This window comes from Oncorhynchus kisutch, linkage group LG18, assembly GCF_002021735.2.
Source record: "Oncorhynchus kisutch isolate 150728-3 linkage group LG18, Okis_V2, whole genome shotgun sequence".
NCBI classification, from domain to species: Eukaryota; Metazoa; Chordata; class Actinopteri; order Salmoniformes; family Salmonidae; genus Oncorhynchus; species Oncorhynchus kisutch.
In genome coordinates, this window is record NC_034191.2 from 31,741,055 (window position 1) to 31,879,445 (window position 138,391).

The 138,391-nt window shown below is 44.2% G+C and overlaps 1 pseudogene; it reads right to left on the reverse strand.

Annotated features, from left to right (window-relative positions):
- Positions 1-200: 200 nt before the first annotated feature.
- Positions 201-107,890, reverse strand: LOC109909103 (FRAS1-related extracellular matrix protein 2-like; annotated as a pseudogene).
- Between the last annotated feature and the right edge of the window lie 30,501 nt (positions 107,891-138,391).

The following is a 138,391-nucleotide window of genomic DNA, read 5'->3' on the forward strand; positions in this document are numbered from 1 at the left end:
AATGGATTCCTATTCCCTAAATAGTGCACTACTTTTGATCAGAGCCCTATGGGCCCTGGTCTGAAGTAGTGCGATATATAGGGGCTCTGGTCAAAAGTATCGCACTATGTAGGATATAAGGTGCCATTTGGGAAGTAGCCTTTTCCAAACAGACCAAATACATACACAACATCTGCTTTTCAAACAAGACAGCAGTCTGATTTCCTTGAAAAAACTTTATTTGCAGACCACTTTGTGCTTTAGGTCTATGTTACAAATACTTACAGCACATATGCATTTAACATTGATAATTCCCAAAACATCCAAACGGCATATTTATTTGCAGTACATATATTACATACATGTGTATACACTCACACAGGCATTAGATGCATTCAACAAAATCCTGAAATCATAATGGTGGTGTTAATAACATGATATAAGAGCTATTGGTGGTACAGTGACAAAATGTAAAAATCAGCAAAAATAATCATATTCAAAAATAAAGAAATATTGGGATTCTACTTTAGTGGTATGATATTGTAAGTTGCATAGCATTTATGTTTTCAAAAATTAAACAGCAAACAATATAGAAATCGGAAGTTTATAAAGTAGTGGGTATATGAAGTCACTATCTATAGATACAGTATGGAGGTCATTGTATGTTATCTTAGTATTATGACTGGGGCATCTATTGACAAGGTGATGGTCTATACCAGGTCTTATACCTTTTCTTTATGCATCATTACATTGCAAAAGTGGCAACCATGTCTGAAACATATTTTATGTGGTTTGTGGCTGATTAGAAACTTATCTCCAGAGGGAAACAAATATTAGATCTTTATTATTGGCAATCCCTATGGATATTTATGTGATCAAATAAATACTTCTGTAATGTATAAACATTTAATCTCTCTAACAGCCATGATTTAGATTGTAGTAGATCATAGTTGGTTTCCCCTTCTGGTCGGAGACCCAAATGCCACCCATTTCTCGATATCGCGCACTACTATAAAAGTAGTGAACTATAAAAGGGAATAGGGTGCCATTTGGGATGCAGACATATTCATGGACCATTATGAATGTTTTTAAAGTAAGATACTAAATATAAATGTAAAACCTTTGGAGAACATTTGGTACAGATCAGTCACTTCATAGCCCTGTAGAGAAACAGAGTTAGTCCAGAATGGCACCCTACTCCCTATTTAGGGAATAAGCTACTCACTATATGATGAGTCTGTGCCTAGTGGATCCATCTAGAGCTGCTATAAACTGTACATTGCAGACCAGCTGTCTTTAAAATCAACTCACTAGTGGAGAGTGGGGTAAGTTGAGTCAAAGGGGTAAGTTGAGCCACTCTTGTCTCTAGGAAACCATACACAAAATTAATAATTTGACCAAATATTTAGGAAGAGGTCATCATTTCATGGAGTCTGTGAAGGAAGCAAGTATGTTCCAAAAAACAGATTTTCACCAAGTCAAATGAATTTATTGTGTAAGAGGTTTCATGATGCTTGTATCTAAACCAAAATAGGTAGTCGTATCATTGTTCTATACATCAGTTGGGGTCTATAAGCTACAATATGAGGTCCTAAACCTAGCATGAATGTGCATCCTTGTAGCTATGTGGGCTAATATAGTCAAACTGCTGGCCTTGTGGTAAGTTTAGTAAATGTTTTCTTCCCAGGTATAATGAAAGGCTGGGATATGAGGGATTAAAATACACAAAAGTGATTGTGATGAATTGTGTTTGGAAAGTAAAGATAGACATGGTTTTAGAAAGGTACTGGTAATATTTCATTCAGTACAGAAATGTGTAGGGGTAAGTCGTGCCAAGATATCACTTTCTTTGGACAAGCTATGTTTTCAAAACTGTAATGTTTACATGAATTCTGATTATTTTCATGGATACACAACATCCTGAAATATATGTAGATATCTTTGTTAGAAAGAATACTAGATTTCCATTGATGGAGTGATGCTGAACGTAAAAAATGGCTCAACTTACCCACTCTCCCCTACAGGATATACCTTTTCTCATTAGATTCAATTCAGTACTGTATGTATTCAAATACAGGACCACACTGATATAGGATATGGCCAAAATGGCACCCTATTCCCTATATGGTACCTCTGATCAAAAGTAGTGCACTAAATAGGGAATAGGATGCCATTTGGTATAGAGCTATAGAAAGTCACTACAACCATGATTTTGGGACTATCGAGAGAACAATTATCCCCCCCAAAATTGTGATCAACTTGGAACTCTGTTAGGATAGAAAAACATGTAACTGAGTCTGAATTAGCTACAGTAGATTAGACACATTTTCCCCCAAATCTGCATTACACATTATTATACAAGTTTAAGCAATTATTTTAAAGAAAATACAAAATCAGAAGCAGGCACAAATGATAGATAACCATTAATACAAACAAAAACAAATAGAATAACCATGTAATAGAGAAAATCTAAGTATTCATCCCAAATTACACCCTATTCCCTATATAGTGCACTACCGATAGTGCAAAATAGGGAATAGGGTACCATTTGGGACACTCACTACAGTATAACATCCAGTGGATTCTTAGGCACCTGTTGAACTTCAACATGAATCAGCCTCCATACTACAGTATAGAGAGCAGACCTGTGTTCAAATACTATTTTAAATCATGTAAAATACTTAAGCTGTGATCAATTGAGCTTGCCTGTTGCAGTGGAACCAATATAAAAAGCAGGCTAAAGCTAATATACTTGAAAGATTTAAAATAATGTTTGAACCCAGGTTTGACAGAGAGCTACAGTAGAACATTACAGTAGTACATATTCCCAGTGTTAGCAGATTATTGACAGTGGCTTGACACGGGAAAACAAATATACACTTTAACAACTATGACAGTTCTATGACAACTTTGCAATCATATTGAATACTGAATACCAGGAATACTGGTATTCAACTATGGGCCTGGAAGGCTGAAACACTTACCGGTATTCAACTCTGGGCCTGGAAGGCTGAAACACTTCTGGTTATCATTCTTTCATTCTAACCAGAAACTGATTACATCATGGAACTCTACTGCCAATCAGTGACAATCAATCAATCAACTACCAGGTAGAAAAGACCATCAGCAGTTATTCTGCCCTACAGGCCTGGAGTTGAATAGCCCTGCTACATGTCCTTCTACCAACTCACAGGACCACCATCCATCCTACAGGACAGAGGCATCTGCTGCTTTAGCACCTTTGGACAAATCATAAACATTTTTGGGATCAAGTGTAACATCATAAAACAAAGCAATAATGAATGCTGGCAAGTGCCTTGAACAGAACAGGTTACAGGTACTGCCCTAGATGGGGCAGTCTCCCCATAGAGAGAGATTGTTTAACCTCTATGGTCTCCCCTACAGCAGAGCAGAAGGACTGCAGGATTTCAAGTAGGTTTTTGTACGGAACCAAAGCTCTCATTGCCGACTGTGTTGTTTCAGTTGTCCCCTCCCTCTCTTTATATCCAAATGTAAAAATGATGAGGCACTTGCAAAAAAAATAAAAAAAAAATAAAAAATCATCTGTCAGTGTTTTTTTTTCTGTGGAGAATATCCGTCCATCGGTCTTTCTGTCTCAGTGGTCATGTCGAAGGAAGTCCGTTTGTTTGTCTGTCCGTCAGACTTCTGAGCTGTCCAAGCCACCGCAAGTGAACCCTGATGTCACCATGGGCTCAGTGGAGCTTGACGTTGTTGTGGGAACCTCCATCTTCTTCTTCTCCTGTCTGGACCGTACGGTTAGCACTATGACGATGATGATGAGGATGGTGAGGAGGAGGCCCACCAGGATCCCTATGATCAGGACCAGGCTGTCCTCGCTCTCCTCAGGATGGTTCAGCTCCCTGGGCACCACTCCCCGAGTGAGGACCTCCCGGTCGGGGCTGGTGCGGTGCTGGCGGCTGAGGTCCAGGGCGATATGGAGAATGTTGGTGCCTCGGTTGTTGTCCAGGCCGATGTCCTCTGTCAGGTCTGGCACCCTGTTTGCTGACCTCCTGGAGCGAAACTGGGACTGGGACGGTCCTCCTGCAGCCATAGTTTGATGCTGGGTTTCTCTGTCCATGCTGCTGTGTTGGGTCAGGGAGTGGCCTCCTGCAGCCAAACTGCTGTGTTGGGTGAGTGTGTGGTACTCCAGACTTCTCTTCCCGATGCCCCTGTTAGCATTCTCTCTGGAGCGGACGGTGTAGATGGTGTGGATGAACCACTCTCTCCCTGCTGACACCTGGACACCAGAGGAACAGGGTTAGTCATGAGGGCTGGGTAGTTTACCTGATCATGACAGGAAAAATCCCTGGTCATTAAAGATAGAGTCATTCATATAAACAATAACAAGTGACACCCCACCTCTGTTTTGGTAAAAAGCTGAGGAATGGGCCTGGAGAAATGTAACCACTCTCAAATTCATTGACAGGGCTGACCACCCAGGGCTGACCATCCATGATATCAAAATGATAGTTTTTACCATGTTTTGAGTTATATTCGTCAAGAATCAATGGGTATATATAATAAATGTATACGTCCAAAACTGGATGTAGCAACTAAGGATTCTAGCTTTAAAGCAGTGAAAGTGAATGTTAGGAATATGAATAAGACCAGGATGTTCCTTCTCCACTATTCTGTGTTATGTAGCATAGGGGTCAGGGAGACGTACCTGGAACAGGGCTGTAGAGTCCATGCTGAAGCCGTCAGATCCAGGCTGTCTGACCAGGGCCAGGGCCTGAGGGTCGTCTACAGCCAGCAGAGCCCTGAACCCCACGTTACCAAACGACCTGGCCTGGGTCTCTGGCTGGGCCTTATCCTGGAGGAGGAGAGGGAAACACTAGTAAACACTGTACCAGTATTGGTAAAGGTGTTTAGGATATGTACGTGCATTTACCCTGTACTAGATCCTTGTCTACATCCCACATTACACGCTATTCCCCAGATATTGCACTACTTTTGACCAGAGCACGATGGGCCCTGCACAGTACTGTACTTACAATGATTTTGAATCTGTAAAGCAGCGATGGAGCATCAGCCAGACAGCCGTACTCATTGTTGTTGGGGTTGTATTTGGGCACGTATCCATCCGCGCCGGTGCACAGGAACACCTTCTCTATGTTACAGATAAAGGAATCCCCCAGGTTCTGGACAGGGTCCACCATCACTCTGCCATATATCATGTCACCTGGGAGGAGATCAGGTTTGGGTTAATACAGTAATAACTCAATCAATCAATCAGATAGTCAATGGGGCTACCTCCATCCCAAATAGCAACCTATTCCCTATGTAGTGTACTACTTCTGATCAGGACCCATGAAAAGGTGGCGTGTGTGAGAAGTGAGAAGGCTGTGAGAAGCTGGTTGTAAGGCTTCAGTGGAGGCTCCTCAGAGGAGGAAGGGGAGGACCATCTTCTTCAGTGAATTGAATCAAAATAGTGAAACATTAAAAAACGTTATTCTTTCTAGATAAAACTATACTAAATATATTCACATGCCACCAAATGATTGATTAAAACACTGTTTTGCAATGAAGGTCTACAATAGTCTCAAAAGCACCCTATTGTGTAGTACCATTCTGTAGCCAGGGAACAGCAAGTTTCCATCCTCCTCTGGGTACATTGAATTCAATACAAAACCTCGGAGGCTCACACAGTACACAGTAATTATGACAACTTCCAGAAGATGTCATCCAAACTATGAGAACTATTGTATCATGAACTGACATGTTGTCCACCCAATCAAAGTAACAGATAATTAATCTAGTACTGAAAGAATAAGCTACAGCTAGCTGGCACTGCAATGCATAAAATGTGGTGAGTAGTTGACTCAAAGAGAGAGAAAGACAATAGTTGAACAGTTTTGAACAAATACATTTCTGAAAAAATGAAGGAGGAACGAGAGAGATAGCTATATTTTGTTGTGTTTTTTCCCTCCGTTTTCATGTCTACTTACTTAGCTAGTAAATGCAGCTAGCTAGTTTAGCCGACTCAAACAGAGAGGGATGCTATGTTAGCTAGATGGCTATGGCTATCCAACACCGGAACGCCTCTAAGTCAAGGTACGCTTTTGGTTGTATTCATTTATTGCCAGCTGGTGTAACTGCTAAACTGCTTGCTGCCTGTACACTGTACAGGATGATTGTAAATCAAATCAAATCAAATTTTATTTGTCACATACACATGGTTAGCAGATGTTAATGCGAGTGTAGCGAAATGCTTGTGCTTCTAGTTCCGACAATGCAGTAATAACGAACAAGTAATCTAACTAACAATTCCAAAAAACTACTGTCTTATACACAGTGTAAGGGGATAAAGAATATGTACATAAGGATATATGAATGAGTGATGGTACAGAGCAGCATAGGCAAGATACAGTAGGTGATATCGAGTACAGTATATACATATGAGATGAGTATGTAAACCAAGTGGCATAGTTAAAGTGGCTAGTGATACATGTATTACATAAGGATGCAGTCGATGATATAGAGTACAGTATCTACGTATGCATATGAGATGAATAATGTAGGGTAAGTAACATTATATAAGGTAGCGGTTTAGTATCACGTTAGTTCTAGTAGGTATGTTGACTATGATGTTAGTTAACATGGTGACGATGTAGGCTGTGTGTAACGGTTAGCAGTCATGATATGAAGGTTTGGCTTGGAAAGGTTTTTTCACCTGGTCACAGGAAGCTGATATGTTGTGCCCTGAAGTCCACAAGCCAAGGAGAAAATGTGAGAGGAGGAGAGCAAGTACAGTGCCTTTGGAAAGTATTCAGACCCCTTGAGTTTTTACACATTTTGTTGGAATACAGCCTTATTCGAAAATGTATTAAATTGTTTGTTTTTTCTCGTCAATCTACACACAATACCCCATAATGAAAAAGCAAAAACAGGATTTTAGAAATGTAAAATATGACATTTACATAAGTATTCAGACCCTTTACTCACTACTTTGTTTGGCAGCGATTTCAGTCTCGAGTCTTCTTGGGTATGACACTACAAACTTGGCACACCTGTATTTGGCGAGTTTCTCCCATTCTTCTTTGCAGATCCTCTCAAGCTCTGTCAGGTTAGATGGGGAGCGTTGCTGCACAGCTATTTTCAGGTCTCTTCAGAGATGTTCGATCGGGTTCAAGTCCAGGCTCTTCCTGGGCCACGCAAGGACATTGAGAGACTTGTCCCAAAGTCACTCCTGTGTTGTCTTGGCTCTGACCTTAGGGTCGTTGTCCTGTTGGAAGGTGAACCTTAGCCCCAGGTCTTGAGCGCTCTGGGGCAGGTTTTCATCAAGGTCCTCTCTGTACTTTGCTTCGGTCATCTTTGCCTCGATTCTGACTAGTCTCCCAGTCTCTGCTGCTGAAAACCATCCCCACAGCATGATGCTGCCACCACCATGCCCTCACCGTAGGGATGGTGCCAGGTTTCCTCTAGAAGTTCATTCTTGGTTTCATCAGACCAGAGAATCTTGTTTCTCATGGTCTGAGAGTCTTTAGTTGCCTTTTGGCAAACTCCAAGTGGGCTGTCATGTGCCTTTTACTGAGGAGTGGCTTCCGTCTGGCCACTCTACCATAAAGGCTTGATTGGTGGACTGCTGCAGAGATGGTTGTCCTTCTGGAAGGTTCTCCCATTTCCACAGAGGAACTCTTGAGCTCTGTCAGACTGACCATCAGGTTCTTGGTCACCTCCCTGACCAAGGCCCTTCTCCCCCAATTGCTCAGTTTGGCTGGGCGGCCAGCTCTAGGAAGAGTATTGGTGGTTCCAAACTTCTTCCATTTAAGAATGATGGAGGCCACTGTGTTCTTGGGGACCATCAATGCTGCAGTTTTTGCTACCCTTCCCCAAATCTGTGCATCAACACAATCCTGTCTTGGAGCTATACGGACAATTGCTTCAACCTCATGGCTTGGTTTTTGCTCTGACATGCACTGTCAACTGTGGGACCTTATATAGACAGGTGTGAGCCTTTCCAAATCATGTCCAATCAATTGAATTTACCACAGGTGGACTCCAATCAAGTTGTAGAAACATCTCAAGGATGATCAATGGAAACAGGATGCACCTGAGCTCAATTTCGAGTCTCATAGCAAAGGGTCTGAATACTTATGTAAATAAGGTATTTCTGTTTTTAATATATTTGTAAAAAAAATGTGATCAATTTTAGAACAAGGCTGTAACGTAACAAAATGTGGAAACAGTCAAGGGGTCTGAAAACTTTCCGAAGGCACTGCGAGAAGGAATTATATATACAACGAGCAAAGTGATTATGTTGTTTGTATGTGGGTGCTATGAAAGTGAACTGTGTTTGTGTGTGATCAGGTGTGTATTCATTCGGTAGATTTGGTTGAAAATATTTCTTAAATGGAAGCAAACGGAACGAAACGTGGATAAACATATCGGAATTTGTCCAAAAGAAACTCTCGTTTGCAACTGTTGGACTAATGATTACACACTAGATCAGCTAGATGCAGGCAAGAGTCTGCAAGGCGGTATTGAATGTGTCACTGTCTCTCACCTTGTTTACATAAAATGTTATCTTGACCTGTGCACCTACGTTGTAAACTTTATTTCATAGGCTAGGTTGTAGCAACCTCATGATGACCGACCCTCCCTCATCTTAAACAGCACTGACCAATCCTCCCTCATCTTATGAAGATCATCAAAAATGAGTGATTAATTTAATCTCTATTTCTGCCTTTTGTGACTCCTCTCTTTGGCTGGAAAAATGGCTGTGTTTTTCTGTGACTAGGTGCTGACCTAACATAATCATATGGTGTCCTTTCGCTGTAAGGCCTTTTTGAAATCGGACACTGTGGTGGGATTAACTACAAGATTATCTTTAAAATTGTGTATAATACCTGTATGTTTGGAAGGAATTTTAATTATGAGATTTCTGTTGTTTGAATTTGGCGCACTGCACTTTCACTGGCTGTTGTCAAATTGATCCCGTTAATGGGATTTCAGCCGTAAGAAGTTTTAAACAGCACTGACCGATCCTTCCTTATCTTAAACAGCACTGACCGCCACAATAAGGTGAGGGATTGATTGATAAATGCCCATGTGAGAGGCTGTGTTTGTTTGTAGCGTTACAGTACCCTTGTGAGAAGGCTGTGTTTGTTTGTAACGTTACAGTACCATGTGAGAAGGCTGTGTTTGTTTGTAACGTTACAGTACCTTGTGAGAAGGCTGTGTTTGTTTGTGAGAAGGCTGTGTTTGTTTGTAACGTTACAGTACCCTGTGAGAAGGCTGTGTTTGTTTGTAACGTTACAGTACCCTGTGAGAAGGCTGTGTTTGTTTGTAACGTTACAGTACCTTGTGAGAAGGCTGTGTTTGTTTGTAGCGTTACAGTACCATGTGAGAAGGCTGTGTTTGTTTGTAGCGTTACAGTACCCTGTGAGAAGGCTGTGTTTGTTTGTAGCGTTACAGTACCATGTGAGAATGCTGTGTTTGTTTGCAACGTTACAGTACCTTGTGAGAAGGCTGTTTTTGTTTGTGAGAAGGCTGTGTTTGTTTGTAACGTTACAGTACCCTGTGAGAAGGCTGTGTTTGTTTGTAACGTTACAGTACCCTGTGAGAAGGCTGTGTTTGTTTGTAACGTTACAGTACCATGTGAGAAGGCTGTGTTTGTTTGTAACGTTACAGTACCTTGTGAGAAGGCTGTGTTTGTTTGTGAGAAGGCTGTGTTTGTTTGTAACGTTACAGTACCCTGTGAGAAGGCTGTGTTTGTTTGTAGCGTTACAATACCCTGTGAGAAGGCTGTGTTTGTTTGTAACGTTACAGTACCTTGTGAGAAGGCTGTGTTTGTTTGTAGCGTTACAGTACCCTGTGAGAAGGCTGTGTTTGTTTGTAGCGTTACAGTACCCTGTGAGAAGGCTGTGTTTGTTTGTAACGTTACAGTACCTTGTGAGAAGGCTGTGTTTGTTTGTAGCGTTACAGTACCCTGTGAGAAGGCTGTGTTTGTTTGTAGTGTTACAGTACCTTGTGAGAAGGCTGTGTTTGTTTGTAGCGTTACAGTACCATGTGAGAAGGCTGTGTTTGTTTGTAACGTTACAGTACCCTGTGAGAAGGCTGTGTTTATTTGTAGCGTTACAGTACCCTGTGAGAAGGCTGTGTTTGTTTGTAACGTTACAGTACCATGAGAGAAGGCTGTGTTTGTTTGTAGCGTTACAGTACCCTGTGAGAAGGCTGTGTTTGTTTGTAACGTTACAGTACCCTGTGAGAAGGCTGTGTTTGTTTGTAACGTTACAGTACCATGTGAGAAGGCTGTGTTTGTTTGTAACGTTACAGTACCCTGTGAGAAGGCTGTGTTTGTTTGTAGCGTTACAGTACCCTGTGAGAAGGCTGTGTTTGTTTGTAACGTTACAGTACCCTGTGAGAAGGCTGTGTTTGTTTGTAGCGTTACAGTACCCTGTGAGAAGGTTGTGTTTGTTTGTAGCGTTACAGTACCATGTGAGAAGGCTGTGTTTGTTTGTAACGTTACAGTACCCTGTGAGAAGGCTGTGTTTGTTTGTAACGTTACAGTACCCTGTGAGAAGGCTGTGTTTGTTTGTAACGTTACAGTACCATGTGAGAAGGCTGTGTTTGTTTGTAACGTTACAGTACCCTGTGAGAAGGCTGTGTTTGTTTGTAACGTTACAGTACCCTGTGAGAGGCTGTGTTTGTTTGTAACGTTACAGTACCATGTGAGAAGGCTGTGTTTGTTAGTAACGTTACAGTACCCTGTGAGAGGCTGTGTTTGTTTGTAGTGTTACAGTACCCTGTGAGAAGGCTGTGTTTGTTTGTAGTGTTACAGTACCTTGTGAGAAGGCTGTGTTTGTTTGTAGCGTTACAGTACCATGTGAGAAGGCTGTGTTTGTTTGTAACGTTACAGTACCCTGTGAGAAGGCTGTGTTTATTTGTAGCGTTACAGTACCATGTGAGAAGGCTGTGTTTGTTTGTAACGTTACAGTACCCTGTGAGAAGGCTGTGTTTATTTGTAGTGTTACAGTACCTTGTGAGAAGGCTGTGTTTGTTTGTAACGTTACAGTACCATGTGAGAAGGCTGTGTTTGTTTGTAACGTTACAGTACCATGTGAGAAGGCTGTGTTTGTTTGTAGCGTTACAGTACCCTGTGAGAAGGCTGTGTTTGTTTGTAACGTTACAGTACCATGTGAGAAGGCTGTGTTTGTTTGTAACGTTACAGTACCTTGTGAGAAGGCTGTGTTTGTTTGTGAGAAGGCTGTGTTTGTTTGTAGCGTTACAGTACCCTGTGAGAAGGCTGTGTTTGTTTGTAACGTTACAGTACCTTGTGAGAAGGCTGTGTTTGTTTGTAGCGTTACAGTACCCTGTGAGAAGGCTGTGTTTGTTTGTAGCGTTACAGTACCCTGTGAGAAGGCTGTGTTTGTTTGTAACGTTACAGTACCTTGTGAGAAGGCTGTGTTTGTTTGTAGCGTTACAGTACCCTGTGAGAAGGCTGTGTTTGTTTGTAGTGTTACAGTACCTTGTGAGAAGGCTGTGTTTGTTTGTAGCGTTACAGTACCATGTGAGAAGGCTGTGTTTGTTTGTAACGTTACAGTACCCTGTGAGAAGGCTGTGTTTATTTGTAGCGTTACAGTACCCTGTGAGAAGGCTGTGTTTGTTTGTAACGTTACAGTACCATGAGAGAAGGCTGTGTTTGTTTGTAGCGTTACAGTACCCTGTGAGAAGGCTGTGTTTGTTTGTAGCGTTACAGTACCCTGTGAGAAGGCTGTGTTTGTTTGTAACGTTACAGTACCCTGTGAGAAGGCTGTGTTTGTTTGTAGCGTTACAGTACCCTGTGAGAAGGTTGTGTTTGTTTGTAGCGTTACAGTACCCTGTGAGAAGGCTGTGTTTGTTTGTAACGTTACAGTACCCTGTGAGAAGGCTGTGTTTGTTTGTAACGTTACAGTACCCTGTGAGAAGGCTGTGTTTGTTTGTGAGAAGGCTGTGTTTGTTTGTAACGTTACAGTACCCTGTGAGAAGGCTGTGTTTGTTTGTAGCGTTACAAAACCCTGTGAGAAGGCTGTGTTTGTTTGTAACGTTACAGTACCTTGTGAGAAGGCTGTGTTTGTTTGTAGCGTTACAGTACCCTGTGAGAAGGCTGTGTTTGTTTGTAGCGTTACAGTACCCTGTGAGAAGGCTGTGTTTGTTTGTAACGTTACAGTACCTTGTGAGAAGGCTGTGTTTGTTTGTAGCGTTACAGTACCCTGTGAGAAGGCTGTGTTTGTTTGTAGTGTTACAGTACCTTGTGAGAAGGCTGTGTTTGTTTGTAGCGTTACAGTACCATGTGAGAAGGCTGTGTTTGTTTGTAACGTTACAGTACCCTGTGAGAAGGCTGTGTTTATTTGTAGCGTTACAGTACCCTGTGAGAAGGCTGTGTTTGTTTGTAACGTTACAGTACCATGAGAGAAGGCTGTGTTTGTTTGTAGCGTTACAGTACCCTGTGAGAAGGCTGTGTTTGTTTGTAACGTTACAGTACCCTGTGAGAAGGCTGTGTTTGTTTGTAACGTTACAGTACCATGTGAGAAGGCTGTGTTTGTTTGTAACGTTACAGTACCCTGTGAGAAGGCTGTGTTTGTTTGTAGCGTTACAGTACCCTGTGAGAAGGCTGTGTTTGTTTGTAACGTTACAGTACCCTGTGAGAAGGCTGTGTTTGTTTGTAGCGTTACAGTACCCTGTGAGAAGGTTGTGTTTGTTTGTAGCGTTACAGTACCATGTGAGAAGGCTGTGTTTGTTTGTAACGTTACAGTACCCTGTGAGAAGGCTGTGTTTGTTTGTAACGTTACAGTACCCTGTGAGAAGGCTGTGTTTGTTTGTAACGTTACAGTACCATGTGAGAAGGCTGTGTTTGTTTGTAACGTTACAGTACCCTGTGAGAAGGCTGTGTTTGTTTGTAACGTTACAGTACCCTGTGAGAGGCTGTGTTTGTTTGTAACGTTACAGTACCATGTGAGAAGGCTGTGTTTGTTAGTAACGTTACAGTACCCTGTGAGAGGCTGTGTTTGTTTGTAGTGTTACAGTACCCTGTGAGAAGGCTGTGTTTGTTTGTAGTGTTACAGTACCTTGTGAGAAGGCTGTGTTTGTTTGTAGCGTTACAGTACCATGTGAGAAGGCTGTGTTTGTTTGTAACGTTACAGTACCCTGTGAGAAGGCTGTGTTTATTTGTAGCGTTACAGTACCATGTGAGAAGGCTGTGTTTGTTTGTAACGTTACAGTACCCTGTGAGAAGGCTGTGTTTATTTGTAGTGTTACAGTACCTTGTGAGAAGGCTGTGTTTGTTTGTAACGTTACAGTACCATGTGAGAAGGCTGTGTTTGTTTGTAACGTTACAGTACCATGTGAGAAGGCTGTGTTTGTTTGTAGCGTTACAGTACCCTGTGAGAAGGCTGTGTTTGTTTGTAACGTTACAGTACCATGTGAGAAGGCTGTGTTTGTTTGTAACGTTACAGTACCTTGTGAGAAGGCTGTGTTTGTTTGTGAGAAGGCTGTGTTTGTTTGTAGCGTTACAGTACCCTGTGAGAAGGCTGTGTTTGTTTGTAACGTTACAGTACCTTGTGAGAAGGCTGTGTTTGTTTGTAGCGTTACAGTACCCTGTGAGAAGGCTGTGTTTGTTTGTAGCGTTACAGTACCCTGTGAGAAGGCTGTGTTTGTTTGTAACGTTACAGTACCTTGTGAGAAGGCTGTGTTTGTTTGTAGCGTTACAGTACCCTGTGAGAAGGCTGTGTTTGTTTGTAGTGTTACAGTACCTTGTGAGAAGGCTGTGTTTGTTTGTAGCGTTACAGTACCATGTGAGAAGGCTGTGTTTGTTTGTAACGTTACAGTACCCTGTGAGAAGGCTGTGTTTATTTGTAGCGTTACAGTACCCTGTGAGAAGGCTGTGTTTGTTTGTAACGTTACAGTACCATGAGAGAAGGCTGTGTTTGTTTGTAGCGTTACAGTACCCTGTGAGAAGGCTGTGTTTGTTTGTAACGTTACAGTACCCTGTGAGAAGGCTGTGTTTGTTTGTAACGTTACAGTACCATGTGAGAAGGCTGTGTTTGTTTGTAACGTTACAGTACCCTGTGAGAAGGCTGTGTTTGTTTGTAGCGTTACAGTACCCTGTGAGAAGGCTGTGTTTGTTTGTAACGTTACAGTACCCTGTGAGAAGGCTGTGTTTGTTTGTAGCGTTACAGTACCCTGTGAGAAGGTTGTGTTTGTTTGTAGCGTTACAGTACCCTGTGAGAAGGCTGTGTTTGTTTGTAACGTTACAGTACCCTGTGAGAAGGCTGTGTTTGTTTGTAACGTTACAGTACCCTGTGAGAAGGCTGTGTTTGTTTGTAACGTTACAGTACCTTGTGAGAAGGCTGTGTTTGTTTGTGAGAAGGCTGTGTTTGTTTGTAACGTTACAGTACCCTGTGAGAAGGCTGTGTTTGTTTGTAACGTTACAGTACCTTGTGAGAAGGCTGTGTTTGTTTGTAGCGTTACAGTACCATGTGAGAAGGCTGTGTTTGTTTGTAGCGTTACAGTACCATGTGAGAAGGCTGTGTTTGTTTGCAACGTTACAGTACCTTGTGAGAAGGCTGTGTTTGTTTGTGAGAAGGCTGTGTTTGTTTGTAACGTTACAGTACCCTGTGAGAAGGCTGTGTTTGTTTGTAACGTTACAGTACCCTGTGAGAAGGCTGTGTTTGTTTGTAACGTTACAGTACCATGTGAGAAGGCTGTGTTTGTTTGTAACGTTACAGTACCTTGTGAGAAGGCTGTGTTTGTTTGTGAGAAGGCTGTGTTTGTTTGTAACGTTACAGTACCCTGTGAGAAGGCTGTGTTTGTTTGTAGCGTTACAGTACCCTGTGAGAAGGCTGTGTTTGTTTGTAACGTTACAGTACCTTGTGAGAAGGCTGTGTTTGTTTGTAGCGTTACAGTACCCTGTGAGAAGGCTGTGTTTGTTTGTAGCGTTACAGTACCCTGTGAGAAGGCTGTGTTTGTTTGTAACGTTACAGTACCTTGTGAGAAGGCTGTGTTTGTTTGTAGCGTTACAGTACCCTGTGAGAAGGCTGTGTTTGTTTGTAGTGTTACAGTACCTTGTGAGAAGGCTGTGTTTGTTTGTAGCGTTACAGTACCATGTGAGAAGGCTGTGTTTGTTTGTAACGTTACAGTACCCTGTGAGAAGGCTGTGTTTATTTGTAGCGTTACAGTACCCTGTGAGAAGGCTGTGTTTGTTTGTAACGTTACAGTACCATGAGAGAAGGCTGTGTTTGTTTGTAGCGTTACAGTACCCTGTGAGAAGGCTGTGTTTGTTTGTAACGTTACAGTACCCTGTGAGAAGGCTGTGTTTGTTTGTAACGTTACAGTACCATGTGAGAAGGCTGTGTTTGTTTGTAACGTTACAGTACCCTGTGAGAAGGCTGTGTTTGTTTGTAGCGTTACAGTACCCTGTGAGAAGGCTGTGTTTGTTTGTAACGTTACAGTACCCTGTGAGAAGGCTGTGTTTGTTTGTAGCGTTACAGTACCCTGTGAGAAGGTTGTGTTTGTTTGTAGCGTTACAGTACCATGTGAGAAGGCTGTGTTTGTTTGTAACGTTACAGTACCCTGTGAGAAGGCCGTGTTTGTTTGTAACGTTACAGTACCCTGTGAGAAGGCTGTGTTTGTTTGTAACGTTACAGTACCATGTGAGAAGGCTGTGTTTGTTTGTAACGTTACAGTACCCTGTGAGAAGGCTGTGTTTGTTTGTAACGTTACAGTACCCTGTGAGAGGCTGTGTTTGTTTGTAACGTTACAGTACCATGTGAGAAGGCTGTGTTTGTTAGTAACGTTACAGTACCCTGTGAGAGGCTGTGTTTGTTTGTAGTGTTACAGTACCCTGTGAGAAGGCTGTGTTTGTTTGTAGTGTTACAGTACCTTGTGAGAAGGCTGTGTTTGTTTGTAGCGTTACAGTACCATGTGAGAAGGCTGTGTTTGTTTGTAACGTTACAGTACCCTGTGAGAAGGCTGTGTTTATTTGTAGCGTTACAGTACCATGTGAGAAGGCTGTGTTTGTTTGTAACGTTACAGTACCCTGTGAGAAGGCTGTGTTCATTTGTAGCGTTACAGTACCATGTGAGAAGGCTGTGTTTGTTTGTAACGTTACAGTACCCTGTGAGAAGGCTGTGTTTGTTTGTAACGTTACAGTACCTTGTGAGAAGGCTGTGTTTGTTTGTAGCGTTACAGTACCCTGTGAGAAGGCTGTGTTTGTTTGTAGCGTTACAGTACCCTGTGAGAAGGCTGTGTTTGTTTGTAACGTTACAGTACCTTGTGAGAAGGCTGTGTTTGTTTGTAGCGTTACAGTACCCTGTGAGAAGGCTGTGTTTGTTTGTAGTGTTACAGTACCTTGTGAGAAGGCTGTGTTTGTTTGTAGCGTTACAGTACCATGTGAGAAGGCTGTGTTTGTTTGTAACGTTACAGTACCCTGTGAGAAGGCTGTGTTTATTTGTAGCGTTACAGTACCCTGTGAGAAGGCTGTGTTTGTTTGTAACGTTACAGTACCATGAGAGAAGGCTGTGTTTGTTTGTAGCGTTACAGTACCCTGTGAGAAGGCTGTGTTTGTTTGTAACGTTACAGTACCCTGTGAGAAGGCTGTGTTTGTTTGTAACGTTACAGTACCATGTGAGAAGGCTGTGTTTGTTTGTAACGTTACAGTACCCTGTGAGAAGGCTGTGTTTGTTTGTAGCGTTACAGTACCCTGTGAGAAGGCTGTGTTTGTTTGTAACGTTACAGTACCCTGTGAGAAGGCTGTGTTTGTTTGTAGCGTTACAGTACCCTGTGAGAAGGTTGTGTTTGTTTGTAGCGTTACAGTACCATGTGAGAAGGCTGTGTTTGTTTGTAACGTTACAGTACCCTGTGAGAAGGCTGTGTTTGTTTGTAACGTTACAGTACCCTGTGAGAAGGCTGTGTTTGTTTGTAACGTTACAGTACCATGTGAGAAGGCTGTGTTTGTTTGTAACGTTACAGTACCCTGTGAGAAGGCTGTGTTTGTTTGTAACGTTACAGTACCCTGTGAGAGGCTGTGTTTGTTTGTAACGTTACAGTACCATGTGAGAAGGCTGTGTTTGTTAGTAACGTTACAGTACCCTGTGAGAGGCTGTGTTTGTTTGTAGTGTTACAGTACCCTGTGAGAAGGCTGTGTTTGTTTGTAGTGTTACAGTACCTTGTGAGAAGGCTGTGTTTGTTTGTAGCGTTACAGTACCATGTGAGAAGGCTGTGTTTGTTTGTAACGTTACAGTACCCTGTGAGAAGGCTGTGTTTATTTGTAGCGTTACAGTACCATGTGAGAAGGCTGTGTTTGTTTGTAACGTTACAGTACCCTGTGAGAAGGCTGTGTTCATTTGTAGTGTTACAGTACCTTGTGAGAAGGCTGTGTTTGTTTGTAACGTTACAGTACCATGTGAGAAGGCTGTGTTTGTTTGTAACGTTACAGTACCATGTGAGAAGGCTGTGTTTGTTTGTAGCGTTACAGTACCCTGTGAGAAGGCTGTGTTTGTTTGTAACGTTACAGTACCATGTGAGAAGGCTGTGTTTGTTTGTAACGTTACAGTACCTTGTGAGAAGGCTGTGTTTGTTTGTGAGAAGGCTGTGTTTGTTTGTAGCGTTACAGTACCCTGTGAGAAGGCTGTGTTTGTTTGTAACGTTACAGTACCTTGTGAGAAGGCTGTGTTTGTTTGTAGCGTTACAGTACCCTGTGAGAAGGCTGTGTTTGTTTGTAGCGTTACAGTACCCTGTGAGAAGGCTGTGTTTGTTTGTAACGTTACAGTACCTTGTGAGAAGGCTGTGTTTGTTTGTAGCGTTACAGTACCCTGTGAGAAGGCTGTGTTTGTTTGTAGTGTTACAGTACCTTGTGAGAAGGCTGTGTTTGTTTGTAGCGTTACAGTACCATGTGAGAAGGCTGTGTTTGTTTGTAACGTTACAGTACCCTGTGAGAAGGCTGTGTTTGTTTGTAACGTTACAGTACCCTGTGAGAAGGCTGTGTTTGTTTGTAACGTTACAGTACCATGTGAGAAGGCTGTGTTTGTTTGTAACGTTACAGTACCCTGTGAGAAGGCTGTGTTTGTTTGTAACGTTACAGTACCCTGTGAGAGGCTGTGTTTGTTTGTAACGTTACAGTACCATGTGAGAAGGCTGTGTTTGTTAGTAACGTTACAGTACCCTGTGAGAGGCTGTGTTTGTTTGTAGTGTTACAGTACCCTGTGAGAAGGCTGTGTTTGTTTGTAGTGTTACAGTACCTTGTGAGAAGGCTGTGTTTGTTTGTAGCGTTACAGTACCATGTGAGAAGGCTGTGTTTGTTTGTAACGTTACAGTACCCTGTGAGAAGGCTGTGTTTATTTGTAGCGTTACAGTACCATGTGAGAAGGCTGTGTTTGTTTGTAACGTTACAGTACCCTGTGAGAAGGCTGTGTTCATTTGTAGTGTTACAGTACCTTGTGAGAAGGCTGTGTTTGTTTGTAACGTTACAGTACCATGTGAGAAGGCTGTGTTTGTTTGTAACGTTACAGTACCATGTGAGAAGGCTGTGTTTGTTTGTAGCGTTACAGTACCCTGTGAGAAGGCTGTGTTTGTTTGTAACGTTACAGTACCATGTGAGAAGGCTGTGTTTGTTTGTAACGTTACAGTACCTTGTGAGAAGGCTGTGTTTGTTTGTGAGAAGGCTGTGTTTGTTTGTAGCGTTACAGTACCCTGTGAGATGGCTGTGTTTGTTTGTAACGTTACAGTACCTTGTGAGAAGGCTGTGTTTGTTTGTAGCGTTACAGTACCCTGTGAGAAGGCTGTGTTTGTTTGTAGCGTTACAGTACCCTGTGAGAAGGCTGTGTTTGTTTGTAACGTTACAGTACCTTGTGAGAAGGCTGTGTTTGTTTGTAGCGTTACAGTACCCTGTGAGAAGGCTGTGTTTGTTTGTAGTGTTACAGTACCTTGTGAGAAGGCTGTGTTTGTTTGTAGCGTTACAGTACCATGTGAGAAGGCTGTGTTTGTTTGTAACGTTACAGTACCCTGTGAGAAGGCTGTGTTTATTTGTAGCGTTACAGTACCCTGTGAGAAGGCTGTGTTTGTTTGTAACGTTACAGTACCATGAGAGAAGGCTGTGTTTGTTTGTAGCGTTACAGTACCCTGTGAGAAGGCTGTGTTTGTTTGTAACGTTACAGTACCCTGTGAGAAGGCTGTGTTTGTTTGTAACGTTACAGTACCATGTGAGAAGGCTGTGTTTGTTTGTAACGTTACAGTACCCTGTGAGAAGGCTGTGTTTGTTTGTAGCGTTACAGTACCCTGTGAGAAGGCTGTGTTTGTTTGTAACGTTACAGTACCCTGTGAGAAGGCTGTGTTTGTTTGTAGCGTTACAGTACCCTGTGAGAAGGTTGTGTTTGTTTGTAGCGTTACAGTACCCTGTGAGAAGGCTGTGTTTGTTTGTAACGTTACAGTACCCTGTGAGAAGGCTGTGTTTGTTTGTAACGTTACAGTACCCTGTGAGAAGGCTGTGTTTGTTTGTAACGTTACAGTACCATGTGAGAAGGCTGTGTTTGTTTGTAACGTTACAGTACCCTGTGAGAAGGCTGTGTTTGTTTGTAACGTTACAGTACCCTGTGAGAGGCTGTGTTTGTTTGTAACGTTACAGTACCCTGTGAGAAGGCTGTGTTTATTTGTAGTGTTACAGTACCTTGTGAGAAGGCTGTGTTTGTTTGTAGCGTTACAGTACCCTGTGAGAAGGCTGTGTTTGTTTGTAGCGTTACAGTACCATGTGAGAAGGCTGTGTTTGTTTGTAGCGTTACAGTACCCTGTGAGAAGGCTGTGTTTGTTTGTAGCGTTACAGTACCATGTGAGAAGGCTGTGTTTGTTTGTAACGTTACAGTACCATGTGAGAAGGCTGTGTTTGTTTGTAACGTTACAGTACCCTGTGAGAAGGCTGTGTTTGTTTGTAACGTTACAGTACCATGTGAGAAGGCTGTGTTTGTTTGTAACGTTACAGTACCCTGTGAGAGGCTGTGTTTGTTTGTAGCGTTACAGTACCATGTGAGAAGGCTGTGTTTGTTTGTAGCGTTACAGTACCATGTGAGAAGGCTGTGTTTGTTTGTAGCGTTACAGTACCCTGTGAGAGGCTGTGTTTGTTTGTAGCGTTACAGTACCCTGTGAGAAGGCTGTGTTTGTTTGTAGCGTTACAGTACCATGTGAGAAGGCTGTGTTTGTTTGTAGCGTTACAGTACCCTGTGAGAAGGCTGTGTCGCTCTCCTGTCCAAAGCCCATGGATCCATCAGACAGCCACAAAGTTCTCTTAGACAGCAGCAACATCTGAGTGTTCAGACTGAACTCAGCCGCAACCGGGTCACTCACCTGGGATAGGACACACACAGTACAAGGTTTTACCATCTTAGTATAGGACAACACATACCATTCAGTTACCATCAGAACACAGACCAATCACAGTGCTACCATCATACAAACACCCCTCAACCTGTTTCCCACTAGAGTACATCTCTGTGTGCACTCAAAGATTGTCATCTCACAGACACTTTAATGATATGATATTGATGCTCACTCTTAGAAAAAGGGTTCCAAAAGGGTACTTTGGCTCCTCGTAGGAAAACCCTTTTTGGTTCCAGGTGGAAGCCTTTTTGGTTCCAGGTAGAGCCCTTCTGGGTTCCATGTAGAACCCTTTCTACAGAAGGTTCTACATGCAACCAAAAATGGTTATTCAAAGGGTTCTCCTATGGGGACAGCCGAAGGACCCTTTAGGGTACTAAAATAGCACCTTTTTTTCCTAAGTGTGTAGTTATCCTAGGGTGATCTGACCTGCTGGAAGCGTATGTCCAGGTCGAAGGTGACAGGTTCTCTGGGGTTACAGACAGGAGGCAGGGAGTACTCCAGACTGGGAGGAGAGGTACAGGGCAGCAGCTTCACTGTGTAGGTACCTGAGTAGTCACGCACCTGGGAGACAGGGGAATAAGACACTTATTTACACCAGATACACCAGTGCCGATAACACACTACGACTCAAGAAGGAAATCCTGTAAATGGGCTTGTAAGTAAGCATTTCACGGTAAGGTTGTTGTTGTTGTATTCGGCCCAATGTGACAAATAAAAAATGTATTTGATTTGATTTTCGATTTGATTTGCTACTCCCAAGTCTTTACCCTTATGACACAGAGTTAGCAGATAAAGAAATAAAGATGATATGAAATATATTGATAACCCAGTATTAAAGATGGAAGAAAAGATGCTGTCCTCACAGCGAAGTCTGATGTAAAGGTCCACTGCTGCATGGGCTGGTTGTAGGTGGGCTCGCTCCTCACCAGGCTGAGGTTAAAGGTCACCCCAGGGTGGTCCGCACACATCACCATGGACGACAGAGAGGAAGCTGGATACAGACACAGGTAAGGCTAATACAGAACTAAAGAGGAATATGTACAGTATCAAGCGTGTCAGAGTAGGAGTGCTGACTTAGGATCAGTTTTGTCTTTTACATCAAAATGAATAAGATTACATGGACGGGGGGACGTGATCCTAGATCAGCACTCATACTCTGAGACACTTGATACATACGGGCCCTGGGCTACTTGTTTAAGGCCGTGGATATACTGTATGAAAAGAGTAGATAATGTGAACATACCAGAGTGTGATATGACAAATAGTCCTCTGAATCGAGCCTCTGTTCTGAAGTTGACCACCAGACGACCCTGTTCGTTGATACGCATACTGGTGGGGTACAGGGCTCCTACAGAATATAGCCAGTCAGTCTCCCTGTCACACTGAACTAACACATCCCACTGAGGAAGGTGCGGTGAAGGGCACCTGCAGAATGTAACCCATCGTTCTCACTGTCACACCAAGCTAACACATCCTCATTAATTGCTGTAGAAGCAATAACATAACCATATCATCTGTGGTCAAAGTACACCAGACAGTGTTGTATTTGTTTGTTTTTGCCTCATTCTGTAAATACTGAAATGACTTTTGCATATATTTAATTTGATGTGAGACTTGCCTTGTAGCTCAGCCTCAGGAGGGCTGCCGATGCCGTCCCGCCACAAGATGGCAGTGTCGTATACGAAGGTGAGTCGTAGCTCAGATTGCAGGTCAAAATGCTGCCAGCCCCCTGCCCCAACCGGGGAGTGGAACACATAGGAGACGTGGAGGGGCACCCGGAGGGTCACATAGGACTGGACCAGGTTCAACACCTAGAGAGAGACATACATCAAATCAAGCCATATTTAACATGCATTTTAACATCAATACACTTTACAACAACTGTACAGTAATACAGAATACTAGCAATTGTAGGTTCAACTCCAACAGAGAGACAGGAGAAAGAGGGAGAACTAAAGAGAGAGAAATAGAGAGGGGGAGAGAGAAAGATAGTGAAATAAAAAGAGAAATATAGAGAGAAATAGAGAGGGGGGAAAAGAGAAAGATAGTGAAATAAAAAGAGAACTAAAGAGAGAGAAATTGTCACGCCCTGACCTTAGTTATCTTTGTTTTCTTTATTATTTTGGTTAGGTCAGGGTGTGATATGGGGGATTTATGTGTTTTGCCTGGTCTAGGGTTTTTTGTATGTTTATGGGGCTGTTTCCTTTCTAGGTAGTTTGTATTTCTATGGTTGCCTAGATTGGTTCTCAATTAGAGGCAGCTGTCTATCGTTGTCTCTGATTGGGAACCATATTTAGGCAGCCAGATTCTATGGGTACTTTGTGGGTGGTTGTCTTCTGTCTTTGTGTCATTGCACCAGACAGGACTGTTTCGGTTTTGTATTTTGTAGTGTTCTTGTTTAACACCAACGACGCAGCATTTTGGTCCTCCTCTCCTTCAGCGGAAGAAAACCGTTACAGAAAGAGAGAGGGGGGAGAGAGAGCTAGTGAAATAAAAAGAGAACTAAAGATAGAGGGGGGAGAGAGAGCTAGTGAAATAAAAAGAGAACTAAAGAGAGAGGGGGGGAGAGAGAGCTAGTGAAATAAAAAGAGAACTAAAGAGAGAGGGGGGAGAGAGAGCTAGTGAAATAAAAAGAGAACTAAAGAGAGAGGGGGGAGAGAGAGCTAGTGAAATAAAAAGAGAACTAAAGAGAGAGGGGGGAGAGAGAGCTAGTGAAATAAAAAAGAGAACTAAAGAGAGAGGGGGGGAGAGAGAGCTAGTGAAATAAAAAGAGAACTAAAGAGAGAGGGGGGGAGAGAGAGCTAGTGAAATAAAAAGAGAACTAAAGAGAGAGGGGGGAGAGAGAGCTAGTGAAATAAAAAGAGAACTAAAGAGAGAGGGGGGAGAGAGAGCTAGTGAAATAAAAAGAGAACTAAAGAGAGAGGGGGGGAGAGAGAGCTAGTGAAATAAAAAGAGAACTAAAGAGAGAGGGGGGAGAGAGAGCTAGTGAAATAAAAAGAGAACTAAAGAGAGAGGGGGGAGAGAGAGCTAGTGAAATAAAAAGAGAACTAAAGAGAGAGGGGGGAGAGAGAGCTAGTGAAATAAAAAGAGAACTAAAGAGAGAGGGGGGGGAGAGAGAGCTAGTGAAATAAAAAGAGAACTAAAGAGAGAGGGGGGAGAGAGAGCTAGTGAAATAAAAAGAGAACTAAAGAGAGAGGGGGAGAGAGAGCTAGTGAAATAAAAGAGAACTAAAGAGAGAGGGGGAGGGAGAGAGAGTGAGTGAAATAAAAAGAGAACTAAAGAAAGAGGGGGCGGAGAGAGCTATGTGAAATAAAAAGAGAACTAAAGAGAGATGGGGGAGAGAGAGCTAGTGCAAATAAACAAGAACTGAAGAGAGAGGGGGGAGAGAGACTAGTGAAATAAAAAGAGAACTAAAGAGGAGGGGTGAGAGAGAGATAGTCTGAATATGAAAATAAAAAGAGAAAACTAAAGAGAGAGGGGGGAGAGAGAGCTAGTGAATAAAAAGAGAACTAAAGAGAGAGGGGGAGGGGAGAGAGAGAGGCTAGTGAAATAAAAGAGAACTAAAGAGAGAGGGGGAGAGAGAGCTTAGTGAAATAAAAAGAGAACTAGATGAATAAAAGAGAACTAAAGAGAGAGGGGTGAGAGAGAGCTAGTGGAAATAAAAAGAGAACTAAAGAGGAGATGGGGGGAGGAGAGAGCTAGTGAAATAAAAAGAGAACTAAAGAGAGAGGGGGGAGAGAGAGCTAGTGAAATAAAAGAGAACTAAAGAGAGAGGGGGGGAGAGAGAGCTAGGGAAATAAAAAGAGAACTAAAGAGAGAGGGGGGAGAGAGAAGCTAGTGAAATAAAAAGAGAACTAAAGAGAGAGGGGGGAGAGAGAGCTAGTGAAATAAAAGAGGAACTAAAGAGAGAGGGGGGAGAGAGAGCTAGTGAAATAAAAAGAGAACTAAAGAGAGAGGGGGAGAGAGAGGCTAGTGAAATAAAAAGAGAACTAAAGAGAGAGGGGGGAGAGAGAGCTAGTGAAATAAAAGAGAACTAAAGAGAGAGGGGGGGGAGAGAGAGAGCTAGTGAAATAAAAAGAGAACTAAAGAGAGAGGGGGAGAGAGGAGCTAGTGAAATGAAAAGAGAACTAAAGAGAGAGGGGGGAGAGAGAGCTAGTGAAATAAAAAGAGAACTAAAGAGAGAGGGGGAGAGAGACGAGCTAGTGAAATAAAAAGAGAACTAAAGAGAGGAGGGGGGAGAGAGAGAGGGTGAAATAAAAAGAGAACTAAAGAGAGAGGGGGGAGAGAGAGCTAGTGAAATAAAAAGAGAACTAAAGAGAGAGGGGGGAGAGAGAGCTAGTGAAATAAAAGAGAACTAAAGAGAGAGGGGGGAAGAGAGAGCTAGTGAAATAAAAGAGAACTAAAGAGAGAGGGGGAGAGAGAGCTAGTGAAATAGTACATACATTACATCAAACTCTGCAAGGTGCGTTTAAACATCCACACACTTAAACATCCAACAAGCAGGGAGCTTACAGAATATAGGCCTATACTAAACATTTACAAGCTGCTTGTCTGTATGGAGCTTGCATATACCTCATGGGAACAGTATTCAGACCCACTCATAACTTAACAAATACCTCATTGGATCAGTATCCACTCATAACTTAACAAATACCTCACGGGAACAGTATCCACTCATAACTTAACAAATACCTCATGGAATCAGTATCTACTCATAACTTAACAAATACCTCATTGGATCAGTATCCACTCATAACTTAACAAATACCTCATGGAATCAGTATCTACTCATAACTTAACAAATACCTCATTGGATCAGTATCCACTCATAACTTAACAAATACCTCATGGGATCAGTATCCACTCATAACTTAACAAATACCTCATTGGATCAGTATCCACTCATAACTTAACAAATACCTCATGGGATCAGTATCTACTCATAACTTAACAAATATCTAATGGAATCAGTATCTACTCATTACTAACAAATACCTCACGGGAACAGTATCCACTCATTACTAACAAATACCTCATTGGATCAGTATCCACTCATAACTTAACAAATACCTCATGGGATCAGTATCCACTCATAACTTAACAAATACCTAATTGGAACAGTATCCACTCATAACTTGATATATGGTTATGGCTTGGTCTTCATCTATATTCTATAGATTCATGTCATTAAGAGCGCAACAAAGATAGCAGGGGACATACAGAGGGTATTACGGTGGCTTATGTAGGGCTTCAGTGCGTATTACTACCAGTAGACAGCATCATACCACTTAATATACACTGAGTGTACAAAACATTAAGAACACCTGCTCTTTCCATGACATAGGCTGACCAGGTGAAAGCTATGATCCATTGTTTATGTCACTTGTTAAATCCACTTCAATCAGTGTAAATGAAGGGGACGAGACAGGCTAAATAAGGATTTTTAAGCCTCGAGACATTTCTTAAATTTTATTTAACTAGGCAAATCAGTTAAGAACACATTCTTATTCCCAATGAGGGCCTCGGAACAGTGGGTTAACTGCCTTGTTCAGGGGCAGAACAACAGATTTTTACCTTGTCAACTCAGGGATTCAATTTAGCAACCTGTTGGTTACTGGCCCAAAGCTCTAACCACTAGGCTACCTGCTGGATTGTGTATGGGTGTCATTCAGAGGGTGAATGGGCAAGACAAAAGATTTAAGTGTCTGAACGGAGTATGGTAGTACGTGCTAGGTTCAACTGTTTGTGTCAAGAACTGCAACACTGCTGGGTTTTCACACTCATCAGTTTCCCGTGTGTATTAAGAATGGTCCACCACCCAAAGGATATCCAGCCAACTATGGGAAGCATTGGAGTAAACGTGGGCCAGCATCCCTTTCGACACCTTGTAGTCCATGTCCTGACAAATTGAGGCTGTTCTGAGGGCAAAAGGGGGTGCAACTCAATATTAGGAAGCTGTCTCTAATGTTTTGTACATTCAGTGTAGATACACAGTGCTGTACTATATTGGCTGTACTAGTACTACTGGAGCTCTTATAGATTCAAGAGGGTTTACATTGACTCTGACATTTACGCTGGCCAAATTTCAGAGAGATGGTATCTTTTCAACAGAGTTGAATCCAGATATATGGCAACAATAGCAAACCATTCCATTTGTAACTGATGAATGTTTGGTTGTGTTATTCAATTACTGCTTTGTCAACAATTAAAATAAAACCATCCCATTCTGAAGTGAATCATGCAATCAAGACATAACAATCCAGGCTGTTGATTTGTTCTATTGTACTTGAAACCCTTAAACAACAGCGAGACAAAGAACCAGAGAGAGAGACTGTAGAGAGATTCGAATGGTATCTGCACCCTCCGGTGAAATGAGAGTTACCTGTCTGCACTAGCTCTCCCTTCATGATGGGACCTGCCTATGCCCTGAAAGAGAGAGAGAGAGAGAATGAAGAGGAGAAAAATGAGAGAGAGAGCGAGAGAGAATGAAGAGGAGAAAAGTGAGAGAGAGAGAGAGAATGAAGAGGAGAAAAGTGAGAGAGAGAGCGAGAGAGAAGAGGAGAAAGGTGAGAGAGAGCGAGAGAGAGAGCGAGAGAGAGCGAGAATGAAGAGGAGAAGAGAGAGAGAGAGAGAGAGAGAGAAAATGAAGAGGAGAAAAGAGAGTGAGAGAGAGAGAGAGAGAAAATGAAGAGGAGAAAAATGATGAGAAGGAGAGAGAGAGAGAGAGAATGAAGAGGAGAAAAGTGAGAGAGAGAGAGAGAGAATAAAGAGGAGAAAGTGAGAGAGAGAGAGAGCGAGAGAGAGAGCGAGAGCGAGAGAGAAGAGGAGAAAAGTGAGAGAGAGAGAGAGAGAAAATGAAGAGGAGAAAAATGAGAGAGAGAGAGAGAGAGAGAATGAAGAGGAGAAAAGTGAGAGAGAGAGAGAGAGAGAGAATGAAGAAGGAGAAAAGTGAGAGAGAGAGAGAGAGAGAGAGAGAATGAAGAGGAGAAAAGTGAGAGAGAGAGAGAGAGGAGAAAGAGAGAGAGAATGAAGAGGAGAAAAGTGAGAGAGAGTGAGAGAGAGAAAGAGAGAGAGAATGAAGAGGAGAAAATAGAGAGAGAGAGCAGAGAGAGAAGAATAAGGAGGAGAAAAGTGAGAGCGAGAGAGCGAGAGAGAGAGAGAATGGCGAGGAGAAAAGTAGAGAGAGAGCGAGAGGAGAGAGAAGGAAAGCGGAGAGAGAGTTAAGAGAACTGGTAGAACCCAGAGAGAGTTAGAGTTAAGAGAACTGGTAGAACCCAGTGAGAGTTAGAGTTAAGAGAACTGGTAGAACCCAGAGAGAGTTAGAGTTAAGAGAACTGGTAGAACCCAGAGAGCTGAGGCAGATGATTTGCTGTATGACCCTGGCACTGTCTGCTGAGACCTAATGGATTCCTGTGGTCTGATAAGCTGGGGACAAAGCCTCTCACCATGACACACAGACACAGAGAGACAGTCAGTCCCAGCACGGTGAGAGGCCAGCCTGGGGCCCCAAACTCGGTGTGACTCAGTCTCTCTGTAGCCCGCAACCTCTCTACTCAGCCCCCCCAGCTTCCCAGTCAGTCAGTCGGCCCCTTAAGGGCCAATCATGTCAGAGAGAACACAGGGGCACAAATAATGATCCTCTAGACTAGAGCTGTTGTTGAGTCTTTATGTTTGTTCCGCCTGGCCACACTGATTGAAGCTTACAGTACAACTCACCTGTAAGACAGCTCATATGGATGTGACATTTTTAGTCGCTGCAGTAGGGGTATAGGGTTTCTGGGTGAATAGAGGCATGTCTATAGTACCTGGCGGGGTCTCATTCTCTTTGTTAGTTATGGATCTTACTTAAAACAACACAGTGATACTTAAAACAGTCTGTTATCACATGGCTGCCAGCGACTAGAAACAGCACATCAAACCTGCAGATAGGAGGGACATTGACAAAGGTAAACCAATGTTGGTAAATGGTACTAAGGCAGACCCTGACATTCAGGATTACTAAGTGGTAATCAACTCCAACCTCTCCCACAAAGCTCTGTCTTGTCCGAATATGAACTTCTTTCAGTTAGGGTAAACAAAGGGGCTGACACTGGATTGGAACCTGCCAGAAGGAAAGTCATAAAGTGTGGAGGAGGTTTACTTTAGAAGAGAATGATGATGACTGCCTCCATAAAATATCATTATCTTATACTTCCTATGTATCATAACTCAGTCACATCTTCTTCCATTTACAGTCTCATTTATCTTGCAAAATGAATTTCACTTGACATAGAATTTAGTGATATTCCATGGAGTTGGTGTCTTTTCAACCAAACATTATGAATAACCTTAAATTGGATAAGCAGTTAGCCTCTCGTAAATTCTACATGCACTGTTGATTTACGATGCCCTTTACTCTCTCTCTTTCTGCAGACATCTCTTCTCTCTGCTGTCATCTCTTCTTTCTGCAGGCATCTCTCTCTCTCTCTCTGTAGGCATCTCTCTCTCTCTTTCTCTGCAGGCATCTCTCTCTCTCTCTCTTTTTCTCTCTGCAGGCATCTCTCTCTCTCTGCAGGCATCTCTCTCTCTCTCTCTGCAGGCATCTCTTCTCTCTGCAGGCATCTCTTCTCTCTGCAGACATCTCTTCTCTCTGCTGTCATCTCTTCTTTCTGCAGGCATCTCTCTCTCTCTCTCTCTCTCTCTCTCTCTCTGCAGGCATCTCTCTCTCTCTTTCTCTGCAAAGCATCTCTCTCTCTTTCTCTCTCTCGTCTCTCTCTCTCTCTCTCTCTTCTCTCTGGGCAACTATCTCTCTCCTCTCTCTCTCTCTGCAGGCATCTATTCTCTCTGCAGGCATCTCTTCTCTCTGCAGGCATCTCTTCTCTCTGCAGGCATCTCTTCTCTCTGCAGGCATCTCTTCTTTCTGCAGGCATCTCTCTCTCTCTTTCTCTGCAGGCATCTCTCTCTACTTTCTCTCTCTCTCTCTCTCTTTCTCTCTGCAGGCAGTCTCTCTCTCTCTGCAGGCATCTCTCTCTCTCTCTCTGCAGGCATCTCTTCTCTCTGCAGGCATCTCTTTCTCTCTGCAGACATCTCTTCTCTCTGCTGTCATCTCTTCTTTCTGCAGGCATCTCTCTCTCTCTCTCTCTCTCTCTCTGCAGGCATCTCTCTCTCTCTTCTTTCTCTGCAGGCATCTCTCTATCTTTCTCTCTCTCTCTCTCTCTCTCTCTCTCTTTCTCTCTGCAGACATCTCTCTCTCTCTCTCTGCAGGCATCTATTCTCTCTGCAGGCATCTCTTCTCTCTGCAGGCATCTCTCTCTCTTTCTCTCTCTCTCTCTCTTTCTCTCTGCAGGCATCTCTCTCTCTCTGCAGGCATCTCTCTCTCTCTCTCTGCAGGCATCTCTCTCTCTCTCTCTCCCTCTCTGCAGGCATCTCTTCTCTCTGCAGGCATCTCTTCTCTCTGCAGGCATCTCTTCTCTCTGCAGGCATCTCTTCTCTCTGCAGGCATCTCTCTCTCTTTCTCTCTCTCTCTCTCTCTCTTTCTCTCTGCAGGCATCTCTCTCTCTCTGCAGGCATCTCTTCTCTCTGCAGGCATCTCTTCTCTCTGCAGGCATCTCTTCTCTCTGGCAGGCATCTCTTCTCTCTGCAGGCATCTCTTCTCTCTGCAGGCATCTCTTCTCTCTGCAGGCATCTCTTTATGACCGCAGCCCACTTAATTAAGTGTTAGTGAACTAATAGACTGACTGGGATTTAACTACACTGAAGTGACTGGAGGTTTCCAAGGGAAATCTACATGACAGGAGCACTGAAGCATGTGACCAGGGTTTAAGATCTCCACTCAGGGAGGGTTAGGGAGGGAGGGAAGTAGGGAGGGAGTTTAAGGGAGAGTTTAAGACCTGTAAGAGCAGTCCCTCCCTCAACACAGCAGCAGCTGTTTTAAAGAGCACAGTACAGAAAAGAGCAGAAGGTTTTAATGCCGTGAATGCTGGAGAAGGCATTTTGACAAGATAAGTAGTAGGCCACATGAGGAGTTGTGGGAATCCATAAAGCACTGTGTTTGGTTAGTTATTAGTGGTGAGGTTAACATGGGGTTTAGAAGAACATTGTCTGAGAGGGGCATCTCAAGAGGTAGCTAACAGATAAGTGGCTGTAAAGGATTGTGTCTGTGAAAGGAAAATTACAAGAACTGTTATAGGAAAGGACAAATACTGAGCAAGTATATTTCTCTTCCCAAGAAATCACCATAACACCTCTTCCCAAGAAATCACCATAACACCTCTTCCCAAGAAATCACCATAACACCTCTTCCCAAGAAATCACCATAACACCTCTTCCCAAGAAATCACCATAACACCTCTTCCCAAGAAATCACCATAACACCTCTTCCCACACACTGCTCTCACCTGTCCGTCTGTACCGATGGTCCCTCCACAGTCTGACAGTAGCTCAGACATGTCATAGTAACTAGTGAACTCCCATAGACAGGCCTCTAGGTTGAGATTCTTGTAGAAGCGCAGTACGCTAGATCCCCTCAGGGGGGGTGCTGTACTGGTAGGGAGAGGTCTCCCCGATCGCCTCAGGGTTCTTGGTGGCGTTGGTTATGAAGCCGTGGCGGGTCTTGACCTCAGTGTAGTCCAGCAGGTTAGAACAGCGGTGGTTCCCCACACGAGTACCATCAGGACTCAACGTCAGCTCAAAGTTAGACATAGGACGGGTGGAGACCACAGGGAGCATGCCTGGGAGAGGAGAGGAGAGAAGAGAGGGGAGACAAGGGGTTAGGAGAGAGAAAGGCGGGGGCGGGAAAGAGAGAGAGAAATAGAAAGAGAAAGAAGATAGAAGTCTCTCTGTGTTCTTCACCGTCTATGTGTGGCATGGTGACAGTGATCTTGATGAGGTTGGGGTGGTCTGGGTCCTCTGCTCCGGTGTAGCGTAGCTTGGCAGAGAAGGGCTCAGCGCCCACTGTACCCACCACACGAGGCTGGCACATACCATCCTCTATACTGATGGAGACTATGAAGCTGCTGAGTTCCAGGCCCTCATCTCCGTTAGAGTTCACAGCACGAGCTGCACACTGCACCCTAGAGCCAGCCTGGAGGGAGAGACACACATCTCACATCAATACAGTCAACTCAGTCGCATCAATACAGTCAACTCAGTCAACTCAGTCACATCAATACAGTCAACTCAGTCGCATCAATACAGTCAACTCAGTCGCATCAATACAGTCAACTCAGTCGCATCAATACAGTCAACTCAATCCCATCAATACAGTCAACTCAGTCACATCAATACAGTCAACTCAGTCACATCAATACAGTCAACTCAGTCGCATCAATACAGTCAACTCAGTCACATCAATACAGTCAACTCAGTCACATCAATACAGTCAACTCAGTCACATCAATACAGTCAACTCAGTCACATCAATACAGTCAACTCAGTCACATCAATACAGTCAACTCAGTCGCATCAATACAGTCAACTCAATCCCATAAATACAGTCAACTCAGTCACATCAATACAGTCAACTCAATCCCATCAATACAGTCAACTCAGTCACATCAATACAGTCAACTCAATCCCATCATGAACTAAATAATTCACTTTAGTTTCAACTCGTTGTCTGAGTCTGTCCAAATTCACAGATAATGTGTTCTCTACCTGGAAATAGACAGAGTCCAAGGTGATGATCTTGGAGGAGGAGAAGAAGGTATCAAAGTCCACCTCTCTCATGGAGCTGGTGACCCCGTCCAGGCTGGTTGGAGCGCTGACCAACCATCGATAGCGTGTCAGCGTGTCATTGATGTGCTCACTGATGCAGATGGAGCCAGTCTTGTCGTAGTCAGGGTACTTAGGGTTACAAGCCTGAGAGAGGGAGGAGAGAGGAGACCGTGTTTGGGAATGAGGCAAAATATACTGTAATGTATAGGGAAAATTTGCATTGTTCATCAACATCACTCATCTTCAATATCAAATTAAATCCTAATTGAATCCTAATTGACATATTCCTAAGCCAAAGAAACGACTTGGTTTTTTATGCAAATTAAGAGCAGACAGTGAATACAATGATGCCCTGGCCTATGTCCTAAATGGCATCATATTCCCTATATAGTGCACTTCCCTATGGGACTCTGCTCAAAAGTAGGTGCATAAAACAGAGAATAGGGTGCCATTTGGGACGAAACCCTGGACTGGGAGGTTAAAAGCCGTGATAAACCATTCTCCGTACCGTGACACAGACGACGGGGTAGCCTGCCACTGGGGGGGTGTGTCTGGCTCTGGAGGTGTCGTCATACTGCAGTAGGGAGAACACCTGGGGGACGGAGGGGAAGGTGACGTCCGCCATGCTGTTGGTCTCCTCTATGTAGATAATGGCCTTATTCATCTGAGGACAGACAGAACATAAACAGATCAAAAAGAAAAGTGTTGTTAAAAGGTAGTGATGTATCAGGGGCGACTAACGCAACAACTAAACTTCTCTCTTGTTCCTGTCCCTCAGCTTTCACGTCGAAGGTAAGTGAAGTGTACCCATGCACATGCGCAAATACTCTGCGTGACTGCATCGCGCTTATCTGCGATATTCTCCGTTCATCCTGCTACTTGGGTCAACGTCATATTGCTGAGTCTATGTGATGTTATTGTTCCAGTCCTCACCTGCGTCTCAGCCACCATGTTCTCATCAGGTTTCAGGTGGACCGTGAAGGCTTCTCTCATCTCTCTGACTCCATCAAACAAGATCTCCACCTCGATGTAGTGCTCTGTGTCACCCTCCTTGAACTCAATGTCTGGGGTAAACAACAACAACACGGCTCTAGGTTAAACAGGAAACATCTATACACTGCAGATACTGACGGAGTTACCTTATCAAGTTGATTATTTACATAGTATTAGGGTCAGGATATTTTCCTAATCAGATCACATTATCAGGAAAAACTCATGTCCTTATTGACGTGAGAGGTTGATGTGTGAGGTGTTGTAATATTTCTCACCTTCAGATACAGGATGGTAGTCCTCTCCGGAGGTGGCTGATCCGTCCTTGGTGTGGACGCGGACCACAGAGACCTTGGAGGTGTCTCCTACCCTCAGCACTGGGATCTTCACCATGGACACCTGGCCTGCCCCGCTAGGCTCACTCACGCTGAACTTAGTCTCCCCAAACTTGATGATGGCCTCTGGGGATAGCATGGATGAGGGTCACAGAGTCAGACATTGGAGCAGTGTGATAGGTGATATGAACTAAACAAGGTGACAGACTAACAGAGTAGAATGAGTTGTAAATGACACACACCAAAACAAGTCAACAGGATGCAGACTAGCAGATCATGAATTTGAGAAAATTTAAAAAAGTAATGTAATAAGTATCTGGGACTATTATAGAGTGTGCAACTTATTTTATTGTCTCCAGATGAAAAGATTCCATCTGTGAGTCAGTCAGTCTTACTGTCTGCGTCGTCCATGATCTTGACCAGAGTCTCGTTCTGTTTCCCGATGGACGCTCCGAACGGAGACTCACTGCGGGGCGACCCCAACAGCAGCCTCAGCTCCTCCTCCTCCTCATGCTCCGTGTCATCAACCAGCGACAGAACACACGGCTTCTCCACCTCCCCTGGAGAGAGAGGGGAGTGATAGAGAGATGGAGATGGGAGGAGAAAGAGGGAGAGAGATTGAGATACATTACCAAAAAGGGGTAACCAGTTGTTGAAAAATCTAATATTTTGAAGGGTTCCAAATGCGCAGAGAAACTATACCCTTTTGGCCTATGAGGTGTTTCTTGTGTCAGTGTGTTTCCTGGTCTTCTACAGTCTTTTACAGAAGAGATTTCAGTGTTACCTGGTAGGAAGGTGATGATGGAAGCGTCTGTGTTGGGTCGTTCGTTGAAGTCCATCATAACCTGAGCGGTGCCCTGTCTGGTATAACAGCGGACCGTTGACCTGTAACTGATGTCTCCACTACGATACACCATGACTGAGATCTGACCGGAGTTCTCATGCCCCGTGTGCATGGCATCACGGAACTGCACCTTGGGCACTGTTAGAGGACAATCACATCAATAAATCATCTACGTTAGATCAAGTGCTTCGTGAAACAGTGTTGATCATAACCATGACATAATGCTCATAACTGTCTACAGCTGATCTTATAATGCACTATAAGCCTTTAAAAAGGCTTTATAAATGCTTTGATAAGGAGACTTACAGTAACGTGACACCAAAGCTTTAGGTGGCAGCATTGATCAATCACCTTTATTGGTGTTGATGTGTTTCAGAGATGCCCTGTTTTGTCAGAGCAAGGTATGATAGGTTTTCTAAACTCCTGAATAAAATGCCATTGCTCATATTAATCTATATTAGATCTCATTGATAATTAAACACGTCCTAACAAATCAGATAGGTTCACTCACAGTCAGAAACATTGTGACTAGGACTGTGTCCCAAATGGCACTCTATTCCCTACATAGTGCAGAGCCTTTTGGCCAGAGCCCGATTCACTCACGGTCGGAGACGGAGTCGTTGATGAGGATGGTGGCCTTCCCCGGTTCTCCCAGGATGCCGTTCATGGGCATGCGGAGGACCAGCTCGAATGTCTTGGTCCCCTCCAGCACCGGCTGACCCAGGTCATCCAGGATGGTCACCCTGAACGTCTGCTGGCTGACCCCCGGGGCAAAATCCAGGTTACGACTGATCCCTACGTAGTCCACACCGGCTAGAGGAGCGAGAAAAGAGAGAGGGATGAGAGGATTAAAGTATTTGATGATATTTTAACACCTGGGCTGTATGTATCAAGTGTCTCAGAGTAGGAGTGCTGATTTCAGATCAGGTCCTCCCTGTCATTAAATAATCGTATTCATTATGATCTAAAAGGCAAAACTGATCCTAGAGCAGCAATCCTACACTGAGACACTTGATTCACAGTAGTATAATCAGTAGCGGTGAATGTAAATATCACAACATGTTTATCAAATGTTGCTTCCTCTCAACAGTACATAGCAGTGAAGGAGCACTAGGAATCTGTGTGAGGATTAAGACTGCAGTAGTGTGAGACATCTGATATCTCCCTAGGCCCCCGGGAGGGTGTAAACATGTTCTTCATCCACTCAGAGATATGAAGAGGCAGGGTGTTGATGGCATGGCCTTTACCCCCATGACTGCTTCCTGTACTGCTGACCTAGGCTGCGTCCCAAATGGCACCCTATTCCCTATATATATACTTTTGGACCCGGATCAAAAGTAGTGACCTATATAGAGAACAGGGTGCCATTCAGGACCAACCCTGCTATGGACATCTGACCCACAGACCCAGCTATGCGTTTCTGAACCAGCGTTGTGTGTACCTCCGCTTGGGACTGTATTATAAAGCTACAGTATGTGTGTCTGCTTGGGACGGCATTACCACTTAATCTCAACAGATTAGATAGGATAGAAACAATATTTTGCTGCGGGCAGGAGAAGAAAGAATTAAGGAGTGAGAGGGAGTAAGAGAGATAGTGGGGAGGGAGGGAGAGAGAAAGGGGGAGGGAGGGAGGAGATAAAAGAGGAGTGAGGGGAAGGAGGAGTGCTCGGGGGCAGGTGATATGAGGAAGGCTGCAGGCAGGGAGAAGGTTTTACTTTCAGGAGCTATATATACAGTATAGTCTCTCTATCCAGACTTAAACACCAGAGTATGAGGGATTCAGCCTACATTTCTCTGTCTTCACTCAATCTAGCTTTATCACCAACATTGTTCCCAACCCTGTCCCTCCCAACCCTGTCCCTCCCAACCCTGTAGGCCTACCCTCCTCTGTACCTTCCAGCCCTGTCCCTCCCAGCCCTGTCCCTCCCAACCCTGTCCCTCCCAACCCTGTAGGCCTACCCTCCTCTGTACCTTCCAGCCCTGTCCCTCCCAGCCCTGTCCCTCCCAACCCTGTCCCTACCAACCCTGTAGGCCTACCCTCCTCTGTACCTTCCAACAGCTACCAGACTGGGGTTGCGTACCAAATGGCGCCCTATCCGCTATGGGTCCTGGTCAATAGCGGTGCACTACAAAAGGAATAGGGTAACATGTAGGATGCAGCTGGGGCTGAGCAGAGCCCTTCCCCTCTCCACTAATGTTTACATTCAGAGGTCATATAACATCCCAACACATCCAGCCTGTGATGCTCTGGGCGTTCTCTCTACTTCCACAACACCAGAGTGACAGTCAGACAGACTAACCCTGAGGTGGACTCTGGGCGTTCTCTCTACTTCCACAACACCAGAGTGACAGTCAGACAGACTAACCCTGAGGTGGACTCTGGGCGTTCTCTCTACTTCCACAACACCAGAGTGACAGTCAGACTGACTAACCCTGAGGTGGACTCTGGGCGTTCTCTCTACTTCCACAACACCAGAGTGACAGTCAGACTGACTAACCCTGAGGTGGACTCTGGGCGTTCTCTCTACTTCCACAACACCAGAGTGACAGTCAGACAGACTAACCCTGAGGTGGAATCTGGGCGTTCTCTCTACTTCCACAACACCAGAGTGACAGTCAGACTGACTAACCCTGAGGTGGACTCTGGGCGTTCTCTCTACTTCCACAACACCAGAGTGACAGTCAGACAGACTAACCCTGAGGTGGACTCTGGGTGTTCTCTCTACTTCTACAACACCAGAGTGACAGTCAGACAGACTAACCCTGAGGTGGACTCTGGGCATTCTCTCTACTTCCACAACAACAGAGTGACAGACATACAGACTAACCCTGAGGAGGACTAAAGCATATTGTTCCACCTGGTTAACCTTCCCTCTTTAAACACAGCAGTAAAGCCAGTGTGCTGTAACACAAATGCATTGTATTGTAGTACAGTACCCTGTGTGAGAGCAGTGTGTTGTATTGTAGGGACTGGAGCACCTACCTTCAGCAGACAGTGTACTGTCATAGACATTCAGTGTGCTGTGCTGTTGCGTTTTTTAAGGGGTGGATCAGCTTTAATATTGCAGAAAGATTGTTGCTTCCATCAATGTAATTGTCTGCATCATTTCCAATACCCCATATATTTTATGGGTAAAAATATATATACATATACAGTTGAAGTCGGACGTTAACATACACTTAGGTTGGAATCATTAAAACTCGTTTTTCAACCACTCTACAAATTTCTTGTTAACAAACTATAGTTTTGGCAAGTCGGTTAGGGCATCTACTTTGTGCATGACAAGTAATTTTTCCAACAATTGTTTACAGACAGATTATTTCACTTATAATTCACTGTATCACAATTCCAGTGGGTCAGAAGTTTACATACACTAAGTTGACTGTGCCTTTAAACAGCTTGGAAAATTCCAGAAAATTATGTCATGGCTTTAGAAGCTTCTGATAGGCGAATTTACATAATTTGAGTCAATTGTAGGTGTACCTTGGTTGGAGGAGCCCTTGGTTCTCTATGGTGTAGTAGGTCAGGGCGTGACTAGGGGGTAATCTAGTATATTTATTTCTATGTTGGTGTGCTTGGTATGGTTCCCAATTAGAGGCAGCTAGAAATCGTTGCCTCTAATTGGGGATCATATTTAGGTAGCCTTTTTCCCCACCTGTGTTTTGTGGGATATTGTTTTGAGTTAGTGCATGTGGCACCACTGATGTCACGGTTCGTTGTTTGTTTCTTTTTGTTCGGAAGTTTCGCGTAAATAAATATGTGGAACTTTAATCACGCTGCGCCTTGGTCTGTCTCTCCACACAACCGTCACAGACTATCCCACCAAACCAGGACCAAGCAGCATGTTCACCAGGTGAAGGAGTTTTGGACATGGGAAGAAATGATGGGTGGATGCGATACCCTTCCTTGGTGGCAGACGGAAGGTAATAATGGAGGACAGCGACGACGCCAGGGTTCGCGGCCACAGAAACCCCAAGGACAACCAAGATTTGGGGGGGGGGGCACAAGGGGTGGCCGGTTGAGCCGAGGAGAGTGCCAGAGCCCGAATGGCAAACTCTGGAGGAGCGTGTCGTCAGACCACGGCCACAGAAACCCCAATATTTTTGGGGGGGGGCGGCACATGGAGCTGGCGGCTGAGCAGAGGGAAGAGCCAGAGACCACCTGAGAGGAGATAGCGAGATGGTCGGTCGACCCAACGAGAGTACCAGAGCCCACCTGGGATTCGATGGAACAGTGTGAGGAGGGATACCGGAGAATGGAGTTGGCTAGGAGTATGCGGCAATGCAGGCGTTTGGAAGAACGTGTCATCAGTCCGGTGAAACCTGGGCTGGCTCCACGTATCTAGCCTCCAGTGCGCCTCTCCAGTCCGGTACGTCCTGTGTCTCCTCCACGCACTCGCCCTGAAGTGCATGTCCCCAGTCCGGTACGTCCTGTGCTTCCTCCTCGCACTCACCCTGAAGTGCGTGTCACCAGTCCGGTGCAACCTGTGCAGGCCCCACGCATCAGGCCTTCAGTGCGCCTCCCCAGTCTGGTATGTCCTCCTCGCACTAGCCCTGAAGAGCATGTCACCAGTCCGGTGCCACCTGTACCGGCTCCACGCACTAGGCCTCCAGTGCGCATTCACAGTCCAGAGCTGCCGGCGGCGGTCCACAGTCCGGAACCTCCTGCGGCGGTCCACAGTCCGGAACCTCCTGCGGCGTTCCACAGTCCGGAACCTCCTGCGGCGGTCCACAGTCCGGAATCCTCTATGCCGATGCCCAGTCGATACATGGTGTCCAATCTAGCTCCAAGACCGGAGCCTTCCTCTACGCCGATGCCCAGTCCAGGCACGGTGTCCAGTCCAGCTCCAGGACAGGAGCCTTCCTCTGCGCCGGTGCCCAGTCTAGGCACGGCGGCCAACCCAGCTCAATGGCTGGAGACTTCATCTACACCGGTGCCCAGTCCAGGCACGGCGTCCAACCCAGCTCCATGGCTGGAGTACTCCTTTGCGCCGGTGCCCAATCCAGGCACGGCGTCCAACCAAGCTCCATGGCCGGAGCCCTCCTTTGCGCCAATTCCCAGTCCAGGGACGGCATTCAGCCCGGTGCCATGGCCGGATCTGGGTCCTGGGTGGGGGCTACGACCTGCACCAGAGCCGCCACTAATCACCCCCCCACCCTCCCCATTTTGTTTCAGGTTTTGCGGCCGGAGTCCGCACCTTTGGGGGAGTACTGTCACGCCCTGACCATAGAGAGCCCTTGGTTCTCTATGGTGTAGTAGGTCAGGGCGTGACGACTAGGGGGTGATCTAGTATATTTATTTCTATGTTGGTGTGCTTGGTATGGTTCCCAACTAGAGGCAGCTAGAAATCGCTTCCTCTAATTGGGGGATCATATTTAGGTAGCCTTTTTCCCACCTGTGTTTTGTGGGATATTGTTTTGAGTTAGTGCATGTGGCACCTCTGATGTCACGGTTAGTCTTTTTGTTTGGAAGTTTCGCGTAAATAAATATGTGGAACTTTAATCACGCTGCGCCTTGGTCTGTCTCTCCACACAACCGTGACAGTACCTGTGGATGTATTTCAAGGCCTACCTTCAAAATCAGTGTCTCTTTGCTTGATATCGTGGGAAAATCTAAAGAAATCAGCCAAGAACGTCAGAAAAATATTTGTAGACCTCCACAAGTCTGGTTCATCCTTGGGTGCAATTTCCAAATGTCTGATGGTACCATGTTCATCTGTATAAACAATAGTACACAAGTATAAACACCATGGGAACACGCAGCCGTCATACCGCTCAGGAAGGAGACACGTTCAATCTCCTAGAGATGAACGTACTTTGGTGCGAAAAGTGCAAATCAATCCCAGAATAACAGCAAAGGACCTTGTGAAGATGCTGGAGGAAACAGGTATAAAAGTATCTATATCCACAGTAAAAACAAGTCCTATATCGACATAACCTGAAAGGCTGCTCAGCAAGGAAGAAGCCACTGCTACAAAACCGCCATAACAAAGCCAGATTATGGTTTGCAACTGCACATGGGGTCAAATATCGTACTTTTTGGAGAAATGTCCTCTGGTCTGATGAAACCAAAATAGAACTGTTTGGCCATAATGACCATCATTATGTTCGGAGGAAAAAGGGGGATTGCTTGCAAGCCGAAGAACACCATCCCAAACGTGAAGCACGGGGGTGGCACAATCATGTTGTGGAGGTGTTTTGCTGCAGGAGGGAATGGTGCACTTCACAAAATAGATGGCTTCATGAGGGAGGAAAAACATGTGGATATCTTGAAGCAACATCTCAAGACCTCAGTCAGGAAGATAAAGCTTGGTCGCCAATGGGTCCTTCCAAATGTACAATGACCCCAAGCATACTTCCAAAGTTGGCTTAAGGATATCAAAGTCAAGGTATTGGAGTGGCCATCACAAAGCCATGATCTCAATCCTATAGAAGATTTGTGGGCAGAACTGAAAAAGCGTGTGCGAGCAAGGAGGCCTACAAACCTGACTCAGTTACACCAGCTCTGTCAGAAGGAATCGGCCAAAATGCACCCAACTTATTGTGGGGAGCTTGTGGAAGGCTGGCTACCTGAAACGTTTGACCCAAGTTAAACAATTTAAAGGCAATGCTACCCAATACTAATTGAGTGTATGTAAACTTCTGACCCACTGGGAATGTGATGAAAGAAAAAAAAGCTGAAATAAATCATTCTCCCTACTATTACGACATTTCACATTCTTAAAATAAAGTGGTGATCCTAACTGACCTAAGACAGGGATCACCACTTCATTTTAAGAATGACATTTCACAATCAGAAGCTTCTAAAGCCACGACTTAATTTTCTGGAATTTTCCAAGCTGTTTAAAGGCAGTGAACTTAGTGTTCACTTAGTGATACAGTGAATTTTAAGTGAAATAATCTGTCTGTAAACAATTGTTGGAAAAATTACTTGTGTCATGCACAAAGTAGATGTCCTAATTGACTTGCCAAAACTATAGTTTGTTAACAAGAAATTTGTGGAGTGGTTGAAAAACGAGTTTTAATGATTCCAACCTGAGTGTATGTAAACTTCCGACTTCAACTGTCATACATGCATACACACACACACACACACACACACACACACACACACACACACACACACACACACACACACACACACACATATATATATGGGTATGTATGTATACATAAACATTCATACATATACACACATACATTGGGTCAGCCACCAATTGTGCAAGTTCTCCCAATTAAAAAGATGAGAGAGGCCTGTAATTTTCATCATAGGTACACTTCAACTATGACAGACAAAATGATTTAAAAAATCCAGAAAATCACATTGTATGATTTTTTATGAATTTATTTGCAAATTATGGTGGAAAATAAGTATTTGGTCACTAACAAAAGTTTATCTCAATACTTTGTTATATACCCTTTGTTGGCAATGACAGAGGTCAAACGTTTTCTGTAAGTCTTCACAAGGTTTTCACACACTGTTGCTGGTATTTTGGCCCATTCCTCCATGCAGATCTCCTCTAGAGCAGTGATGTTTTGGGGCTGTTGCTGGGCAACACAGACTTTCGACTCCCTCCAAAGATTTTCTATGCGGTTGAGATCTGGAGACTGGCTAGGCCACTCCAGGACCTTGAAATGCTTCTTACTAAGCAACTCCTTCGTTGCCCGGGCGATGTGTTTGGGATCATTGTCATGCTAAAAGACCCAGCCACGTTTCATATTCAATGCCCTTGCTGATGGAAGGAGGTTATCACTCAAAATCTCACGATACATGGCCCCATTCATTCTTTCCTTTACACGGATCAGTCGTCCTGGTCCCTTTTCAGAAAAACAGCCCCAAAGCATGATGTTTCCACCCCCATGCTTCACAGTAGGTATGGTGTTCTTTGGATGCAACTCAGCATTCTTTGTCTTCCAAACACGACGAGTTGAGTTTTTACCAAAAAGTTATATTTGGTTTCATCTGACCATATGACATTCTCCCAATCTTCTTCTGGATCATCCAAATGCTCTCTAGCAAACTTCAGACGGGCTTGGACATGTACTGGCTTAAGCAGGGGGACACTGCAGGATTTGAGTCCCTGGCGGCGTAGTGTGTTAATGATGGTAGTCTTTGTTACTTTGGTCCCAGCTCTCTGCAGGTCATTCACTAGGTCCCCCCGTGTAGTTCTGGGATTTTTGCTCACCGTTCTTGTGATCATTTTGACCCCATGGGGTGAGATCTTGCATGGAGACCCAGATCGAGGGAGATTATCAGTGGTCTTGTATGTCTTCCATTTCCTAATAATTGCTCCCACGGTTGATTTCTTCAAACCAAGCTGCTTACCTATTGCAGATTCAGTCTTCCCAGCCTGGTGCGGGTCTACAATTTTGTTTCTGGTGTCCTTTGACAGCTCTTTTGTCTTGGCCATAGTGGAGTTTGGAGTGTGACTGTTTGAGGTTGTGGACAGGTGTCTTTTATACTGATAACAAGTTCAAACAGATGCCATTAATACAGGTAACGAGTGGAGGACAGAGGAGGCTCTTAAAGAAGAAGTTACAGGTCTGTGAGAGCCAGAAATCTTGCTTGTTTGTAGGTGACCAAATACTTATTTTCCACCATAATTTGCCAAATGAATTCATAAAAAATCCTACAATGTGATTTTCTGGATTTTTTTTCTCATTTTGTCTGTCATAGTTGAAGTACCTATGATGAAAATTGCAGGCCTCTCATCTTTTTAAGTGGGAGAACTTGCACAATTGGTGGCTGACTAAATATTTTTTTGCCCCACTGTATATACATACTTTTTGAATATACCTTTATTTTCCCCCGCAAACCCTACCACCCCTCCTCCAATTGGAGTAAACTAATAAACAATAACACTTAGGCTTCTACCTTCAGTTTATACATATTATACACATTTTACAGACAATCTATTTTACAACAGTTATATGTGGTTTGTTTTTAGTCCTTCCTCTATTTCTGATATCCATCCAGTTTAATTTCTATTTGTAATGGTGCTCTTTCACAACATTTCTGAACCTATATACATTTTACAGACCCCGTACATTTTACATTGGTTATCTTGTTGTTATTAGTCCCACCCTTCAGATCCATTCAACCCCTCCCATTCATCTCTTAACACCATCCATATTACATTTATATTTGCTATATATAATTCAACTGTGCTGTGATGCTTCACAAAAGTACTGAACCTTTCTTTTCTCATAGCTCATAGCTAAAATAATTATTATATTATTGATTGATTGACTATGACTTTTCAAATCACCCAGTATTGCTAGGTAAATTAGTTCTAGGTAAATGTTGCAATTCTTCAGCCATTCCTGGACCTGTGACCAAAAACGAGCTACGTATGGACAGTACCAAAATAAATTATCTAATGACTGTATTGTCTCTACCTTCAGCAGAGACAGGGTCTGTTTTCCTGGAGCGTACAGTGACCGTGGCTGTTTTAGAGAGGTCAGTGCCTGTCCTATACACCTTGACCTCCACATAACCATCACTCTCATCCACACGGTAGTCTGTGTCCCCGAAGTAGAATCCTGGAGCTGTGGAGGAGAGGAAACACAGGAAGATGCCGTACATCAGGATCTTGTTTGAGTCAGTTTCACAGCTGGAAACCGTCTGATGTAACTTTTGAGTTGAATTTGTAATAACCCACATTTCAAATACAGTTACTTCTGACGACATAGCTAAATGACTGCACATTGAGCCACTAGCCGGCACTAAACTCAACACTAGTCATTTCCAGCACTTATAGTCCCTGCATTACAGTATGGTACATTTGAGGGGATGTTATTACAGAATATAAATGTAAAGACTAGAAGCCTGAAGGCATCCCTCTATTTCTGTGTCTGGTTGAAAGGAGCCGGTGCAGTGTAGACGACTGTGGTAGAGGAGTGTTTGTGTGTGTGTGTGTGTGTGTGTGTGTGTGCGTACGCAGAGGAGTTGGAGGATTCCAGGCCCGCCTGTCTGCAATTAGTACTTTCCTGAGCCCAGATTCCGCTGCAGTCAATATCCCCCACACTGTTCTGTTCCTCTGACTCTCTCTCACCCTCTTCTTCTCACTCTCTTTGTTCCTCTTTCCCTCTCTGTACTTTGCGTGCTGTGAACTGGGCTGTCTCCTGGGAAGTTTCTGTCAACTAACATCACAGCTGACTCAAACAACCAGAAACACAGGGAGGGTGTTGATTGAGTGTAACGGCCCTCACAGTAAGAGCGGGACCCTGGGCTCATTTACTGTATGTTCTGGGAAAATAAACAACTTTGAGGTAAAATTGGAGTGGCAGTTGTTGGCTCTGGCTTTACTCATTTTTGTGTGTGAAAATGGATCAAACCAACCCTTCTCTCCAGACTACTGAACAGCAGAAGCCTGGTCCATCACAGAGGAACTGGAGTTATACACTACCATTCAAAAGTTTGGGGTCAAAATGTCTTTGTTATTGAAAGAAAAACATTTTTTGTCCATTAAAATAACATCAAATTGCTAAGAAATACAGTGTAGACATTGTTAATGTAAATGACTATTGTAGCTGGAAACGGCAGATAATTAATGGAATATCTACATAGGCCTACAGATGCCCATTATCAGCAACCATCACTCCAGTGTTCCAATGGCACGTTGTGTTAGCTAATCCAAGTTTATTATTTTAAAAGGCTAATTGATCATTAGAAAACCCTTTTGAAATGAAGCCAGCACATCTGAAAACTGTTGTTCTGATTAAAGAAGCAATAAAACTGGCCTTCTTTCCTTCTTTAGACTAGTAGAGTATCTGGAGCATCAGCATTTGTTGATTACAGGCTCAAAATGGCCAGAAACAAAGAACTTTCTTCTGAAATTCGTCAGTCTATTCTTGTTCTGAGAAATGAAGGCTATTCCATGCGAGAAATTGCCAAGAAACAGAAGATCTGGTACAACGCTGTGTACTACTCCCTTCACAGAACAGCGCAAGCTGGCTCTAACCAAAATAGAAAGATGAGTGGAAGGCCCCGGTGCACAACTGAGCAAGAGGACAAGTACATTAGAGTGTCTAGTTTGAGAAACAGACGCCTCACAAGTACTCAACTGGCAGCTTCATTAAATAGTACCCGCAAAACACCCGTCTCAACTTTAACAGTGAAGAGGTGACTCAGGGATGCTGGCCTTCTAGGCCAGTGTCTGTGTTCTTTTGCACATCTTAATATTTTCTTTCTATTGGCCAGGTCTGAGATATGGCTTTTTCTTTGCAACTCTGCCTAGAAGGCCAGCATCCCGGAGTTGCCTCTTCACTGTTGACGTTGAGACTGGTGTTTTGCGGGTACTATTTAATGAAGCTGCTAGGTTCTGTCCCAAATGGAACCATATGTCCTATATAGCACACTATTTTTGACCAGAGAGAGGCCAAAGAAGTGCCCTACACAGGACGCCATTTCAGCCACAGTGAATACATGAATGAATTCAATGGTGGTGATATCGCCACAGGCATATACCCTGTTTCCATGACGATGATGATCACACATTTAGGCTGTTAGTTAGCTGGGTTTCTCATCTCAAAGTGACACAGATAAATAGGAAGATAGGAGAGCAGAGAGAGGAGGCTAATACTGGCTGAAAAATAGCTCTGCATAGAACTAATCTGTCCATCTGATAAAACAATACTGTAGCAGTACTGTAATAGTACTGTAGTAACTAAAGCACTCCTTTTATCTGATGCATTGACTTAATATAAATAAACACTGCAAGAGGAAATTATACATGAAGAGCTTTTCAAAGCATGTGAAATAATACGGTGTGAAGCAAAATGCCTGATATCTATGTTTATCAGACAGGCTGATATCTATGTTTATCAGACAGGCTGATATCTATGTTTATCAGACAGGCTGATATCTATGTTTATCAGACAGGCTGATATCTATGTTTATCAGACAGGCTGATATCTATGTTTATCAGACAGGCTGATATCTATGTTTATCAGACAGGCTGATAGCTATGTTTATCAGACAGGCTGATATCTATGTTTATCAGACAGGCTGATATCTATGTTTATCAGACAGGCTGATAGCTATGTTTATCAGACAGGCTGATATCTATGTTTATCAGACAGGCTGATATCTATGCTTATCAGACAGGCTGATATCTATGTTTATCAGACAGGCTGATATCTATGTTTATCAGACAGGCTGATATCTATGTTTATCAGACAGGCTGATATCCGTTTGTCCGACAGGCTGATATCTATGTTTATCCGACAGGCTGATAGCTATGTTTATCAGACAGGCTGATATCTATGTTTATCAGACAGGCTGATATCTATGTTTATCCGACAGGCTGATAGCTATGTTTATCAGACAGGCTGATATCCGTTTGTCCGACAGGCTGATATCTGTTTATCAGACAGGCTGATATCTGTTTATCAGACAGGTGTAAAGAGATGTAAATGATTTATCTTCTAACACCTTATGTACTTATCTTGGACTCAAAGAATACCATAACACTTTTCAAGGATTGGATATCATCAACTCATTGTATTAGTCAGTTAGACAAGCAGAAGGAAAACTGTTAATGTAGACAAAGCCTGAAGATTGGTAGTTGAAGGCATTGTTGTCAGGTATGAAAGTGCTTTGAATTGGTAATAGGCTTACAGGGTGCACACACAGGACAAATACACCTGTCCTCCTTTATCTAGGTCGAGAACAAACCTAGACAAAGGATATGTAACAAACGGCACCCTCTCCCTTATATAGTGCACTACTTTTGACGTGCTCTGGTCAGAAGAAGTGCACCATATAGAGAATAGGGCTCCATTTGGGATGCTACAAAGTGCGTGTGTGAGTCGAGATCAAACCTAGACAAAGAGTGTGCGGTGTCAGGGTTTATGCAGCTGCCAGTGTCTTTCCCAAAAGACAAATCAAACAAGGCAGGCTTTAGACTGTCTCAGCTCATTCTCTACGCTACTGCGGTAATCAGATCTGTGTGTGCGCGAGTGTGTGCGCCGAGTCCCAGACTTGCAGCTGTAGTAATCAGATAAGGTTGGTTTGTACAGCAGACAAACACCATCTCCACAGGGGAGGGGTGTGGTATGGAGCCACCGGGGAGAGGTGTGGTATGGAGCCACCGGGGAGAGGTGTGGTATGGAGCCACCGGGGAGAGGTGTGGTATGGAGCCACCGGGGAGAGGTGTGGTATGAAGCCACCGGGGAGAGGTGTAGTATGAAGCCACCGGGGAGGGGTGTGGTATGGAGCCACTGGGGAGAGGTGTGGTATGGAGCCACCGGGGAGAGGTGTGGTATGGAGCCACCGGGAAGAGGTGTGGTATGGAGCCACCGGGGAGAGGTGTGATATGGAGCCACCGGGAAGAGGTGTGGTATGGAGCCACCGGGGAGAGGTGTGATATGGAGCCACCGGGGAGAGGTGTGGTATGGAGCCACCGGGGAGAGGTGTGGTATGGAGCCACCGGGGAGGGGTGTGTGTGGTATGGAGCCACCGGGGAGTGGTGTGGTATGGAGCCACCGGGGAGGGGTGTGGTATGGAGCCACCGGGGAGAGGTATGGTATGGAGCCACCGGGGAGAGGTGTGGTATGGAGCCACCGGGGAGGGGTGTGGTATGGAGCCACCGGGGAGAGGTGTGGTATGGAGCCACTGGGGAGGGATGTGGTATGGAGCCACTGGGGAGGGGTGTGGTATGGCGTGGGACAGTAAAACATGAGAATGCTCGTAGAGCAGAATTAGTCTTGTATTTATGCAGTGCTGTTACTGGTCTGTAAATCTCCAAAAACACTCTAAGTTCTGTAAGGTATGATTATGGTTCTGGTGAGAGTGGGACGGGTCTGGGTCCTAGACGAGGATGAGAGGAGAAAAGAGTAGTGGGTTGACCCTAAACCCTGTTATTACCTCCCTGGACCCATCTGGACTCATCTGGATTCACCTGGATTCCAGGTCACACTGAGAGCAACAGATGTGCTGCAGCATTTTAGGGAGAGGTAGCGTAGTGTTAACTATAGTGTTACAATTACACCTACAGGGCTAGACTGCATGTTCAGCAAGCTCTACAGTAGGTGAGTATCATTTCTGTATTCTAATAAAACCTACCACCCGTCTGTTAAACACATGATCCTAGTAAATAATGATTATAATCAGGCAGGGAAAGGCAGCTCCGGTCCTTGGGGGTCTGAGTGAAATTTTGTTCTGTTCAGTGTTTTAAACCTGGGAAACAAACCAGGTGTGTGTACACCATGAGCGATCATATTCCTGGCAATAAAAAGTGAAAAGCAGCAGACATCAAGTACCTGAGTTGCCCTTTACTGACTGAGATCATATGCAGTCTACACACGGTACCGATAATACATTTTTAGTTGGGTTGTATCTCTGGTTGTGTTTGGTTAGAAGAGACACTGGCTGCATCTCCTGAATATCCAGCTCTAATGTACATCCTTTTCTCTTTGGAAGTGAAAGGGCTGGGAGTGGAATTCAGGCAGGGGGGGGAACAGTTACCTCCTAAGGCCCCTGACTCTTTAATGGGACCGGGTCAGCCCACCCTGGAGAGGCACAGCAGGACAAAGGACCCTCACTGGCAGGGACAGGTGCTACACATGCATGCACGTACCATGCCAAAAGACCGCCACTTCTACAGCACAAAACACAGGGGAGAAAGGCTGATTCCACGCTCTGCCTGTACTGCCTGAGTATCTGTGTCATGTGTGGAGGAAAGGAAGCAGGATTACATGCTTATAATCCCTGGTAATGTATAGTACACTACTTTTGATTAGGCTCCATAGGGAACAGTGTATCATTTGGAATGTACCCAGGGTCTGGGAGAACAACAGTCAGTAATATCAATGATTGATTTATTTCTTAACTCTGATTTGACAGCTATTCTTTTCATTGTGAGTTAACTGTGTATTAATGTTTAGATAGCGGGTCAAGGATGTTTGAGAGGCCGGTAGGAAGGTAAACAGGGGAGACAGATTTCCTATAAGCCCTGAGATGAGATTAGCTAACTGGGTTTTCAGCTGACGTGAAGTGTTCTCAGAGGAACTGGGTTGAAGGGTCGAAAGTTTAAGGTGGTTACAGGCCAAAGGCCTTTCTTACCTGTCACTGTGTACCCACTGAATAGTCTACATCCTAGGTGGCATGGCACTGATAAACACCTGATAACTCACACTACTAGCCTGGTACCACACCTGTATGAGGTTTAGCTAACTGTACTGACAATCGTTGCCAGGCTATACATACTACCTCACCCTTTGGTCACAGTTTGAGAGAGCGCGGGCTGTAATCTGTATTTCCATGCTTTGTGACTGACAGGCAAGGCAGTGTGCTCGCAATGCTGGTACGAAAACCACAGTGTCAGTTTAATACAGTCACACTACAGCCCGGATCAGAAATTTGTTCTAGAATCATTCTAGATCATTCCAAATGTATAAAACTAAAGTTCCTCTTGGCATGAACTTAAGTTTTGGCATGTTCTGTTTCTTGCTATAGAACACTGTCATTGTTCTAGTTAATTTACAACCAAAACAACAGTTGACATGCCTTAATACATCCCCAGTCATGACATTCGACATCATCGTGTTCTCAGAGCCGTGGCCTGAGGCCTCAACAAGGCGTCTGACTGACAACCAGGATCCTCTCCCTCCTGCATATCAGTTGTTCGGGTGGAGTGGTTCATACGGGTTCATGTATAGAATGACACACACACAGAAGGGGCAGGTAGGAAAGGGGGAAATACCTACTTATTATTGTTATCTTGAATGGAATCGTGATTCTGTCTGCATGGCGTCAAGAATCAGATTAAGACAAAGAGTCAGAGAGGAAACCATAGCCTGAAGATACTGTCTGACAAGCTGCCTAACCCCCTCACTAGTGACGTCAGGAGCTGTAACCTGATCAACACAAAGAGGGAATGAGGTAAAACAGTGAGGCACCTCCCCAGGGCATCCTGAATCAGGTGCTGGGGGGGTTTAAGGTGCCAGGATACGATGAGATAGAAGGATGGAGAGATAGTTAGATAGTTCTGGAGAGACAGGGCTGATGTCAGCCTATAGATAAAGGAGGTGGTGGTAATGGAATGGACTGAGCTCTGTTAGATAAACTAAGGAGGAGAGCAAGGTAGATAGGCCTGGAGAAGAGCAGTACTGTAGATTGAGTACCTGTCAGGTCGTACCTACAGGAGGGAATAAGGTGTGATTCGGAACGCACCACAGATCATTGTGTGTTAGAGTGTGTGTGAGAATCTTAGGTTCATACGGACTGTGTATTGTCTAGAAACTCTCCCCCCACTACATCAAGACTTCCTGCTGAATAGAACTGTTTCACTGTGAAACTATGACATTCTGAAAAGGATTAGAGGTGAGCTACATTCCATGGCTGTTATACAGGGTTACAGACTATTATAGGTGTGTTAAACAGGGCTGTTATACAGGGTTACAGACTATTATAGGGCTGTTATACAGGGTTACAGACGATTATAGGGCTGTTACACAGGGTTACAGACTATTATAGGGCTGTTATATGGGGTTACAGACTATTATAGGGCTGTTATACAGGGCTGTTATACAGGGTTACAGACTATTATAGGGCTGTTATACAGGGTTACAGACTATTATAGGGCTGTTATACAGGGCTGTTATACAGGGTTACAGACTATTATAGGGCTGTTATACAGGGTTACAGACTATTATAGGGCTGTTATACAGGGTTACAGACTATTATAGGTGTGTTAAATAGGGCTGTTATACAGGGTTACAGACGATTATAGGGCTGTTATACAGGGTTACAGACTATTATAGGGCTGTTATACAGGGTTACAGACGATTATAGGGCTGTTACACAGGGTTACAGACTATTATAGGGCTGTTATATGGGGTTACAGACTATTATAGGGCTGTTATACAGGGCTGTTATACAGGGTTACAGACTATTATAGGGCTGTTATACAGGGTTACAGACTATTATAGGGCTGTTATACAGGGCTGTTATACAGGATTACAGACGATTATAGGGCTGTTATACAGGGTTACAGACTATTATAGGGCTGTTATACAGGGCTGTTATACAGGGTTACAGACTATTATAGGGCTGTTATACAGGGTTACATACTATTATAGGGCTGTTATACAGGGCTGTTATACAGGGTTACAGACTATTATAGGGCTGTTATACAGGGTTACAGACTATTATAGGGCTGTTATACAGGGTTACAGACTATTATAGGGCTGTTATACAGGGTTACAGACTATTATAGGGCTGTTATACAGGGTTACAGACTATTATAGGGCTGTTATACAGGGTTACAGACTATTATAGGGCTGTTATACAGGGTTACAGACTATTATAGGTGTGTTAAACAGGGCTGTTATACAGGGTTATAGACGATTATAGGGCTGTTATACAGGGTTACAGACTATTATAGGGCTGTTATACAGGGTTACAGACTATTATAGGGCTGTTATACAGGGCTGTTATACAGGATTACAGACTATTATATGGCTGTTATACAGGGTTACAGACTATTATAGGGCTGTTATACAGGGCTGTTATACAGGGTTACAGACTATTATAGGGCTGTTATACAGGGTTACATACTATTATAGGGCTGTTATACAGGGCTGTTATACAGGGTTACAGACTATTATAGGGCTGTTATACAGGGTTACAGACTATTATAGGGCTGTTATACAGGGTTACAGACTATTATAGGGCTGTTATACAGGGTTACAGACTATTATAGGGCTGTTATACAGGGTTACAGACTATTATAGGGCTGTTATACAGGGTTACAGACTATTATAGCGCTGTTATACAGGGTTACAGACTATTATAGGGCTGTTATACAGGGTTACAGACTATTACAGGGCTGTTATACAGGGTTACAGACTATTATAGGGCTGTTATACAGGGTTACAGACTATTATAGGGCTGTTATAGAGGGCTGTTATACAGGGTTACAGACTATTATAGGGCTGTTATACAGGGCTGTTATACAGGGTTACAGACTATTATAGGGCTGTTATATGGGGTTACAGACTATTATAGGGCTGTTATACAGGGGTATAGACTATTATAGGGCTGTTATACAGGGTTACAGACTATTATAGGGCTGTTATACAGGGTTACAGACTATTATAGGGCTGTTATACAGGGTTACAGACTATTATAGGGCTGTTATACAGGGCTGTTATACAGGGTTACAGACTATTATAGGGCTGTTATATGGGGTTACAGACTATTATAGGGCTGTTATACAGGGGTATAGACTATTATAGGGCTGTTATACAGGGTTACAGACTATTATAGGGCTGTTATACAGGGTTACAGACGATTATAGGGCTGTTATACAGGGTTACAGACTATTATAGGGCTGTTATACGGTGTTACAGACTATTATAGGGCTGTTATACAGGGTTCCAGACTATTATAGGGCTGTTATACAGGGTTACAGACTATTATAGGGCTGTTATACAGGGCTGTTATACAGGGTTACAGACTATTATAGGGCTGTTATACAGGGGTACAGACTATTATAGGGCTGTTATACAGGGTTACAGACTATTATAGGGCTGTTATACAGGGTTACAGACTATTATAAGGCTGTTATACAGGGCTGTTATACAGTGTTACAGACTATTATAGGGCTGTTATACAGGACTGTTATACAGGGTTACAGACTATTATAGGGCTGTTATACAGGGCTGTTATACAGGGTTACAGACTATTATAGGGCTGTTATACAGGGCTGTTATACAGGGTTACAGACTATTATAGGGCTGTTATACAGGACTGTTATACAGGGTTACAGACGATTATAGGGCTGTTATACAGGACTGTTATACAGGGTTACAGACGATTATAGGGCTGTTATACAGGGTCACAGACTATTAAACTGTTAAAGCTTTAGTTTAGCATCCCAACAGCTACTCTGACACCAAGGAACAGTAGGGGGAAGGAGGTACTGTACAGCAGAGAGCCATCTCAAGCATGTAACCCCTTCCTCATGTGGCAGCCAGGTCTCGCACGCACGCACACACACACACACACACAAAGTAGTGTGCCTGCCTCTGTTCCCAAGGAGGCTACAAGAGAACCTGCAACCCAATCTGAGTAATGCAGTCGGAACACTAATCATTCACTAAGCTCTCTATCCCACAGGTTGAAATATGTGACATAATTTCCTGCCAGTTTCAGTCAACACACAGGAAATATGTGACCAAGAACATCACTACGGTCTGAGACTCCGTGGCTGAGAAACTATTTGGACATTGAACAGGGAATACATAAATACATGCCCCAAAGTATTCGGGATACTTGAATTGGAGATCTATGTGTTGTGTTTCTATTCTAAAAAAACAGGTTGTTTAAAATAAGAGATAACACAAAACCATGCTCGCAAACAGACGAATATGTCATACAGTCTATGTACTGCATTTGATTGATATCCTCCAGAACGTCATGGTTCTTGTCTTGACTAGGGAGTGGAGCTCAACTATCATTTACTTTCCTGTCCAAGGCAGATTTATGAGAGGGACTGTTAGAGAGATATGTTTGGTAAGAGGGGAGTCATCCTGTCTAGATGGTCCACCCTGTGAGAGAACATCTGGTGAATCCTCACTCAGTTTGAGATAGTAGGTCAACCCAGGGCTGTGTCTAAAATGGCACCCTATTCCCTACATAGTGCACTACTTTTAACCAGGGCCCATAGGGTTCTGAGCAAATTAAGTGTACTATATGGGGAATAGGGTGCCATTTGGGACATGTACAAAAGTAGTGCACAATTTCAGGAAAGGGGTGTCATTTGAGATGCCCAACTGGTGTAGATCTAACCATGTTTAATGTATCTTAATGATGTGCATAGACAAGGTTTTCTTTCCGTCTACAGGCCTCCTCCAATACTGTTCTGACTCAAACTCCAGCAGCGAGGTTCTGGAATGCTGTGGAGAGTTGCTTCGACCCAATTAGCTCTGTTTCAAACTGACGTTTTGATGGTGTGTGTGTGCAGACAGAAAGTTTTGATGAAAGTTTGAAACGGAAGATTCAGCGATTATACCAAGGGATTTTCACATCGACTGTTCCCTGCCTGTCACCCTTCACAGCGTTGCTTCCTTTAGATGTCAAGGATACACACACACACACACACACACACACACACACACACACACACACACACACACACACACACACACACACACACACACACACACACACACACACACACACACACACACACACAAACACACACACACAAACACACACACACACACACACAAACACACACACACACACACACACACACACACACACACACACACACACACACACACACACACACACAAACACACACAAACACACACACACAAACACACACAAACACACACACACAACACACACAAACACACACACACAACACACACAAACACACACACACGGTCTATAGGGAGAAGGTAGATAGGGAACTAGTCAGGCAGATATGCAAGAAAGCAATGGTCAAGAGGTGCTGTTGAACAAAGGCTGTTTGTTAGATAGGAGGTACAGGAGACTATCAGATGTGGATATGAGCCTTGCAATAAGAGCTTCCCTTCAGCAAGAGGAGACACACAGGGTAAATGTCACCCTACTCCTTACATAGTGATCTACTTTGGACCAAAGCACATTGCACACATGTACATACACAAACAAGCCACTATTCCTCTATTGGTTACATTCAGTTGGTACTACATCATCTGTGTACCTCATGCTTCCTTGTATCAGTCAGCATAGCAACAATATGTCATTTATCATACCAATTATTTTTTCTTTCATAAGTTCATTGAAAGTTTACGGTTTGCTCCTCATCTAACCAATACATAAACAAAACCACATCCAATAGATGGGAGCCTGTTTCTATTGGTAAAGTCATGAATTCACTTTGCCTGAGGAGGGTTCTTCTCTTCCACTCTTCGTGTATAGGTGTGTGTGTGTTTGTGTACCTTTTGAAGGTCTCCTGATCTATCTGTTCTAGACGTTTCATGAATAATATTCATGTGTAAATGTACCTTTTTACACACCATCTCAACTGTCTCCTTTGCTTATAAGCAACGTTTACAAGTCTGCTAACATTGTTGTCTTAACATTATCTTCCAGAGGTGACAGGACAAGAGCAATCTTTTTTTCTCACCCTCATGTTGTGAAAAAACACATTTCCATTGTAAAAAAAAAATCCAAAATGGCACCCTATTCCCTAGAATAGAGTGAACTAACCTGGTCGAAAGTAGTGCCCTACGTAGGGAATAGGGTTCCATTTGGGAGGCATACCTAGTCAAGAGTGATATTAACACTTTCCTCAGCTGATAACTGTTATCCTGTGCTCCAGGCGAGCATTTGAAAGGTCAAAATTGAAAAGTGAAGGGTCATCTTACCATCATCCAGGTCAGGTATGATGGTGACCCTGGCAGTGTGGTACTCCTGTCCCAGACAGCCTCCCATGGGCATACTGAGGGTAACGTTGAAGCTCTCCTCCTCTTCATACAGAGAGTCATCTATGATCACCACACGACAGGACTTCTCCATCTCGCCCTTATCAAAGCGCAGGACACTGTTGTGTTCCTCAGGTCTGGATATGTAATCAGAGTAGGACAGGACTGTAGTGGGGATGGTCCCTGTAGCTGTGGCTGTAGGAGAGAGGAAAGGAGAGATGGATGAGAAGAGAAGGAGAGAATTCTAGCAGGGACATTACCTGAAGCTCTGTGTATGTGTGTGTGTGTGTGTGTGTGTGTGTGTGTGTGTGTGTGTGTGTGTGTGTGTGTGTGTGTGTGTGTGTGTGTGTGTGTGTGTGTGTGTGCGTGCGTGCGGACCGTACCTTGCTGTGTGTAGCAGATGACCATGAGTTCCTGTGTGATGTCACCACTCCTGCGTACTGGGATCAGCAGCTCCCCAATGTCCTCCTCTACAGGGTAGACTGCAGACGGGATGAACACTGTCGACTCTGGGGGGACAGGGAATGAAAGGGGGGGGGGGGGGGGGGGAGACAAAGCGAGAGAGGCAGGGGGGGTGAGACAGAGCGAGAGAGTCGGGGGGGGTGAGACAGAGCGAGAGAGGCGGGGGGGTGAGACAGAGCGAGAGAGTCAGAGGGGGGAGACAAAGAGAGATAAACCCTCACATCCTGCTCACTGCGTACGTACTTAATACACAAGCTACGCTGATGAGAAGAGGGTACAACAATGTGTTAAATATTTCTGTCTGAGTTACAGTATGTTGCTGCTGGTGCTCTGGTCCAGGCTCCTCTCTGAGGGCTTAACAGAGTTCTATAAAGGATGTGTTGACCCAGTGAACAGAGGCAGACTATCAGAACACATAGTCTGCGTCGCAAATGGCACCCTATTCCTTTTATAGTACACTCCCTTTGACCTGAGCCCTATGCAGGTCCTGGTCAAAAGTAGGGCACTATATTGGGAATAGGGCGTCATTTAGGATCCATCCAGAGGATATGATGTCTAACATCAGTGGTTGGCACAGACAACTACCCAGAAGCCTCTCTGACAGTTGACGCACAGGGACCAATCAGGGAAATACATATACATTTAGTGAATTGTTAATAGGAAAAGTCCAGCTTCCGTGCTGTAGACTTTGCATGCTAAGAAGAACAGTAAAAGTGGGCCTGGATAATAAACCTGACGTGTCTTGATTCTGTTAGCAAGCAGAGACCTGTTCAAACCATTGGTCTTTTTTACAGTTTGTTATAAAGTCACTCCCCCTGTTCTGTCCTCTCTTCTCCTTATCTCTCCTCTCCTCCTTTATTCTGCATAGCATGACTGTGTCTAAGTTACTAGACCTGAGATATATTCCAGAGGCCTACACTAAGAAGTACCTACCTCACATAGACATTTTTATAATATTATCTCTATCACTGTTACGTTTATTCTTCTTAAAACCTATTATTTACTCTAATTGTGAATCTGGACGTCTGTGCTAATAAGGTGCCAGCAGCGCCAGAACTCTCAAAATCCCAACAGTCATACCTGACCAGGACACTGGACCAATGGCTCCCTGCCCTGCCCAGCCCTGTTGTAGACAAGTAGATGTTCTATCTCCTACTCAGGCTGGCAGAACCTTCAAGCTTATAGCCCTTAATACTAGCTCCTGCCAAGGCAGAACATTCTTTAAGCTCCAAGCTGACAGGCGTTAATGTGGATAGTTTCTCCCCTCTCTCTCTCTCTGACTAAACTTGAACTCTTCTGAGTTGAAGAGATTCACATTTAAAGGAGCTGCTAGAAACTGGGTCAGTTGTAAGACAAGTCCCAAATGACACCCTATTCCCATAGGGCTCTGGTCAAAAGTAGTGCACTAAAAACAGAATAGGGTGCCATTTGAGAAACAGGCATACTCTGAGTATCTGGGAAATCATGGAAATCTAAAATAGTATGGTCAGGAAGCAGAATGATATTTTAGTGTGTAATGTTAAAATCTTAATATTGATAGCTGCAAGTTATCATTTCCCTCAAGGGACTAGAGTGTTTTGTGAGACAAACAGTACCATCCTCCATATATTTTAACCAATGTAAGTTGTTGACAGAATATTCCTCCTCTCACACAGAGGGACCCCAGAGGGGGAAGGAGAGGAGAGGCATAATTTATATGTAAATTTTGCAAGAGCTTCCCTCCCTCAGCCTTCCAACTACAGTATCACAGGGGAATGAATGGCTGAGCTGCTGTTTTTAAAAACCTTGTTTGTCTGAACTGTATTTAGATACTTTAACTACGTCACTAATAGCATCCTATTCCCTATGTAGTGGCCTACTTTCGATCAGTACCAATAGGGAATATGGTGTCATTTGGGACACAGCCCTTGTGTAAACAACATGAGAGCCCTGGGAAGGCTCCAGTCTAGTGTTCTCCATCCATACCCTGGACCTGACCCTAACCCTGGGATTTTCCATACCCAAAGTAACCGTATTTGTTTATTTACCTTTCTGGAGAAAACAACTTCCCATATATATTATTGTTGCAGTGTTGCTGATCACTATATCTAACCAGGGGTTGGAAAACTCCAGAAACCATCCCGGTTGGAAGATTCCTGGAATCAGGAGTGATTGAGGGAATAAGCAGGAAATGTGGGAATTTTGCAACCTTAATCCAAGCATAACACCCATGTTGGTTTCCATGATGTGACCAATATGATAGTATCCTGTCTCCCTTTACTCAGGCAGGTAGGCTAAACCCAGCTCTAAAACTTGACTCTCAGTCTCATCATGATTTCATGCTGTGGTTATGCTCTGGGGCCAAGCCAGGGATTGATAAGAGGCAGAGAGCAGCTTCACTAACAGAGAGCAGCTTCACTAACATGAGACACACTAATGAGGCTGAGAAAGGTCCATGTCTTGTTATCCACTGACCTGGATGTTCTCACTTACCTAATATAAAACACTGCCTCTCCCATAGAGATAACCTCAGACCAATCATCTCTGCTAAGACTGATGAATAACCTACCTGTAGTAATGACTTATAAACCATTAGTCATTTGAACACTACACTGTTTAAACTGTTAAAACAAGCTACTCTGGAACATGGACCTGTAGTACATACCATCAGCTGGGTCGAGGATCTCCACAGTGCCTGTGTCAGGGAACTCCAGGGCAGCCATGACAGGTTCTGACAGAACAATCTGGAAGGCCTCAGACTGTTCGTACACTCCATCCTGCAAGATTCTCACCCTCCATGTAGCCGTGCTCTGACCTGGGTTAAACTGGACCTGCTTCTGGGCTTTACCACGGAAGTCCTTATCCTTCTCCGCCGTACCATCTCTGGTGCCGATGCCTGGGCGAGGGGGGAGGAGATGAGAGAGGGGAGGAGGAGGAAGAGGAAATTATTAGGACCTAGAAGCAATAAACATAAAAAAGTTATTATAATATGGGATTCAACAATATAAGGTCAAAAAGGTAGCATCCAGATATAATAACCAGTCAACAACTGAGAACAGAGCCCAGTCAGAGATGGGGTCAGAGAAGCAGTCAGTGTTAGATGAAGTTGTGATGTGTCAGCTAGCAGATGGCCCTGAAGTGGACCGGGAGGAGGGAGTATGGTAATCACAGAATGGTAATCAGGATGTCTTGACAGCAGAGCCTATTCCCTCTGCTGTCACTCAATCTGGCCCCTAGTGGTCTGACTGAACACAGAGGACACTGTAATATATGTCAATCTTACCAAGGTCAAATACCTACCATGCCACATTGGGAGATAGTTTTGCTTCCTTTCAAGATAGCTTAATTGTGTCAAGGTTATCTTTCTTGTGGGTAAAGCAGAATCAACTTAAAACAAGGTTCTCTATGCAGGTAGTGTAGAAGTATTGGTAGATTGACATTGTTGTTACTGACCAGCCTACTGAGTCTAGCCTGCCCAGCTGGCTGGTGATAGTTTGTGCCAGTGTTGTTTGATCAGACCTGCTGTCACAGGGCTGGTGACGATGGCAGGCCTCCTGCTGCTCAGCTAGCTACACAGCCACAATGAAGTGTTACACACACACACGCTCCCTGCGCTTAGCTCCCAGCAGGAGGTCCCCAGTAAATAGATGATAGCAGCCAAGCAGACCAACAAAAATATAAATAAATAAATAATAATAACAAAAAAACAAATACATGAAGAAGCAGATACTTTCCACGCTTCCTCTGAACAGACACAGAGAGAAAGAGAGAGAAGAGCAAGAGTGAGAAGAGAGAGAAGATAAAAGAGCAAGAGAGAGTCGAGAGAGAGAGAGAGAGAGAGAGAGAGAGAGAGAAAGAGATTCAAGTGAGGAAGAGAAAAGACAACAATAAAGAGTTTCAACGGTGCACAGATGGAGGCAAAAACGTACGAGTTGGGGTTTTGGACCAAAATTACCATTTCATTCTTTGAAGAAATGAAGGTGAAAGTGAGCTTTGATACGCCTGCATCGAGAAGGGAAATGGGCCCTGTAAGTGTTCATAGGGCTCCTACAGTTCTTGCTGACATGTGTTCATAGATAACATGGATGAGCTCAACAGAGCCAGGATAGTACTGGCAAGATGGCACCAACAGACATGGCAGCTCTGCTTCTAGCTCCTAAGCAACTTTGCAGTATTTTGTTTTTTTGTCTGTTATTTCTTACATTATCAGCCCAGAAAGTTTTTTTGTGTTATTATATACAGCCGGAAATAACTTTTGTATATCAGAGCGACGGTAACTCACCAGCATTACAAACAGGAATACGACTTTCCCGAATTGGATCCTTTGTTCGTACACCCCAGGGCAATTGAACTTATCCCAGAGGCTGCTCCAAGACGCCACCGGTGGAGAAGAGGTATTCAGAGAGGACTTCTAGTCAGCCTCTGGAAGCGTGCATACCATCCACCACTTCTGAATATATTACTCGCTAATGTTCAGTCTCTGAACATTAAAGTAGATGAGCTCAGGGCGAGGATCTCCTTCCAGAGAGACATCAGGGACTGTAACATACTCTGTTTCACGGAATCATGGCTCTCTCCGGATATACTGTCCGCGTCCACACAGCCAGCTGAGTTCTCAGTACGTCGCACAGACAGGAATAAAGAACTCTCCGGGAATAAGAAAGACGGGGTTGTATGTTTCATGATGAACTACTCATAGTGTGATTGTGATAACATACAGAAACTCAAGTCCTTTTGTTCACCCGGCCTAGAATACCTCACAATCAAATGCCGACCATATTACCTCCCAAGACAATTATCTTCGGTTATAGTCACAGCCGTGCATATTCCCCCTCAAGCCGATACCACGACAGCCCTGGACTGGAAACCACATATCCTGAGACCGCATTTATTATAGCTGGGGATTTTAACCAAGCAAATTTGAGGAAAATGATACCAGAAGTTCTATCAACAGATTGACTGTAGTACACTCGACTGCTACTCCAACTTCCGGGATGCCTACAAGGCCCTCACCCGCTCTCCCTTCGACAAATAAGATCATGACTCCATTTTGCTCATCCCTTCCAATAGGCAGAAACCCAAACAGGAAGTACCCGTGTTAAGGTCTATTCAACGCTGGTCTGACCAATCGGAATCCATGCTTCAAGATTGTTTTGAACATTGGGAATGGGATATGTATACACTGACACGGTGACTGAGTTCATCAGGAAGTGTATAGCGGATGTTGTTCCCACTGTGACTATTAAAACCTCCGGAGGCTGAAGAAATTCGGCTTGGCCCCTAAGACCCTCACAAACGTTACAGATGCACTATTGAGAGCATCCTGTCGGGCTGTATCACCGCCTGGTAGGACAACTGCACTGCCCGCAACCGCAGGGCTCTCCAGAGGGTGGTGCATTCTGCCCAATGCATCACCGAGGGCACACTGCCTGCCCTCCAGGACACCTACAGCACCCGATGTCACAGGAAGGCCAAAAAGATCATCAAGGACATCAACCACCGAGCCATGGCCTGTTCACCCCGCTATCATCCAGAAAGAGATCAGTACAGATGCATTAGAAGCTGTTTTTCAGTCTCTCGGATCCAGCTTTATCTCAAGGCCATCAGACTGTTTAATAGCCATTACAAGCCGGCTACCATCCGGTTACTCAACCCTGCACCTTCGAGGCTGCTGCCCTATATACATAGACATGGAATCACTGGTCACTTTAATAATGGATCCCTGGTCACTTTAATAATGTTTACATACTGCTTTTTTATTTTACCTTTATTTAACTAGGCAAGTTGAATCAGCAATACAAAATTGGGTTTAATTATGTATTTACTAAATACCTAACTAATCACACAGAATTACACGTACACATAATTAATCATAACTTGATTACAAATTACGTCAAAGGAAAATGTACCTAGCGGGCGGAACAGATATGACAGCTTGTTACACAAAAGAAAAGGGGCTGTTTTGAGTGAAAGAGCGGGAAGACTGAGGAACAAAGGGTGAAGCTGTGCTATCGTAAATACAGTATCTTATGCATTCTAAATTACTGCCCATTTGGAAAAGGAAAATGCTATAAATATTTACTCTGAGCTGCGCTTCGGTAGGTTGGTGGTAGATGGAAGGCCGTGTTGCCAAACAGAGTCCTTTGAAGAATGTTTCTGGTGGTCAATTGGATACGTTGTAGTAACGTCGTTGTGTGATAGACGGGATACTCTGTCTGTTCCTTCCTAACCCTCGTTTGCAGCTGCTGTTGATAACTTAACGGCTAGGAGGTATCACTTCTGTAGTGAATAAGAGTTCGAAGTTCATACCATTCGAAACCAAAGCTCACGCTGATGTTGGCTTCGTTCTGTAGTTATTATCTGAACCATTCTGACATCAGGCCGTCGTCCTCACATCCCCGGAACAGGAGGTTATATTGTCGTCAAGGCTTTATATAGGAAGGGAGAGGAGGGCATGTTTGAAAAGTTTTATAGCCCATGTCCCTTCACAGGGGCAGGCCACTGATTGAGCAGAGCCCTACCTTATGTAAACCCAAATCTCACATTTTAGAAGCTAAAATCACATTTCATCCCATCACGAAGAATTTCATATTCAAACATTTACATTGAACAACAATTCCATGTGAATCCGATAACTCTGATGTGTAGACTTTCCACTGTAGAGTTTGTCATCTTATCATTGATGAGAATGTCTCAGATGACAACCGAACTGACATCATATTCATTAAGTACCACCGCATATGTTCAATTGGTCGGATTACCAGATTATAGTTCATTTCCCCCACATTCTGATTTTCCCAGAATATCTATGTTAACCAAAGGGGTTTGCAAATGTAACATCAGTAGGGTAGAGAGAGGAAAAAGGGGGGAAGAGGTATTTATGAATGTCATAAACCAACCCCCAGGCCAACGTCATGACAAAAAAATGCAATACTGTATTATATTCTATTTTAGTCAATACAATGCCAACATTGCTCATAGTAATATTTATAGATTTCTTAACTGTATTCTTTTACTTCAGATTTGTGTGTATTGTTGTGAATTGTTAGATACTACTGCACCGTTGGAGCTAGGAACACAAGTATTTCGCTACACCCGCAATTACATCTGATAAATACAGTGAGAGAAAAAAGTATTTGATCCCCTGCTGATTTTGTACGTTTGCCCACTGACAAAGGAATGATCAGTCTATAATTTTAATGGTAGGTTTATTTGAACAGTGAGAGACAGAATAACAACAACAAAAATCCTGAAAAACACATGTTAAAAATGTTAGAAATTGATTTGCATTTTAATGAGGGAAATACGTATTTGACCGCCTCTCAATCAGAAAGATTTCTGGCTCCCAGGTGTCTTTATACAGGTAACGAGCTGAGATTAGGAGCACTCTTACTTACTCTTACTCTTAAAGGGAGTGCTCCTTATCTCAGTTTGTCACCTGTATAAAAGACACCTGTCCACAGAAGCAATCAATCAGATTCCAAACTCTCCACCATGGCCAAGACCAAAGAGCTCTCCAAGGATGTCAGGGACAAGATTGTAGACCTACACAAGCCTGGAATGGGCGACAAGACCGTCGCCAAGCAGCTTGGTGAAAAGGTGACAACAGTTGGTGCGATTATTCGCAAATGGAAGAAACACAAAAGAACTGTCAATCTCCCTCGGCCTGGGGCTCCATGCAAGATCTCACCTCATGGAGTTGCAATGATCATGAGAACGGTGAGGAATCAGCCCAGAACTACACTGGAGGATCTTGTCAATGATCTCAAGGCAGCTGGGACCATAGTCACCAAGAAAACAATTGGTAACACACTACGCCTTGAAGGACTGCAGCGCCCGCAAGATCCCCCTGCTCAAGTAAGCACATATACATGCCTGTCTGAAGTTTGCCAATGAACATCTGATTGATTCAGAGGACAACTGGGTGAAAGTGTTGTGGTCCGATGAGACCAAAATGGAGCTCTTTGGCATCAACTCAACTCGCCGTGTTTGGAGGAGGAAGAATGTTGCCTATGACCCCAAGAATACCATCCCCACCGTCAAACATGGCGGTGGAAACATTATGCTTTGGGGGTGTTATTCTGCTAAGGGGACAGGACAACTTCACTGCATCAAAGGGACGATGGACGGGGTCATGTACCATCGAATCTTGGGTGAGAACCTCCTTCCCTCAGCCAGGGCATTGAAAATGAGTCGTGGATGGGTATTCCAGCATGACAATGACCCAAAACACATGGCCAAGGCAACAAAGGAGTGGCTCAAGAAGAAGCACATTAAGGTCCTGGAGTGGCCTAGCCAGTCTCCAGTCCTTAATCCCATAGATAATCTGTGGAGGGAGCTGAAGGTTCGAGTTGCCAAACGTCAGCCTCGGAAACTTAATGACTTGGAGAAGATCTGCAAAGAGGAGTGGGACAAAATCCCTCCTGAGATGTGTGCAAACCTGGTGGCCAACTACAAGAAGTACTAAGTCATGTTTTGCAGAGGGGTCAAATACTTATTTCCCTCATTAAAATGCAAATCAATTTATAACATTTTTGACATGCATTTTTCTGGATTTTTTGTTGTTGTTATTCTGTCTCTCACTGTTCAAATAAACCTACCATTAAAATTATACACTGATCATTTCTTTGTCGGTGGGCAAACGTACAAAATCAGCAGGGGATCAAATACTTTTTCCCCCTCACTGTATGTGCAGAAGGAAGGAGCACAGTTGGCTCCCTAACTCTGTCTGAATCCCAAATGAAACCCTATCCCCTACATAGTTCACTACTTTTTACCAGAGCCCTATATGGGTTCTGGTCAAAACTAGTGTACTATATAGGGAATAGGATGCTATTTGGGAAGCAGGCTCTGTCTCTCACACAACAGAAGGAGGACTACAGCGCCCTGATCCCAGCAGCAGCTCTAGGCTGACATGTTTGCTTTAGCCTATAAAGCAGTAGGCTAGCTCTTCATAGATGCTAGACTAGCACTGCCCGTGATGCACACGACGCTACCGAACGCCTCACAACGTCCAATAAAAGAACCAGGCGTCCAGTTAAAAGTAGTGCACTATATAAGGAATAGGGTGCCATTTCAGACGCATCCTAGGTCTTGTCATCAGGGCTGGGATGGAGCAGACATCCTCTGTCTCCTCTCTGTGTGAAGCACTGGCCTGTCAGACTGATCTGAACCCTGTGAGCCTGCTTCATCTGAAGGTTTGGCTTTCTCTTTCTGTCTCCCTCCATCCTTTAAAGTTTGAGATCCATTAGGCACATTGAGGAACAGAAAAGAATGCCAGTGTCCTGTGTGTGCTTCTGGAGGTGTTCCTAAATGCACCCTATTCCCTATATAGTGGCCTACCATAGGTCTCTGGTTAAAAGTAGTGCACTATGTAGGGAATAGGGTGCCATTTGGGATGCATTCCAAATATATCCTGTTCTGTTCTGCCTAACCTCATATAAGCATGGAGAGACAAACCTTTCACTGATGCAATGATGTTCATCTGAGAAATATATCAATATACTCTCAAATACTATCACATTTAGGGGAGTACCGTAGAAATCTTTTTAAATATCTTTTAAAAACAGCTTCAGAAGGGAGAGGGAGAGCGAGATCATTAGCTAACAGAGACACAGGGCTGCTTCCAAATTGGTACTCTATTCCATATATAATGCTGTACATTAGACCAGAGCCCTGTGGCCAACACTGGGCCCTGGTCAAAAGTAGTGCACTATATAGAGAATATTTCGGGCCATTTGGGATGCACACAGGGACAACGTAACACACCACAGCCTCAAAGCTAGCAAAGACACAGTGAGACACAGCTGGGGACAACTCAATACACCCGACCCATCTGATCTGACCTCACACTTCAGCTATTCAAACTAGCATAGCTTTATTGACATCCCGAACATATAGCGATACCAGACAAAAACAATGAAAACCATACCAGTGGTGCCAGTAGTAGTCAGCCATAAAACCTTTGTTATAAACCCTGTGTATAAACTTGTGTTATAAAACTATGGTTTACGGTTGTTATAAACCCTGTGTATAAACTTTGTGATATAAACTATGGTTCACTGTTGTTATACACCATGTGTATAAACTTTGTGTTATAAACTAAGGTTTACTGTTGTTATAAACCCTGTGTATAAACTGTGTGTTAAAACTAAGGTTTACTGTTGTTATAAACCCTGTGTATAAACTGTGTGTTAAAACTAAGGTTTACTGTTGTTATAAACCCTGTGTATAAACTGTGTGTTAAAACTAAGGTTTACTGTTGTTATAAACCCTGTGTATAAACTGTGTGTTAAAACTAAGGTTTACTGTTGTTATAAACCCTGTGTATAAACTGTGTGTTAATACTAAGGTTTACTGTTGTTATAAACCCTGTGTATAAACTGTGTGTTAAAACTAAGGTTTACTGTTGTTATAAACCCTGTGTATAAACTGTGTGTTAAAACTAAGGTTTACTGTTGTTATAAACCCTGTGTATAAACTGTGTGTTAAAACTAAGGTTTACTGTTGTTATAAACCCTGTGTATAAACTGTGTGTTAAAACTAAGGTTTACTGTTGTTATAAACCCTGTGTATAAACTGTGTGTTAAAACTAAGGTTTACTGTTGTTATAAACCCTGTGTATAAACTGTGTGTTAAAACTAAGGTTTACTGTTGTTATAAACCCTGTGTATAAACTGTGTGTTAAAACTAAGGTTTACTGTCCCATCTTTTGTTGCACTGTGTTTACTCCCTATTCAGTCCTGGACAGTAAAATATAAGGAATGTTCACAGAGAGAGGCGTCTAACTCGGCGACAGCGGGCGTCTTTCTGACGACAACCAACTCTGCGTAACCTCTCCCGTGAGCCCTTGCTGTCCCCAGGAGGGTCGTCCTGTCTGATTGGCTAAAATAACAAATCCTGCCCTGAGGAGAGGAGTCAGGGGTGAAAGGTTGTTTACTGTATGACCCGGAAGTTTTCTGTCCCTCCCCTGCTCTGTCTGAGTAATAGAGATTGGCCCTCCATTATTCTTGGTGTGTGTCCCAAATGGCACCTTGGGACACACAAATGGCATATAGAGTGCACTACTTTTGTCAGGACATCCATTAACATCCCTTTCCTTTAGAATATGTGAAAATTGGACAAGGAGTGATTGGACTATGAGCGACAGTTGGCTCTTAGATCTAGGGGCAGGTGACGTAACTGAGCCATGCTAACTCAGCCATCCGCTACATGAACATGACAGGCTGAAAAGCTGTGGAGCTTCCCTGGAGGGATAGAGCCAAGGATGTCATGATGATATCTATGGATGTACTGACTCTGATGGGAATAGAGTGCCATTCAGGACACAGACAATGTGCATAATGAGGAGTATAATTAGAAGGTAGTTTGACTCACTGACGAAGGATGTCTCTCCCAGGTATCCTCGTCGTTTGAGGACCACCTCCAGGTACTTGGCCTCCTCATCCACCACATAGTACTCCTTCTCCAGGGAGACCCAGGCCCAGTTCAGCCTGAACACCTGGTTCTTCAGCCTGTTGCCTCCTAAACACACACACACACACACACAGAACCTAATTATCAGCACCCTCAGAAACGATCACTTCACAATGTGTCTTATGTGCCACCTAACAGACACTTTCATCCAAAGTGACAGTATAGTGAGTACAGGAAACACACACACACACACACACACACACACACACACACACACACACACACACACACACACACACGTACATGTGTGGATGTTTGTCTTTGTAAACAACAACAGTCAACAACAACAAAAACATGAGAGGGAAATCATTCAGCACCAGAAGCAGTTAAGCTTCTGAACACATTATTTGCACTTCAAAACATTTATAATGGAAAAGCTGTTTGTTTTCAGGACATGTTCCTATCTCAACATCTTTTCATCCGAGTAATTTCACGGTGGTATTATGGGTACCTGTAGGACAGCTAGACTCCCTGCCTATATTTGGTGGGAGGCATATGTATCAGCACAAACACACGCGCATGCACACAAGAACAGGCAAACACACACACACAGCCACAGTATATTCAGTGGGAGTTATCAGTGCAGAGGAGGAAGTATAAAGTAGAAGGTCTAATTGGCTTCATAGTAATTAAGAGATAAAGGTTAGTCTGTGTGTGTCTGTGTGTGTGTGTGTGTGTGTGTGTGGGTTGTTTTATCAGTCCTGTTTGAAGTGGAATTCAAAGCTCTGTATTCCTGGAGGGCAGCACTGCCTGTTACCATACTGACCACAGAGAGAGCAACACCACACACAGACATCAAACGCACACACAAAATGACAAGTCATAGCATGTAGACGCTTACACGAGCACGCATGCAAGCACACACACACATACTATTGGCATGAACAGCAGGTTTATAACAGTGGCTCCAAGCACCTCAGCCTAAACAGTGTGAAATGAGGGATGACGGGAATGAAGGGAGAAAATGGAGAGGAGGGAGATGGAGGAATTAAGGGAGAGGAGGGAGATGGAGAGATGAAGGGAGAGGAGGGAGACTGAGGAATGAAGGGAGAAAATGGAGAGGAGGGAGAGGCAGGAATGAACGGAGTGGAGGGAGAATGAGTGATGAAGGGAGAGGAGGAGACGGAGAGATGAAGGGAGAGGAGGAGATGGAGAGATTATGGGAGAGGAGGAGATGGAGAGATTATGGGAGAGGAGGAGATGGAGAGATGAAGGGAGAGGAGGAGATGGAGAGATGAAGGGAGAGGAGGAGATGGAGAGATTATGGGAGAGGAGGGAGAGGGAGGAATGAAGGGAGAGGAGGGAGAGGGAGGAATGAAGGAAGAGGAGGGAGAGGGAGGAATGAAGGAAGAGGAGGGAGAGGGAGGAATGAAGGAAGAGGGAGATTATGGGAGAGGGAGGAATGAAGGGAGAGGAGGGAGATGGAGAGATTATGGGAGAGGCGGGAGATGGAGAGATTATGGGAGAGGAGGGAGAGGGAGGGATGAAGGGAGAGGAGGGAGATTAAGAGATGATGGGAGGAGTGAGATGGAGGATTGAAGGGAGAGGAGGGAAATTAAGAGAGGATGGAGAGAGGAGGGAGATGGAGGAATGAAGGGAGAGGAGGGAAATTAAGAGAGGATGGGAGAGGAGGGATGAAGGTAGAGGAGGGAGACAGACCCATGTGTTTCTACAGTACAGCTGGACAGCTGGCAGATGTGAGGTGGGAGGAATGAAAGGGTGAAAGAGAAACTACATGGCGGGTCTGAATCAGAGTTCCAAATGGCTTCTCATTGCCTATATTCATCACATTCTAACGCGGACTTCGAAGCCAGTTCCACTGCTTTTTTAAATTTGGTTTCCCTCTAATCAGGGACTAAATTAGACCTGGGACACTAGGTGGGTAATGAATTACCAGGTAAAACAGAAAGCCCTATGTGCCCCCAGTCAAACGTAGTCCATTATATAGGGAATGGGGTGCCATTTGGGACACATTTTGTTCTGAGGCCCTAATCCCCCAGTCCCCTCTCTCCTCTCCTTCATTCTACCCTTCCCCCTGACAACCCTTCTCCCAGTTGTCATGGTCAGTAAATCTGTCATGTCCAGTCGCCCACTCTGCTATGTAGCTTTTTCCCTTTCAAGAGAGGGTGAGACCTACACATTCACAAAGCGTTACTGTTTTATTGTGTGTGTGTGTGTGTGTGTGTGTGTGTGTGTGTGTGTGTGTGTGTGTGTGTGTGTGTGTGTGTGTGTGTGTGTGTAGAAGGGCATGTAGCATGGTGAGTGAGTGGAAATGTGGCCTATATTGCACCTGTTCATTGCTGTTTCATGTGACTAACACACATTCCCTTACCTGGACTTCAATAGGACTTAAACATGTGACACCAGAAGAGGATCAACACTAGGTCATACCAGGGCCAGCAGAGCAAACACACAGTAGAGGTCAGGAGACAAAGAAGAACTTAGAAATGGTTGTTTTTCGTTCACAACTAAACTCAGACACGTATTAACTCATCCTGAATCTGTCAAGGAGACTCTGTGGAAGAAAACACCTCATGACTTTATCATGAACCAATGAACCAACTCAGACATCCCTGCCTAAACCATGGAGTAAACTATGCTGAACCACATCATGGCCAAAAGGAAAAGACAGAGCTAGAGGAGAGGAGACCAAACTCATTAGATCTGATTCTGTCAACAAGACTCTGTGGAAGAAGAAAACACCTCATGACTTTATTATGAACCAATGAACCAACTCAAGACCTCACTGCCGCCGAAATCTCTACCTGTCTTCTGAACAGAGAAAAGAACATGAATATGACAAAGATATGACTGAACTAACATAGAAGACGAAGGAGAATAAAGTGAAGATGCCGAAAGTAGAGCTAAATAAAGTGGAGATGATGAGGATAACGGCTGAACTAACTGAAGGGCTGCCAGTTTCCTGGCTCATCTTCAAAGTCTGATTGTTTCCACGGTAATGGGTGGGTATCCTAGAACGGTACTATATTCGGTACTATTAATGTAAACCAAGCTACTACAGTACATCCATGCCACTGGCCCAAGCCTGTAGATTCTCAGGGGTTAAGGCCATACTAGGAGTAGAGTTGGGTCTAATAACTCTCTACTTTAATAACTCCTGCAGGTAAGACGTCTGCTGGAGTGAAAAGAGCTTTTCCCCCTGTGTGTGTTCTGGATTACTCTGCTGGAACAGAGGGGTGTGTGTGTTTAGATCTCCCTACCTTGTACTAGGGCTTAGAGGGAGCAGCTAGACCCATGCCACAGGTAATCACAGTGTGTGTGATCTCTGAGTAGTGAAGTCTACTGGTTTTAATCACCTGGCCCTCTCCCACCACAGACATCATCTCTTTATGGAAAACTGCTACAAACTCCTCGTTTCCTTCCAGGACTCAGGAGAGTCGTGACGGCTACTGGACCTATTCTCTAGCACATTAATCACCTGGATCTACCCCACCACAGCAGTCACAGACAACTTCAGAAACTCTGCTACAAACTCCTTCAACAACCTGTAGAGTTATACAACGACGCTAATAAGCACTCACAGCTGTTGTAAGAGATTTCAGACTGAATAGAATATTGTGTGAAGAGAAGACGGATCCTCCTAACTTCCTGGGTATGCTGGATTAAAGTTAGGATCTTATTGTGGAACACTTGGCATCGTCTCTATGTTCACACAATGTTGCTAATGTTAGCCTGATACTATTCCTCTCCTCTCGTCTCAGATGTGTAACAGCAAAGGCTTTGGGATGCATCTCAAATAGCACCCTATTCCCTATATAGTGTTCTACTTTTCAAAAAGGGAATAGGGGTGCCATTTGGAATGCAGTTTGTCTTCAGTGCCAGTTACCCACAGGGAGGTCCTAAGACCATGTACAGGTACAATACCACACGAGTCTGCCTGTTCCCCGGTCATACATCTCATTGTGAACATTACACGGTGGCATGATGTCTAATCATTTACATTACGCTGGGGGCAACATTCCCCTCAAGCTAGGCTTCAAAAGGTACCCTCCTCCACCTTACCTCGACATTAACCACTTTCAAGATCACCTGCTTGTGGGCAGGAAAAGTAGCCAACATGGAGGGCGAAATCCAAAGCAGTGCAATGCTTTCAGAACGCAGCCCAAACAACTACCTCTTTCCCTACTGTATTTATTTTATTTATTTATTTTGCTCCTTTGCACCCCATTATTTTTATTTCTACTTTGCACATTCTTCCACTGCAAATCTACCATTCCAGCTATATTGTATTTACTTTGCCACCATGGCCTTTTTTTGCCTTTACCTCCCTTATATCTCACCTCATTGCTCACATCGTATATAGACTTGTTTCTACTGTATTATTGACTGTATGTTTGTTTTACTCCATGTGTAACTCTGTGTCGTTGTATGTGTCGAACTGCTTTGCTTTATCTTGGCCAGGTCGCAATTGTAAATGAGAACTTGTTCTCAACTTGTCTACCTGGTTAAATAAAGGTAGAAACAACAACAACAACAACAAAAACGTTAGAAACACTTTTTACATTCATAATTCAGGAATATCAGTGAATAATTCTTTATCATATGAGCCAGTCATCATCAGGTTTGGGAGGCCAGAATTACAACACCACTGGGTGCTTGTGTTAGGCAGCTGTAGTGTGTTGGTGCAAGTAGCCAGAGGTCCATTTCCTTCCATAAGGTTATTTCTCAGTAATTAAGATAAGCAGGAGTTGAAGTAAGAACACTTCAAAGAGGCCCTAGAAAAACATCTCAGTTAATCTTTAACCGCCGCCCAGGGTCATTCTGCTGAGCTACAGGTTAGCTGTCTAAATTGGTTTCCCATGTTCCTCCTCATTCCCAGCCAAAGGACAAGCAGTCACCAGTCACTTTTCTCTAAAGTATACACCAGACTAAAAACCCAGCTAATGTCCTCTGTTGCCAGTCCCAGAGTCACTTTAGATTAGACTCTTGATCTATGTAAATGTTGTCACACTGTGCTCATTATAGATTGGAAAATCTATAATGAAAAATCTATATATGAAATCTATAATGGAAAATACATTAGATTAAATATGTTAATTCACCTATTCTCCCATGTCAATCGAGCTTTACTGTTGATACCAATGTGTGTCAGCGTGAAGCCTTGATCATGGTATTGTACTGTTAAAAGTAACTCTACTGGGCTGTGTAATGATGGACAGGAGAACTCTGTGAGGGAAGGTAGGGAATGTAGGCGGCTGAGCTGAGTGGTGCCAGTGCCAACTCTGTGCCCTTGTCTCCCACACAGTGTCCTTGTCTCTTGTCTCCACTCACACAGCAGACGGTCCTTATTTGGTGACCCTGGGGACCTGGATGCTCAACGGGTCCTTTTCTCTCTCTCCGTGTCTGTCTCAGGTCCTCCTCCACTCAGTCACCTTCTCTCACCTAGCAAGGCAGGCAGGCAGGATCAGCAGTCCTCGACCCACTGAGCTGCTCTACACTGAGTAAGCAGCAAAATAACCCTGGCTGACTGGGACAATGTGTTTAAAAATACACTACACTGTACACATTAAGATGTTTACCTAGACTGAGTAATGGGTCCTGGTCAAAAGTAGTGCACTATATAAAGGGCATAGGGTGCCATTTGGGACACACATGTTTCTCGCAACAATGGGCAATAAGCCAAGCTCTGAGGACCGGACATGTATCTCTCTCTGTTATTTATTACCACGCCACACTGTATAAAACTCCCATTACAGAGGATCCTACTGCTGAAGGAGAGAGAGAGTTAGAGAAAGAGAGAGAGATGCAGCCTAATCAGACTAAACTCTATATAAGCAGTAATGAGAGAGGGGGTGGAGGAGGATAATAGGGGCTGAATTAGAGAGGAGGTGGGAGTCACATCTATCATTGAACCAGGTCAGATTAAAGAGCTATTATAACAGATGGCTGTTTATTAGACAATTGTGAAGCAAGGCTACATATCCTTAACCCTTGTCCACAGGCAGGACTAAAGGACGTTAACCTTTAGACACTAGCTTTAACTCATTAACCCTTGGGCTCATAGACTTTCAGGGAGTAGGACAGCAATAAATCAGACATAAATCTGGATATGCGTCTGGCCTATTTTAACAATTTGTTCACTCAAGAGGTCTTTGGGATAGTGGTAACTCTGAGGGGACATTTTTAAGATCCTGAAAGGAAGGCCAAAGGTGGCTTTGAACATAGGAGATATGAGAGGGAGAGATAGAGGTGAGCGAGAGAGAAGGAGGGACATGGAGAATAGAGGGAGGGAATGAGAACCATCTAAGACAGGGGTCTTCAACCAGGGACCCCCTCCCAGGAAAACCAGCGACCCAGACCTCATACGTTGGCAAAATTTTGTCTTAACAACAGGTGAATGAAGAAGTAATCAACATTTTAAAATAGATTTGGTAGATCGTTTTTTCATTAATATTGACCTCCCCAGAAAACTTACCAGCAGCCAGCGGCACTTGCCTCACCGGTAGCCTATTCACGTGTGTGTGAGTGTAATTGGCTCCAATTAGTGTAATTTCCTCAATATTAGGAGGCAAGAAATAAAGCTGACATCTAATTTCTATTATAAACTGGGTAGTTTGAGCCCTGAATTCTGATTGGCTGACAGAAAGGTATATCAGACCGTATACCACGGGTATGACAAAATAGTTATTTTTACTGCTCTAATTACATTGGTAAACAGTTTATAATAGCACAAACCCCATCCCTCTGGGGTTTGTGAAATATGGCCAATATACCATGGCTTAGCCGTGGTATATTGGTCATATACCACACCCCCTCGGGCCGTGCTTAACTGTAGGTATGTACTGCAATTTTTATTGCATTGGTTAATTCTGTTGTTGCTAGCGATACACATAAAAATATTGAATAATATATATTTTGTCAACTTAATCCGCTTCAATATTTGACCCCCTGCAGTGACCCCCTCCTCCTCAAAGCTCTGGGTGAAGACCCTGATCTAAGGCTCAGAGAAACCAGTTCCTCCTCAAAGTCCCGGGTGAAGACCCTGATCTAAGGCTCAGAGAAACCAGTTCCTCCTCAAAGCCCCAGGTGAAGATCCTGATCTAAGGCTCAGAGAAACCAGTTCCTCCTCAAAGCCCCGGGTGAATACCCTGATCTAAGGCTCAGAGAAACCAGTTCCTCCTCAAAGCCCCAGGTGAAGTTCCTGATCTAAGGCTCAGAGAAACCAGTTCCTCCCCAAAGCCCCGGGTGAAGACCCTGATCTAAGGCTCAGAGAAACCAGCTCCTCCTCAAAGCCCCGGGTGAAGACCATGATCTAAGGCTCAGAGAAACCAGTTCCTCCTCAAAGCCCCGGGTGAAGACTCTGATCTAAGGCTCAGAGAAACCAGTTCCTCCTCAAAGCCCCGGGTGAAGACCCTGATCTAAGGCTCAGAGAAACCAGTTCCTCCTCAAAGCCCCGGGTGAAGACCCTGATCTAAGGCTCAGAGAAACCAGTTCCTCCTCAAAGCCCCGGGTGAAGACCCTGATCTAAGGCTCAGAGAAACCAGTTCCTCCTCAAAGCCCCGGGTGAAGACCATGATCTAAGGCTTAGAGAAACAGGTCTTTGTTCTCAGAATTCTTTGAGCTTAACATCTGTCCCTCCATTATAAAGATTCTTTAGCTTCCACTGGCCTCCCATATTATTGACTCCACTTACCAACAGAAAAGTGTTTAACACCATTGGTATGCAGAGGAGCACAAGGCGCTCAATAAACGTGAGACAAGGTGCAACAACAAAAAAGCGGGGGGGGCAGGAGCCCTTCTCTTTAGAGGAGTAATTCCCAAAGATCTGATTTCAGATGGGGCTCCTTTATTTGAATCCCAGGGAAAAGAGAGGAGAGGAGGGGGAGACTAGAGGGAGACAGGCACGGGGGAATGCCAGGAAATACACTGCGTCCAAAGGTTGCTCCTGTCCTGGCCAGACATGGGTTCAAATTCTATTCAAAATATTTTGAGCGTTTGCTCTAGCCTGTCTGGAGTGTCAGATGGGTGAGATTTAACATTTTCAGACTTTTCTATTGGTCGATTGTGCCTTGCAAGCTCAATCAAGCACAGACACATTATTAGAATTTCTTTCAAATAATATTTGAACCCAGGTCTAGTCCTGGGAGTCTGCTGCTCCATGCTCCAGTTACTTCACTGATGATGCTATTCCCAACACACTGGATAAACTCTCCTACACAATGGGTAGATGAATGCACACTATGGAGAGTGTTGAGTAAATACTCCACTCTCTAGTTTGCCCGGACGCACAGGCATCGCTCAGTTCAGACAATGTGACAAGGTTTGGAAGGATGGCCAGGCGAGACCGCTCTCTAGTCATTTTTACAGCATTGAATTAGGTGAGAAATATTATGAAAAGAATACAAAAAATAAGTCAAATATGTTGATTTCATATAATTATGCATGAGAAACCAGTAGGAAATGTTTTTCCAAACAAGCAGAACAATCTGCTAAAGTATCCAGTATTTTTAACCTTAGGTAGTTTGGTAAAGGTCAATGTAACTGGAAATGTGTGGCATGTGCACATTTATACAACAGGTGGGTCTAATCCTGAATGCTGATTGGTTAAAACCACATTCCAGCCAGTGCCTATTAAACAAGTTACTAATCAAAATACTAAAGGCTAAATCTATGACGTTGAAATGTCTTTTTACTCTGTTCCATCTGACTGCACAATCCACTGTCTCATCAGCCCAGCCAAGCAATTTCTAAACTTGATCTCCACTATAAAAAGCATCTAGACATGATCTCACATTTCTTTTAGACTAACATTTGTTTAACAGTGGAGATTTGTATAAACCTTGCTGTCTGTCTCTCCGACAATTGCAACATTGTTTCAATATTCAAATTCGATCTCCAGCTGTCCCATAGTAATGAACGTGTCGGGAGTCGGGATGAGACGGACAGGCAGGCAGCGTTTTCAGCCAGTCGAAATCATGAATCAGCTGGCATAATTTTTTATGGATATATACAAAGATCTATCAACTGAAAAAAGGTTAAATGAGTTTGCAGTCTTTCTATTAGTCTTACCAGCTTCAGTTTGTATTGATTGTGTTACTGTGTTGTTGGCTCCTCTGAACAACAGTGTCCTGACAAGTGAGCACATTTTCTATAACGTTTTTAATGAAAACACCCGTGCCAATATATAACCCAAACACCGGCTTAGAGGGCACTATCACTTAAATAAAAACAGTGCATGGCTTTTACCAATAATCCTATTAGTTCTGTCTTGGAATATTAGCTCCTAAAGCTCCCGCTTTCTAAGAATAGGTTCATACAGTAGTCCACTATATACGGAATAGGGTGCCATTTGGGACACACCCTAGCTTCTACAGCAGGCTATACAGAACACCTTGTGGATAAGACAGCTGCTCCACACTGCAGACCGCAGATGGTTGGTGTAATGGTTTTCCTCCTCTTCGTCTGAAGAGGAGAGGCGAGAAGGATCAGAGGACCAATATGCGGCGTGGTAAGTGTCCATTGTTGTTTATTTAAACACATAAACAAAACACTCCACACAAAACAATAAACGTAACGTGAATAACCGAAACCGAAAACAGCACCGTGTGGTGTAAAACACAGACACGGAAACAATCACCCACAAACAAACAGTGAAACCCAGGCTACCTAAGTATGATTCTCAATCAGAGACAACTAACGACACCTGCCTCTGATTGAGAACCATACTCGGCCGAACACAGAAAAACAACCTAGATACACAAAACATAGAATGCCCACCCAACTCACGTCCTGACCAACTAAAACAAACAATTAACACAATAACTAGGGCAGAACGTGACAGTACCCCCCTCCCAAGGTGCGGACTCCGGCCGCAAAACCTGAACCTATAGGGGTGGGTCTGGGTGGGCATCTGTCCGCGGTGGCGGCTCTGGCGCTGGACGTGGACCCCACTCCACCATAGTCTTAGTCCGCCTCTGTGGTCTCCTAGGTACGGCGACCCTTGCCGACGACCCTGACCTGGGAACCCTAAACAACAGGCCCACCGGACTGAGGGACACCTCTGGACTTAAGGGGTAGCTCAGGACTGAGGGGTAGCTCAGGACTGAGAGATAACTCAGGACTGAGGGGTAGCTCAGCTCCTGGCTGGCTGACGGATCTGGAAGCTCCTGGCTGGCTGACGGCTCTGGCAGCTCCTGGCTGGCTGACGGCTCAGGCAGCTCCTGGCTGACGGCTCTGGCAGCTCCTGGCTGGCGGGCGGCTCTGGAGGCTCCTGACTGGCGGGTGGCTCTGGAGGCTCCTGACTGGCGGGCGGCTCTGGAGGCTCCTGACTGGCGGGTGGCTCTGGAGGCTCCTGACTGGCGGGCGGCTCTGGCGGCTCCTGACTGGCGGGCGGCTCTGGCGGCTCCTGACTGGCGGGCGGTTCTGGCAGCTCCTGACTGACGGGCGGCTCAGGTGGCGCTGGTCAGAGGGGCTCTGGCGCCTCTGGACTGTGGGGCTCTGGCGCCTCTGGACTGTGGGGCTCTGGCGCCTCTGGACTGTGGGGCTCTGGCACCTCTGGATTGTGGGGCTCTGGCGCCTCTGGACTGAGGGGCTCTGGCGCCTCTGGACTGAGGGGCTCTGGCGCCCCTGGACTGAGGGGCTCTGGCGCCTCTGGACTGAGGGGCTCTGGCACCTCTGGACTGAGGGGCAGAAACTCTGGTAGCGCCGGACAGGCGGGAGCACCTGTATTGATGGGACGGAGACACAGCCTGGTGCGGGGTGCCGGCACTGGTGGTACCGGGCTGGGGACACGCACCTCAGGGCGAATGCCTTGCATACTACGCCAAATCAACAGCTCTCTCTCTTCACTCTCCAACCAATTCTATTAACATCTCCTCGAGTGTCTCCTCATCTCCCATCCGTTCACTCTCCTCCAATCTGTCCAATAACTCCTCGACCCTCTCAGACTCAGCCCTCAGCTTCGCCGACAGCTCCAAGTGCCCCCCCCAATAAATATTTGGGTCTGCCTCTCGGGCTTCCTTGCCAGTCGCGTTCCCTCGTATCGATGGCTCCTCTCTCCGGCTGCCTCTGCTCTCCTCAATGCCTCCACCTGTTCCCATGGTAGGTGATCCCTACCAGCCTGGATCTCCTCCCATGTGTAGCAACCCTTGCCATCCAAAACATCATCCCATGTCCAGGAATCCTGACATTTCTGCTGCTGCTGCTTCTTCTGCTGCTGTTGTTGTTGCTTCTCCTGCTGCTGATTTTGCTGCTGCTGTTGCTTCTCCTGCTGCTTCTGTTGCTTCTCCTGCTGCTGCTTTTGCTGCTGCTGCTTCTTCTGCTGCTTCTGTTGCTTCTCCTGCTGCTTCTGTTGCTTCTCCTGCTGCTTCTGTTGCTTCTCCTGCTGCTGCTTTTGCTGCTGCTGCTGTTGCTCCTGCTGCTTCTCCTGCTGCTCCTTGGGACGGCGACACTCCCCTGGCTTTGCCCAGGGTCCTCTCCCGTCGAGGATTTCCTCCCACGTCCAGGAGTCTTGTGTCTTCGGCCGCTGTTGCTGCTCATTACCACGCTGCTTGGTCCTTGTTTGGTGGGTGATTCTGTTATGGTTTTCCTCCTCTTCGTCTGAAGAGGAGAGGCGAGAAGGATCGAAGGACCAATATGCGGCGTGGTAAGTGTCCATGGTTGTTTATTTAAACACATTAGCTGAACACTCCATACAAAACAATAAAAGTAACATGAATAACAGAAAACAGTACCGTGTGGTGTAAAACACAGACACGGAAACAATCACCCACAAACAAACAGTGAAACCCAGGCTACCTAAGTATGATTCTCAATCAGAGACAACTAACGACACCTGCCTCTGATTGAGGACCATACTAGGCCGAACACAGAAAAACAACCTAGACACACAAAACATAGAATGCCCACCCAACTCACGTCCTGACCAACTCAAACAAACAATTAACACAATAACTAGGGTCAGAACGTGACAATTGGGTCTGTCGGGAGAGGTCTGTATGTCCTGACATCCAGACCAGACCGGTCCAGTCCAGACCAGACCAGACATAGTGTGCCCTGCCAAGCCCCAAGGTCAGGCTTGATCCCTGGCCAACACCACCTCATCAGTTTGGTCTGTTTGGGTGGGCACAAGATATTCAACAAGATATTCAAGGTTCTCCTTCAATCTTCTTGGGCTTCCTTTTACAAAGATAATGTAATGGGGGACCGAGTGCTAATGTTGAGGGACTCAGGATCAGGATTTTTTTTTTGTGATTTAAAAATAATAATGATAATCTACAATAACAACAACAAAAACAACAGCAGTGACTCTCTGGGATCAAATAATAAATACATTTCCCAGACTTGATTTGAGGAGCTAAACCAATACAAGTGTCATAACCTGGGGCAGAGCCGTGTGTGAATCCTGAGCTGAAGTCAGATATAAAAGTCTTTGAAGGCCATCCTCATCTATCAGAGTTATTTACCTGAGTTGGTGCAGACAGTAGAGTCCTGAATCCTAACGGTTTCGGAAACAACAACATATGAACTATATGGTTTAGTTCCTCTAGGCCTGCATCCCAAATACCACCTTATTCCCTTCATAGTGCACTACTTTTGACCAGTACCCTATGGAATAGTGCACTACATAATGAATAGGGTGCCATTTGGGACACAACTCTCACACATGAAGGCATTCCAGCTCCCACCTATAAAGGTCACAGCAGATTAAATATTGAGAGACTTTCGAGTCGTCCATTAACAGTCAATTATGCATGACCACTCCTAGCACCACAATGACCACCCCATACAGTCCACAGCCACAAGGAAAACTCTGACTGCTACAAGGCCATTGCTCCTGGAGGAAAAATAGAATTCTTCTCAGAGACATTCTGGACACAATATGCTAAACAAGACTTCAGCTGACACACATACAGGCCAGAAAAATTGCTTACAATGTCTGTCCATTCAGAAATCAACCCACTACACTCAGAAAAAAAAGAGTTTCAAAAAAGTTATTCCGTTGTCCCTGTCGGGGAACCCTTTTTGTTTCCAGTTAGAGCCCTTTATGGTTCCATTTTTAAAAAAGGGTTTTAGGTGTACCAAACATTAGGAACAGCTTCCTAATTCTGAGTTGCACCCCTCCCCCCTTTTCCCTGTCATGACGATGCCCTGTTTTCTCTCCACTCTACATAATGGACTCTTGGAAAGCCCTGTGTTACTACAGAGAAAGTATGGTAATATCAAAAGATTGGGGGAATGGAACAATAATTCCCTTTCTCAACCAGTTGAATGTGTCCGTTGGTACTTAAAGAATATGATGTGAGATCAGTTGTTGTCTGCGACATTATATCTGATGATAGGACGACATAAATTGTATCTTGGAAAGTCGACATTCTATTCTATTGATATAAAAGATCTAAAGATCTTTAAGAGAGTTTATTCGGAAGACAGCAGCTCTTTAAGCAATCTTCCGTGGAGCCCCAGCTTATTAATGAGTTAATTGTTGCACGATTCAATCACATAATCAATTAAACATTAGGTAATCGATTTGATAAAATAGCCTGTCATCTCATTTAATCATAATCAGAGACACGACAGCCCTATGAACAGCCTTAATTCGACGGGGGATGGACTGTACAAGGTTCCACAGGGATGCTGGCCCATGTTGATTCCAATGCTTCCCACAGCTGTGTCAAGTTGGCTGGACGATGAGCGTGAAAACCCCAGCAGCGTTGCCGTTTTTAAACACAAACCGGTGCGCCTGGCACCTACTACCATACCCTGTTCAAAAGGCACTTAAATATTTTGTCTTGCCCATTCACCCTCTGAATGGCACACAATCCATGTCTCAATTGTCTCAAGGCTTAAAAATATTTTTTAAATCTGTCTCCTCATCTTCATCTACACTGATTGAAGTGGATTTAACAAGCGACATCAATAAAGGGATCATACCTTTCATCTGGATTCACCTGGTCGTTCTATGTCCTGGAAAGAGCAAGCGTCCCTAATGTTTTGTATTGTCAGTGTACATCGAACCCAAAATGGTCCTACCTGGAACCAAAAGGGTTCTACTTGGAACCAAAAACTGTTCTTCAAAGGGTTATCCAATGGGAACAGCTGAATTATCCTTTTAGGTTACACAATTTTTTAAGAGCGTACGCAACTTCAAAATAAAGATCGTATAGATCTTCCTCTTTCATTAAGAACTAGCTCATTTAAATAGACACCTGTTTTGTTGCTCAAACGCAGAACATATTACACTCCTCTGAGCTGACTGGCTTGTAAAACAAACAACATCTTTCAAGTTATGTCCAACACATCTGTCACTCTTCCCACTTGTAGAGAAGACAGGAGAGAGAGTATAATGTAGTCAGTAGTCTGTTGGAATAAAGAACGTTTACCATACCAGAGGGTACAAAGCAGCATATTGTCACGTGTCTCAAAGATGTCTCAATTCGAGAGAGAGCGAGAGAGACAGAGAAGTGGAGGCTGTGATGAGAAGATGAGAAGAGAACAACTGGAGGGTAGGGGTGTGAAAACAGGGGGAGAAAAAACAAAGCGACAGAATGACGATGCAGGGAGGATGAAGAGAATAAGTGGCAAAGAGAGAGGGACGTGCTTATTGTCTTGACCACCTGAATGATGCCTGTTTGCTCTCTTGTCAGCGGGAATAATGGCACACTGTTTGCTGAGGAGAGGAGAGCTGTGGTGTGGTGTGAAGGAGCAGAATATAAAACTCCAGACCCTACAGGCTACTAATCATGCATCCCAAATGGCACCCTTTTACCCATAGGACTCTGGTCAAAAGTAGTACACTATATATTATAGGGAATATAGTACCATTTGGGACGCAGCCCTAGAGTCTCTGGTCTCCATACTAATAGAGCAGGCTGTTTGTTGAGCTTGTCTCCTTTCACAGGGCTCAGAGCCAGCCCATAGTGCCCCACAGCTTTCATTTAGTGCAGCATGTCTCTACAGTATTACACAGTTGTTACTGTTGTCTGCCAGGCTGCTAATCCTGTAGAACAGGAAGTGGAGAACACTCTGGAGAGCTGCATCTGTATGTGTCCCAACTGGGACCTTATTCCCTATATATAGTGCACTATTTACCATTTTGGGATGCCACCTCTAGTTCCTAAGGAGCTGATAAATTATCTGAGGCTCTTTGTTTATGACAGGTAGAGAGCGAACTTCTAGTAGAAGCTTGCAAACCTGTCTGTTTGAGATTAGCATGTTAGTGTTTCTCTAGTAAAAAATTAAAGGGACAATCTGGGATTAATAAATACATGTTTAGGAATTATTTATAAAAATGTTCACCCCCCCAAAAATGGGCCCCTTTTTCTCCCCAATTTTGATCTGTCTCATCGCTGCAATTCCCCAACGGGCTCAGGAGGCGAAGGTCGAGTCATGCGTTCTCAGAAACATGACCCGCCAAACCGCGCTTCTTAACACCCGCCTACTTAACCCGGAAGCAAGCCGCACCAATGTGTCGGAGGAAATACCGTTCAACTGACGACCTCATCAGCCTGCAGGCACTCGGCCCCGCCACAAGGAGTCGCTAGAGCACAATGAGCCAAGTAAAGCCCCCCGGCCAAACCCTCCATTAACCTGGACGATGCTGGGCCAATTGTGCGTCGCCCTATGGGACTCCTGATCACAGCTGGTTGTGATACAGCCCGGGATTGAACCTGGGTCTCTAGTGATGCCTCTACCACTGCGATGCAGTGCCTTAGACCGCTGCGCCACCCGTTTTGGATTTATTATTATTTTTAAAAAATTAGCCCTTTTTCTCCCCAATTTCGTGGTATCCAATTGTTAGTAGCTACTATCTTGTCTCATCGCTACAACTCCCTTACGGGCTCGGGAGAGACGAAGGTTGAAAGTCATGCTTTCAACCCAACCAAGCCGCACTGCTTCTTAAAACAGCGCGCATCCAACCCGGAAGCCAGCCGCACCAATGTGTCGGAGGAAACACCGTGCACCTGGCAACCTTGGTTAGCGTGCACTGCGCCCGGCCCGCCACAGGAGTCGCTGGTGCGCGATGAGACAAGGATATCCCTACCGGCCAAACCCTCCCTAAAACACTTTTCACGTGCGCTGACTAACTGCACTGTAAATATCGTAGGCTTTGAAAATACTGTAAGTTACATGGAGATTACACTTAAAGAGACACTCTCTGTTCTAACTTCTAACAACCGCAGAGCTTTTTTCACTTGAACTACTGCAAGCATGTGTCCTATATGGCACCCTATTCCCTATAGCGCACTAATGTTGACCGGGGCCCATACGGTGCCATCTGGGACGTAGCCCCTGACAGTTGTCCCATTCAGTTACAGTATGTCAACAAGGTCATCTATAGGCATCTTATATGATCATTCAAATATTCCAAAGATAGGTGTAAACATCATCATGTAGGAACCAAATCCTCTCACTAGAGTTGCACATTGTCCATTTAGCCGCTCCCCAGAGACCTACCATGTTAGCTCTGGGAACACAATGATGGGAGCTCAGGCCTCCCCTTCTGTCTCTCTGGGTTATTCTGTGTATTATAGACTGGGTCTTTGAGGTCAGCCATCTATGTACTAGCTCTATGTATGCAGACCACTGTTTATTCTAATGGACTAGGACTATGAGGTCCACTGCTCCCTGTTCTCCCCAAGACTTCCCACCCCTTTCCCTCAGCCTCCCTCTCCCGTCCACAGTCTCCCTCTCCCTCAGCCTCCCTCTCCCGTCCACAGTCTCCCTCTCCCTCAGCCTCCCTCTCCCGTCCTCAGTCTCCCTCTCCCATCCTCAGTCTCACTCTCCCATCCTCAGTCTCCCTCTCTAATCCTCAGTCTCCCTCTCCAATCCTCAGTCTCCCTCTCCAATCCTCAGTCTCCCTGTCCAATCCTCAGTCTCCCTCTCCAATCCTCAGTCTCCCTCTCCAATCCTAAGTCTCCCTCTCCAATCCTCAGTCTCCCTCTCCAATCCTCAGTCTCCCTCTCCAATCCTCAGTCTCCCTCTCCAATCCTCAGTCTCCCTCTCCAATCCTCAGTCTCCCTCTCCAATCCTCAGTCTCCCTCTCCCATCCAGTCTCCCTCGCCCATCCTCAGCCTCCCTCTCCCATCCAGTCTCCCTCTCCCTCTCCCATCCTCAGTCTCCCTCTCCTAGCCACCCCTCCTGACAAGTTGCCTGGGCCCTGCAGAAGTGCGTCCCTACATAGTGCACTACTATTGACAAAAGCCATATGGGTCCTGGTCAAAAGTAGTGCACTCTATAGGGAATACTGTAGGACGCCACTTGGGATACAAGCCAGGGCTCTCCCAATAGCTAGATATTTCTGTCTGCATGTCTCTTTATGCTAGAGGTCTGTATGGCGATGTCTGTCTACACTAGGCCACACTCTTGGGAGTGCTGGTGCCATAATGCAGAGAAGTGAGGGGAAGTTCAGGGGGGAGCCACTCTCTCTCTCTCTCTTTGAATCCTCTCGCTCTCTCGCTCTCTCTTTGAATCCTCTCTCTCTCCCTCTCTCTCTTTGAATCCTCTCTCTCTCTCTCTTTGAATCCTCTCTCTCTCTCGCTCTCTCTTTGAATCCTCTCTCTCGCTCTCTCTTTGAATCCTCTCTCTCTCCCTCTCTCTCTTTGAATCCTCTCTCTCTCTCTCTGAATCCTCTCTCTCTCTCGCTCTCTCTTTGAATCCTCTCTCTCGCTCTCTCTTTGAATCCTCTCTCTCTCCCTTTGAAACCCCTCTCTCTCTCTCTCTCTCTCTCCCCCCTCTCCCTTTGAATCCTCTCTTCCCCCCTCTCTCCCTCCTTCTGAATCTTCTCTCTCTGTCCCTCCTCTCCCCCCTCCCTCCCCCTCTCTCCCCTCTCCCTCCCCCTCTCTCCCCTCCCCTTCCCCTCTCTCCCCTTCCCTCCCCCTCTCTCCCCTTCCCTCCCCCTCTCTCCCCTCTCCCTCCCCCTCTCTCCCCTCTCCCTCCCCTCTCCCTCCCCCTCTCTCCCCTCTCCCTCCCCCATAATGACCTCAACACTCCCATTTATTGAACAGCAACAGAGAACACCCAGAGACTGAGAGGAGTCAGGGTCAGCCTTCCACTACTGATCCTCCACCACTACTCTAGCTAGCTATAGAAATACTTATCAGGCAGCTATACAGTACTGACTAATTATAATAAATGGTATGTTGATTCATGATGAACTATTTTCACTAATATTATACTTCCAGTATGTTTCAATAATGAGAATTCTTCAATTAATGTAAAAATACAATTTCAGGTATACAATAATGCAGTATTTTAGTTACCTGTAGGAATAGACTAAAACTGGTCTACGTGATTGTAGCTAAATATTAAAAGATGTATCAGAGAAAGACAATCTGCACTGTCACCCACATTGATGCCTGTGACATGTTAACTGAGAAGCACTCATGCATGTGGAATGCCCTTTACAGAATGGCCAATCTCCTTTTAGATAGTTACTGCAGAGAAAACCGTCTTAGCAATTCGAACGGCCCCAAACTGGTGACAATTACACTGTTGAAGAACAGGGCCAGAACACCTCTATGTACCATGTCTATTGTCAGATTCCTTAATCACCCAATAAAACATTCTGAATGAATAATAATCCACACTGTACAACAGAAGTGAAAACAGCTAAGGATAAAACGATGAAAGCGTCTTCGCTGAGCTAGGGGCTGAGTGAGGGGTCAGAGTTATGCTGAGGGGAAAGCCAGACTGAAGAGTTGGGTTTGTGAATAACATTACTTTATAACCTCGAAGATGAGTCACTGATCATTACCAAAGAGGGGTTACAGACCAATTATCTGCTGATAGGGTCTGAGCTCTAACAGATTAGAGAGGGGTTTAGGAAGCGAAATGAAACAGATGTATATTAAATTGCTTCAGCGTCAAGTCCTTTTCCCTCATTGTTTCTCTCTCTCTCTCTTTTCTTTTGTGTTATTTCCCTCCACTTGCCAATGTAACTCCTCTCCCTCTCCCTCTCTACAGCCTTAGGTGCTGCTGGGTTACTGTCGGGTAGAGAGATAAGCCCAGACACGGACTGACGGGTTCCCTTCAGACACACAGAGAGAGAGAGAGAGAGATTCCTCCTGAGACACATACCCCTATAGAGGGAGGGGTAAACCATAGCTCTGGGCCGGGATTAGCCATTTAACTTAAGTATAGCATATAGAATAGCCCTAAAGGGACAAATTATGTTGTTTGAATTTAATTTAATTTGCAAATCAGCATTCACAGAGAAAGTGATGCCTTCCAGCAAGAAACGTATCTCTTCAGTAACTCAGTTTATGGAACACTGATGCATACATGTCTTGAAAATAAAAGACATGACTGTGTCCCAAATGACACCCTATTCCCTTTATAGTGCATTACTAGGACCCACATCTGATGATTCTGCTGTAAGAGCACGGCTGTAGCAGTTCTCTGGGGGCGGAGATAAAATGGAACATCCAAACAGTCAGTCAGTGTTTCCGACATGAGTCTGTACTGCCTGCAGCCCTATGAAAGGTGTCGGGGTTCGCTGGACCCATTTACACAGTGGTGTCTACATTTACAGGCAGACATGATCGTTTTCCACACTCCCTCCATCTGGGTCACAGGGTGATGGCTCTGTCTGTCAGGGTCCGACTCTGGAGACTCCAGGACAACATCTCTGTTAAGCTGCTTGTATAAACCTGAGGTCTCCGGTCATGAAGTGACAGCTATAACAGCAAGCAAACTATCAGCAAGTCAGGAGGAAAACATGTTACATGTCCTCTCATCACCTCTTAAAACAGACACAGTATATTACAATCTACGCAGGAGGAAGGGAAACCTATGAGTCTGGTACACAAGATTTGCTCCCTACAAGCCAGAGAAAACCATTGTATGTGGGCCCTGGTCTAAAGTGGTGCACTATATAGGGAATAGGGTGCCATTTGGGACTCTGCATTGGTCTTAATTTAAGGCCTGTGTTGGTGCGTTTCTTTCAGTCTCCATGAGCTCTGTAGGATCCCTGAGAACATGCCTCTACAAGCCTGTTATGAGAGTAGAGCAAGGCTGCAGGCTTCAGAATACACACACAAACACACACACCAGTCCAGTCTGCGCCTTTCATCTCCTACAGTCTGCTTCTCCCTTTCGATTAATTTCCCTACTAGATCAATCGCCACATCCTGCCTACCGGTCTCCACTTGAGGAGGAGAGGAGGAAAGGGGGACAACAGGAAGAAGATGAAGCTGGAACAGGCACTGAATTTAGGACTGCATCACAAATGGCACCCTATTCCCTATTCAGTGGTGTAAAGTACTCAAATCAAATACAATGTTATTAGTCACATGCGTTGAATACAACAGGTATAGATAGACCTTACAGTGAAATGTTTACTTACGAGCCACAAACCAACAATGCAGTTAAAAAAAATGCAAATAGTTAAGTAATACAAAGTATTTTTCCTTAAGTTGTTTTTTGGGGGTATCTGTACTTTACTATTTATATTTTCACAACTTTTCCTTTTACTCCGCTACATTCCTAAAGAAAATCTGTATTTTTTACTCCATTTCATTTTTCCTGTCACCCAAAGTACATTTCAAATGTTCAGGCTGGACAACAATATGGTCCAATTTACACCTATCAATATAATGTGTTGTCATCCCTACTGCCTCTGATCTGGCGGAATCACAAAACACAAATGCTGCGTTTGTAAATTGAGTGTTGGATTGTACCCTTCTCTGTCCGTATATATAAGAAACAAAAAAATGATGCCATCTGGTTTGCTTAATATAAGGAATACTGATGCATAAATCTCTTACTTGGTACTTTTACTCAAGTTTGACAGTTGATCACTTTTTTCACCACAGTACTTAAGTACTTTTTAAACCAGATACCTCTGGACATTTTCTCAGGTAGTATTTTACTGGGTGACTTTCACAATTATATGACAATTGAGTACTTTTTCCCCCACTGTCCCCCATGTAACGTACTACATTTGACCAGAGCCGATTGTCACGTTCGTCGCATGAATCAGACCAAGGCATGGTATGCGTACATTCTTTATTATTATAAGAATGAACACTGAACAAACTAACCAAAATAACAAAACAAACCATGAAGCTATAGTACAGACAGGCAACTAAATATAGAACAAGATCTCACAAACACCAAAGGGAAATGGCTACCTAAATATGATAAACAGCTGCCTCTGATTGGGAACCATATCAGGCCACCATAAACATACAAATCACCTAGACCTACAAAACCCTAGACATACAAAAACCCTAGACAATACAAAACCCCTTGACAATACAAAAACTAGCGTGACACCCATGGAGAATAGGGTGCCATTTGGGGTGGAAGCAGGGGGTTAAAGATGCCATCCTCAAAAGACTACAAAGATTCCCTTCATACCTTTTCATTATCGTGGCCTTAGGCCCATCATATTAAAATCCCTTAATGATGTAGTGCTTTGGCAAAGTGGGTGGGGTTATATCCTTCCTGTTTGGCCCTGTCCGGGGGTGTGATCGGATGGGGCCACAGTGTCTCCTGACCCCTCCTGTCTCAGCCTCCAGTATTTATGCTGCAGTAGTTTATGTGTCGGGGGGCTAGGGTCAGTTTGTTATATCTGGAGTACTTCTCATGTCCTATCCGGTGTCCTGTGTGAATTTAAGTATGCTCTCTCTAATTCTCTCTTTCTCTCTCTCGGAGGACCTGAGCCCTAGGACCATGCCTCAGGACTACCTGACATGATGACTCCTTGATGTCCCCAGTCCACCTGGCCGTGCCAACCCAGCTGTCAACGGCTTTTCAAAAAGGCCTGTCCAGCCCCACCGCAGCCCAGTGTGTGTGTGTGTGTGAGCAGTGTGCTGCCACTGAGCCACCAAGCCCCAACGCGAGGAGCCAGGGGGCTAAACACATTATCCTTGCTGATTTAGGGAGCCAAAGTCTTGCCGCTGTGAAGACAGAAATGTCAGAGAGCACCAACCACACAGGATCTGGTAGAAATTGATCGTCGCCAGTTTCAGTCAACCGTGAAAGAGGGTGAATGTCTGGGCCCTTCACAGAGGCCCTTCACAGAAACAGCCTGAGATGGAAAGAGGGTTAGTTTCCCAAATGGCAGTCCTTTCCCTATTTAGTACACTACTTTTTGACCTTGACATTCTATCAGTGTCTCTTTTTTGACTGTTTTAATCCAAGGACAATGCTACAGAGCTTAACTGTGCTGTCTGAACAGTACAGAACAGCCTGTGTTCTGCTAGAGCGACATCCAATGGCTGGATGACAACACACGTCATCCTCCCCAGAACAGAACAAGCCTGGACTGGGCCTTCCATCCTCTAGGGAATTTGGCCTCCCTACATGTGAACCCTAGCTGGCTCCTGTCCCTCACATCTCTGTCTGGTAGCTCTCTCGCTCTATGTGCTCACACACACACACATAGTCACACACACACACACTCCTGACGCACGCGCAGACACACACTCCTGACATACAAACACACACACACACACACACACACACAAGGGTGGGATTGCCCTCCCTAATAGGGGTACTGTATTAGGCAGCTCCCAGGAACTATCTCTCTGCTCTCCAGATAACTGGGTCAGATGAACACAGTGGTTGCGTCCCAAATGGCACCCTAATCCCTATATAGTGCTCTACTTTCATCAAGGCCCACAGAGCTCTGGTCAAAGTAGTGCACCATATAGGGGATGCAGAAACATGCCACCCAGGTTATAACACAACAGGCCAGTCTCCCTCTCTCCATATTCACACACTCATGTCTCACTCTGCCTCTGTCCCTCGAGGCTCCCGAGTGTCACAACGGTCTAAGGCACTGCATCTCAGTGCTAGAAGAGTCACTACAGACCCTGGTTCGATTACAGGCTGTATCACAACCGACCGTGATTGGGAGTCCCATAGGGCAGCACACAATTGGCCCAGCGTCGTCAGGGTTAGAGTTTGGCCGGGGTAGGCCGTCACTGTAAATAAGTATTTGTTCTTAACTGACTTGCCTAGTTAAATAAAATACAAAAATGATGGGCACTCTGGAAAGGGGAGGAGGGCAGGAGAAGGGGGTGAGGGAAAATACAATGCAGGGAAACAAACTTTTAATCGGATCTAACTCTCTCCAGCTGGGCATGGAGAGCCCTGTGGATGGACAGAGGACAAGAGAGTAGAAAAGAGTGTTAACCTGAGGAAGAATGAAAGAGAGCGAGAACAGACAGCCATGCCCTCTGTGCCAGATCAACTCTTTCTTATTGCCAGACACTACAGGTACAGGCAGCTCTGGAAGCCATCCAGAACATTTCTCCCTGCTGAACTACTTACTATCATTCATCTGTCCTGGTCATTGATGTGTGTTTATGTTCAAGTCGAGGAGAGGATATTGATTAGGAAACAGTGGAAGCAGAGAAGACCGAAGGGTTGAGTGTTTCACTGTACTGTTACGGCTTTCTTCCGTTGAAGGAGAGTCGGACCAAAATGCAGCGTGGTTAAATCGAGACATCTTTAATAACGATGAAAACAAACAATACAAAACAACAAACGGAATATGTGAAAACCTATACAGCCCGTCTGGTGAACACTAACAGAGAGACAGGAACAATCACCCACGAAAACACTCACAGAATATGGCTGCCTAAATATGGTTCCCAATCAGAGACAACGATAATCACCTGACTCTGATTGAGAACCGCCTCAGGCAGCCATAGACTATGTAGACACCCCACAAAACCCCTAAGACAAAAACACACCACAATAACCCATGTCACACCCTGGCCTGACCAAATAATGAAAGAAAACACAAAAGACCAAGGCGTGACATGTACAGAACGTAACAGTTACATGTAGAGAGGATTGAATGTTTAGGAAACAGCAGAAGCAAAGAGAACAGATATTTAACTCTCAGACAGCAACTCACCTCTAATTGAGGAGCTATGCTGATCTACACATTAAATCAATTAGAGGCCTTTAAACTCTGCTGGAGGAGTATGATCAGCATTAACTCACCATGGGGCTTTATCGTAGAGTAGACAGACATGCATACACATTATGAAGCATGTTGGTTCCTGGTGGGCTAGTGATGACAAGTTTGACTGACTCTATCAATCAATCACATTTACTTATAAAGCACATTTTACATCAGCTGATGTCACAAAGTGCTGTACAGAAACCCAGCCTAACATCCCAAACAGCAAGCAATGCAGATGTAGGAGCACGGTGGCTGGAAAAACTCCCTGGAAAGGCAGGAACCGAGGAAGCAACCTAGAGAGGAACCAGGCTCTGAGGGGGAAAAGGTGTTGTGGTGGCAGATGGGTTGTTGCCTACCCTTACCACCTGTGGGCGGCCCGTCAGGAAATCCAGGACCCAGTTGCAGAGGGAGGTGTTGAGTCCCAGGGTCCTTAGCTTAGTGATGAGCTTCGTGGGTACTGTGATGTTGAACGCTGAGCTGTAGTCAATGAACAGCATTCTCACATAGCTGTTCCTTTTGTACAAGTGGGAAAGGGCAGTGTGGAGTGCGATCTGTTGGGGTGGTATGCGGATTGGAGTGGGTCTAGGGCAGGTATTCCCAAACTGGGGGTACGTGCCACAAAGGTATGCACAATGCCGTTGGGGGTACGCCAAATAAAAATGCGATTCACTTTTTTTTTTTTTTTACTTTTTCAAGCAGTACATTTCTATTTCCAACGGGGCTTCACATTTGGGTGAGGTTTTTTTCTCGCCATAGTAGCCTCGTTTCACTGCCCCCCCAAAAATGTTATCATCTAGTGTTTATCGAAATAACAACACAATGTCAAACACAGGTAGCCTAGTCAAATAATTAACATCCAATCACATTAACCGTTACTCTCTCGCAGGAAACCTTCACTCTTGCGCAGACATTTAGAAACATGACCATTTAAAAATAAGTGACAGTCGTTTTTTGAGCGAGAATATAGACGACTTTCGAGTAATAAGACATGTATAAAAGCAACATATACCATTAATAAGAAGGGGCTAGAAGAGTCGTATATGGTGAGCTACCAAGTGGCTAGGACAGGCAAGACCCATACATAATTCGTCCTGCTGGAGCAGATATGGCTGGGACAATGCTGGGGGAAAAGGCCCAAAAAAACTATACAGACAATGCCTTCAAATTGAATTTAAATCAGATGCCACTGGCAGATTTCTGGATAGGGCTGCGCTCAGAGTTTCTTGCCTTGGCAATGCGCGCTGTTAAGACACTGATGCCCTTTGCAACCACGTACCTATGTGAGAGTGGATTCTCCGCCCTCACTAGCATGCAAACTAAATACAGGTACAGACTGTGTGTGGAAAATTATTTAAGACTGAGACTCTCTCCAATACAACATTGCAGAGTTATGTGCATCCTTAGAAGCACACCCTTCATGAACCTGTGGTGAGTTATTCACCATTTTTGATGAACAAATAAGGTTTTATATGTAAGATGGCTAAATAAAAGAGCAAACTTATTGATTATTATTATTTATGCTCTGGTCCTATAAGAGCTCTTTATCACTTCCCACGAGCCGGGTTGTGACAAAAACTCACACTCATTCTTATGTTTAATAAATGTATCGTATAGTGTGTGTGTGTGAGTGGCAGGCTTACAATGATGGCAAAAAATGTAAAAATAATTGAGAGTGCGCTGAACCTGGTGCTAGAGGGGGTATGTAGCTGGAGGTTGAATGTTGCAGAGGGAGGTGTTTAGTCCCAGGGTCCTTAGCTCAGTGATGAGCTTTGTGGGCACTATGGTGTTGAATGCTGAGCTGTCGTCAATGAACAGCATTCTCACATAGGTGTTTTTCCAGCCTTTCAACGCACTTCATGGCTACTGACATGAGTGCTACGGGGCAGTATTCATTTAGGCAGGTTACCTTTGCTTCCTTGGGCACAGGGACTATGGTGGTCTTCTAGAAACATGTAAGTATTACAGACTCAGTCAGAGAGGACACTTGCCAGTTGGTCCGCACATGCTTTGAGTGCACGTCCCGGTAATCCATCTGGCCCCGCAGCTTTAAGAATGTTGACGTGTTTAAAGGTCTTGCTCACATCGGCTACCGACAGCAAGTGTTGCTTGCCTCGAAGCCAGCATAAAAGGCATTTAGCTTGTCTGGTAGGGTTTCCCTTTGTAGTCCGTAATTGTTTTCAAGCCCTGCCACATCCGAAGAGCATCAGAGCCGGTGTAATAGGATTCAATCGTAATCCTGTATTGATGCTTTGCTTGTTTGATGGTTCGTCTGAGGGCATAGCATGATTTCTTATAAGCATCTGGATTAGTGTCCCGCTCCTTGAAAGCGGCAGCTCTATCCTTTAGCACGATGAGGATGTTATCTGTAATCCATGGCTTCTGGTTGGGATATGTACGGTCACTGTGGGTACGACATCATCGATGCACTTATTGATGAAGCCGATGACTGAGGTGGTGTACTCCTCAATGCCATTGGATGAATCACGGAACATATTCCAGTCTGTGCTAGCAAAACAGTCAAGTAGAGTAGCATCCTCGTCATCTGACCACTTCCGTATTGAGCGAGTCACTGGTACTTCCTTTTTGCTTGTAAGCAGGAATCAGAAGGATTAGCTAACACAACGTGCCATTGGAACACAGGAGTGATGGTTGCTGATAATGGGCCTCTGTAAGCCTATGTAGACGTTCCATTTTTTTTTTTATCTGCCTTTTCCAGCTACAATAGTCATTTACAACATTAACCATGTCTACACTGGATTTCTGATCAAATAAAGTAAATTTTAATGGACAAAAAAAATGTGCTTTACTTTCAAAAACAAGGACATTTCTAAGTGACCCCAAGCTTTTGAATGGTAGTGTATATTTAGCAGATGTTAATGCAGGTGTAGCGAAATGCTTGTGAGATAAGAGAAGAGACAGTGGAAGGACTGAGAATCATGTAAAGGCAGGGTGTGTAATGGAGCCACAGGTTCAGGAGCAGAGCAACTGTTACTGTGAACATCAGTCTGTAATCAACACACTGTTCCACAACACAGGATCACTAACCAAATGTTTAAAGAGAGACAGACAGATAGACAGCAGCATAGGTGGGGTGTGAGGAGGTGGAGTGTGAGGAGATGGGGTGTGAGTAGACATCTTAAAACAGAATCCTGTCTGGAACCTCGTAAAACATGTAGAATAATTCTTACTCTGAAGCCCAAAAGTGATGCTTATAGAAGTATTATTTCCTGAGGACACATACACGCTCCATTGGTGTAAGTGTAAGTGTGTGTGTGTGTGTGTGTGTGTGTGTGTGTGTGTGTGTGTGTGTGTGTGTGTGTGTGTGTGTGTGTGTGTGTGTATGTATGTATGTATGTATGTATGTATGTATGTATGTATGTATGTATGTATGTATGTATGTATGTATGTATGTGTGTGTGTGTGTGTGTGTGTGGTGGTTTAATTATGGGATGAAAAACATCAGCGGAAATGCAGAGTCATCGTTCTCCTTGGCTGAGGGGAGGGGATTACACTCACACACAAACACACATACCTAGTATTCCCCCATCCCACACACACTCCCTGACCTCCTGCTGGAGTGTGAGTGCTTGTTCCCTATAACCAGCTACAGCCAAAATACCCTGAGATTACACAGCCAGAGACAGACAGAGGGTGACAGAGACAGAGAGTCAACAGAGATTAATATTGATCATACAGTACCAATGACAGCTTCCCAAATGGCTTTCCTGGTCAAAAGTAGTGCACTATGTAGGGAATAGGGTGCCATTTGGGACGTAAACAAGGTCTTGGCAGACGTTGCTACAGACATCAGCTCCTGGATGGTTCTGAGAACCTGGGAGGAACATCAAGGTGTTTACGGTAGTGACCTGATCTTATCCAGTTTCACAAGGCAGAACTAAGTGACACCTAAAACTGGCCTGCTGGGTCTGGTGTTGCAGACAGTCAAGCGATGGTAACTGGATATGAGAGAGACAGATTCCTATTTTTCTAAGGTACTCAGGATCAATGGTCTAGTCTGGAATTACAAACTCACTCACTGTTACAAACTCACTCACTGTTACAAACTCACTGTAACACTGTATTCTCATAGCTCACCTTGAAGACTTTTAGTTACAACATGGATAAGATGAGCATACTTCTGATTGTGAGTTTTTCAGGCAGGTACTGGTTAGGAAGTGAGTGAAACATCTTCAAGACCTGTCAGCTGAGTCTCGGAGCAGCAGGTTAAGAGGTAGGATGTGCTCTGAAGAGAGGGAGAGACACATTTTTTGCTGAAGATAGGGAAAATGAGTGCGAAAGAGAGAAACAGAGAGAGAGAGAGAGAGAGAGAGAGAGAGAGAGAAAGAAAGAAAGCACTGGGATGAAAACCAAAAGCCAGGGCAGGGTGTGTGTCTGGGACAGACAAGGACAAACAGGGAGCCAGTTCAATTCAGCTCAGTTCCACTAACACCCTCCTGTCTGGGAAAGAGAGATGCTGCCAGGGCCTGTGTGCTCAGGTAAACCCACATGAATACCCCAACTGATAAGGAGGTGAAGGAGCTCCAAAACACAACAATTAACCGGCTTAAACATGACAGGTGCTCATCCCCCTCTCCTCTCCTCCTCTCTACCCTTGTCATGTCCTGGTCTAAAAACAGTTATGACAGTTTCTGTAATTACAGCAGTTTCAAATTGCAGGGCGCCGTTTCTCTGTGTGTGTGTGTGTGTGTGTGTGTCAATGAACTTCCTTTAGAGGAGAGGAAAACAGCTGAGAAGTGTCTCCAAACACAAAAAAACATGAAGCCACAAACAAATGTGTGTAACTTCACACTCAGTGATTATTCATTCAAAACCTTGACAAGCCTGACAAGTAGCAAGACACACACATGCCTCTGTGACCTCTGTCATCTCTTTTAGCTCAGGATTCATCCACTGCAAAACCAAGACTAAAAAGACAGGCTGTGCTTCCTTTATTTCATAATACTAATAGGAAATGGTTTCTGATGAAAAGTTCAGATGATGAATGGCCAAGCTCCTATTCTTTTCACTTTTCACTGTTCCGATTATATGTCAATCACAGCAATGAGGTGAAGGATGTGTTTGTAAACCTCTGAGGTTTGTTCTTGTCAATGGGGTTAAGAACACCAACAGTTTCTCTGACCCACACACAGATACACGAACACACACACACTCACGCAGAAGTTTATCAAGGTAATAGAGGTAAAAGAGGCAATAGTGATCATATGTTATTATCTTTATGTCAAGACCAAGGTTATTACAACCTTATAATGCATTTCAGCATGGTGATATTTACATTTTGGCGATTTAGCAGTGACTTACAGTCACTGCATTCAACTAAGTTGGGTAAAACAAAGACACATATTTAGGTTCTCTACAGCCCCAATCCAGCAAAATTTCCTTTGCAGGTTGGGCAGTGTTCATCCCCTTTCGGAATGACATCAATCACTCAGCAGGAACGGCATCTGGCAGAGACCCAAATCTAACCAGGACAAAAGTTATTAGCAGCTTTACATGGATAAACACACAGACACACAATACATGACCAAAGATTGTGTTTTCAGAGAATGCGTTTTCACTGCTCCAGAGTCCAAAGGCGGCTAGCTTTACACCACTCCAGCCGACGCTTGGCATTGCACATGGTGGTCGGCATTGGAAACCCATTTTGTGAACCTCCCGTCGAACAGTTATTCTGCTGAGCTTGCTTCCAGGGGCAGTTAGGATCTCTGTACGAGTGTTGCAACCGAGGACATCAGCACTCGGCTGTCCTGTTCTGTGAGCGTGTGTGGCCTACCACTTTGCGGCTGAGCCGTTGTTGCTCCTAGACGTTTCCACTTCACAATAACAGCACTTACAGCAGCTCTAGCCGGGCAGAAATGTGTACCAGCATACCTGAGCATGCATCTGACAGGAACTCCCAGTACATTCTATATCACACAACTCGTCAGTAGTCAGCTCATCTCTGCCAGTTAAAATATGTAGTCAACTCCCAGCGTAAAGTGGTGTCATTTATCAAGTTAATGCATTAATGGAACTGGAGATTTCAACTTCGACACAATGAATAGCCCTGTGGCTTCATGCCAACATTGATAAAACTAACATCAGTCTTGTAATACAGCATTATGGAAAGCTTGGAATTTCACAAACATTCTACCACAGTGGGGAGGAAGGAATCCACGTGAAGTAAATGAGAGCACTCGTGCCTTGTAATGAGTGCTGTGTGTTAGTGGGTTGCGGCAGCTGCATGCTTTATGTAGAGGTTTATGTTAGCTGTGAAAGCCGTAACACACACACACACACACACAAACACACACACACACACAAACACACACACACACACACACACACACACAAACACACATTCAGGGGAGGCAGCCTCCAGCACTGCTCAGATCATTACTAAAACAACTCATGAAAGATAAGCAGCAAGAGAACAATTACTGACTGCATTTGACATTCACCTACTCCTTGTGAAGTGCCTGTCTGACTGCCAAATGACTGATGAAACAAGCTCAGCTAATGAATGAGTCTGAAAGACAGAGAGCCGACAGAGAAACTCCTGCAGTGTTTTCAGGGAATAGAGAAGCACCTTCATGGTTTATAAGAGGAGCGAGAGAGAGAGAGAGGAACGAGAGAGAGAGAGAGAGGGAGCGAGAGGCAAAATGGGAGGGAGAGAAATAGAGAGAGATAGTGAGGGAGGAAGAAAGAGAGGATAGGGTAGAGAGACAGAGAGAGGGCACCGAGCGAGAGGGAAAGGTAGGGGAGATTGAGAAGAAGAAGAGAGAAGCAGATCCATGACAAATAATCCAACTGAGAGGATAATACAGGTATTGACTGAACTTGACTCCACTGATAAAAACCCATTAAACCTTCTCTATGATAAAGCCTCAAAAGTATTGCACTTTACAGGGAATTTGGGTGCCATTTGAAACACCAAGCAGGTTTTATCATAGAAAAGATTGAATGGCTCACACCAGTTAACATCCCCATTAGCTCCTCATTCAGCTACACACAGACTTGCAGATTGCTGAAATAACCTATGTATTACCTCACTGAACCTCCTGCTGTAATAATCTGTGTATTACCTCACTGAACCCCCTGCTGTAATAATCTGTGTATTACCTCACTGAACCCCCTGCTGTAATAACCTGTGTATTACCTCACTGAACCCCCTGCTGTAATAATCTGTGTATTACCTCACTGAACCCCCTGCTGTAATAACCTGTGTATTACCTCACTGAACCCCCTGCTGTAATAACCTGTTTATTACCTCACTGAACCCCCTGCTGTAATAACCTGTGTATTACCTCACTGAACCCCCTGCTGTAATAACCTGTGTCTTACCTCACTGAACCCCCTGCTGTAATAACCTGTGTATTACCTCACTGAACCCCCTGCCGTAATAACCTGTGTATTACGTCACTGAACACCCAGATTACTCCCAGGTCGAGAGTAAGGGTGGGTCGGGCTGGGGGTGTACAGGAGGTGTTTAGAGGGTCAGAGAGGTGCCTGTGGGAAAAGAGGCCCTTGTCTGAGCATCCTTTGTATTCCATCAGACCGTCACGGCCGTGGAAGAGCAGAAGAAAGGACACACTGTCAGCCACTCTACTTAAACTAATCACGAAGCACCAGCCGCATCCACCACCATTCACACGCCTCGCACTGCAATTGCATCCTGAACGGGACCCTAATCTCTGTATAGTGCACTACTTTTCACCAGGGTCCATAGGGCTTTAATCAAAAGTAGTGCCCTATATAGGGAATAGGGTGCCATTTGGGACGTAGAGACTGCCTCATCGCAGGCAGAGCTCAAAGTGAGAGTATTTTTCTGCTCGTGGCCCATTCCATACATGGAGAAATTGAATTGGCCAATCATGTTGGGGTGTCTGTTGGAGGCCGTGGGTAGGCTGGTGAAATAGGATGGTGTAAAGCAGACTTCACAGAGCATCTCTTTGTCTAGCCGACAGACAGACATGCGGGCAGGCAGGCAAACAGACAGGCAGCCAGACCTGACAGGCAGCCAGACTGGCTTATTGACTGACTGTCTTTCCTGAATGATTGAGTGAGTGAGTGAGTGAGTGAGTGAGTGATTGGCTGGCTGACTGACTCGATGAGGGAATGACTGGTTGGAACACCATACACAAGAAGAATGATGGAAATTCTAATTCCGTCCGCTGCCAGCTGTTTAGTTGTTAGTCTGTTTTCAGCAGCTCTTCCCAAACTTCAATACTATGATTTTTCCAAAACATGACTTACAGTATTTGCCCTGAAGACAGTCAACTAGGTTACGTACCAAATGGCACCCTATTCCATCGCTTAAGGGCCCTGTTCAAAATAAGTGCACTACATAGGGAATAGGGTGCCATTTGAGACGCAACACTAGTTTCCTCTGTGAATCAATTAATGTTACTTGTATTACATTGCTGAGAGATGTTCAACAGGGGATTTCTGAATTGGACTTGTGCTATATACTGATCCAACATACAGTACATATACAATTCCAGCCTGCTTCCACATCCCCCTTAAAGAAACCTCACCGTACTGTCGGACTACATGCTAAACGTGATAAGATCATGCCCCAACAAGCTGCTAGAGCAGCTGAAGATTCCTTCCTTCCTGTCGACACGTTTTAAACAGGTTTCCATCTGTGTCCTCTCTCTGGCATCACTCAAGCAGAACTTCAATCTTCACTGAAAAGATTAGGAAAATCCTGCATCCACAATGTTGGTTCACAAAACACCTCTCAACTATTCAAATAGTTTGATGTGGTATTATTTGATGTAAACCATCAGTAAAACATTTATAGAATGACTTACCATTGTCCTCAATGGAGAAATAGAAGATGTCACTCGTAGCATTTCCACCATCTCTTAGTATGTAGCAAATCTTCATGTCATCAATTTCAGCTGAAAAATAAAATCATATTGATGTAACAACATTTGATATGCATATCTGTGATGAACAGTTGTAAGGCATTTCTCTATTATAGCTTTTATTGCTTAAAACTATTTGCACATGTCATATTACGGAACTACTGCAACCTATTTATACACTGTTTGACAACTTATTTGGATGAAGCCTCACCAGTAAAAGAGGAAGAAAGTGTTATTGAGATGCAGGAGAGGAGAGCTGATTTAACTCTGTTTAGTGTCTAGCTATATATTAGCCTGCTAAAGGACGGGGAGCATAAAGAAGAATTAGACTGCAGGAGCTACACTACATCACACCTGTCTGCCGCATCTGCTAACAACGCGATGCTGGAGTGGGTTCTTAAGATTGATATTATCTAGGAGGAGGGTTGGTTCTGGAGTGGCTTCTTGATAGGCCGGGAGACTGATATCAGGGAGGAGGGTTGGTTCTGGAGTGGCTTCTTGATGGGCAGGGAGACTGATATCAGGGAGGAGGGTTGGTTCTGGAGTGGCTTCTTGCTGGGCAGGGAGACTGATATCAGGGAGGAGGGTTGGTTCTGGAGTGGCTTCTTGATAGGCCGGGAGACTGATATCAGGGAGGAGGGTTGGTTCTGGAGTGGCTTCTTGATAGGCCGGGAGACTGATATCAGGGAGGAGGGTTGGTTCTGGAGTGGCTTCTTGATAGGCCGGGAGACTGATATCAGGGAGGAGGGTTGGTTCTGGAGTGGCTTCTTGATAGGCCGGGAGACTGATATCAGGGAGGAGGGTTGGTTCTGGAGTGGCTTCTTGATAGGCCGGGAGACTGATATCAGGGAGGAGGGTTGGTTCTGGAGTGACTTCTTGATAGGCCGGGAGACTGATATCAGGGAGGAGGGAGTGAGGTGTAATGCTGCCCCTGCTATCTTCTATATTTGATGTCAAAACATTTCCCTTCAAAGCGGCCGGTTCATAAAAATGGAAAGCCAGTTTTGGGACACTGCCGCCGGCTTTGCCAGATTAGCTAACGTTATTTACTGTCTGTTTAGCAGCGATGGATCTGCCAGAAATATTTAACAGGACTGCAGAAGGAGAAAGCAGTGGCAAGAGAATGGGGGTCAGTAAATAAAGGAGAGAATGCATCCCACCCAAATGGCAGCCTTTTTCCTATAGTGTTTAGTGCACAACTTTTTACCAGAGCCCATAGAAATGCACTATATAGGGAATAAGGTGCCATTTGGGATGCAGCCATATAGAGATCGATTGGGGCCTTGTTCATACATTCCTTACTGACTGTTACTGTTCGCTAACCCCACCTTTTCATTTGTACTGTAGACTGGGCTGTATGTATGTAGTTGTTCTACACTGTGGCTATTTCTGTGGCTTAAACAAATGTTGGCCTGCTTTTACTGTGAGTGAAGCTAACACATCTCTCTCTCTCACACACACACCCTCTCTCCCCCTACCTCTCTCTCTCCCCCTCTCCCCCACTCTCTCTCTACTGTGTATCTCTCTCTCTCTCTCTCTCTCTCGCTCTCTGCCTTCCTCCCTCCCTCTCAGACAGAGTATTCATGTCCTCACTCTCAATTCTTCATGTCTGTGGCACCCTGCCTTCATGTAGGGTGAAATCTGTTGGTATTTACTCAAGAGCTCGAATACTCTGTAGAAGTTTACTAAATTATGTCTGGGATAGGAGAAACCCCTACCTTGTGAAACCCTATCTTTCTGTCTGTCTGAGGAACTTGTGGAACTCCATTCATGGACTCTCTAGAAATACAAAAGATTTCTCTATCAAGTTAAGCCTGTTTCACAACACATGATTTCTGAACACCTCGCTGCAGTTGCGGCCAATAGCCATACTAGTTACATAGTACCATTATAAAAGGTAAGCGCTATAGTAAGTTCTTATGCCATTTATAAGAGCAACAGCGCTACAGCTCTAAGTGAAAATTGCTCAACAGCTTAAGAAGAATGAAAAAATAATAAAGTTATTACAACAATAAAGTTGTAATGTAAAAGACTAAAGTATAGTAGAGTATAACTTTCTATTTAAAGTAACGGCCGTCTTACCTTGAGTGAATGTGGTGACGGTAGCGTTGCCTGTACCCAAGTTGATGAGGTATCCATGCTCTGGTCCCACGGTGATCTTAAAGGTGACAGACAGCTGAAGACTATCCCTGTCCTCGGCCTTAAGAGTCTTAGAGGTAATGAGGAAGCCCAGGTGACCCATCTCTAACACCCTCAGGGTGGGCCCCCCTTTATTCACCACGATCTGGGGCACCCCGTTATCCACCGACAGGACCGTGATCTTCATCATCTGGGGGCGCCGCGTCTCGAACACGGTGTCTGGGAACACGTAGAAGTCGGTGTGCGTCCCGTCAGTCACGATAAAGGAGAAGGAATCCTTGGAGGACTCAGTACCGTCGTGTTTGTAGCTGATGAGGTTCTCGTTCAGGTCCTGTTTGGTGAAGGAGGTGACGGGGCGGGTGTTGTTGAAGAGGAGACGACCGTGGACAGGGACCTGGGTGACCGTGAACTTCAGGAGGCGGTCAGCTGTGTCGCGGTCCTCTGCGGTCAGCTCGAAGGGCGTGATGAGTTTGTTCTCTCCCTCGTTAACCACCAAGCTGTGAACCGTTAGAACCGGTTTCTTGTTGTCCACATCGGTGATGGAGACACGGAACGTGCGGAACACAGGGTTGTAACCGTCGGTGACCTCGAACTCAAAGCTGTCCATCTTGACCTCATCATCGGTCGTGTGGATGTAGTACACCTTTATTATAATTTAAAAAACACAAAACAATAAGCTATTTTAAAACGTTTACAGAAAAACAAAGAATAAAATCACGAGTATTAAAACAATTACATCGAAGTACCTTGCTCCCAGCTAGCTGGAGCTGGGTAAAGGAGGAGATGGGCATGCCAGGGCCGTCGGTACACTCCAGATGGCCTCTCTGTGGGGCTCTGGTGATGGTGAACACCAGGTGTTCATCTGGACTGTTGAGGTCGCTGGTGCTGAGCAGGTCTGTGGTCAACGTTACTCTACCGCCTTCTTTCAGAGAGACCCCCTTACTGACCACGTCAGGGAACACCATGTCGATGCCGCCCACTGTCACATAGAAGTACCTGTCAATTGACAGAAAGAATATAACAAATAAACAAAACAAACAATTGCAAGACAATCCGTTAGGAGACACCCTGACACAATAATCATCATTGTACAATAAGCATAGTGCTATATCCAGAATTACAGATTTCTTTCAATAAATTTTTCATTTTTTTCAAGTAGTTTATTCTATTGTTGTAGTGTATTGTTTTTATTTTAGAAAACACATTTGTATAAATGAAGTACCTGTCGATCAGAGGGTTGATGCCGTCCGTCACGTCAAACTTGATAAGGTCCCGGATTCCTTCCTGCCCGTTGTGGATATAGACGATGAGAGCCTGGTCCACCTGGTACTGGGTGAAGTTCATCCCCACTGTGATGTTCTCTAACGTCCCGTAAGGGGTTCTCCTCTGTAACAACCCTTGGCCCGGCCCGTAGCGAACAACGTACGTCAGAGTACTATCCTCAGAGTCCAGGTCGGTGGCTTTTAAAACATTGTTATCGATCACTTTAACGTCTCCTATCTCTATTTCCAGACCGTCGTTGATGGCCATCCTGGGTGTCTCGTCATCTACAGGAATGATCATAACAATGATGGTCTTCTCCACGGTATATTTACCGTCCGTCAGGATTAAGTCAAAGCTGTCCTCCTTGGTCTCAGAGTCGTCATGTTCGTACACTATACTGGAGGCTTCCCTGATCTGGTCCAGGGTGAAGTTGGTGACTGTGACAGTGTCGGTGGTCAGCTGGTTGAGGATGAAGCCGTGCTTGGGTGGTTTGGTGATGATGAATGTGAGTTCGTCCGAGGGGATGTCTGCGTCGGCTCCATTCAGGATGGGCGTATCGATAACAATATTCATCCCTTCCATAACGACAAACTCCCTCATATAGATCTCTGGCTTCTCATCGTTGGACGGGATGATAGCGATGGGGAAGAAATGTCTCTCGGAGAAGTTGATGCCATCTGAGCATCTGAACGTGAACCTGTCCTCGACCGGCTCCACTCCCTTATGGATGCTTTGGACATAGTAGATGTGGTTCTGTCTGATGTCCTTGATGGTGAATGCACTGATCGCAGTCCCAGACCTGGACTTCTCTGAGCCTGGGGCAGGGGAGATGTTCTCCACGTAGCCTGACGTGGGCTGTACGATGATGGTACAAAGCAGGTCATCATTAGGAGTGTCAATATCATCAGCACTAATGTGAAGAATCTCAATCACATTCTTCTCTCCCTCTACAACAGTGAACTGTGGGCCTACGAACACCTCTGGAGCCTGGCTGTCCATGGGGAGGATGGTGATCTGTACCCTGACCCCCGTGACCCTGTTGCCCCCTACCGTCCACTCATCAGACATGTCTGTCAGCGTCAGGTTAAAGTAGTCGTATTTAGTGGTGAGGCCGATCTCTCCGCTGGTGTGGGTGTACACCACCAGTCCGTTGATGATGTCAGCCTGGGTGAAGCTCCCTGATTGAACCCCGTTCACCAGGATCTCACCGAGAACCGGTGGGTCCTCCAGGATGAAGGTCAAACGGAGGTCGTCCGTGTCCTCGTCCCGCCCCTGGATGACGTTAGTCGTGATCTCCGTAGCTCCGTTCTCCAGGACGTCGATGTAGGAGCCAATGGTTCCGGCCGGCAGGGTGATGGTCGGGGTCTCGTCATCAATGGGCTTCACGGTAACCCTGATGGTGATGGTCACAACATGGACGCCGTCACTGACATCCAGCTGGAAGAAGTCGCTGGTGGACTCGTCTCCGTTGTGGATGTAGGAGATCCTGTCATTAGCAATGTCCAACAGGTTGAACTGGTCCCCTTTGGTCAGGTCAGTGAAGGTGTACTGGACCGTGCCGTGCTGAGGGGGCTGAGTGACTGTGAAGGAAATCTGTCTCCTGTCCGTGTCTAAGTCCACAGTATCCAGCTCAGCTCTGGTGATTTTGTGTGTTCCCCGCTCGAATATAGTGAAGCCAGTGTTGGTTATCTGAGGCGGCTTGTTGTCGACAGGCTGCAGGAATATAGAGAACGTTCCGGTGACAGTGTTCCCTGACGTATCCTCCACCGTGTACTGGACCTGCAGAACGTGGGCTGTGATCCCCAGCTCCAAGTCAGGTGGGTTGTATGATATCTTATGGTGGTTGACCTGAGCCTGAGTAAACTCAGTCACTACAGTGTCTGGACTCTCTGTTAACACAATAGACCCCAGTACCACAGGGCTGTTCTCATCTGTGTCTGTCGGGGGCTGGGTGACGGTGTACTTCAGATCTCTGTCCTCTGAGTCCAGGTCAGTGTAGCGGAGAAACTTCTTCCGGAAGTAGGTGAGCTGGTACTCGTGTACGGTCATCTGGAGGGTGGTACCAGGATACAACTCAGGGGATATGTCATCCACTGGCAGAATCTTGATGATGAACGAGCTCTGTTCTGATTGGTTAGGGGGGTCATTATCATCCTGGACCCGGAAAACAAACTGGTCCATGACTGTGTCAGTGCTGTGAGGCCCAGTGTGTCTGTAGAACAGTTTCCCATCTGTGATATCCTGCTGCAACCAATCTGTAACCTCTTTCTCATACAGCTCATCCTCAGCATTAAACCTCCAGGTGGATGGGTCTGCTGGAGCCTCTGACTGCCTCAGCAGCACCTCCCCTATAGGCGAGAACGGTGCCTCTATGGTGAACCTGATAGTGGAGTCTTCAGAGTCGATGTCTGCAGCGCTCAGTGTGAGTGGCGAAATGAGCATAATCTGGTTCTTGAAGAGGATTAACCCCGTGTTAGCGTTGATAATGGGCGGCTCATCGTCCGTGGGAACGATCGTTAGGGGAAACAGGAATTCCACCTCGTGCTTCCCGTCCGTCATCCGGAAGATGATGTTGTCGCTGTACGTGTCGCTGCCGTCGTGCTGGTATATGACCATGCCCCCGTCCAGATCGGCCGGGGTGAAGAACTTCCTGAGTGACCCGAGCACCGTCAGCTGGCCATGCCGCAGCCCGTCGACCACCGTGATCCTGACATTATCCAGGTCGTCCTCGTCACTGACCCCTAGGTTATGAGAACTGGACAGTGGTCTGGACTGACCCTCATAGAGAAGCTGACCAGTATTCCTGGTGACTACTGGAGCAAGCGTGTTCATAGGTTTCACTACAATCATGAAGGCGAACGGATCAGACACAGCCCCATCAGTGTCCACCACCTCAAACTCTATCTGGAAGATACGTTCTGTCTCAGAGTCCACAGACGGAGGCTTGTAGGCTATCTTTAGTTCTTTGAGGTCTCCCTGGTAGAAAGAGGTGATGGGCAGGTTCCGGTCATCTGTGCTGACAATGTACCCCTCCTCGAAGGAGAGGGGGGTGGTGATGTTGAAGATAAGGTCGTCAGGGTTAGACTCAATGTCCTCGGCAGCCAGCATGTCGGGGGTGATGGCTGTCATCACAAACTGATCCACCTCCATCATCATCATGGCCACGAAGCTGGGTTTAGGAGCCGTGTTCTCCTCTCCATCCTTTATACGCACCATCATCTGGAAAAACTCCTGCTTCAGAAAATTACCCTCTTTATCTTGTAATTCCACAATCATTGGGAAATAATCTCTATTGGGTGATTTGTGTGCAGAAGTGTGCTGATAGCAGATATTCATTTGAATAAATTCATCACAATCCACCATTTCTCCAAGTTTTCCCTCATCTACAAGTTTCCCATATCTGGGTAATGCACTGCCACTGGAGAGAGATGTTATTTTACACTGATGTTCACTTCTATCATAGGTGAACTCTAGAATCTTCCTGTCAATGGGGTTACTAGTGCCAAGCAGTTTGTCAACAGTCAGAGGCATGTTTCTGGTTAACACTTCCAACTGTGTGAAAATCACCTCCACTTCCATCATAAACGGGATGATTATGGTGTCGGTATGAGTGTCATATCTGAGCTGTAGCCTCACCCTATCCCGCGGGGGGCTCCTGGACCCGAAGTGAGAATACTTTACGTCATTGGGTCCAAACTCACAGGGAAACTTTTTGGGAGAGAGCTGCCCGGGCCTCTGGGAGAGCGGGTCGTTATCCAGAACCGTCATACTACATCTGTCTCCCGGCTGTACTTGGATTACCAGATCATTGATAGGATCAATGAATACTGCTCTCCCGAAAGGCACGCGTATTCCATTGTTGGCCACCAATATAGCATCCTCTGATAGTTCCGATCTCAACGCGTATGATAATCCATAACTGTCGAAAACCTGCGCGGCGGAGTCACCTGTCACAATCACCGCGATCAAAGCAGAGAGCAGAAAAACAGCGCCAGTCCCTTGGCGTTTCCACCGCGGGGAAATAATCCAAGCCATTTGGAGAGAGAAACCACTGCAAAGACACGTTGAATTGTGCACATAAGATCCAGAAAAAAAAACTAAGAGCAATGCAGCTAAAGTTATGAGAGTATAAAATGAGTGTTGATAAATATCTCACACGCATCCGTGATGAGGTGTACCATGCTCTCTCTCTCCGCAGCTCTCTTCTATTCAGGTTAAACTTCATACAGTTAGAGTCCCCGAGTGAGAGATACGCCCTCTTGTCTGCCGATTGGAGGATATTTATGGTGGAATGCGTTTATTGATTTTTGATTGGATGAAAAATATGTCAATCAAAATCCGAAAACGATAGTGCATGGGTTGGATTTGAAGAAGCAGGTTGAATAAAGTGCGAAATTCTACCGAAAAATAAATGGAGTGATGTGTGCAGTCAGGTGACCACTTTACCTTAAATTGGCAATCTGCAGTTCAAACAATACAAAGCAGTCAGGCACCCCTGCCACTGATATGGTAAATAGCTGCTTGATGGGGCTTGGAGAAATGTAACCACTCAAATTCATATACAGAGCTATGGATGTAAGGACTGACCATCCATGAGATCAAAATTATAGTTTTAACCATGTTTTGAGGCTACAGTGTTTGCTTACAAGTACATTGTTTACAAAGGAGTAAAACAAGTTTATATATGAACACAATTGAACTTAGCTCATGAGGCATGTATAATTTCTATTCTTCAAGAATCAATGGGCATATATCATTCATTTTAAAGTCCACAATTGGATGTAGCAATCACAGATTGCCCCTTTAATCGCTTTCTTTTGTAATTAGTTGACAGTAGAACACCAATGTCTAAAACAGATTTAATTTGCCCTTTTCAACAGCAATGGAAACGTTGTAGGTAAATCGGTCATTATTGCCCGAGAATGTGAAACATTTTGATAATAAGCCTATCTATAACCAGTGGTGGAAAAAGTACCCAATTGTCATACTTGTGTAAAAGTAAAGATACCTTAATAGAAAATGACTCAAGTAAAAGTGAAAGTCACCCAGTAAAGTACTATTTGAGTAAAAGTCTAAAAGTATTTGGTTTTAAATGTACATGTAATTGCTAAAATATACTGAAAAGTATAAATAATTTACAATTACGTATATTAAGCAAACCAGATGGTATAATTTATTTTGTTTTACAGATAGCCAGTTGCACACTCCAACATCATTCAGAAACTAAGCATGTGTGTTTAGTCCACCAGGTCAGAGGCAGTAGGGAGGACCAGGGATGTTCCCTTGATAAGTGCATGAATTGCACCATTTTCCTGTTCTGCTAAGCACTCCAAATGTAACAAATGGGTGTCAGAGAAAATATATGGACTAAAAAGTACATTATTTTCTTTAGGAATGTAGTGAAGTAAAAGTCAAATATATAAATAGTAAAGTACAGATACCCCCAAAAGCTACTTAAGTAGTACTTTAAAGTATTTTTACACTGTCTAAAACAGGTCTATACAGTATATCAATTAATAGGGTATAACTATGTTACATTATAACAAATCTCCTTCAACATTTAATGAAGATATTTGAACAAAACATTTATTTGCATCAAGTAGTTTACACACTATACCCTAAAATAGAGGATTCAATGTGTATGAAAATCAATAGAGGGTAGAGTTTAAGGCAACTTGTTCAAACTCCCTCTTGTGGTGTAATGGAATGTATCATTTTGGGGTCACTCTGGTCCAGGTCAGAGCAATATACTGAACAAAAACATAAATGCATAGTGTAAAGTGTTGGTCCCATATTTCATGAAATTAAAGATCCCAGAAATGTTCCATACGCACAAAATGCTTATTTCTCTAAATTTGCTCACTAACAGGGATGTAAACATTTCTTCTTTGAACAGATAATCCATCCACCTGACAGTTGTGACATATCAAGAAGCTGATGAAAAAGCATGATAATTTCACAGGTGCACCTTGTGCTGGGGGACAATAAAAGGCCACTCTAATATGTGCAGTTTTGGCACACAACACAATGCCGCAGAAGTCTCAAGTTTTGAGAGAGCGTGCAATTGGCATGCTGTCTGTAGGAATGTCTGTCTGTTCATAAGTCACCTCAAATGTAGTTTTAGAGAATTAGTCAGTACATCCAACTGGCCTCACAACTGCAGACAACGTGTAGCCACGCCAGCCCAAGACCTCCACATCCGGCTTCTTCCCCTTCGGGACCATCTGAGACCAGCCACCCGGACTACTGATGAAACTGTGGGTTTGCACAACCAAAGAAGTTCTGCACAAACTGTCAGAAATCGTCTCAGGGAAGCTCATCTGCGTGCTCGTCGTCTTGACCTGACTGCAGTTCAGTGGCGTAACCAACTTCAGTGGGCAAATGCTCACCGCCGATGGCCACTAACATGCTGGAGAAGTGTGCTCTTGTAACGACTGTTGGTGGAAGAAGGTGAGGACCAAAGCGCAGCGCTGTATGTGTTCATGTTATTTATTAAACTGAACACTAAATACAACAAGTACCAAAAGAACACCTGAACCAGCTCCGTCAGGTACAAAACAGAATATAACTACCCACACCACACAGGTGGGGAAAAGGCTACCTAAGTATGGTTCTCAATCAGAGACAACTGCCTCGGATTGAGAATCACACCGGCCAAACAACACAGAAATCCAAAACATAGAAAATGAACATAGAATGCCCACCTTAGTCACAGCTCTTCACGGATTAATTCTGGTTTCAACTGTACCTGGCTGACGGTACGGTGTTTTAACTAAAGTAGTTCACAAAACAAAACAAAAAACTATCATATCTAAATCTGAAATATCATAGACTGCAAATTGCAAGAACACATCACTCTGGAGCCAGATGTTAACAGAATGTGTAGTTTAGCCTATAAACACAAACATTTTTAAGTGAGAAATAGGCAGGTCTGATGGCGAAAAATAAAATAGAATTCTTGCCTACGTTACCCATATTTTATTTTCACAATAAAAGTAGTGTGTAGTTCCAGTTGTTAGCTACATGGCAGAAAAAAAATATGAACTACTGAAAACACTACATAGATTTGAATTTAGTTAAAACTACCACCAAGCTACTGCAAAATGTATTTAAATTGCTAGTTGAACTACATGTAGTTCACTTCTCCCCGACAATGCTAACTAGACCTACTGTATAAAGATATTGCACAGATGAATTCATAATACTAACTATTCCTAATACCAATACACATACAGTGGCAAGAGAAAGGATTTTGGAATTACCTGGATTTCTGCATAAATTGGTCTTAAAATGTTATCTGATCTTCATCTAAGTCACAACAATAGACAAACAGTCTGTTTAAACTAATTACACACAAACAACTATACGTTTTCATGTCTTTATTGAATACACCGTGTAAACATTCACAGTGCAGGGTGGAAAAGGTATTTTCTGTTGTTGATTTACTTCTGTGTTTGGGTCGTTGTCCTGTTGCATCACTCAACTTCTGTTGAGCTTCAATTGGCAGACAGCCTTACATTTGCCTGTAAAATGGCTTGATAAATTTGGGAATTCGTTTTTCCGTCGATGATAGCAAGCTGTCCAGGTCCTGAGGCAGGACAGAAGCCCCAAACCATGATTCTCCCTCCACCATAATTTACAGTTGGGATAAGTTTTTGATGTTGGTGTGCTGTGCCTTTTTTTCTCCACACATAGTGTTGTGTGTTCCTTGCAAACAACTCAATTGTAGTTTCATCTGTCCACAGAATATTTTGCCAGTAGCGCTGTGGAACATCCAGGTGGACTTTTGCAAACTTTAGACGTGCTAACAATGTTTTTTGGACAGCAGTGGTTTCTTCTGTGGTGTTCTCCCATGAACATCATTCTTGTTTAGTGTTTTACGTATTGTAGACTCGTCAACAGACATGTTAACATGTTCCAGAGATTTCTGTAAGTCTTTAGCTGACACTCTAGGATTCTTCTTAACCTCATTGAGCATTCTGTGCTGTGCTCTTGCAGTCATCTTTGTAGGACGACCACTCCTAGGGAGAGTAGCAACAGTGCTGAACTTTCTCAACTTATAGACGATTTGTCTTACTGTGGACTGATGAACATCAAGGCTTTTAGAGATACTTTTGTAACCCTTTTCAGCTTCATGCAAGTCAACCATTCTTAATCGTAGTTCTTCTGAGATCTCTTTTGTTCGAGGCATGGTTCACATCAGGCAATGCTTGTGAATAGCAAACTCAAATTTTGTGAGTGCTTTTGATAGGGCAAGGCAGCTCTAACCAACATCTCCAATCTCGTCTCATTGATTGGACTCCAGGTTAGTCGATTCCTGACTCCAATGGGCTTTTGGAGAAGTCATTAGCCTAGGGGTTCACATACTTTTTCCAACCTACACTGTGAATGTTTAAATGATGTATTCAAATCAAATCAAATCAATCAAATCAAATCAAATCAAATTTTATTTGTCACATACACATGGTTAGCAGATGTTAATGCGAGTGTAGCGAAATGCTTGTGCTTCTAGTTCCGACAATGCAATATTCAATATAATATATAATCATTTGTGTGTTATAAGTTTAAGCACACTGTGTTTGTCTATTGTTGTGACTTAGATGAAGATCAGATAACATTTTATGACCAATTTATGCACATACTTTTTCTTGCCACTACATATTCCTCATTCTACATTTTACACATACTAAGCTAACATTATGACCCAATGGGTCTAGCCCAGGACAAATATCCAAAATATATTATGTGGGATGTGTGTCATTGACTGACATGTCATGCATAGCATTGCATAGCTTTGTATTGAGCCAACAGCACGTCTGAGCGGAGTAGGCAACTAGCTGCTTATAATGAATGTGAGAGAGTGCATGGACAACAGGCTGGTGTCTACATCATCATAAAGGGAAGTATGGAGTATTCTAGTCTGCTCGCACATAGTTGATTAATGTCTCTATGAATGCGTCCCCAAATTGCACCCTATCCCTACTGTACATAGGGCACTACTTTTAACCAGAGTCCTATGTCTTAGTTGTGGTTGATTTACTCTGTCCTGCAGAGTTTAGCAGTGCTAAGAGCCATGCAGTGACTTCCTCAATCTGTGTCCCTCTTCCCTCCCTCCATCCGTCACGCTCATCACCCAGGTCTTCTAGCTGTCAGATGTTTCCTTAACAGTGCATTCCTGCTCCAACAGCTGTCAGGCACAGTCAGGGTGCCTCTACCTCTCTCCACACCACAGGAGGTTGGTGGCACCTTAATTAGGGAGAGCAGGGTCATGGTAATGGCTGGAGCGGAATAGGTGGACTGGTATCAAATACAAGGTTTCCATGTGTTTGATGTCATTCCATTTGCGCCATTGCAGCCATTATTATGAGCCGTCCTCCCCTCTGAAGCCTCCACACATCCCTCACCTTTCTCTCTTCCCTCTGCTAATTTGACTCTCTGCTCATCTCTCCACATTCTCCCCCAGTCATAACATCTCTCTCGCTGTCTGTCTACACCCCTCATCTCGCTCCACACCCTTCAGCTGGCAGCTGAACATTGATCAGTCAGTCAAAGACAATGGAAAGTATGATATGATACTGATGCCGCTAGCTCATTAGCGCAGTGCACACAGAAATTAACCTGGTGGTTATAGATATAGATATTATAGATAGGCCCACAGTTTTTCATGGTCACGTTTACTCTACAGTTTAGTTTTAGTGTGCAGTATAGTACATGTGTATAACCTTTTTCTATTCAGCGATTCAAACAAAATATGTACATTACTCTATGAGCAGGTGTCCTATTAATGTCTTAAAATGACAACATTTTCAGACTAAAGTGTACCCTGAGGACGGAGTAGTGTAGCCAACAGAGCAGAAGCTGTGACCTGTCCATAGACAGGGAGGCTTTTACATAGAATTACTCTGTTTAACAAAGAAAAGGAGATTGAAGAATATAGATGTCTTTTGCAACACCCTAACTCATGCTAAAAGTAATAAAGCTGAAAAGTGATACAGTGTTCCAGTCAGTTTGACAGTATACTTACTGTATGAGTAGTAGCTATCCAGACCCTTAGGTTGTAATTCATCACCTCATCCACTGTGCTCTACCGTACATGTAGAGAGGGCCTTGCCTTGTTTATGTATTTGTGCATCCCAAATAGCACCCTATCTCCTATATAGTACCCTACTTTTGACCAGGACCCATAGACAGTGCACTATATAAATCAAATCAAATCAAATGTTATTGGTCACATACACAATTTTAGCAGATGTTATTGCGGGTTTAGTGAAATACTTGTGTTCCTAGCTCCAACAGTGCAGTAGGATCTAACAATTCACAACAATACACACAAATCTAAAAGTTAAATAATGGAATAAAGAAATATATAAATATCAGGACGAGCAATGTTGGAGTGGCATTGACTAAAATACATTAGAATAGAATACAGTATATAATACTTGCCAAGAAACTGAAGAGCACAAACTTTCACAGAACAAACTAGACACTCTAATGTACTTGTCCTCTTGCTCAGTTGTGCACCGGGGCCTCCCACTCCTCTTTCTATTCTGGTTTGAGACAGTTTGCGCTGTTCTGTGAAGGTGTAGTACACAGTGTTGTACGAGATCTTCCGTTTCTTGGCAATTTCTCGCATGGAATAGCCTTCATTTCTCAGAACAAGAATAGACTGACAAGTTTCAGAAGAAAATGATTTGTTTCTTGCCATTTTGAGCCTGTAATCGAACCCACAAATGCTGACGCTCCAGATACTCAACTAGTCTAAAGAAGGTCTGTTTTATTGCTTCTTTCATCAGCACAACCGTTTTCAGCTGCGCTAACATAATTGCAAAAGGGTTTTATAATGATCAATTAGCCTTTTAAAATTATAAACTTGGATTAGCTAACACAACGTGCCATTGGAACACAGGAGTGATGGTTGCTGTAGATAATCCATTAAAAATCAGCTGTTTCCAGCTACAATAGTCATTTACAACATTAACAATGACTACACTGTATTTCTGATCAATTTGATGTTATTTGAATGGACAAAAAATGTGCTTTTCTTTAAAAAACAAGGAAATTTTGAAGTGACCGCAAACTTTTGAACTTATGCTTCCCTCAGGTTGGAATGTCGCTGGAGCTTCAGATGAGCTGAGATAGTTTGACATACAGTATGCCACCACTGAAGAAGCTGTCACTGGGCTGTCACTGGGCTGTCACTGGGCTCCACAGTGGCTCCTCCCATTTGGAGAACTGCCATCATTCCATCCACTGGCTCCTGTGCCCAGCCTTTCTGTCTGGCTGGCAGGAGACCAGGACACGGCGTTCAGACAATGTGATCTTGGATTATGGAGAACCTGCTATGTCTATCAACATATTTTACTGCTTTACAAAAGAGACATGTGCATGACAGATGGCACCCTATCCCCTATACCTATAGGGTGCGATGGCATGCAGCCACGGAGAACCTACAACATCTATACACCTATTTGACTGCTTTACAAAAAGATAAACCCTCTCCCAGCTAACACATGTTGAATTCTGTATACCAGAACACACCAGGATGTGAGGAAGAAACACATGTGTGCTTCAGGCCTTTCCATCAGGGCCCAATTAGAAACACATCAAAGGAGGTTGACTGCAGAGCGAAGCCCCCAGCCATACAGGGCCTGGAGGAAAAATATAGACAGAGAGAGAGAGAGAGAGAGAGAGAGAAGAAGAGTAACTAACTATATTGTATTGTACTATGTTGGGGCACTCACAGGTTATAAAGACGGAGATATATGGACTGGTGCCCGGTGCAGACAGAGGTTGTAGAGGAAGATTGTTCTATTTTACTGACCAAAAATACATAATTTATGACATTTTAAAAAGTTCCTGAAGAGCAGGTTACTTATTTGTTCACCAATATCCTGGATGGACAACACACACATGGGCTACAGTTACAATAAGAAAATATTGCGTCTTTTATCTTTCGGTAATATCCTTAAAATAGACACGTTTGTGTTCAAAGTGGGTCGTACAAGACTACGCTACATCCCCCTGTAATCACTCCTCTAGTATGAACATCAATGTTTGGAAGCATTAGATGCTGTATACTATGTTTATACATGCTCTATCTGTAGGCCAACTGTAAATATAAAGCTCTGTCTCTGAATGCAACAGTGATGGTTAGTGGAAAGCCCCATAAGGAAGAGGTGTAACCAAGAGAGGGTTGGCATAATGCACCACACAACCCACCTACATACATGGGCCCCTATTTATAAAGCCTCTCAGTGCTGAGTGCTGATCTTGGATCAGTTTCTCCTTTGAGATTATTATGAATGGACAGGGGGACAGGGGGGGGGGGATCTGATCCTAGATCAGCACACTACGATTACGGGCCCTGGACATGAACATGTTGGACTTGATAGTAACTAAAGTCATTATCTAGTCAAAAGTTGAGGTGTAGTGGGTCACTGCAGACTTGTAGAGAAGCACCGGCTGGCACCTCTTCTAGAATACCTCTAAAACACAAACTCTGTTACAGTCAAATTAAAGTGAGCACTATCATCCTTTTCATTTCACTTCAAGCACTGGTTATAGTGTATCCACAATAATAACAGACAAATAAAGATGTGTGTTGCCTATTGTACTGTTTAAAGCATGTGTGTTCTCCATCCCTGGTATTGTTGAATGTTTAATCTGAGTTGTGTGTGGTATTGTTGAATGTTTAATCTAAGTTGTGTGTGGTATTGTTGAATGTTTAATCTGAGTTGTGTGTGGTATTGTTGAATGTTTTATCTGAGTTGTGTGTGGTATTGTTGAACGCATGTGTCTGTGTGTTATCCATCCATCCATGATTTGTTGAAAGCTGTAGTAACATAACAGCAGTCTCCCCGCTCATAGGGATGTGTCCCAAATCGTACCCTAATACCTATATAGTACATTAGGGTGCCATTTGGGACGGGATCTAGATCTTCCTGCTGAAATCTATTCCTGTTAATTGCCCCCCAGGCGTCAGCCCCCCATTGGCCTCAGTGTAAAAGTCATTCATGTTGATTCCAGTGGAACAATAGTTGGGGCTTATCAGGTCTATTTTAGCTGCTGGGTTGTTAGAGAGACAGGGCTGGCTGGGCCCCACTGCTCATTACGGCTATTTCACTTCTTTACTTCACAGCCAGGGACCAGGCTTTGATCGCTAATGCTGGTGGGGTTGACACACAAGCATGCACACTCGCACTCACACACAGGCATGCACACACACACGTAACCTACAGCTGTACCATAACAAACAGGGGGAAGAATCCAACGACCCCCGAGGAGTAAGAGGGGTGTGCCATTTGGTACGCACACGGGGGTAGATCAGGAAAAGTGGTTCTATTGACCTGAACAGTGCAGTACTATAATATTGATGCTTGGTCCTACAGACATTTCATTGTCCAGGGAAATAGTTTGGTTTATTCAGATACCTAGTAGTTCATCGGGACTAATATTTCATACTGACACACTATCCAACACAATGCAATACATAAAACACAAGATAGACAGTCTGTACACTCATTTGTAGCAGAAAAAATAAAATGGAGTCGAGGGAGACAGATCATCTGTCATAACACACAATGTAGTAACCTACTCTTATAGATTCCCTGCTAGTGGCTGTAAAACTGTGTTGGTTAAAACCCGTCTTTACCAATTGTTCGGAAAATTAGTTGCACTAAAATAAAACCCTGTAACAAGTTCTTCCCATCTAGCTAAAATGCTGGGGGTGTTGATATAAATAGCAGATTCCCAAGGTGTCTCTGGCAGAATTTATTTTTACAAGATCTGCTTTTGTAAGTGCTGTAGTTAAACACAATGCTGAGAATGCCAGTAAAACTATGCAAAAGGTCACACACCAAAAACCATACATAAAGTTTTCACCCTTTTCTGGTATATAGTACATACAATATGTGGGTATGAGGCATGTAGTGGACAATTCACTAAATAAAAGATGTGAGGCATGTAGTGGACAATTCACTAAATAAAAGATGTGAGGCATGTAGTGGACAATTCACTAAATAAAAGATGTGAGGCATGTAGTGGACAATTCACTAAATAAAAGATGTGAGGCATGTAGTGGACAATTCACGAAATAAAAGATGTGAGGCATGTAGTGGACAATTCACGAAATAAAAGATGTGAGGCATGTAGTGGACAATTCACTAAATAAAAGATGTGAGGCATGTAGTGGACAATTCACTAAATAAAAGATGTGAGGAATGTAGTGGACAATTCACTAAATAAAAGATGTGAGGCATGTAGTGGACAATTCATAAAATTAAAGACGTGAGGCATGTAGTGGACAAAGATGTGAGGCATGTAGTGGACAATTCACTAAATAAAAGATGTGAGGCATGTAGTGGACAAAGATGTGAGGCATGTAGTGGACAAAGATGTGAGGCATGTAGTGGACAAAGATGTGAGGCATGTAGTGGACAATTCATCAAATGAAAGACGTGAGGCATGTAGTGGACAAAGATGTGAGGCATGTAGTGGACAATTCATCAAATGAAAGACGTGAGGCATGTAGTGGACAAAGATGTGAGGCATGTAGTGGACAATTCATCAAATGAAAGACGTGAGGCATGTAGTGGACAAAGATGTGAGGCATGTTGTGGACAATTCATCAAATGAAAGACGTGAGGCATGTAGTGGACAAAGATGTGAGGCATGTAGTGGACAATTCATCAAATGAAAGACGTGAGGCATGTAGTGGACAAAGATCTGAGGCATGTAGTGGACAAAGATGTGAGGCATGTAGTGGACAAAAATGTGAGGCATGTAGTGGACAAAGATGTGAGGCATGTAGTGGACAATTCATCAAATGAAAGACGTGAGGCATGTAGTGGACAAAGATGTGAGGCATGTAGTGGACAATTCATCAAATGAAAGACGTGAGGCATGTAGTGGACAATTCATCAAATGAAAGACGTGAGGCATGTAGTGGACAATTCATCAAATGAAAGACGTGAGGCATATAGTGGACAAAGATGTGAGGCATGTTGTGGACAATTCATCAAATGAAAGACGTGAGGCATGTAGTGGACAAAGATGTGAGGCATGTAGTGGACAATTCATCAAATGAAAGACGTGAGGCATGTAGTGGACAAAGATGTGAGGCATGTAGTGGACAATTCATCAAATGAAAGACGTGAGGCATGCAAGGAACAACACAGCTGTTCTGTTCTATTCTGTTGTGATAGAATTATCCACTTTACTGTCTCTTTATGCTTTATCCTATTTCTTTACCCCACTAATGGTATGTATAATAAGGATCTTACACAGCTATTTTAAGACATGGGACTTTAAGTAAAGGCAGTGAGATCAAACAGACAGAGGAGGGTATAATGGTTATTATTAGGAACCGGGGCGTCTCAACATGAGCACAGACATGAGACATTTCCAGGGCAAGTACATGGAACATTATTTATTCTGATATCTTTAATAACAGGGAATAGGTAAATGGTAGGAGAGTTCCTCTTCCAAATCAGACTGCTCCGTAGGTGTTTGTTTCCCAAATGGCACCCCATGCCTTATGTACTGTATGTAGTGTGCTACTTTTGACTAGGTCCTGTTGATGACTCACATAGATCTGAACCCATTACTGCTGCTGTTGTGAAAATGTGAGAGACACAGGATGCATCCCTTATGGCACCATATTCACAATATAGTGCACTCCTTTTGACCAGAGCCACTACAGGCCCTGGTGAAAAGTAGTACACTATAAAGGGCATAGGGTGCCATTTTGGACTCAAAAAAATACACCTGTTTTTCCCCTGAAAATAACATGTTAGCTACATCCTAATTATTTCCGCTGACTGGCTGCCCATCCTTATTCACCCCTAACCATCTATTAAATCCCTCTGAGCCAAAACACATACTAAAAACATCAAGGACAGGGAATAGAGTTCTTTCACAACTAGCCTCCTCACATTCCGGTGTTTAACTAGTTGCTGAGAGGCTGGGTGTGCATCCCAAATGTTGTGCACTACTTTTGACCAGGGCTCTGGGCCCATAGGGCTCTGGTCAAAAGAAGTGCACTATATAGGGAATAGGGTGCCATTTGGGATGCCGCCTGGCTTAGGGTAATAAAGACCCTGCAGGGTCTAAATGACTGACTGCATTAATAATATCACTGCTGTGACTATTCAACCACAATAGAAACCAGTCTAACACTTGTCCAGAGCTGTGAGCTTTTATAGAGGTTATTCAAAAGTTCCTGGGGGTTTCCTGCCGGGCTGTAGTCACCTAGAGTTCAGAGGTCACAGTGTTTAATCCGGTTTGTGCAAGTTCTGCCTAGATCCCCCACAGGCTGTAGCTCTGCTGATGAGTTTTAAACCCAAAGCACTTAACCCACAGGCCCACCTCATGGATGAACCAAGCCCAGACCACCCCTTTAACATACTACAGGATCGTAATTTAATCACCTGTTGTTGCAGGAAATTTGCACAGCAGGAAATGCGAGCTTGTAGTGTATTCAAGGTTTAAAATGGTTTAAAAAGTTAGCAATTTTCACTTTAAAATGTCTTACTTGATTTGCCATAGCTGAGAATTCTCAACTCCATGATATACAGTTGAAGTCGGAAGTTTAAATACAATTAGGTTGGAGTCATTAAAACTTGTTTTTCAACAACCCCACAAATTTCTTATTAACAAACAATATTTTTGGCAAGTTGTTTAGGACATCGACTTTGTGCTGACGTAAGTCATTTTTCCAACAACTGTTTACAGATGACTTCACTTATACGTAATTCACTGTATCACAATTCGAGTGGATCAGAAGTTTACATACACTAAGTTGATTGTGCCTTTAAACAGCTTGAAAAATTAAATTATGTGTCAACCCCACAATTATGTCTTGGCATTAGAAGCTTCTGATAGGCTAATTGACATCATTTGAGTCAATTGGAGGTGTACCTGTGGATGTATTTCAAGGCCTATCTTCAGTGCCTCTTTGCTTGACATCATGGGAAAATCAAAAGAAATCAGCCAAGACCCCAGAAAAGTCTGGTTCATCCTTGGGAGAAATTTCAAATGCCTGAAGGTATCACGTTCATCTGTGCAAACAATAGTACGCAAGTATAAACACCATGGGACCACGCAGCCGTCATAACGCTCAGGAAGGAGACACGTTCTGTCTCCTAGAGATGAACGTACATGGTGCGAAAAGTGCTAATCAATCCCAGAACAACAGCAAAGGACCTTGTGAAGATGCTGGAGGAAACAGGTACAAAAGTATCTATGTCCACAGTAAAACGAGTCCCATATAGACATAACCTGAAAGGCCGCTCAGCAAGGAAGAAGCCACTGCTCCAAAACCGCCATAAAAAGCACAGACTACGGTTTGCAACTGCACATGGGGACAAAGATTGTACCTTTTGGAGATATGTCCTCTAGGCTGTTGAAACAAAAATGTTTGGCCATAATGACCATTGTTATGTTTGTAGGAAAAAGGGGGAGGCTTGCAAGCCAAAGAACACCATCCCAACCATGAAGCACGGGGGTGGCAGCATCATGTTGTGTGGGTGCTTTGTTGCAGGAGAGACTGATGCACTTCACAAAATAGATGGCATCATGAGGGAGATTATGTGGATTTATTGAAGCAACATCTTAAGACATCAGTCAGGAAGTTAAAGCTTAGTCACAAATGGGTCTTCCAAATGGACAATGATCCCAAGCATACTTCCAAAGTTGTGGCAAAATGGCTTAAGGACAACAAAGTCAAGGTATTGGAGTGGCCATCACAAAGCCCTGACCTCAAGCCTCAGATTTGTGGGCAGAACTGAAAAAGCGTGTGTGAGCAAGGAGGCCTACAAACCTGACTCAGTTACACCAGCTCTGTCAGGAGGAATGGGCCAAAATTAACCCAACTTACTGTGGGAAGCTTGTGGAAGGCTACCTGAAACATTTGACCCAAATTAAACAATTTAAAGGCAACACTACCAAATACTAATTGAGTGTATATAAACGTCTGACCCACTGGGAATGTGATGAAAGAAATAAAAGCTGAAATAAATCATTCTCTCTACTATTATTCTGACATGTCACATTCTTAAAATAAAGTGAAGACAGGGAATTTTTACTAGGATTAAATGTCAGGAATTGTGAAAAACTGAGTTTAAATGTCTTTGGCTAAGGTGTATGTAAACTTCCGACCTCAACTGTACGTCACATCTCAATGGAGTTTTGGCGGAGTGTAACTCAGACTACATGTAGTCGGTATCAGGTAATACTTATCTTTCATATCCATTCTTTAATGCGTACCTTGTACCTATGTTTGTCTTGTTTAAAGGCTTTCTTTCCTTTCCTTGCTGCAATCCGGAGTTTTGATAAATACTTTGTTCAATGTGTCCACTGTCAAATTGCATTGCGTAATCCACTGTTCGAATGGAGTATGAAGTTAGCCCAAATAAAAAAATATGCTGTGCAATGACTGTGTTTCTCCATTAACAAACAACAGCTCCCTTGTTGGAGGTCACATAAAATGCTATTTTTATCAAAAACACTGGATTGCAGCGCCCAAGGAAAATAAAGCTGTTTTAAAGTATCAACTGATACCGACTCGATGTAGTCAGAGGTACACTCAGCCAAAACTCATCTCCACTCAACTCCCTTGTTGGGTTGAGAATTCTCAGCTAGATTTGCCGTAACAAAAAATGTATCAACCCTTATATTATAATCCACACAATAATTCACATTTCCTGTTGCTGCAGGATTATTTTTCTGCCGTGAGAAACTGGTCAAATTAAGATCCTACACCTGTACGTCATACAATTAACAGAAAACATTATCTTTGTCATTAAGAATGTTTACCAGGGCAATAGTGCAGTACACAGGGCTCTGGTCTAAATTATTGCAGGAAATTGGGAATAGGGTCCCATTTGGTAAGCAGGCAACTGGGGTTAATTCTGGCATAATTTGCCAGTGTATTTTATCCTGATAGTCTGATACTTTTTTTATAAGAGTACAATAACTGATAATAACCTCCTAAAAATATGTGTCTGTTTATCTTTCCCTCTGGTTTTACAGTAAAACCCACTGTCAGTTCAAATGATTGACCTGGTTTCAATCCATAGAGAAAAACAATGCACCATTAGAGCAGCATTGTCATAGAATAAAGAGAGAGAGAGAAAGAGAGAGAGAGAGAGAGAGAGAGAGCCACAGACAGAAAGACTGAAAGACAGACAGACAGACTGACAGACAGACTGACAAACAGACAGACAGACTGACAAACAGACAGACAAACAGACAGACAGAGACAGCAATGAAGTGTCAACCTCATGCCATTATGCAATAGAATCATTGTTTACGAATATGAATGTCAAAGCCAGCAGCTCTCTCTGTATAGACCCAGAAACCACCACAGCATGGATGCAGATATTCACTTGACAATTTTCTGACATAATCACCAGAAGGCTATTGTTCTTGTTATAGTGTGTGACCCAGAAGTGTCAGGTTGTGAACCAAACACAGAACCATGTAATGCTGCTCAGACTGCTGCTGTCCTCCCACCAGGCATTATGAAACTATACTTTCACAACTAGAGGTGTAATTCTTGCACGATACAGGGAATCGGTTGCTACTTGGGACACAATTACAGCTGAGAGGGGAGAATGTACTCAAGCCCAACCTGTGGACAGCAGCAACCTACTAAGGACCCACTCAGTTCCCACTGGGGCTGGCAGTCAGTGTCTGTGTCTCAAATGGCACCCTATTATATATAGGCCCTGGTCAAAAGCAGTGCACTACATAGGGAATAGGGTGTCATTTGGAACAGAGCCAACTTGCTTCTCCTTTCTTAGGTTCATTGGTGTAATGACATGCTTTTAGTGATCCTGATAATAATCTATCCTTGTTTTTTAATTTCAGTGTTTTGCCCCCTGCCAAGTCAATATAATTGGGACTGTTGGGTATGTATGCACGACACACAAAAGCCACACACATGCATGCTAACACAGACACACACACAAACAAGCCCACATAACACACATTCTCTCACACCTAATGGACACCGACAGACATCTCACACTTTCTGACTCTTGGGCTGTGACAAGATATTTCTTATCTTACTGGTTTTGGTAGAACAGCCACAGAGACAGAATCCCACCTCCCTCTCCTCTGAGAGGCATGACATTTCTATACAAACTGCTAACACATGTGTACTTCATGCTTGATGCCAGAAGGTGGCAATGTAACATTTTATATCTGTATTGTTGCATGTTTTTCACTTCAATCTGCTTGGCATTTCAATATAGGAAGTGATGAGCTAGTGCCTTCATTGCCTATTTTACTCAAATGTATTTCTGGTAAAATCCAATATGAGACATTTGTTATTAGCAGAGGGTGACTAATGGGAAACTGAGTCAGAATGGAAAGCTATAGAGCACCAAGCTGTTAAAATCTCTGAGAAACCGTAAAACACATCTTTAAGCATTATCAGTATTTGTATGTGTCCCAAATGGCACCCTATTCTCTATATTGTGTGCTACTTTTGACCTGAGAGCCTATGGGTCTGGGTCAAAAGTAGTGTACTATAAAAGGAATTAGGTGACATTTGGGATGCATTCCTTTGTCATCACTAGTTGGTTTTTACAGAGGAACCTAAAAGCAACTCTGAGAGTAGAGGAGTAACAGTCAGTGTTACAGACTAGCTGATCCAGTCTCTCCCTGAGCTCTGTGGTTTTCACTAATCAATGTCTCTTGTCTGGTCAGAGTCAAACCGCTAATCAATGTCTGCAGTCTAACAGGAGAGTGGAAGACAGACCGGTAGTCAGAACGAGAGAGAATGAGGTAAAGAGAGAGAGATAAACAGAGTAAACCGAGTGAGATCATCTCACTCTGTTTATCTCTCTCTCTCTTTACCTCATTCTCTCTCGTTCTGACTACCTGTCTGTCTTCCACTCTCCTGTTAGACTGCAGACACTGACATTTTGGTTTGCTGGCAGTGTGTGTTTATATTAGCCCCTGGACAGACATGGGCAATTTAGGAGTCACATGCACCACTTTTGACCAGAGTAGTGCACTGATAAAGGAATAGGGTGCCATTTGGGACATGCCTCAGCTCTATTCTCTAGTTCAGTACTTCAACAGTCCACCACTCTGCTTGTATCAGCTTTCTGCCAGGAGGAACTTGGTTCATTCCGCCTTAGACTCCTCTGTGCTACTTATCTGTGCACACAGGGAGCTTCTTTCACAGCAATGCAGTATGTCTGACCAACTATATTCAGTTTCATAACTTGGCTAAAAAAGATTCCTTGTGAAGTTCCAATTGCTGCTCTGAGTTGGAGTATTGCGTCAGGGCACTTTGAGTGTTCATTTTTAGAGCTGGGGGTCGAGTCTCTCAATGCTGTACAGAACCTCTCCATGCTGCACAGTACATTTTATATATCTAATAGTCTGATGAGTAAAACAGCTCAGGACAGGACCCCGTGGAAAGGAAGGCTGGACCCTAGAGTATAGAATTCCATATAGAAACATATATTATAGGATTTCTATGCGCACAACGAGGTCTGAGGAAGCAGCCTCTGTGATGTCTGAGAATAGATGGTTTCAATAGGGACTTTGGTGTGTTTACATTGACCATTACAATACTGTGTTCCATTTGTTTTTGTTTTCTCCATAGAATGATATACTGTATATCGTTTATTGGGTCTATGTGGTCTTTGAATCAACCATTATAGAGATAATATATTATAGATCATATAAAGTGAAATAATAAATACATTCAGTTCTAATACTGTAAATGTTTAACAGCAACAAGTGGTAATGTGGCTCCTAAATGTATTTTATACAACTATGCAGTATATTGATATTAATTACTGCATTACTGAGAAAAGAGCTCGCAAGAAAGACATTCCACTGGACACACACTGGTTGAATCAACGTCATTTCAATAAAATGACATTGAACCAATGTGGAATAGATGTTGAATTGACGTCTGTGCCCAGTTGGATTTCACTGTACTAGCGCACGTGACAATCAAAGTTGAAACTTGAAATCCACCAATTATTCCCTGTCATGATACATGATACTGATTTAAGTGACTGGGACACAGTTCAAATCAAACCACAGGTGTAGACCTTACCGTGAAATGCTTACTTACAAGCCCTTTACCAATAATGCAGTTTTAAGAAAATATTTACTAAATAAACTAAAGTAAAAAAAACTTTATACAGGGGATAACGGTACAGAGTCAATGTGCAGGGGTGCAGGTTATTCGAGGTAATTTGTACATGTAGATAGGGGTAAAGTGGGTAGAAGAATGGCGTCGGAGGGGATGGCTGCCGTTTTACGGGCTGCTAACCAATTGTGCTATTTTGTGTGTTTTTTTCTGCATTATTTATAACTTATTTTGTACATAATATTGATGCTATCGTCTCTTATGACAAAAAAAGATATCAGAACAAGGACTAGTCACCTCGAACTGGACAAAGATTTTTTCTTTGTTGAGTCTGAAGCAAATGATATAATGTTGCTCCCAGACAAGGCCCAAATCCTTGTCATTCACATGAAGAAAATGAGGAAATACAGAGGGCGGAGATCAGGATGCCTTGTGAAAATTAGTCGGCGAGTGGGTAACCTGCCTCTACCATCCATTCTATTAGCCAACATGCAATTACTGGAGAATAAATTGGATGAGCTTTGTTCGAGACAATCCTACCAACGGGACATTAAAAACTGTAATATCTTATGTTTCACCGAGTTATGGATGAATGACGACACAGATAATATACCTTTGGCTGGGTTTTCTGTGCATCGGCAGGACAGAACAGCTACGTCTGTTAAGACGAGGGGTGAGGGTGTGTGTCTATTTGTCAATAACAGCTGGTGCGCAATGTCTAATATTAAGGAAGTCTCGAGGTATTGCTTGCCTGAGGTAGAGTACCTCATGATAAGATGTAGACCACACTATCTACCAAGAGAGTTTACAGCTATATTTTTTGTAGCCGTCTATTTACCACCACAAACCAACGCTGGCACAAAGACCGCACTCAACGAGCTGTATATATCAGGTATGAAGGTAAAACCCAGATGCAGACAACATCGTATTAACAATGGTTTAATAATCCAACAAGTGCAGGCAATAGACAGGTCAAGGCAGGCAGGGGTCAGTAAACCAGAGATGGTGCAACGGTACTTGTTTGCAGACAGGCTCAGGGTCAGGGTAGGCAGAGGTCAATAATCCAGAGATGGGGAAACGGTACAGGTCGGCAGGCAGGCTCATCGCCAGGGGAAGGCAGAGTGGTCAGGCAGGCGGGCTCAGAGTTAAGACAGGCGAGGGTCAAAACCAGGAGGGCGAGAAAAAGAGACTGGGAAAAAGTAGGAGCTGAGACACAAACATGCTGGTTGACAAACAAGACGAACTGACAACAGACAAACAGAGAACACAGGTATAAATACACAGGGGATAATGTGGAAGATGGGTGACACCTGGAGTGGGGTGGAGACAATCACAAAGACAGGTGAAACAGATCAGGGTGGGACAGTCCTGTGGATTTAAATTAGAAATGTTGAACAAAACACACAACACGACAAGAGTGGTAGAGACAACTATACATCACACAAAGGAGCCACAAGTGTCAGTAAGTGTCCATGATTGAGTCTTTGAATGTAGAGATGGAGATAAAGACTTAACACTGGAGAAATTAAGTTTTCACTTCAGTTCAATGAAACAAGCTGTCGTTACAGTACACCTAGCAGCATCAAACGCAACAGTCAGTAACAAGCAATGTTCCCTCTTTTTGGGAACTGAGCAAATTTCTGGTCTGCAAATTTCTGCAGTGCAAACTTGAATGTTGTGAAAATTCTGTGCAACTTCCAGCACGCGTTTACTGTGAACACTGAGATTGTACCTACTTTAATTTACTGTTTTAGCAGTGGCCAAGTAGGCTACTGTGGCTATTTTATTATAATGTAGGCCTACCAGAGTGGCCTTCCATAACAAACAATGTAGAAAATGCATCCCATAACATTTTAACATGGAAATAGCAGTTCTATCATTCAGCCTACAGTAGCAGCCAATGTGTGGTGTTCATGAGACTTTTGAAAAAAAAAACATGCAGGGCTTGACAATAATGTGTTTATCCACTTGTCCTTCAGACAAGGAGGTGAATGAAATGTATTTTGTGTTGTTTGATGCAAGAAACCACTTTACAAAATAAAATGCATTTTTATTCGCATACCATTATTACAGAGAATCAGACAAATTATGCTACCCTCTGCCTATTGGCTCCTTAGGTCCAAAATGCAAACTTAAAGGTCCTAAATGATGTCAACATTGCCCTTGATTCTAAGCAATGTAGTGGTGGGCAATTTTTATTGATTTGGCCAAAGCTTATCATATGGTGGACCATTCTGTTCTTGTGGGCCGGCTAAGTAGTATTGGTGTCTCTGTGGGGTCTTTGGCCAGGTTTGCTAACTACCTCTCTCAAAGAAGGCAGTGTATAAAGTCAGAACATCTGCTGTCTCAACCATTGCCTGTCACCAAGGGAGTACCCCAAGGCTCGATCCTAGGCCCAACACTCTTCTCAATTTGCATCAATAGCATAGCTCAGGCAGTAGGAACCTCTCTCATCCATTTATATGCAGATGATACAGTCTTATACTCAGCTGGCCCCCCCGAATGTTGTGTGAAACGCTCTACAACAACACTTTCTTAGTGTCCAACAAGCTTTCTCTACCCTTAACCTTGTTCTGAACACCTCTGAAACAATGGTTATGTGGTTTGTTCAGAAGAATGCCCGTCCTCCCTCTGGTGTGATTACTACCTCTGAGGGTTTAGAAGTACTTGGGAGTATGGCTAGACGGTGCAATGTCCTTCTCTCAGCACATATCAAAGCTGAAGGTTAAGGTTAAATCTAGACTTGACCTCCCGAGTGGTGCTGTGGTCTAAGGCACTGCATTACAGTGCTAGCTGTGCCACTAGAGAGCCTGGTTCAATTCCAGGCTCTGTCTCAGCTGGCCCTGACTGGTAGACCAATGGGGTGGCGCACAATTGGCCCAGCATCGTTCGGGTTAGGGAGGGTTTGGCCGGCAGGGATGCCCTTGTCACATCATGCTCTAGCGACTCCTGTGGCGGGCCAGGTGCATGCATGCTGACACGGTTGTCAGGTGTACAGTGTTTCCTCCAACACATTGCTGTGGCTGGCTTCCGGGTTAAACGAGCATTGTTTTATTTATTTATTTCACCTTTATTTAACCAGGTAGGCAAGATGAGAACTATTTCTCATTTACAATTGCAACCTGGCCAAGATGAAGCAAAGCAGTTCGACACATACAACGACACATGGAGTAAAACAAACATACAGTCAATAATACAGTAGAAACAAGTCTATATACAATGTGAGCAAATGAGGTGAGATAAGGGAGGTAAAGGCAAAAAAAAGGCCATGGTGGCAAAGTAAATACAATATAGCAAGTAAAACACTGGAATGGTAGATTTGCAGTGGAAGAATGTGCAAAGTAGAAATAAAAATAATGGGGTGCAAAGGAGCAAAATAAATAAATAAATAAATAAAATAAATACAGTAGGGAAAGAGGTAGTTGTTTGGGCTAAATTATAGGTGGGCTATGTACAGGTGCAGTAATCTGTGAGCTGCTCTGACAGCTGGTGCTTAAAGCTAGTGAGGGAGATAAGTGTTTCCAGTTTCAGAGATTTTTGTAGTTCGTTTCAGTCATTGGCAGCAGAGAACTGGAAGGAGAGGCGGCCAAAGAAAGAATTGGTTTTGGGGGTGACCAGAGAGATATACCTGCTGGAGTGCGTGCTACAGGTGGGTGATGCTATGGTGAGATAAGGGGGGACCTAGCAGGGTCTTGTAGATGACATGGAGCCAGTGAGTTTGGTGACGAGTATGAAGCGAGGGCCAGCCAATGAGAGTGTACAGGTCGCAATGGTGGGTAGTATATGGGGCTTTGGTGACAAAACGGATGGCACTGTGATAGACTGCATACAATTTGTTGAGTAGGGTATTGGAGGCTATTTTGTAAATGACATCGCCGAAGTCGAGGATTGGTAGGATGGTCAGTTTTACAAGTGTATGTTTGGCAGCATGAGTGAAGGATGCTTTGTTGCGAAATAGGAAGCCAAATCTAGATTTAACTTTGAATTGGAGATGTTTGATGTGGGTCTGGAAGGAGAGTTTACAGTCTAACCAGACACCTAGGTATTTGTAGTTGTCCACGTATTCTAAGTCAGAGCCGTCCAGAGTAGTGATGTTGGACAGGCGAGGTGCAGGCAGCGATCGGTTGAAGAGCATGCATTTAGTTTTACTTGTATTTAAGAGCAATTGGAGGCCATGGAAGGAGAGTTGTATGGCATTGAAGCTTGCCTGGAGTGTTGTTAACACAGTGTCCATAGAAGGGCCAGAAGTATACAGAATGGTGCCGTCTGCGTAGAGGTGGATCAGAGACTCACCAGCAGCAAGAGCGACATCATTGATGTATACAGAGAAGAGAGTCGGTCCAAGAATTGAACCCTGTGGCACCCCACAGAGACTTCCAGAGGTCCGGACAGCAGACCCTCCGATTTGCCACACTGAACTCTATCAGAGAAGTAGTTGGTGAACCAGGCGAGGCAATCATTTGAGAAACCAAGGCTGTCGAGTCTGCTGATGAGGATGTGGTGATTGACAGAGTCAAAAGCCTTGGCCAGACCAATGAATACGGCTGCACAGTAATGTTTCTTATCGATGGCGGTTAAGATATCGTTTAGGACCTTGAGCGTGGCTGAGGTGCACCCATGACCAACTCTGAAACCAGATTGCATAGCAGAGAAGGTATGGTGAGATTCGAAATGGTCGGTAATCTGTTTGTTGACTTGGCTTTCGAAGACCTTAGAAAGGCAGGGTAGGATAGATATAGGTCTGTAGCAGTTTGGGTCAAGAGTGTCCCCCCCTTTGAAGAAGGGGATGACCGCAGCTGCTTTCCAATCTTTGGGAATCTCAGACGACACGAAAGAGAGGTTGAACAGGCTAGTAATAGGGGTGGCAACAATTTCCGCAGATAATTTTAGAAAGAAAGGGTCCAGATTGTCTAGCCCGGCTGATTTGTAGGGGTCCAGATTTTGCAGCTCTTTCAGAACATCAGCTGACTGGATTTGGGAGAAGGAGAAATGGGGAAGGCTTGGGCAAGTTGCTGTGGGGGGTGCAGGGCTGTTGACCGGGATAGGGGTAGCCAGGTGGAAAACATGGCGAAGCAGTACGGTTTGGTTGGGTCGTATTTCGGAGGACGCATGGCTCTCGACCTTCACCTCTCCCGAGTCTGTACGGGAGTTGCAGTGATGAGACAAGACTGTAACTACCAATTGGGGTGAAAAAAATGTGCATTTTTTACTTGGTTTCCTCTATTGCAATCACTCCTCTTTCACCTCAGCTGCCAAACTAACCCTGATTCAGATGACCATGCTAGATTACGGAGACGCAATTTATAGATCGACAGGTAAGGGTGCTCTCGAGCAGCTAAATGTTCTTTACCATTTGGCCATCAGATTTGTCACCAATGATCCTTATAGGACACATCTCTATACTCCTCTGGAAACTGTTGCAAGACCCGAATGCTTATTTATAAAACCCTCTTAGGCCTCACTCCTCTCTATCTGAGATATCGACTGCAGCCCTCATCCTCCACATACAACACCTGTTCTGCCAGTCACATTCTGTTAAAGGTCCCCAAAGCACACACATTCCTGGGTCGATCATCTTTTCAATTCGCTGCAGCTAGCGACTGGAACAAGCTGCAGAAAACACTCAAACTGGACAGTTTTATCTCCTTCTCTTCATTCAAAGACTCAATCATGGACACTCTTACTGACAGTTGTGGCTGCTTCACATGATGTATTGTTGTCTCTACTTTCTTGCCTTTGTGCTGTTGTCTGTGCCCAATAATGTTTTGTACCATGTTATGTGCTGCTACCATGTTGTGCTGATGCCATGCTGTGTTGCTTCCATGTTGTTGTCATGTTGTGTTGTTACCATGCTGTGTTGTCATGTTTTCCTGCCATGCTATGTTGTTGTCTTATCGGGAACATTGGTAACAAGCATAACTGGCTGCATTAGTCTCTCAGGTCCACTGTTGTTTTACTGTTCTATTCTACTGTATTATATCCACTTGTTTAGAAATATGTAATGTTTTTATCTTTATTACTTGTTATTATTTATTTATGTATGTGAAGCACTCTGGACTACATTTATGTATGAAATGTGCAAGATAAATACAGTTTTATTTTATTTTATTTGAGCCGTCATCAGGAATCTGCTGTCAAACCTCCCCCTCCCCTGTGAATATCCATCAGCTCTAAAACAGTCGGAGTATCTTTCCAGTATCTTTCATCTTTAAGCTGCCAGATGCCTCTTACTCTCTTCAGATCACTACAGAATGTGAGGACTCGTCTGTAATGAAGCTGCCACCCTGCAGAAAGTGAAAGGGGTGCTTTCAAGACAGGAACAACATACTTTACACATTGGTATCAAAATGAAAAAATTGTGTTTCTCTATTCTGGTGTGTGTCAGGCCCAGGAGACAGGACGGCTGGTCAGGAGGTCCTCCCACTATGTCTGAGGAGAGGATGGAAGTGTCTGATTCTTGCCTGAAGAGAGAAACATGACAGGGCAGCGAGAGAGAGCACGAGAGTGCAGGAGAGACATGGAGGGAGAGAGAGAGAGATAAGTACCCGTCTACTGTAGAGGATGTACAGCTATCTCTCAATAATGATATTATTATTCTCACCACCAGTGTGAGCTCCATCTGGGTGGCTTTAGCGGATCCTACTGATGAAACACCCTGAAATCATTATCTCCATTACACTGTAACTAACAAAGTGATTTGCATGGAGATGATAATGATATAATTCACATCAAAGAAAACTTTCCGAAATCAAAATTGTTGACGACTAGTACAAACATGTTGTGAAATGTTTCCAGGCGGCAGGGTAGCCTAGTGGTTAGAGTGTTGGACTAGTAACCGGAAGGTTGCAAGTTCTGCCCCTGAACAGGCAGTTAACCCACTGTTCCTAGGCCGTCATTGAAAATGTGAAAAGAAGAATTTGTTCTTAACTGACTTGCCTAGTTGAATAAAGGTAAAATAAAAATATGAATTATGGTGTCTCAGAGAGCTTCAGGTGATATAATTCGGCATTACCAGTGTTTTGAAAAGTTTATTCACAATATTTTTTATCATGTTCCCCCTGAATGAGAACCAACAAACCCAGACAACCATATCGTTGGATGTGGCAGGGCTTGCAAACTATCATGGATTACAAAGGGAAACCCAGCCGCGAGCTGCCCAGTGATGCAAGCCTACCAGACGAGCTAAATGTCTTCTATGCTTGCTTCGAGGCAAGCAACACTGAACCATGCATGAGTGTCCCAGCTGTCCCGGATGACTGTGGGATTACGCTTCCATAGCCGATGTGAGTAAGACCTTTAAACAGGTTAACGTTCACAAGGCTGCAAGGCCAGACCGATTACCAGTATGCGTACTCAGAGCAGGATCTGACCAGCTGGCAAGTTTTTTCACTGACATTTTCAACCTCTCCCTGACCCAGTCTGTAATACCTACTTGCTTCAAGCAGACCACCATAGTCCCTGTGTCCAAGAACGCAAAGGAAACCTGCCTATATGACTATCGCCTCATAGCACTCACATCTGTAACCATGAAATGCTTGGAAAGGCTTATCATGGCTCACATCAACAACATCATCCCAGACACACTGCACCAATTCCAATTTCCATACCGCCCCAACAGTTCCACAGATGATGCAATCTCTATTGCACTCCACATTGCCCTTTCCCAACTGGAAAAAAGGAACAAGTGAGAATATGCTGTTCATTGACTACAGCTCTGCATTCATAACCATAGTGCCCTCCAAGCTCGTCACTAAGCTAAGGACCCTGAGACTGAACACCTTCTTCTGCAACTGGATCCTGTACTTTCTGACAGGCCACCCCCAGGTGGGGAGGGTAGGCAACAACACATCCACCACGCTGACCCTTAACACGGAGGCCCCTCAGGGGTGCGTGCTCAGTCCCCTCCTGTACTCCCTGTTCACCCATGACTGCCCTGCCACTCACGACTCCAACACCATCATTAAGTTTGTCGATGACACGATGGTGGTAGGTCTGATCCCCGACGATAATGAGACAGCCTATAGGGAGGATGTCAGAGACCTAGCAGTATGGTGCCAGGACAACAACCTCTCCCTCAATGTGAACAAGACAAAGTAACTAATTGTGGACTTGAGGAAAAGGAGGGCCAAGCATGCCCCCATTCACATTGACAGGGCTGTAGTGGAGCGGGTCGAGAGCTTCCTTGTGGTCCACATCGCTATCATGATCCAAACACTCCAACACAGTCCTGATGGGGGCAAGACAACACCTATTCCCCTTCAGGAGGCTGAAAAGATTTGGCATGGGACCTCAGATCTTCAAAAAGTAATTCAGATGCATCATCAGGAGCATCCTAACTGGTTGCATCACTGCCTGGTATGGCAACTACTCGGCATTCGACTGCAGGGTGCTACAGAGGGTAGTGCGAACGGCCCAGTACATCACTGGGGCCGAGCTTCCTGCCATCCAGGACCTCTAAACCAGGCTGTGTCAGAGGAAGGCCCTAAAATAGTCAAAGACTCCAGCCACCAAAATCATAGACTGTTCTCTCTGCTACTGCACAGCAAGCGCCAAGTCTGGGACCAAAAGGCTCCTTAACAGATTATACAGCCAAGCCATAAGACTGCTGAACTGTTAATCAAATGACTACCCAGACTATTTGCATTGACCCCCTTATTTGTTATTATTTATTACAACTGTCTTGTGCAGGCTCAATGTACACTCACTGAACTCTAACCACACACACACACACACACACACACACACACACACACACACACACACACACACACACACACACACACACACACACACACACACACACACACACACACACACACACACACACACACACACACACACACACACACACACACACACACACACACACACACACACACACACACACACACACACACACACACATTCTTTCACAATCGTTTATTTAGCACATTTTGTATAAGGACTTGTAAGTAAGCATTTCAGGGTAAGGTCTACATCTGTTGTATTTGGTGCATGTAATAAATCAAAGTATTTTTTAGTATTGTTCTGGCTTGCGGAGAGGACCTTTTCCAAAAATTATATATTTTTGGTGTCAGATGGTGAATGGCGCTAGCTATTACCGGATGATTAGCAGGCAAGGGATTAAGGTGTCAATCTGCTGAGGTCTATCCTATGGTTCTGTCTGCCATCTGTACTGACAGAGGAAACAATGAATCCCCTCGTATTAATTAATATGCAGATGAGACGCACTGAACCGCATCAATAAGATGCTTCCTGAACATGGCATCGGCATGGCAACAACTACAGGTGATGCCACAGGACAATATAACCAGCTATATTTATAAACGACAATAATGGTTTCTCCAGCAGAGAGCCCAGTCAGTCAGTTATGTTGTCAACAATGGCATAATAACAATGCTTCGGGTCGTGCTGAAGAACAACCCTTAGCCGTGGTATATTGGCAATATATCACAGCCCCTCGGGCCTTGGTGCTTAATAAATACTACATAGCCGGTAAAGCCTATCTGGGTACAGAGGGGTTCTCAAACCGCTAAAAGCTGCCATGATATCATGATACTAATTTGGTTGTAGAAGATAGAAGTTAATATAACACTGAGTGAATGCTGACTGACAATACAGAATAAAAGTGTGTAGAAATGGCCTGCGTGCCATTTGGGATGCAGAGATGGAAACCTTGAAGCTATGTGAGCCTTATCATCTGGTCATGGGGTAGGAGTTCCTCGGGAGTGGCTGTGTGTTTTGGTTTGGTATACCCTGCCTACACAGACACAACCCAGAGCTTAGTAACACAAGGCCCAAACAATTGTCATCCTGCTTCCATACGTACAAGGCTTCCAATGCTACGGAGGAAAGAGTGGTTCAAAACTGGGCTGAGTAGATGTATTTTAGGCCTCTATTATTCCCTATAAATTAAATAATCAAATATACAAAACTGCTTTGTGCCTTTAAAGGGCACATGGAGGCCAGTTACTTCAGTGAATGCCTCGAACACAGAGGATCCGCTAAATCAATCTATGTCCATTTCATTGGAGAACCTATTAGACATTATCTGTGGTGCGTCACAAGGTCTTATAATTTTTTTAGGTCAGTTCCATGGTTTTAGATGCAAAGGGAGAACAGACGTCAGGAGGCTGTTTTAAAGATTGCTGTTCTTTCAAACATAAGGTCAATTACAGTCGCGTCCCAAATGGGACCGTATTCCCTATGTAGTGCAATACTTTTGACAATACTATTCCCCATTATGTAGGGAATAGGATGCCATATGGGACACAGCCTAAGAATGTTGTTTTGGGACAGTGATGGAAATGAAGAAAACAAGTTCACATCAGTTCTGAATGATCAAATGATCATTTGATCAAATTATGTGTAAGAACGACAGTTGTATAAAGAGGGCTCCAACTCATCCTTGTAACTGTAACCGCATTGTGGGTTAAGGGCTTGTAAGTAAAGCATTTCACGGTAAGGTCTACACTTGTATTTGGCGCATGTGACAAATAAAGTTTGATTTATGTGAACTTCTTGCCATGCCAAACATGACAAAGTGTGACAAGGAGAGGCATGATAGGACAAACAGACTGGTGGAGAGGACCTCCTCACTCTGTCTCCTACTGCCTCTGACAGGGCTGTGGAGAGGACCTCCTCACTCTGTCTCCTACTGCCTCTGACAGGGCTGTGGAGAGGACCTCCTCACTCTGTCTCCTACTGCCTCTGACAGGGCTGTGGAGAGGACCTCCTCACTCTGTCTCCTACTGCCTCTGACAGGGCTGTGGAGAGGACCTCCTCACTCTGTCTCCTACTGCCTCTGACAGGGCTGTGGAGAGGACCTCCTCACTCTGTCTCCTACTGCCTCTGACAGGGCTGTGGAGAGGACCTCCTCACTCTGTCTCCTACTGCCTCTGACAGGGCTGTGGAGAGGACCTCCTCACTCTGTCTCCTACTGCCTCTGACAGGGCTGTGGAGAGGACCTCCTCACTCTGTCTCCTACTGCCTCTGACAGGGCTGTGGAGAGGACCTCCTCACTCTGTCTCCTACTGCCTCTGACAGGGCTGTGGAGAGGACCTCCTCACTCTGTCTCCTACTGCCTCTGACAGGGCTGTGGAGAGGACCTCCTCACTCTGTCTCCTACTGCCTCTGACAGGGCTGTGGAGAGGACCTCCTCACTCTGTCTCCTACTGCCTCTGACAGGGCTGTGGAGAGGACCTCCTCACTCTGTCTCCTACTGCCTCTGACAGGGCTGTGGAGAGGACCTCCTCACTCTGTCTCCTACTGCCTCTGACAGGGCTGTGGGAGAGGGACTCCTCAATCCGTCTCCTACTGCCTCTGACAGGGCTGTGGGAGAGGGACTCCTCACTCCGTCTCCTACTGCCTCTGACAGGGCTGTGGGAGAGGACCTCCTCACTCTGTCTCCTACTGCCTCTGACAGGGCTGTGGAGAGGACCTCCTCACTCTGTCTCCTACTGCCTCTGACAGGGCTGTGGAGAGGACCTCCTCACTCTGTCTCCTACTGCCTCTGACAGGGCTGTGGGAGAGGGACTCCTCACTCCGTCTCCTACTGCCTCTGACAGGGCTGTGGGAGAGGACCTCCTCACTCTGTCTCCTACTGCCTCTGACATGGCTGTGGGAGAGGGACTCCTCACTGTGGGAGAGGAATTTAGAAAAGAATCAGTCTAAGAGATGGAGCATGTGCCACATCAACTTCCCTATCCTGTCCTCTCCTATCCTCTCTTAACTGTCAGCTTGTTTAAAGAAGTGAAGCATCGTCTTGACGTTGGGACATTTTCAACAACTCTGGATGTGCTCTGTCCTGTCCTCCTGACTGTCCTTATTTTTTTGAAGAAGTGCAGTCTGCAGAGTCATGTCCCTGCTGCCGGGCTGATGGGAAACATTCACAACTCGTGCCTCTGCTCTGTCTCACTGTCCATGATGACAGTGAGGAGAACAGAACCTGATGTTGTCATATGTTTACATGAGCTTGTAAAACAAAGTAGACACTTAATTATTGTAAGGATTGGTTGTACAGTGTTTCATCTTATGTAGGTTGTTTCTATAGAAAAGCTTCTCCAGTTTTATCTTGTAGGGACTTGATGAGGTGCTCTTAGATGTTCACTGTGAGCACATCTACAGTACATGCTGATTGTAAATGCTGTAAGGATTATACAAATTGACAAATCATTCTGAAGATTTTAGGACACAATGCACAGAACATAAATGTTGCATGTCCCCAACTAAATGTTCCAACATCAGGTTCATTAGTCCTAACGTAATTTCTTCTGTTTCTCAGTCCTCCTAACTAAACTAATTGAATGTAACTCAATCAGATTATTAATATTCATTCAATTAGTCAACTACGCCTCTTCAGTTCTCTAATGTGATAAAGACAACTGTTCAGCACGAACATGTGTTAAACTCTCAGAGCCATGGGAAATGCACTACTATGTTCAGCCCCTGTCCTCCTGCACTGTTATTGTCTATCTCTCTGTTTGCTTCAGGATGAATGTCACCTGGCTGAAATTGGAACTTACAATATTATTTACAATATTAAGTTCCCTCAGGAACGTTCTA